Raw genomic sequence first — 126,336 nt, 5'->3', positions numbered from 1 at the left:
TGCTGTGTTAAATCCAGGCAGATTAGAGAAGGTAGTTCACATGTTAAGTGGCAGAGTTAGCTAATATGGTATTAAGCTAGAAAAGCAGGATGACAGAGTGAACTACTCTACAAGCAAGGATAATCTTGAACCAATTTCCAAAAAACACAGAGACTTTAGCTGAACTACTGCCATTAAAATGAACCAAAAAAACAATTGTTAATGGCATCCAAATGGCAGATGACGTTTAATGTGAGCAAGTGAAAAGTACATGATGCAAGGTTCCACATTAGGAGTCAACGACCAGGAAAAGGATCTAGGTGTCATCGTTGATACATTGAAACCCTCTGCTTGGTGTGTAGCAGTGGCTAAGAAAGCAAATAGAATGTTAGGAACTATTAGGAAAGGAATGGAAAACAAAAATGAGGATGTTATAATGCCTTTGTATTGCTTCATGGTATGACCACACCTCTGTACGCAATTCTGATCACTGTATCTCAATAGCAGAATTAGAAACGGTACAGAGAAAGGCACCAAAAATTATAAAGGGGATGGATTATTTCCCCATGAGGAAAGGCTAAAGCGGCTAGGGCTCATCAGCTTTGAGAAGGCTGAGGGGAGATATGACAGAGGTCTATTAAATACTGAGTGGAGCAGAAGACATAAATCACTTGTTTACGCTTCCAAAAATACAAGGATTAGGGGGCACGCAATGAAGCTACTAAGTAGTAAATTTAAAACAAGACAGAGAAAATATTTCTTCACTCAATGTGTAACTAAACTCTGGAATTCGTTTGCCAGACAATGTTGTAAAAGCAGTTAGCTTAGCAGTGTTTAAAAAATGTTTGGATACTTTCCTTTAACAGTCCAAAAGCCATTATTAGGATGGACTTGAAAAAAAAATCCATTGTTTATTTCTAGGATAAACAGCATTAAACCTGTTTTACTGTTCTGGGATCTTGCCAGGTACTGTGACCTGGATTGGACCCTGTGGGAGAACAGATACTAAGCTTGATGGACATATCAGTCTGCCCCAGTAGAGGTAATGCTTATGTTCTTATGAAAAAGATTTTTCAGCCATGTGCAAACCTGCTGGCCTAAAGCAAGGCAACGTGTAGGTGCCACAGATATATAGAGAAGATGGAAGAGGGTGAATCCTGAAACCTTGAGAAACACCAACACAGTGGCCAAGGTAGGCCTTTTAAAAAGCCCAGAGAAAATACTGTAAATGTGAACTTTTTTAATCAAGAGATTTATTCTTTTTTTTTGAAAGATCAAACCATGAGTCTTTTCTGGAAGTCCCTCAGACTTAGCCACTCTAACATACTGGGTGCTATGGAAAAAAGGGGAAAGGCGGCATTACACATATTCCTACATGCAAAGTCATTAATGACTTGTAAACCATGCTTCTGGCAGAAGATGATCTTGCTGTCAAACCTGTCTTTTGTAAAGAGGGATTAGGTTGAATGCGATAGTAAGTAATGAGTGTGTAAGCTGAACCGACTTTAAATGACAGTTCTGGTCACCGTTCTCCATAAACAATAACTAGCCTTCTGTTTGATAGTGAGTTTGGGGTTTGGTTTGTAGGTGGTTGGTTGCTTCGCTATGCAATTATAAACCTCCCGAGACTAGACTAAGATGGTGATAAGGGAGTTTTGGCGATTCGCTAATGTACTTTACAAAGGTCCGCTTGCTCACTCGTAAAGACCCCCATTTGCAAGAAGAGGTTTATTAAGGTTGCTCTAACAGTTTTTATATTAAAATAGCAAATGGGATGACCTGGATTTTTTAAAATTTATGATAGAGAATCATTGTTATTGCTAACCGTTCTGGGTCAGATGTTTTTAATGCAAATGGTGCACTTGGCTATGTGCAAAGGCTTCACTTGTGTTAAAAATATTAATGATGATATTTTTCTACTGATCAAATAATGCATATTCAGGGGTTGCCACAATGTACATAATTATCAAAACCATTCTCTAGATAAAGTGGCCTAGTGGAAAACCTGGCTACAATTACTTTTGTGCGAGCTTCCATAGTGGTTATGTATAACTGGATCAGACAGGTATTGCTGGAGGTGTGTTTAGGTCCAGGGAGGAAAACCACCTGTGTAGATGTGATTTCTAAAAATATGGATGCTGTTTTTCCACACTACCCTCTCACCACCAACACTCTGTCCTGCAACAGTGATGTCAAATCCTTTGCTAACCCCAAATCAGGCATTTGTCTCAGACCTGCTGGATTAGCACCTGTCCCAGATGTTGTGTAATCACAGCCCACCAATCTTCTTCCAGGTGTGCTTTGATATTAAGCATAGCGACTTGACTCTCCATCATTCATCAATAACTATTTTGCCCAAAACCTGAATGAGCCAATTCTGAAATACTCTGTTGCAAAGCACACCTAAAATTAAACCCTGCACATTTACAATTGATTTTCAGAGAGAAACCACTGAGGTCATTTCTCTGAAACTGTGCTACTATAAGGTCCCCACACTTTGTAAAAACAGAATTACAATAATTACCACTCTTCTTAAATACACACCCTATATAAAATGTCAGCAAAGCATGATTATGTAAAAATAAAGAGGCAAGAAAATAAAATGTATATCTCAGGAGCAGAGTCCTAATCTAATCTAATCATGAATTTGTAGACTGCACTAATCCTGAGAGGTTCAAGGCGGTTAACGAAAGAATAACTCAAACAATATGAGGAACTACAGCAAAGTAAATACAAATGGTATAAATTAGAAGTATTAAACAAAAAAGTCTTAAGTTTTTATGTAAATTAAATTAATTATCTCAGAATGAATTTGTAAGGGAAGTGTATTCCAAATAGAGCTTACACGATATGAAAACGATGCCTCGAACTGGCAAGACAAATTCCCTTGATTGATGGAAATTTCAGTAATTGTATTGCATAATCTTGAAGAAAAGTGCATATAGGAAATGTTTGAATGGAGTAAAATAGACGTATTACCATATAAACTTGACATCAAACTGATTTGAAAACAATGTGTGCCTGTACAGAAAGCCAATGGAGCTTTTCGTAGTAAGAGGAGATTCCGTCAAATTTTCTCAAACCGAAAGATCAAGCATAGTGCTGTATTTGAATCAGCTGCATTTGTATAGCAGCTTGGCATTCAGCCCAATGTATAAAGAATCAAAACAGCATTTTACATATTTGCCTTCCACAGACAGACCACACAGATGTAGTGCTACATATGTCAACTTCAAACAACAGCTGTTTCTTCACTTACCTGTTTCTGGCCTCAGCGCTCAAGGAAAAAAAAATGCAGATGGGAATGTAGAGAAAAACATATGACACTAATGTGTGACGGGTAAACAGGATTTACTTATACTGACACCTGTCATGAGAATGTAGACTAGACCAAGGGCTCTCAACCCAGTCCTGGGGGCACACCTAGCCAGTTATGAATATGCCTGACATAGATTTGCACAGAATGGATGTAGTGCATGCAAGTTTATCTCATGCATAGTCATTGTGGATATTACAGAAAAACCAGACTGGCCAGGGTGGTGGTGGTGGTGGGGGTATCCTCTGGACTAGACTGATGTACACACTGAGGTTGTCTGCCATCTAGTAACCATGGAATTTGGGGGGGGGGGAGGGGTTAGCACAAATTTTAAATAAGTTGTTTGTATTTCCCGCTCCCAAGAAGGCAGATGCCTACAAAAGAAAACAAGTTAGGTCCATCTCTATTGTTACAAACCCTGAAAATGCCTTTTGATTTTTTTTTTTTAATCAAAACTCAAGCAAAGCTTGCTTTTTTGGCATTAGCCTCCAATCTGTCATGCAATACTGATTAATAAAGGACTATATAACCCAGCTACAGCTGGCCACTAGTCAGACACAATAGCTGCTCCAAGTAACTTCTAAAATAAACAGTTTTTGTTTTGTTTAAAGAACAAAACAGCACTAGTATTTTGTTTTTTAGTAGTTTTTTTTCTATTTAATTTTACAACTACTCATATGCATTTGCCAGTAAACAGCAGAGAATCTTTGGAAAGGATGATTCCTTTTTTAAAAAGATCGATTCTACCAAAACTGCACCTCCTCCAACTCTGAACCATTCTACTCAAGGAAATGGTTTTGTTGGTGTCCATTCTTGCAGAAAGTAACTCATTTACAGAGAAATGAAAGCGCAACACTTTGCCAATATTTCACATACACGTGTGATTGAAGTCAGGCCAAAACATATTCAAAGGAGATGCAAAACTGTAAATAAGACCTCAGAAACATAAAGATGTGCATTTACTGTTTTTATGCATTTAAATTACCATTCCCACAGAAAACAATGATACACCTTGACCTATCAATGGTAGTATACATGAGGACAGTGCTATTCCTCTCTGATTTCACCAGTGATGAAGCAAAGAAAATTCCCTGAATTAAAAATCAAAGTGTTGCTGTAACTTTCCTCCTGGTTTTACTGTATGAACTGAATAGCAGAAATAGATTTTGAAAGAGTAATTTTATACCACCTCTAGGAGATGTGAGAGTTATTTCAGTGGAGTGCTCTCCAAACTACTAATAAATGCATCATTCATATACAGATAGCTGTATCCTGTAAGTACCGAAGACTGCTAAACACCACTTCATTATAAAACAAATATAGGACCCAACAAGTATAAGAAGTCTTGAGTGTGCAAAAGTCCCAGTGGATTTGGGTATCCTGTGCCCCATCGCTGTTTGTTTTCCCTCTATAAATTACTAGAATAGGAGATGTTTCTAAGAAATTGTGATTCAGATTTGTAACAGAACATCCAGCATGAATGATTACATACATGAATAAAAGATATGCAGACACATCCTAAAACTGTACACTTAAGAATACAAATTCTCTTCTAGCTGACATTTCCACACCTAAAGAGTGCTTGAGATTTGTCTTTAGTTATATAACTCAGGTTTTGTTTGACTAGGCAAAGGTTTTTGAATGCTCCTTTCAGTTCATTTTTACAGGTTCTGATGTGTGCCCATAAAATAGTGCCCCCCTTCTCAAACAGGCACTCGCACTGGATCTTCACTTCCGTGCACCACTAATGCTTCCCAGGGCTCCTGAAAACTTTGCAGAAACCTTCTCTTCTCAGAGCAATACAAGGGTCATGTCGCCGAAGATCCTCGGAAGTAAGCTTCAATTTCTTCTAGGGTTTTTCCTTGGTTTCAGGAACCACAAGGAGTGTAAATATAACATTAGGACACAGAAACCTGAAAAAAACCAAAACGTTCCCCAAGAAGTGAGGGCCCACCACAAGAGAGAGAAATGATGATTTAAAATAGACTGCAGCAAACTGGAAAACTGCTACAACTCTGAACATTAGGGGGGGTTTACTAATGAGTGTTAAGGGAATAAAATGTCTTAAATGACAAAATGTGCATTTTACTGGAACACATATTAATCTGGTGTGTGACCACAGGTTGCATAATAATGAGATGCAAAGCATCTTATTATTAGCAAATTGAAAACCACAACTTATGTTGGACACATTGCAAGCTATGTTATTGTGGAAAAAATGTCGTCAGCTCAAACTGGCATTATTTTCTCCTGCCCAGAGCATCAGGCCCAATGCTGTTAGGCGCATCTTAAGGGGCTGGAACTGAATAATAGCGCCATCTCCACCCCTGCAGGTGCCTTTCAAACCATAGGACCTCTCTTCTCCCCAGAAGGATGTCCCTCCAGAGTCCTCCTCCCTCCCCTCCAGGCTACCTGAAGCAATCCCTAACGGTCCAATGGAATGGCTTTAGGAGTGATCCCCTGTTACTCCTGACCCTTGCGGCCTGGAGTCAAGCTGTCATAAGGACACATAAGAAAAGCTGTCCAGGAACATCAGGCTAATCGTTAGCAACTCAATGCTTCCAGGAACAGGAGAACGTGGCTTGCGCGTTTGATTGCAAGATGTAATACTCATTGACGGCAGGAGTCACTGCCTATAGTATTGAGTTACTGCAGGTCAGTGATTGCTGCAGTAAAATGACATATTTTATCACAGCTTATAACCTCCTCTCCTCCCCCATACCCCCCCTTAAATGATGACCCTTTTGACAGTGACTATAATAGCACATCATAAATCCTCAGTCATATGGATATGGGGAAAGATGAGATTGTTGCATTTCTGATTGCAGGTGTGAACCCAAAGTCGTCTAAGCCAAGATGCATCCGTATTTTCCAAAAGAGGGAACCGTGACCATGATGCCACAGGCACTGCACACAATACAAGAACCAGAGACTAGTAATGTGAGGCCATTTTTCAGATTCTTGGCCTTCCATCAGGGGCTGGGCAACTACAGAGGAGCAGGGAAGCACTCTATAAAAACTCAAAAATTATGACCATTATGATAAAATCTGCACTTGATATGCAATGAATATTACTATCCACATTTTTGAAATACTGCACAGTACCAGTACACTTTTTTACTTTAGTTGCACCATTTCTGTTCAAGCTATAAATTAAGAAGTATGGTTTATCTAATTATTACTAAGGGCCCTATTTACAAAGGCACGCTACGGTTTTAGCGTGCACTAATAACTGTGTAGACCCCACAGGAATATTATGAGCATCTACACAGTTAGCGTGCACTAAAAATGCTAGCACACCTTTGTAAACGAGCCCTTACGGTATTTTCAACTCTGCTCTACATAACTTCCACCAGGTCTGGTTTTCAGCATTACCGTGATAAGTATGCATGATATATCTGCATACATTTTGGTTCTTTAACCAGAGTGGTTTATGTATTTAGTTACTCTGACAACCAACTCAGACTGGAGCTGAAAATCATTAATCATTAGGTTTAGAACCGTGCTTACCATAAGAGCATGGAACTGCTTGGTTACAAGGAAGCAAAGTCCATTTGTTACAACACAGCTGCCGCTGGCCCACCCCTGATCCGCAGCGGGAATATTTCTGACATCACCAGCCAGGGAATGGGCCCCCAGCCAAGAGCAAAACCTGAAAACAGACATCCAGAACACAGATGAATTATGGTTACAATTAAAGGTGCAGGCTGATGTCTCTGAAACCAAAATTAACATTATAGAGAAGAACATGTCCAGTTAAAGAGAAACACTGCACAAACAAAACATTTTTACTTCTAAATTAGTTTTTTTCTCAGTTTCCAAAGGAAATGCACGAGTATCTTGACATTTGATATCAATTAAATGAAACAGATGCTTCAAAAAGCATTTCTGAATCAAACTACCCTTCATTACCAGACTGGTACGCACAACTAAATGTCTCTGTTGACTCACCAGCGATAAAGAAGGCCATGCTTACAAGGGCCAGCCATGTCAGCTGATCTGGATTTTCTGAGGACAAGGAATTTGAAGGGGGAGATGGATGCGGGGAATTATTATGATCTGGTTCTGTTATTTTAAAGTACAACCCAAATGTTGCACAGCTGATGGCCATGACAACCCCTGCAAAATAAGAACAAAAAAAAACTGTCAAAAAGGGGGGGGGGGGGGGAATCAATGAACAGTTAATTCACTCATGCGTTAAATGTTTCAATTTATACTATTTCATCTTAATATCAATGAATGCTCAGCACCTCTTACATACAAGAACACTAAATCTGTCAGGACAGACAAGACTAAAGGAGATACATTAAAACAATATAATTAACGTTCTTATTTCATTAAAAGGAAGCAGAGAATGACTAGTGGATTTCACTCCTCTCCTCCTACGTTTTTTCAAGAAGTCTGTCATTAGTGACTATTTTCCTGTTCCTAAAGTGTCATAAACTGTATTTGGACATTGAGTTATTTTTTTCTGTAATAAAAACAAGAATGACCAACAAACATGTGGTATTATTAAACAGTACTAAAAGCTCAGCACCATAGGCTGGACAGCAACTTTAACAGATAGATAGGAATTCACCTCACCTCAAAAACAGTGACTTGTTCTACATTTTTGTAAGGTGCTTAAAAAAGAACCCTTTTTTACTAAAGTAGGCTACTCAGTTTTTTACTGCTTCAAGATTTGAACTTTACACATGAGGGGGTGGTAAGTGCAATATGTTTTGTTCCATGCTTTGGGCTACTTATTTTTGGTGGAGTGTGTCATCAAATATTGTAAAAGTTAACTAAATATTTTGTAAGCATTAGTGTACTATTGAGTGCTATGCTGTGTAATCAGACTGATGGTAAAGCATGGTCATTACAAACATACCTCAATAAATCAGTTAGGGGTCCATTTACTAAGCTGTGGCAAAATGTGGCCTTAGCACACCCTTACGCGGGTCTTTCCCTTACACTAAAGCCATTTTACCACAGCCGTAAAATAGCCAATTTTCTATTTTTTGTAATGGTGCCACTAGCACGTAGCCAATTTTTGTAAAACTACTGCATGAGGCACTTACCACCACACATTATATAGCCAGTAAGGGCTCCTGGGTTAGTTGTACGATAACCAGTTAGCATACAGTAATGTAGATGCGCTAACAGCGCAGGAACGCCCATTCTCCACCCATGACAAACCCCATCAAAAAAAAAAAAAAAAGTTTAGCATGCAGCTAGAACAGACACATTTCGAAGTTACTGCAAGACGCCAGAGTGCGTTCCTCAGTACTCCATTTTAGTTGTGTTGGGCACATATCAGCACCAAAGGCAGCTTAATAAAAGGACCCCTTAAGTCCAGTGAGTCCCAAATCTGGTCCTGGAGGCAACCAAGCCCGTTAGGTTTTCAGGATATTCATAATGAATATTCATGAGAGAGATTTGTATGCAATGCCTCCACTGCATGCAAATCTCTCTCATAAATATTCATTGTGGATATCTTGAAAATCTGATTGGTCGGAGTGCCTCCAGGACCAGGTTTGGGAACCACTGCCTTAATCTATAAGGTACCACCAGCCTCTGTGTCCTCCTTACAGGGATGGTTCATCATTATCCACACATAAACAATGATGTTCAATTTACAGAGATGCAAGTAATTCAACCCAAACTCAAATAATCTAAAATGATTTTTAAAAAAGTGAATTTTGCTAAGATTCTCCGCGAAAAGAAGCGGAGAATTCTCTTCTGCTGAACCAAGAGAAAAAAAAACTTAAACACGTATCTAGAGGTTAGTAAACCCCACGGTGCATTTGTTATGGAGGCAAGTTCGATTTATCTATGGATCCATAATGTAATTCACTTCATATATATACTAAGACAAGATAATAATAAAACCACATTAGCCCCATGGGGGGAGTGGGAGTCACAGCCAGGCTGAGAGTTGTCACAATTTATTGTATATCTGTGTAAATGTGTTTGAAATTGTCCTTCCCACAATATGCTACCTCTGAATCCTCAAAACATGTACAAGCTTCTTCCTTTGTCTTACCCGACAGCACAAGCAGTACTTTCCGACCCGCTCTATCCATAATAAGAGCTGCCACTGCTGTGAAGATCACCTGTATGGCACCTACTATGACTGAAGCCAAGCTGCTGTTCTAAAGACAAAATAAACAATGGAAATGTCAAGAGTTTGGGAATGAAATGAAATGTGACATAAGATTCAGTGCAGAAAGGCTCCAAGATTTTCAGGTTCATATCACAATAAGGGTAACTGATGACTTAGCAGGCAGCAGCTAGAGGAAAATCCTTTACCTCGATTTCCTACTCTACCCATTCCTCATTAATCTTCTTTTCATGATCGTAATATTAAAAAAACAAAAAAAGTTAGGAACACTGGGAACGATGGATTAATTCAGTCTGCTCCTGGTTCAAGTTGCCTTTACCTTGAACAGTTGAGAACAGTTCTCAACTAAATTGTGTTGTCCAAAACTGGAATATTTCGCTAACCTGCCCCCCTTAGCAAGGGTTAATGTTACACATGCTGGATCCCATGGTCAAAACTTGGAAAGGGGTCTTCAATCCCAAGTCCCCTTGTACTCATCCTGCCCTCCCCCTCTCTGACCCCGTTTCCTCCTCTCCCACTCCATAGCATGTTCTCCACCTAACACCTCAAGGTCCTTTCCCATTGTTGCCACCCCCCATCTTGTGTCCTTCTTGCTTATCCCAAGGCCCCTATCTGGCATTTTTCCCTCCTACCCCATTCTCCAACCTTTGACCCTTCCTATTTGCCCTCTTTCCCTCCCTTTCCCAGGTCCTCTCTCCTCCTCTTACATGCCACCTTGACTCCCTTGCTGGATTCTCTTCCTTTCTATGTGAATGTGGGGCCATTGCAGGGCCCACAAGTGTGCTCCCATTCATGGGTCACATGCTCACATTTGATCTGTCGTTGCCACAGTCTGGCCTGGCAGCCACTGAAAATGTGAAGGGAGGGCTGAGAGGACCCAAAAAAGGGAAAATGGGGGGGAGGGGAGAGAAGAGAGAGAGAGACCACACACACACACACACACACACACACACACACACACACACACACACACACAGGCCATGGGAGGTAGTGAGGAAGGAGGGCATTGAATTTTAAGTCTGAGCACAGGAATAGCAACTTCAATGCTAACAGGCTATATAGATGTGAAATTTCAGTTGCAGCCCAGCTGGTTAGATTTGCTTTGAGGGAATGTTCCTTTGAACACTGCCCCCTCCTTCTAAATGGGCCGAAACAGCATGCATACTTTTCCCTATTCAAATCCCAGCTGAAAGCCCATCTTTGAAGCTGCATTTACCACTCAGCCTCTTATTCAGCATCTATTAACCCATGTTAACTCTCTAACCCCTTATTTGTCCTGTTTGTCTGCCTTTAGTAGACTAAGCTCTATTGAGCAGAGACTGCCTCTTCTATGTATGGGTAAAGTGCTGCATATGTCTAACAGTGCTGTTAAAATGATTAATAGTAAATAGGCAGCACTGGGGACAGTTTAGAGTGAGCCCAAGTGAAGCACAAGCAGGATATCATTATGAAAGCATCCTGCGTTTCTTGATCTCATATACTTTGCATTTACAAAAGAGCCCTTATAGCCAGCCCCAGCTACATTTCCAGGGGTGGTTCCCTGTGAAACTCACCTGCAGAGCTGCAGGATTTGAACACTTAACCTCTACAGAACTACAAATTCAATATGTGCAAAAACTATTCTATCCTACAGACAGTACAGGCAATTGAGTGATTTGATGGTTTGTGGCTTTTCTCTTTTGATATATGGGTTTTATGATGGAACTAAAGTGTTACCTGATGGAAATTTACAGATTATCTTTACACCAAAAATAGCCATAAAATAGCCATAAATTGGTCTACTTTCAGGTCAGATATTCAGGGAAAGATTTTCAAAGAGATCTCATCATCTTAGGAGGCAGCAAGTACCCTGGGTTTGTTTGTAAAGCAAGTGAAAGCATATTTGTTCTAGCAGGCATTTGCAGTGATATTATGATAAAGTCACATGTGTTTTTAGCAGATAGTTTACTGATATGTTGTTTTATTTTGTTGGTTAATGACAAGTTTTTCATAGTTGGTGCAATTTCTTCTGTATGGTTTTTTTTTGTAACAGACTGAGGTTGAAGTTTGGGGGTCAGAGAAATATCAACTTTTTAAATAAATAAAAAGAAAGAAACTGCACATAACAAAATAGTAACAGTTAAAAATATGTATAAAAACAGGTAGTACTGCATCTTTACCTTGAAGTTAGCCTCTTCAAAGATAGATCCTGCATAAAACATGATGGCATTGATGCCTGTAAGCTGCTGGAAAAACATCAGCAGCATTCCAATGAGAAAGGGCTTGTAAACAGCTGGATTCTTCAGCTCTACGATACTGAAGCCACCTCCCTACACACAGGAAAAGCAGCATCCAAGGACAAGAACCAGACAGCAACAGGAATCCAAATAAAGGAGGTGGTCAGAGAAACGTGGAGCTCATTAAACATTTTTACTTCTTTTCAATTTTTAAACTTCAACTTACTTCTTTTACAATTCTTGAATGTGGTATGTGGTAGCTATGTGGTAGCCGTGTTAGCCCACTTTTAAAGGTAATCAATAGAAATAAAAGAAAATATGATACCTTTTTTATTGGACTAACAATTCATTTTTTGATTGGCTTTCGAAAGTAACCCTTCATCATCAGATCGGAAATAAGCAAATGTTGATAAATAACAGTATATATAAGTGAAACATCAAAGCATTCCAGTGACAGTCTCACAGGATGAGGGTGGGTTAGGTGAGAGACAGGGAAAGCTGGGTGGATGAGGGACAGGGAGAAATGTATGGTGATAAGAGGGTGACAAATGTAAACTTCTGTTTATGATACTTCTTAGCCATTCTTTCCTTCACTTTGGGGTCCTTTTACTAAGCTGTGGCAAAAAGTGGCCTTAGTGTGCCCTTGCATGGGTTTTCCTGCACATTAAAGCCATTTTTACTGCAGCCATAAAATGGGCGATTTTCTACTTTTTGCATTAATAGCCCATTTGTAGGCAGTAAAGGTTTGTGTGGCAATCCTGCATTAACCAGTTAGTAAGCTAATGCAAATAGACACCCACTCTCCACCCCGACATGCCCCTCCAAAAAAACAAAAAATTCACCCAGATTAGTGAGCGCTAATTTGGCAGTTACCTCAGGACACCTGAGCACGTCCCATGGTACACAGCTTAGTAAAAGGGCCTTAATTTGCTTTCCTTCTTAAATTTTCCCTTAATTGTTTAATGAGATAGTTTATTGCCACTTTATTCTTCATCAGCTTAGAAATTCCATGACTGAAGATCTCCTGCACCTAAAGTAGATCACAGAATGACGGAGCTGGAAGAAATTTCAAGGGCTCATCACTTATTCCACCTTCCAAGCAGAATCCCCTCTACTTAGATACATGCAGGCAAATGTTTGTCTAACCTGCTCTTAAAAACTTACAGTGGACAGAAATTCTACCTTCCCTCTGGCTCCCAAAGGAATCTGTACTAGTGCTTCACTGCGCTCGATTAGAAATTTCCTTTTAATGTCTAACCTAAATTTCTTCTGCTGTAATTCAAGACTGAGACTTCTTGTCCTTATGCTGAGTATCATCACCTGCTCCTCAGCGTGTGCTTCGATCTGCTGGCACTCCCACTCGTGATCCACCTCAGGCCCCCGCAGAAATTCCAGGGCATTCAATGCTTCTGTGCGCTTGCTCCGACTCAGTAAGAACCGTGGGCTCTCGGGCATAAAGCCCATCATTATCAGCATCACAAAAGGGGGCACTGAGCAGAACAATGCCAACCAACGCCAATGAAGTACCATTCCTAAACCGTGCAGAAAGGAAAAGGCATGGTGAGATTATTCACTCCACATTCTATCCACTCGAGACAAACAAGGACTTTAATTTTTGCTGCAGTCACACTGAATATTGGTAGCACATTTCATCAGCTACTGGTTACTTCCAAAACAAAATAATCAGCAAGTACAAACTGCCTCTGCCACTTGGTAAAGGGGCCACAAGTCAGAACTGAGACTCTTCTGATCAGTCAGCTGCTATTTTCGTATTTCCAGTGTTCAGTTTTTTGCAGGACCCTTAAAAGGTGATAAAGCTCTTTATTACAGCACAGTAATAATCTTATGCTACTTTCTTTAACAGTAACTAGATTAAATGGATATAACTTGAGCTTAAAAGAAAATATAACTAATTCCCAGTTATGCTGCAAACTGAAGTTCAGTACCTAAATATGCTGGAATTTGTGGGGAATGACAAAAATGATCAAGAAGGGGCAGAAAGGCAAATAAAAAAACCCACCCACAATCCTGGTGTTCATTTACGGACTGAGCTGATTAGACCAAATTTAGGCATCAGAGAGTTAAAACTGCTCCCCTGCCCCTAATCTGATCAAAGGATTCTATTTAATCCCCAGTTCTTGAACTCTAACTGTTTCAATAGATGATGATACCCAAAATTCCCCTCCTGGGGATGAACGCTAAGATTAAGGGTGAGGTTTTTTAGCCCAATTTCTAAATTCTATTAGGCACTGATTGCTGATATTCTGATGTACTCCCCACCTCCCCAAGTACTGTAAGATGTGCAGTAAGGTTCTGTAGACTCCAAGCAGAAGATGCATGACAAAAACATTTTGCAGCTTGGCTTGCCCTTTTTTAGGAGGATATAAAAACAAACACTTCTTGGGCAGAGACACGAGTTCAGTTTAATGCCTTTTCAGACCTTTTAGGTGTCTCCGGTGTTCTATATTAACACTTCTATATTGGCTCAATTAAACACATAGGGCCAGATTCAGAAAACAACGTTTAAAGTTAGCGTGGATCTTAATGGCACATAAGCCCCTCCGAGGAACACCACCTTGCAGTGGTGGAGGGGCTTCTGTGTTTCAGTGACTCAGAGGGCTATGCTGAAGGGTTACCCATATCAGACAGGCCTCTGAGGAGAAACCAGACAAAGAGTGTCCCAAATTAGGGAGAGTGGAAAGATGGCAACCTGAAGCTCGTACGCTCAACGGCCCAGCTGTCCTCTGAAGTTTCGTCTTTGTTTACTTGAAACTTCCTCTCTGCAATTGCAGTTACCTTAACTGAGAGGAAGGGGACAATCGGGGGTCAGCTGCCGATGGCCAGCATTTTGTCCCCTGTGCAGCAAGTGTGGGACCGCTGCAAGACGAGCTGCCCACAGATGACTGGGTTGGTGAGTCCTTTGATTAGCACACGCGAAGGAGCGTTGATGCTCTTGGACCTGGAAACAACCTTCATCGCTCTCAAATCATTTAACCATCATGGCCAAAGGAGTGGAGGAGTGAGTTAGGAGTCCATGCTGAAACGGAAGTTGTTTACAGCTGAACCCGAGTCAGCGGTGCCACTCCTAAACTCGTAAGAGCTATCAGCTTGGAGTTTTTGGCTCCCATGGAGGTTATATTGAATATCATCTGGAAGGCGCTCCAGGACCTAACGGTGGGGTAGTAAATAACTTTGCTTCAGATATAATCTTAATGGTGAGCTACATGGATAACCTAATCGAACCCTTTGAGAAAGAAAAATTGATACAGCAAATGAAGTTCTACCGGAGTAGGAAACGGCTATGATTATGAAAATGATAATACACCAGAAATTTGAACAAAATGAATATTATTACAGATGATTAATATTGAGAATGTTGTTTTCCCAGAGTTCCAGGTATGACGCCTAAAGATTTCATCAGAAATATTTCCTGAAACTTTTGTTATTTTCCTTTGTAATGATTTCTTTTAGTAATATAAATTATTACTTAGTAATATTAATTCCAAAGGAGTGAAGCCTGTGAAACTGGGATTAACTTAATCAGTGGGAATTGGATTAGAAACTCAAGTGTTCGCATTGTTAAATAATTTCTGGTTTTAAAAGAGAAAAAAATGAAATTAGGTGTATTATTTCTACTAATATTGGACAATAAGTATGTTTCCAATGAAATAAATTGAATATACACTGTCTTAGGTTTGAAGAAGCCAACCAGACAATCAATGTGGAATAATGATTCAGATAAATAACTGGGGATAATCAGGTTAATACCATGTTTTTTCTGTTTACTGTTGTTTAATTGATCTCCTTGTCTTGTTTCACTCTCCCTATTTTGTGGTCTAAGGAAGAGTATAGAATTACCTGATTGAAATAATTCTTGTGTATTACTTTCTCTGTATTTCTGGCAAGTTATTTTATTGCTTTAAATTTAAATTCTTATAAATAATTTAAAAAAGGGTCAAATGGCACCTAAGGTCGCTTAGCATTAGGCAACCTTTATAGAATAGCGCTTAGTGTGGATTCTCGCACCCAACTTTGGCCATGCGGACTTAAGCCTGATGGTAGTTGGGCACGTAAATCCAAGTATTCTACATTGTGCCTAAATTCTGGGAACGCCCGTCTCGCCCATGCCCTCCCATGGCCACATTCCCTTTTGAGTTGCATGCTATGAAATGTAGGTGCCCATGTTATAGAATAGGGCAGATGCCAACTCCTAATTAATGCCAATTAAGTGCCAATCAACTCCAATAACATTTGCCTAATTGACTAATTAGTTTACATGTGCATCTGGGATCAGTGCCCAACTTTGGAAGCCCTATACAGAATCCGGGGGATAATTACTTGTTACCATCTTATAAAGAAGGAGGATAAGGGAGATTATGGATATTACTGATGTTGTTAAAAACAGAAGTTTTAACACTGGACAATATGAGGTTGAAATTGAGTTGAAACTGTATACGGTTGCAAGTAAGAGATGCATTCATACTAGACCAAATAAAAACTATCAATAAATAAATAACCTAATTTAGCCCTCTGAACCCTAGCGACCATGTATTGCATCTGATCGATCCTTCCGCAAATGACAAACAAGGGCGGAGGCATTTTCAGACCTTTTTAGAGTTGGAAAAACATGACCTCTTTGATAGTCCTCTCTTTTAAAATACCTGCTGCGTAGGCTCCTACAATGCCAGTTACCACCATCAGCTGGACACAGGATCCCAGAGTCCCTCGAACTCTCGGGTGAGCAGTTTCAGAAATGTACAACTACAATCAAAAGGAGGGGGAAATGGTTAAAAGTGAGGGTGTATCAATAAGAAAAGCAGGTGCTGATCTTAAAAAGGGCAAAACGTTCTGAAAAGGAGCATCACGATTCAGTTTATTTGCCATTTTATGGGCAATACAATGGTTTAGTATCTATACAGCCAGACAGAGAAACCCAATATCTGTATCAGATTAATCAAAGCTGGGGTGCAGGTGATTTCTCACATATCCAGATGCAAATTAAGCTCACCCCCCTCCCTTTTACAAAGCCACACTAGCGCTGACACAGCCTATTCAAAGTGAATGGGCTGTGTCAGCATTACTGTGCAGGAGCAGTTAGCATGGCTTTGTAAAAAAAGGGGAGGGGGAGAATTACTATTGTATAGAGAAAACAGAAAGAATGTGTTCACCGGGCATGAGAAAAAAAAAGGTAAGTAAGTATTTGCCTACTCAAAATAGACTCCACATCTTTTGTGATAAGGATCTGATGTCTTTTCCTTCATGAGAAAAAGCAAAGATACTTACATGTAGCAGGTATTCTCCAAGGACAGCAGGCTGATTATTCTCACACGTGGGTCGACATCCACATCTCCGATTCCCGGGCCGACACAGACGTCGACACATCTGTGAGAATAATTTAGCCTGCTTGTCCTCGGAGAAAGCGAAGATACTTACCTGTAGCAGGTATTCTCCGAGGACAGTAGGCTGATTATTCTCACCCATGGGTCGACGTTCATGTCGGTCCGGGAATCGGAGACGCGGACGTCGACCCATGTGTGAGAATAATTCAGCCTGCTTGTCCTCAGAGAATGATTCTTTACTACCACAAGATGCCGTCTTAGATCTCGTTCAATTCTGTGAGTTTGCTTTAGAATGAGAGGATGGAATCAGATTAAGTGTTTTATCCCTTTCAGTTCCCCATTCCCTGGAAAGCTGACTTCATATGACTTTGGTTCTATCTTTGACCAAGGACCGGCACAGAAGTGTCTTGTAAAACTGAACCCCTTGGTGTTGCTCTTTTGCCAGTGGGGGGTGCTTCTATAGTGGCAGCTATCTTTTTTACCCCACCTAGAACTTTGTGTTGCATCTGTAAAGTGCCTGATCTTCATCGAACAGTACATGCAAACAATTCTTCTACACCATTAACACTATGCCCATGTCAGGTCCTCCCTGTCCCCCTCCCCAATAAATCCTACACCATATTTTTCACATTAGATGTATGTTGCACTAACCAGATTTTGCTTCTAATGCAACATCATTTACGTTTATGTTTACTAAGGTGCACTATAGGCGCGTTAGCATTGTTAATGCGTGTGAATGGTTAATGCGCGTTAAATGCTAATGCGCCCATAGAAATGTATAAGCGCGTTAGCATTTAATGCGCCTTAACTTTAAAGGTGCATTAAAAATGCTATCGCACCTTAGTAAACATACCCCTTAGTGTTGCTCTTTTTTAGGAGGAATTTTAAAAAAGCTCCTCCCACCCTCAGCACATTTTGTCACACAGAATGACAAATATCCATTGAAGCTGCTAACTCCAAAGAATGGGTTCTATTTGTTGTTTCTTTACCATTGCCCATTTTCCTTCGACTCCATAAAAATAAATTAAATTAAACAATTAAAAAGTCTCTTGCACTTTGCAAACAAAAAAACGTAAATCAAATTTTTTTTAACTTACAGGAACCACAAGTGAAGTTACTCCACTAGCCAGACCTGTCAGTATTCGTCCAGTGTAAAGCAGGGAGATGTTTTCAGCACAAATGATCAATGTGAATCCAAAGACAAATGGTATAGAACACAGCATCAAGGTTAGCTTTCTGCCCAGCCGGTCCACAACCCAGCCTCCTAACAGTCCACCGACTGCTGCTCCTATTGTCACAACAGACTAAACAAACAAAAATATTCAAAGCTTGACACATATTCTTCATATGATCTCTCATGTGAGACTATCAGTCTGGTTTAGGTGCTAAAGGGCTTTAATTTTTTTTCCTTTAAGTAGCAATTTTAACATTTTCCTAAAACTAAATTTAAAACATTTGAAACATGTCACAATTATCACCCCTCAGATGCACAGCTAAACTCAGAATAAAGAGCAGCCAGCTCTGGTTTGGAGGCCCTGCCAGCAAAACTGCTGGCACCGCATCACTGCATTCAGATTTTCTTCATCAAAATCAAGTGCACAAATTAAGGGGCATAATGAGAAATGGAGCAGTACTGAAATCTTGAGTATTTAAAACCTCGGGCTGAGGAACCAAGTTAAGGTAACATATGAGGAGATGCAAGATGGGAAGGAGATGCAGGAAAAGTCTGGAAGTTCTCTGTTTTGAAAATATTTTAGGCTGTATTTATCAGTCACTTTATACCTTTATATATTTTATTGCATCTTACCCCAAACCAGGATGCTTCATTTTTGTCTAGCCTCAGAAGAGGGTCACTTGTTTTGCTCAGATCCGAGATGGCTGGAGAACTGTACCCCAGGACAAAGCCAAAGCTGAGAGGTCCAAGTACAGCAGCAAATGTTGCCAGGTACAGATTCTTGTTCTGGACTTTGCTGTAGTAGAGTGAAAAGGGAACAAAGTGTACATGTAAAACCTTCATGGGCTGGCTGAGGACCCTGTGGAGGTGGCATTCACAGAATTTAGATGAAGGGCAGGGAATTGGACTCATCATTCAAGGACCACAACCAGATTTTAGGGCGAAGCATTGTCTGGTACTGGTGCATGGCCTCAGGCAGAGAACATCAATGCAAGGATCAAACTGTAGGACTGTGGGGGGGGGGGGGGGGGGGGGGGGGGGGGGGGGGGGGGGGGGGGGGAGAGGGAGAAGGCAAGTACTATAAAACACAGAGGGAAAACCATAGGTAGTTGCAAACAAAGGCTCAGAAAGCTAAGTTGAAGACCCAAAAGAGCACAAGGAAAATGGTTCCAAAAACAACAAAAAGCCTTGACAAACTACTGCTGCGTACTCTTCATCTGGTTTTAAAATTTCCAAACGTTATAAATGTTGTAATTAGATGACCCATTTATACAATTTTAAAGTTTTTCAATACTTCTGCTGTACTTACTCCATAGTTTGCTCCACAGCAGGAAAGCAAAAATAGTACTCTTAAGGATCCTCCTTCATATTTTTGCATGAACAACTTACCAAAATTCAGATTGCAGCTACAGACTTTTTCTATAATGAGCATCGAGAGGAAAACACCTTCAGCACTGTCAAACTGAAATACTCCAGACTTAATTTATACTCTAATACAGGTACAGAGATCTGACTTGCAAAAGAACTGACACTGTTGGAAGCAACCTGTACTCTATCCAACGAGAACTTACAATGAAACAAAATGAGTTATTGTTCTGTTGTAAAGAGGATCCCATATTAGTTGCACTGGTAAATAATGAATACTAAAAGCATGTCAATGCCTATTAGTAAATCTAAACATTAACGCAAAATTGAAGAAATGTAAGATAAAAGCGTTTACCCAACATCAAGGGCCAGTGGGAATAGCGGGATTTGAATCACTGGTGTAGTTTCCCTCGTTTAGGGAATGGGGAAAAGGTGCAGCTAGCTCACATTGGTGGTGTCGAAAGGAGTCAGTTCAACGCCGGGGACGCTCCCCAAATTGTACCTAGATCCTCAGCCCCCAGCTCATTACGCTAAGCCAGTCATAAACATTAAAGCCCATACTTACTTCAGATAGCGGTCTTCCAGCGTCTCAACATGCAGCAGTAAAGGCTTGTTTTCCTGAGAAGCCATACTGCCCTGCAGCACGGATTAGTCAGCAGATCGTCTGTAGCTATTATAAAGCCAGGATGCTCTGATGAATGGTTACTAAAAAAGAATTTGCTGTTCTCTTGTGTTTGCTTGCTCGTTTGTTTTTAAGGTATGTATCAGCTGATCGGTGAGCGCGTGTTTCTTTCAGCCTCTGCCCGATTGCTGTATGGCAGTGTCATGCCAGGGAGGGGGGCTTCACCAGGGTCTGCGGCGATTCAGGAGTGCTCCCAGGAACGTAGTTAGCATTAAAAGTCACCTTCAGTCTTCAGAGTCGACACCGGCGTACTTGTGAGAGCGGGTGAGGAAAGACATAAGAGCGGCCGCAACGCAGATTAAAAGTAGCCGAGACCAATTAGCTTACAATGCCTCATAGGGAGGAGTTGCTAAGCAACCGCATTGGCCATTGTAAGCGTTTCAGGGTCCCACTGAAACCAGTGGCCTTTAAAATGTATATTTTGCCCCTGGCATTATCGCACACACTCAATAAGAGTTCAGACTTGTATGGAGAATGTGGCTTTTTTTTCCCTGGTCTTACAAAGGAACCGTGCTGCTTAAATCTATAAGAGAAATGGGTGAAATTGAGGGACAAAAACATACACCACCCATTACTCGAACGCCAACAGTTGACAGATCAGCTGACCCGCCCCTATCATATGACCCACGACTTCAAGATTTAGGCCGGCCCGCCCGCCACCTGATCTACCCCTATCACGTGGCGCACCACCCCGTTGCGTCCATGATGCCTCACGTGATGCTTTGGGAGGGGTGGGACTGACTGAGTTGCGAGCAGCATGTTCTGTCACATGACATCTCCCCTTCCCATGATTGTGTATCTATATCTACCGCAGCTCTAAAATAGATGGTATTAGAACCAGCTGAGCTCATCATGGTCAGAATCTCCTCTCGGCTAGAATTTCTCTAAGCTGTCCTTTGAGACAGCTTAAACGTCATCATTGTGTGCCTTATGACACACGTACCGACTTTTAAGTTCTCGATGCTAACGTAAACAACTTAAAAATATTATTGTTTGGACATAGTTAGAAAAGCAGTAGGCCGAGATCATGGGAGCCAAGGCTTACGCCCCACTCACTGATGCACGTGCCAGGCATATTTTCAAAGCACTTAGCCTTCCAAAGTTCCATAGGTTTCTATGGAACTTTGGAAGGCTAAGTGCTTTGAAAATACGCCTTGTCGACTTGTGATCTTTGGCAAGTCACTCAATTATCTCAAGTTTTCTTGGGCAGAGAAATAACTACAGTAGCTAAATTGTAAGTGTCTGAGCTCAAATTTGGTGAAAAGAACCCCCCCCCCCCCCAAAAAAAAAAAAAAACATCTCAGCAATTAGTTTAGCCACTAGGGTCTCTGGTTACTAGGGTGCACTAGCGTTTTTAGCAAGTGCACAAAATTAGCATGCACTGTGTAGGCGCCCATAGGAATATTATGGTCACCTACACAGCTGTGTGCTAATGGTTAGAGCGCGCTAAAAGCACTAACACACCTCAGTAAACAGGGCCCTAGGTGTTGAAGAATGGCTGACACAAGGAGGTTGAAGAAAATAGTAGACGGGGTGTTCCTATCTAGTCCATTATAAGGGCTGAAGCCAGTAGTTCACCCAAAACAATAGCAAACGCTATTGAAAACAATAGCAAAAGATTATTAGAAATAATGGATTGCTTATGCGTGGTCAATCTGTAAAATGTCTAAACCTGATCCAGTTGGATTGGCAGTGCCTTAAAAGGTGGAGGACAAAGGATTTTTCTTTCTTTTTTTTTTACTTGACAGCTTTTTAATTTAGTTGAAAGCTTCCCATAAATATCATGAAATAAAAATTGAATATCACTAAAACAGCTTTAAAAATGATTGTAGCTGGTAGAAACAACAGTTATAAACTGTATTTTCAGCTCATTTTTCTACAGTGTTCAATACAAATACAGAAGGCCAAATTTCAGTGAAGATATCCTACCTGCATTTGTTGCAGGAATTGATGCATGAATTACCCCTATTGTTAGCAGAATCTGTGGTACTTCAGGAGTCAAACAGCACACACCAGAGTGAGGGAGAAATCTTCTTTATTTGCCAGCAAACAAAGTAGGACATCAGTTCTAGCTCTCTTCTCTTTCTCAGCTCTCTGGATGTTATGGCTTCTGTCTCAGCTTCTTCTCTTCTTCTGCTATCTCTCCCTCTTCTGTCTGTTCCTTCAGCTCTCTTCTCTTTTGTCTGTTCCTTCTGACGTAAGCTGCTTCTGCTCCCTCTTATATACAGTTCTAACCTCTAGCCCCCCTTACTTTCCAGATGGTAAAGAATAGATTGGTTACCTTGCCTCAGCCAATCATTACTTTAAAAATATCAGTTACATAGGTTTGATATTTCTCAAACTGACCTATGACCTGGGGCCTCTCATGCTAGACAATTTGGCACCAGTCTCTTACATTTTATTATGATTAACTTAGGTTCATTGAGGGGCGAAGGGGCCAATCTGACATTTATTATTCTCATATTCCAAGTCTGGTTCATACTAACTGTTAACTAAACTCTGGCATTCATTAAGGGGTCAAGGGCCAGTCTTACTTAATGGCATACAGCTATAGTTTGTTATTACTTTCAGGACCATTCCTACATTTACCTATAATTAATCAAGACTTTCCCTGACCTTTTTCACCCACCAGCTCCATACATTAAACCAGCCAGGACTGCAGAAAATTCAAACCATATGCTGATCTTTTCACTGCAGCCCTACTCAGAACGTAAGGCAAAGAGTTGAACAAACATTAGATTAAAAAAGGTATTCTACATATTAACTACACAGACTAAACATATTCTAAATAAGCATCCTTATAAGACATATTCTAAAATACACAGAATCAGTATTCAAGAATATCTAGAATCTACATATCAAGAACTTCTAAAATTATTTAACCAGCTTTAAACTACTTTTAAACTACAGCATGTCTGGCTCATACTTTGTTCATTCATAATAGTATACAGATGTGCCAGCATTAGCAATCCATCAATCACAAGGGACAGAGTCTCATTTCTCACTGACCTTTCCTAACCTCTTAGTCCGGCAAACGTTAAACATTTGAGAATCTAAACCAGATGACATTCCTTCACCACTTGCAGGACTTAAAAGTTGAAATAGAATTTAAACACCAAGTTTTTAATATCATTTCTTTTGTCCACTGCCTCACATTGAGAAGCCTTGTGTTATAAAGATGGAATAGACTGCAATTAAATTCAAGTAAAATTAAACGCTCCTTTCATTGGGGCACATTGAATCACATCTTCACCTCATCTGTTATGTAGGAGTTTACATTATTCTGTTTATAGACATGCTTCAGACCTAGATAAGGGCGATCTAAGATGGCAGCGATACAGGAAGGCTGATGAGAACGCTCTTCCACTAAAAGCTTGAAAACTTTCATTTTCCTCGCAACGAGCATGCCGAAGAGGAAGGGCAAGCCTAAGGGACCTCCTCTCCCGAAGCTAGAAGCCTCCTCATCGTGTCAAGCTTCTATCTCAGCCTATTTGGTGTCAACCCCGCATTTGGGCGCTTCAGTTACTGGGGGCGAGGAAGAGCCCCAGTCAGGAGGGTGAACTTTCGCTCAGCCCAGTAGGCCCAGCTACTCCTCCACTCCCATGACCGGACGGGTCAACAGTACCGAGAGTACAGATTAATGGAGACTCAAAGGGGAGGAGAACCTCGTCTCAGGAAGCGGTTGATGGAAATACTGCCAAGGTTATTCCTCGGCTTTCAGTGGAGGGGATCCAGCAATTTCCGACTATGGCGTCGGGAGAGGCAACGGTAGAGGTTGCTGGTACTGGCTATTCTCAGGAGGAAATTTCCTTGTGTGACTCGGCGATTCAGCCACTGAAAAGACCACAGAAAATATCGCTGGAATCCATTTGGACTGCTCTTGAAACCCTGCACAAGGTTTGTTCTTCTTTTGTATCTGTGTCTCTAAATAATTCTGTGCAAGTAAGAGAAGTCAAGAAAACTATGGTAAAAGCTGAAGAGAATCAAGCTCAGTTCGCAGGAGATAGATTACTTCATCATAAAATTGAAATATTTAGAGAACATAACAAGGAACTTAAATTTACAAATACTCAATTTTCCATACTCAAAGTCTTTTGCTACAAGGGAAATGTTTCATAAATTTCTAAGAGAGAATTTTAAATACCCAGATCAATTTTTTCCACCAGTTCAGAAGTTATATTACTTAAATACAAAATGTAAACAGCGGGATACTCGAGAGCAACAGGTAGATCAAGAACAACAGGAAACATCTGTGGATATATTAGATATTTCTATGTTTCTGGAACAATCTAAAGAGGAAATTAAAACCAGAGCTACACTTTTAGTAAATAGGGCCCCTTGCTTTCATTGTGCCATCACCATCCAGCTGGATAGGCAGTGTCTTAAAAGGTGGAGGATAAAGGATATTTTTTTTAACATTTTGTCTCACATTGTTCCAAGCAAACTCTGTTTCAATGTGGCTTACATTTGAAAATACAGTGAGACAGAATTATAGAATTCATTTATATCATGGGAGCAAGTACATGGTTATATCTGAAACATTTATCAAAAATGAGATTACCATATATACCCAATTGGGCATTTAAAAGTCTGTCCTTTTTTTAACCATTTATTTTATTATTTTCAAATATAAACATGACAGTGTGTGAAACATTTCTAATACAACCAAAATGCTAACCAATGATTTCCATATCAGTATCACATTGCTAGGTTTTATCTTCCACTTCAAACCCCATCCTCCCTCCCCCTCCCAACTTTCAATCAGCTCTATCTTTCTCAGTGTTGCCTTATACATTACTGTCTAGGAGTATGCTGTGAGGCTAGCCATTGTCCATAAGACTTCCAAATTTTCTGATGTTGCACTAGGCGGCCGGTCCATAGTGCTGTAAGTTTTGACATTTGGCAGATATAATCCAATTTCTGCAGGACTCTAGGCCAGGTAGCGTTGGGTGCTTAAAAGTCTATCCTTTTGATATAGGCACAGGAAAAAAAGATGTTAAATGTTCCCAGTTTCAATCTAATTAGTTTTTTTAATTGAACTTAAAAATAGTAAGCCTGATAGTAAAGTACCTGATTCTCATAACATGATGTCTGCTTTGGTGGCCTTATACTAGGTGAAAACATATGTGCACGAATACAGGGAGTGCCTACACAGACCGTAGGGCCGGCTTTTCACAGTACTGCAAAACGCACCTAAGCAAGTTATCAAGTGATGAAAATAGAGTCTGAAAAATAAAATACATGTACAATCTACAGATCCACACAAGCAAGGACACATTTCTTATTCGATTGTAACATGAACAACCAGTTTATTTTCAAGCTACCTCCTTGCCTTGCGCGAGAACTTGCAATTCAGGCGTCATCATCATCAGCACGCCTCTCTGGCGTAAATGACGTTATGACGCGAGGTCAGCGGTTCGAACTCCGAGCCGTCGATTTTCTCCTCCGCGATCAATCGATCAGGTCCCGGTTTGCTCTCGGTCCTCCGTCTACGCCCGCCATTTTAGACCGAGAAGGGAGGAGGAGGAGGAGGAAGAAGAGTACAATATGGATAGCGCGAGGAGTGAGGGTCGTGCCAGAGAAAGGTACGAGTTGCCTTAAGAAAACAGCGATTACTTTAGTAACGGTAGTGAAGGCTTTGGTGTTGGACTGGGAAGCCCGGTTATGCTATAAGGAGTTGAGGGTGGCTCTGCGGCCTGTGGGCTATGGGCTGAAAACAAAGCGAAAGCTGCCACCGGGGCTGTTATAAACACAGGCGATAGCCTTAAAGGATATATTCTAATGTCTTCCCCCCACCCCCTTGTGGGTTACTCTTTCCATCGCACGGGCAACAGAGCACTTTTTTTTGGGGGGGGGGAGGGGTAAACAAACCAAACTACGGCCCCACTCCCAAGCTCTGAACCAGCTGATGTTATGTTGTGCAAAAAATATCGGTGGGACCCTGGGCTGCCTGGCCCATGTGACTCAAGGCTGTACCACCGACCATTGCGTTCTTGAGGTGCAGCTGTTTGGTTGACAGTGTTTTGGGGAGGGAGGTTAAGTGCTTTGCTGGTGGCTCGTTGTAGTGTGTTTTGGAGAGGTGCTGGAGCGGTGACCCAGCAACTTGTATGTGCGTTCGGTATTAGGAGAAATGGGCCCTCCCTGAAGCCTGACACTGAAGCTTTCAAACGTTTTGGTGAAGATGAAAACAGTAACGGAATTCAAACATGCGTGGGACAGGCATAAAGGAATCCTGTGCAGAAGGAATGGATCCACAGAAGCTTAGCTGAAATTGGGTGGGGGGGGGGGGGGGGGGGAAGAGGGGTTGGTGGTTGAGAGGCTAGGATGGGGGAAGGCAGACTTATACGGGGTCTGTGCCGGAGCCAGTGATGGGAGGCGGGACTGGTGGTTGGGAGGCGGGAAATACTGCTGGACAGACTTATACGGTCTGTGCCCTGAAAAAGACAGGTACAAATCAAGGTAAGGTATACACATATGAGTTTATCATGGGCAGACTAGATGGACCGTGCAGGTCTTTTTCTGCCGTCATCTACTATGTTACTATGTAAGTTACACACTTTTTAGGAATCTGATCCTTGGAGATCTCTCCCCACATTTGTGAAAGTGGGTTATAATTCATTGATTAGTAATACCTTTGTGTGCAGATTGAATTTTTTTCTTTGTTTCTTAAAATTATATAAAAGGACGGGTTGTTGTTTTTTTCCTTGTTGAAAAGAAGGAAGAAACTAGAGACCGACTAGAGTCTGTGATAATGTAATAGGAAGGGAATAGGGAAAATACGTGGATGAACTGGGCGTTCTCTTTTTCATTCTGTTTCACTCTTTAAACTATACAGTTTGTTGTATTGTGTATTAGAGAAAAACAGCAGCTTTGGAAGAATAGTGGTAGCTCCTGCTATTAACTTAAAGGCCTGACTTATGTGACAGTTTTGAGGCTGGACAGACTGGGGACACAGAAGTACATAACTTGGGGGGCGGGGCGGGCAGGTAACATAGTAAGTGACCGCAGATGAAGACCTGAATGGTCCAAGCAAGCTGCCCAACAGTCACATTTATTATTTATTCAAGATTAAAATAAGCAATGAATTTGAGATTGTATACTTGATCATGGTCTTTCTTTGGTGTTTCGGGACATAGACCATAGAAGTCCACCTGGCTCTGTCCTTATATTCCAACTACTGGAATTGCCGTCGAAGCTCACTCCAGCCTATCTGAATCTGTCATGTCATTTGTGGGACACAGACCATAAATGTCTGCCGGCACAAGGTAGTAGTAAAGACAAAAAGGCAAAGGAGAATGAGGAAGGAGAAGATACAACAACCAACACACACAAACGCAGTGTCAAATATCCTTTCCCCTCCTAAGAGCAACATATTCAAAAATAAAGTAAAGTATAATAGGTGTGATTTATTTCCTTATCATTAGTCCTAATATCACCCCATACTGCTTCTGGATATTTTAGCTAATACTTAAGCTTTCTAAACACATTCCCACCCCTGTTGATTGGTATAGAAGGTGGTGTTCCCATACCAGAATGCCAGTGGTAGATCATGAGAGAAACACTGCAATGGATAAGTATGATCTACAGTGAATGCAAGGATGGAGGATGGCATGAATTTGATGCTTAAACACTAGTAAAGGTAGAATATTTTGACACTTTAGTGAAAACTATAACAGGAATTAAACCAGATATTTAGTCACCTCCTCGGGGCATTCACATTTTTCCAAAATTATTGGTGCTCTAAGATGATTATACAGAAAACAAATCAGATATCATGGTACATGCTGGATTCAGAATGCCTGCTAGGTAACCTGAATATACATTTCCATTGGAGTTGTAGGTAATTTAATTTACAGGTTAAAAACAGAAGAAAAAAAAGATTTCTAGTATGAATTGGTCTTCTATGATTTGCCTGATTTTGTTTAATATTCAGAGCAATTTTCAATGCGCATTAGTATAAAGTCTGCAGGGGTTTTTGTTGTTTTTTGGACTCGCCAGAGTTTCAAAGGGAAAAAATTCTCTTGAAATTTTCCTAAAAGTGTGTGTGTGTGTGTATTTGCACATGCTATTTATACAGGTACTTTTACACATAGGTGTATGCACACAGTTCAGAAAATGAAAACATATGTGATTTAACGGCAAACCTGTTCAAAACACTTGTTTATTGGAAGGCTTCTTTCTATTCATAAAATCCTGTGTACTTTGTAATTTTATGTGCAGAGAGGTTTGGACATTTTCAAAAAGCTCATCTGCACATGAATCCCTATTTTTTGCTTGTAAATACATTTGAAAATTGCCTCATATCAGTGTGTTTTTTTAGATCTGCTGTAACACATTTCCTCTGGAGCAGATCATTGCTATAGTATTTTTATTTTTTTATTTTTATTTGGATTTAGCTTATGCTTTCTCAAAATAAATTAAATTCAGGTACAATAGGTATTTCCATATCATCAAGCTGATCAATCCATAGACTGGTGGGTTGTGTCCATCTACCAGCAGGTGGAGATAGAGAGCAAACTTTTGCCTCCCTATATGTGGTCATGTGCTGCCGGAAACTCCTCAGTATGTTCTCTATCTCAGCAGGTGGTGGTCACACACAGCAGCAGCTCTGGCTAGGCCTCCAAGCCTAATTTTTAGGTTTTGTTGAGTGCCTGGGGTTGAGGGCTCTTTTGAGCAAGTGCAAACCTGGTGGTGCCAGGTCCCTCCTTTTCTCCCCCCTCCCGCTGGCTCCGTTAAAAAAAAAAAAAAAAAAAAAAGTTTTGAACGTCCTTAAAGGCGTTTATTTCGACGTTTATTTAAGCGTCTATTGCAGCTACTCACTGGGACACCAGGTCGTTACAACTCGGAGCGGACAGCAGGTAATTTTTACCTTTTTATAGTGGGCAGGGGGTTCCCCGATTCTTCTCCTCGTGGCATATGGCGTCGGAGGGCGAGGGCGCAAAGGGTCGCTCCCCGGGTCGCTTGAGCGCTTCTAGAGGGGATGCGGGGGTCTTAAAGCCTGATTCGCCCTTGTTGGGTGACAGTTTCGTGACCGATGAATGTCCCGGTCCTTCCTCCGGCGTGGCGGTTTTTCCCGCCATAAACGCCCATCCCCCGCTCCTCGCCTCCGCCATCTTGGCCGGCCACGCGGCTCGGACGGCTTCTTCTTGGGCCGCCCTTGAGGTTGGAGACATTAATGCCATGAACGCCCTTAATTTGGGCGACGGCACAGAAGCGGCTAAAGTTAAGAGCCGTTCTTCCCGCGCGGCTCCTTCGCGGAGTTTTGCGCCGGACGCCATTTTGGATGCACAGCATGTCTCTCCCCCGCTATTGCGAGCGCCGGTTGAGGGTGCGTCTAGGGCTGTTGCCCAGGCTGTGGAAGTGCACAGTCTGGGGGGTTTCTCCCCCGAGTTTGTTTTGCTGCTGCATCAGGCCTTCCTCATGCACAACGCTGCCCCTGCTCCCTCGTCTGGTAAAGAGGTTGAGGTTCCCAGAGGTAAACGCCCTCGGGTTGATTCCCAGGCCTTGGAGGAATTTGTCTCCTCCGATGTAGATGAGGGCAGCGTGTCTGAGGTCTCCCAACGGTCCTTTGCGGATTCCTTGGAGGAGACAGATCCCCGCTCGGATGGAGCGGATGACCCCTCTGCAGCGCGGCTTTTTAGCCCAGAGGATTTGCCCAACCTGTTGTTACAGGCCATGGACACTTTGAAGATTTCCTCTCCGGAGGACGTCTCTCCCTCAGCCCCTGTTGGCTCTGCCATTATGCTGGGGATGAAGCGCCCGCCTAGAACCTTCCACGTGCATGATGCCATGCACACCTTAATTTCGGCTCAATGGGATGTCCCAGAAGCGAGCCTTAAAGTGGCTAGGGCTATGTCCCGCCTCTATCCTTTGGCTGTGAGTGAACGTGAGGCCTATCTGTGGCCTACCGTGGATTCTTTAATCACTGCGGTGACTAAGAAAACGGCGTTGCCGGTGGAAGGTGGCACGGCCCTAAAGGACGCCCAAGACAGAAGATTGGAGGCGGCCTTAAGGTCGTCCTTTGAGGCGGCTGCTTTAAGTTTGCAGGCCTCAGTTTGCGGCTCCTATGTGGCCAGGGCGTGCCTGACTATGGTGCAGCGGGCTTCCCCCTCGGATCATTCCTTGAGGGCTGATTGGCCGGCCCTGGAATCGGGCTTAGCCTATTTGGCAGTCTTGCTGTATGATGTCTTGAGGGCCTCAGCGAAAGGCATGGCTCAGACAATCTCTGCGCGGCGGTGGCTTTGGCTGAAACATTGGTCTGCTGACCACGCCTCTAAATCCCGCCTGGCTAGGTTGCCTTTTAAAGGCAAGCTGCTCTTTGGGGTCGAGCTGGACAAAATCGTGACCGATCTCGGCACGTCTAAGGGCAAGAAATTACCAGAGGTCAGGGCTCGGGCTAGTACTCGTCCCGGTACCTCCAGAGGACGGTTGCAGGAAGCCCGTCGGTACCGCCCGGGCAAGTCGGGTTCCTCTGCCCCCTCTTCCTTCAAGAGGAATTTCTCCCCCAAGCAGCATTCCTTTCGCAGAGACCGCCGTCCCGGAGGTGCTCCCTCCGGTCCTCCCCCAGGGTCTCGTACCCAATGACGGGGTCTTGGTCCACGCCCCAGTGCAGATTGGAGGACGGCTGTCCTCGTTTCTGGGCGAGTGGACCACAATAACTTCAGACGCGTGGGTGCTGGAAGTCATCAGAGACGGCTACAAACTAGAGTTCTGCCGACCCTTAAAAGTCGGGTTTGTACTCTCTCCCTGCAAGTCTCCGGTCAAAGCTGTGGCAGTGCAGCAGACTTTGGACAATCTGATCCGCCTGGGCGCGGTCGTTCCGGTGCCAGAAAGTCAGCTTGGCAAGGGACGTTACTCCATTTACTTTGTGGTACCAAAGAAAGGAGGTTCTGTCCGGCCTATCCTCGACCTCAAAGGGGTCAATCGGGCCTTGAAAGTGCGGCACTTTCGCATGGAGACTCTCCGCTCTGTTATAGCGGCAGTGAAGGCAGGAGAGTTCCTGGCATCCTTGGAAATCAAGGAAGCGTACCTGCATATTCCCATCTGGCCTCCTCATCAACGCTTTCTGCGTTTTGCAGTCCTGGGACGACACTTCCAGTTCAGAGCCCTCCCTTTCGGGTTGGCTACTGCTCCGCGGACCTTTTCCAAAGTAATGGTGGTCATCGCGGCCTTCCAACGAAAGGAAGGGGTACAAGTCCATCCTTATCTGGACGACTGGTTGATCCGAGCCCCCTCTTATGCAGAGTGCGGCAAAGCTGTGGACCGGGTAGTTGCTCTTTTGAGCTCCCTGGGATGGATCATCAACTGGGAGAAGAGCCAGCTGCGCCCGACTCAGTCCCTGGAGTACCTGGGAGTTCGATTCGACACCCAAGTGGGCAGAGTGTTCCTGCCAGACAATCGGATTGTCAAACTTCAGGCTCAGGTGGACCAGTTCCTAGTAGCCTCTCCCCTTCGGGCTTGGGACTATGTGCAGCTGTTGGGCTCTATGACGGCCACGATGGAAGTTGTGCCCTGGGCCAGGGCTCATATGAGACCACTTCAACACTCTTTGCTGCAGCGCTGGACTCCGATGTCGGAGGATTATGCTGTGCGCCTTCCCTTGGACCCAGCAGTGCGCAAGGCACTGAGCTGGTGGATGCAGACAGACAAGTTGTCTGCGGGAATGCCTCTGGTGACCCCAGAGTGGATTGTCGTCACGACGGACGCCTCGTTGTCGGGCTGGGGAGCCCACTGCTTGGGAAGGACAGCGCAGGGGCTCTGGTCTCCTGCAGAGGCAAAGTGGTCTATCAACCTCCTGGAACTCAGAGCCATTCGGTTGGCGCTTTTGAAGTTCATCCCGGTACTGGTGTTGAAGCCTGTACGGGTCCTGTCGGACAATGCCACGGCTGTGGCCTATGTCAACCGCCAGGGAGGTACCAAGAGCGCCCCTCTAGCCAAGGAGGCTATGAATCTTTGCCAGTGGGCGGAAGCGAACCTGGAGCAGCTTTCAGCGGCCCACATTGCCGGAGTCATAAATGTCAAGGCGGACTTTCTCAGTCGCCATACCTTGGAGCCCGGAGAGTGGCAGCTATCTGCTCAGGCGTTCTTGGACATCACGAAGCGCTGGGGCCAGCCGAGCCTAGATCTGATGGCGTCATCGGCCAATTGCCAAGTGCCGCGCTTTTTCAGCAGAGGACGGGACCCTCGATCCCTGGGAGTAGATGCTCTTCTCCAACAGTGGCCGACACAAGAGCTTCTCTATGTGTTCCCGCCCTGGCCCATGTTGGGCAGGGTGCTAGACCGGGTGGCAAAGCATCCCGGCAGGGTAATCCTGGTGGGTCCGGATTGGCCCAGGCGTCCCTGGTATGCGGACTTGATCAGGCTCTCAGTCGACGATCCTCTGCGGCTGCCAGTGGAGCAGGGCCTGTTACATCAGGGTCCCGTGGTGATGGAGGATCCCTCCCCCTTTGGTCTTACGGCCTGGCTATTGAGCGGCAGCGTCTGAGGAAGAAGGGCTTCTCAGACAAGGTCATCGCCACTATGCTGAGAGCGAGGAAGCGCTCTACTTCTACTGCTTACGCCAGGGTTTGGCGTATCTTTGCAGCGTGGTGTGAAGCAGGCTCACTTTCTCCCTTCACTGCTCCAATTTCTTCAGTGTTGGCGTTCCTGCAAGAAGGTCTGGAGAAAGGCCTGTCGCTCAGTTCCCTTAAAGTCCAGGTAGCGGCTCTGGCTTGCTTCAGGGGCCGCCTGAAGGGTGCTTCCCTGGCTTCGCAGCCAGATGTGGTGCGCTTTCTCAAGGGAGTTAATCACCTGCGCCCTCCTCTGCACTCAGTGGTGCCTGCGTGGAATCTCAACCTGGTACTAAGAGCATTGCAGAAGCCGCCTTTTGAACCCTTGTCGAGGGTATCTCTGAAAGACCTGACGTTGAAAGCAGTGTTTTTGGTGGCTATCACTTCAGCCAGAAGAGTTTCCGAGCTCCAGGCGCTCTCATGTCGAGAGCCTTTTCTGCAGTTCACTGAGGCAGGAGTGACTATTCGCACAGTGCCTTCCTTCCTGCCCAAGATTGTTTCTCGCTTCCATGTGAATCAGCAGCTCTGTCTCCCTTCCTTTCGTAGGGAGGACTACCCAGAGGAGTACTCTGCTCTTAAATATCTGGATGTGAGACGAGTCATCATCAGATACTTGGAAGTGACCAATGATTTCCGGAATCGGATCATCTGTTTGTCCTGTTTGCAGGTCCTCGTAAGGGTCTGCAGGCTGCTAAGCCTACAGTGGCAAGATGGGTCAAGGAAGCCATTGCAGCGGCTTATGTGGCCGCGGGGAAGGTGCCGCCTATCCAGCTGAAGGCTCACTCCACGAGAGCTCAGGCGGCCTCGATGGCAGAGGCCGGATCCGTCTCCTTGGAAGAGATATGCAAGGCGGCAACTTGGGCTTCGGCTCATACATTCTCCAAGCATTACCGTTTGACTGTGGCTGCACGGGCGGAGGCCCGGTTTGGAGCTTCAGTGTTGAGGTCAGGGATTTCAATGTCCCGCCCTGGGTGAGTACTGCTTCGGTACATCCCACCAGTCTATGGATTGATCAGCTTGATGATATGGAAGGTAAAATTATGTATAATCATACCTGATAATTTTCTTTCCATTAATCATAGCTGATCAATCCATAGCCCCTCCCAGATATCTGTACTGTTTTTATTCTGGTTGCATTTCAGGTTCAAGTTTAGTCTTCAGTTACTTCAGAAAGACTTCGTGTTCAAGTTTTTTTTTTCACTTGGATTCTTCAAGAGTTAAGACGAGTTTGTGTTAAAGTGAGCTGCTGCATTCCTCTCCCCTCCGTTTTACGGGGCTGGATTGAGACTTAAAATTCTGCCGGCACTCCCTCCCGCTTCGTGCGGCTGTAGGGCAGCTTTGTACCCCTCCCGCTTCGGCGGTGTTAGGGTCAGTCAGCTCCTCCCGCGGTTGCGGTTGCAGGATAAGCCAGATCCCCCCCGCATCGGCGGGTGTGGTGTCCCTCCCCCGCTCCGCGGGGATGAGCTGGACGAATTCCCCTCCCCCACTTGTGTGGGGATGAGCTGGGTTATTTCCCCTCCCCCGTTTCGGCAGTGGTGAGCTGGGCAGAGTGTCCCTTCGTGGGTGTAATTCTCTAAGTGCTGAGTCCTGCGGATGGAGCTTTGATATCGACATACTGAGGAGTTTCCGGCAGCACATGACCACATATAGGGAGGCAAAAGTTTGCTCTCTATCTCCACCTGCTGGTAGATGGACACAACCCACCAGTCTATGGATTGATCAGCTATGATTAATGGAAAGAAAATTATCAGGTATGATTATACATAATTTTACCTTACCTGTCCTAGAGAATGACACAGGGACAAAGTTTGTTCCCATCCCCGCCCCGTCCCCACAGGTTCTGTCTCCGTCCCTGCCCCATCCCCATGGGCTCTGTCCTTATCTGCAGAAGTCTCAAACAATTATGATTTTATATTTAAATCTTCTTATTAAAGTATAAAAAAAGAACAATATGCTGTGCAACTATTGTGTATAAATTATAAATAGAAAACAATAATAATAGCGAGCAGCTATAACAACCCTCCTTACCACCACCCTCTACCCTTCCAACAATAGCTGATTTCTACTACCCCAAGGAATCCTAATCCACCCTGTTAAAATGTCTAGGGGTACAAAATACAACCTGTTCTCTGTGCCCTAGAGGGGAGAAATATGCTTATCAAGCACTGTTATGATTTTTATAAATCTGTGATTGTCATCAACAGTCTCAGGATTCAGTCTAGCTCTCCTGTCTTCTACAGTCCTTCCGGCAGTAGAAGATGTCTTCTTAGAAGATGTGCTGGTAGTAGGATGTACAAGATCTCCCATGCAAATTTTGCTAGTTGTGGCCTGCATGTTTGTTTGTTTTTCCAAAAAATCAAAATATCGTTGGTCTGCATCACTAAACCATAAATAACAGTCCAGTTCATTAACAGACTTCAAAGTAGAAAATGACATGAGGACGTAGTTTGTCCCCATCCCCATGAGCTCTATCCCCATCCCTGCCCCGTGGGATCTGGCCCCATCCCCACAAGCTCTGCCCCATCCCTGCGTTTACTGCGGATCCCTTTCCCTGTGTCATTCTCTAACCTGTCCTCAGAGTTCTTACAATCTGTTGTCCCTGTTTGCTAAGATGCGCTAGCGTTTTTAGTGCATGCTAATGCTAGAGATGCCTATATATTCCTATGGGTGTCTCCAGACGAATGGTCCATCTAGTCTAGTATCCTGTTTTCCAAACAGTGGCCAAGCCAGGTAACAAGTACCTGGCAGAAACCAAATCATGGCAACATTCTATACTACAAATCCCAGGGCAAACAGTTGCTTCCCATGTCTGTCTCAATAGCAGACTATGGACTTTTCCTCCAGGAATTTGTCGTAACCTTTTTTTTAAACCCAGATAACACTAACCACTGTTACCACATCCTCCGGCAAAGAGTTCCAGGGCTTACCTATTCGTTGAGTGAAAAAATATTTCCTCCTGTTTGTTTTAAAACTATTTCCATGTATCGAGTTACCCCTAGTCTTTGTACTTTTAGTTGTTCTACACCACTCAGGATTTTGTAGACCTCAATCATATCTTTTCCAAACTGAAGAGCCCTAACCTCTTTAGCCTTTCCTCATATGAGAGGATTTCCATCCCCTTTATCATTTTGGTTGCTCTTCTTTGAACCTGTTCTAATTCTGCTATATCTTTTTTTAGATATGACGACCAGAACTGAATGCAATACTCAAGTTGTGGATGCACCATGGAGCGATACAAAGGCATTGTAGTATTTTCTGTCTTATTCACCATCCCTTTCCTAATAATCCCTAGCATCCTGTTTGCTTTTTTGGCCGCCGCCACACACTAAGCAGAAGATTTCAGCGTATTATCTACAGCGACACCTAGATCTTTTTCTTGAGTGCTGACCCCCAAGGTGGACCCTAGCATCGGATAACTATGATTCAGATTCCTTCCAATTTGCATCACCTTGCAATTGTCCACATTAAATTTCATCTGCCATTTGGGTGCCCAGTCTTCCAATTTCCTAAGGTCTTATTGCAATATTTCACTGTCCATATGTGTTTTAACAACCTTGAATAGTTTTGTATCATCTGCAAATTTAATCACCTCACTCATTGTTCTGATTTCCATATCACTTATAGATATGGTCCCAGTTGAGATCCCTGCGGCACTCCACTGTTCACCTGCCTTCATTGACAGAAATAACCATTTAACCCTACCCTCTCTTTTCTGTCCAATAACCAATTCCTAATCCACACCAGAATCTTGCCTCCTATCCCATGACTCTCTTTAATTTTCTCAGGAGTCTCTCATGAGGAACTTTATCAAAAGTTTTCTGAAAATCTAGATACGCTACATCAACCGGCTCACCTTTATCCACATGTTTATTCATGCCTTCAATGAAATGAAGTAAATTGGTGAGGCAAGACTTTCCTTGACTGAAGCCATGCTGATTCTGTCCCATTAAACCATGTTTGTCTACATGTTCTGTAATTTTATTCTTTATAATAGTTTCCACTGTTTTGCCTGGCACTGACATCAGGCTTACCGATCTATAATTTCCTGGATCTCCCCTAGACCCCTTTTAAAAAATCGGCATCACATTGGCCACAAGCCAATCTTCAGGTACTATGAACAATTTTAATGACAGGTTACATATTACTAACAGCAGATCAGCAATTTCATGCTTGACTTCTTTGAGTACCCTTGGATGTATGCCATCTGGTCCAGGTGATTCACTACTCTTTAATTTGTCAGTTTGGCTCAGTACATCTTCCAAGTTCACCTAGATTTCCTTTAGTTCCTCCGCATCATCACCCTCGAAAACCATTTCCGGTACAGGCAGATCTCTTACATCTTCTTCCGTAAAGACAGAAGCAAATAATTCATTCAGTTTCTCCAATATGGCCTTGTCCTCCCCGTTTACTCCTTTGTGATCTAATGGTCCCACAGATTCCCTCACAGGCTTTCTTCTGAGCTACCTGAAAAAGTTGTTACTGTGAGTTTTAGCCTCTGCAGCAAGTTTCTTTTCATATTGTCTTTTAGCCTTCTTTATTAATGCTTTGCATATGATTACTTGGATGTTAGTATTATATGTAAACAGAATACAGATTGGAAAATTTACCAATTCATTGTTTGACTTTTTTTTTCTTAACAGTAGATTTTGTACACCTGGCTTCCTTCAGGTATTAGCTCTGTTGAAATCCTGCTTCAATAACACTGCTGATACTATCAGCATGTGGCCTTCTGTGGATGGAATAACTTTCTTATCAATAAATATGATAAGCACACAGCAAGAACTTTGTTTCCTCCCCTATGACACTGTAATCCCCTGCTGGGCCAATACTTATTTTGCAACCCTTGGAGCCTGATGCACTAACTCCACAGACAGAACCATTCCCTTACAAATCCCTTAGCGAATCGGTAAAAAACGGGCATGCATGAAGGAAATCGCATGCAAATGAGCTGCTCGCTGTTAGCTCATTTGCACGCGATTTCCTTCCTAAGGAGGGGAAGCCAGTTGGCCAGCTGAGCATGCGCAGAGCAGCCAAGCGTTATGCTGGCTGCTCTGCGCATGCCAAAGACGGCTTCATACACGTCCTTCACTCAAAAAAAAAAAAGGACGTCCCTGACGAGCACTTGGACGTTTTTTTTCTTCAGATTTTGTGATAGGCGTCCTTCTCTTGGACATGTTTTTCTTACATGCCCAAAATGACCATGCTGGAGAGAATCGGAGATCGGGACGTGCGAGGACGTCCAAATCAAAACTATTTGGACGTCCCTTTCGATTATGCCCCTTCAGGTCTCTCTTAGCCAATCACAGCGCGTTTAGCTGTCACAGGTGGTCATCACAAAATCTGAAGGGAAAAATGTCCAAGGGCTCGTCAGGGATGTCCTGTTTTTTTTTTTTTTGTTTTTTGTTTTTTTGAGTGAAGGACGTCCAAGTGTTAGGCACTTGAAAGGACGTCCCTGATTAGCCTTTGGGCGTTTTTTTTTTTTTCTTCCAGTTTTTGCGATGGGCGTCCTACTCTGCATGGGTCCCACGCAGCCCCAACGAGAGGTGCAGACCTCTCGTTAGGTTTTCCAGGTGCATGGGGTCGGAAAACGGCTGTGCATCCGACTTGCATGCGCATTATAATACTAATTAGCTCATTATAATGACCTGCAATGCTATCTTAGGTTAATTTCAATAAATAGTTGCAGCAAATTTATATAATATACGCAACAACTGTTGCAATTATATTCATCTTTATTACATCTTTAAATATCATAAATCTAACAATTATTGTCTAAAATCCCAATATACCTATCATTCATTCATCCACTCCATCTTAAATCCCTAAAACCAGTACCAAAAATACATCATTGCAATGCCCAGAATAATTGTCACTCATAATTTCATCAAAAGATTTTTGTCATTAACAATATTGTTATGGAGCCTGTCAATTGCACAGTCAATCAAAGGCAACTTTTCTTCATTGAGATCTTCACTTAATCCACTCATACCCAGTCTTTAAGTTACTCTGTATATCAGAAGTTATTTTGCCTTTTAAAGATCAATCCATAACAGTTCACCACCATACCAGGCTCAAACCAGAGTCTTATTTTTCAGCGTAAACCACTGTTGATTCACTGTTCTCTATTGTAACAGGCTTACACACAGTTTCTCTCTCAGCGTGATTCCAATCTTCACGGAACTACTGTTGAATCTTTAATCAGTAATTCTTTCCTTCAACTTCATGCTGCTTCTCAGGAGCTATCATCTCATTTGCTCACTGAGGTAGTATTGTACAGACCCTACACGATCGTGTTTCGCAAAAATGCATCTTCAGGGGTCAGCAATCTAAATAAGCGACAATAATAACATCCACTTATTTTTCACAAACATTAACTCATCTGTTTAAAAACCAATACTATAAACTCTTACCGGCTCTACAGGTGGCCAAACACTCAACAGTCATCGATGTGCTGGTGGCAGCGTCTCAAAAGACGCCCACACATGCGCATACTAAGGCTTCAAAGAGACTGAGTTTAAATACCGTCTCACAAGTTTAACCACTCCACCTCCTTGTTTAACCCATTTCTTATCAACCCATAGAGGTTGCCATTCATTATGATTATTAAATGCTCTCTTAGCCGCTTTTCTCAAGATTTTATCAGGGTAACCTCTACATTGAAAACGTAAAATCATCTGAAAAGCTTGATGAGTATATTCATTGCGAGAACTATACAACCTTCGAAGCCCCACTTGTTTCACATTGGGTAGATGTTAAACATGAAGTTCAGGATCTTCGTTTTGTAGTTTTAAGTCAAATTAGTCCTGATAGGGGTGGGAACTTGCCTCGTATGCTATTGAGAAAAGAGCAAAGGTTAATTTACCTTTGGAATACTGTGAGCCCTAATGGGTTAAACAAGGAGGTGGAGTGGTTAAACTTGTGAGAGGGTATTTAAACTCAGTCTCTTTGAAGCCTTAGTATGCGCATGTGTGGGCGTCTTTTGAGACTCTGCCACCAGCACATCGATGACTGTTGAGTGTTTGGCCACCTGTAGAACCGGTAAGAGTTTATAGTATTGGTTTTTAAACAGATGGGTTAATGTTTGTGAAAAATAAGTGGATGTTATTATTGTCGCTTATTTAGATTGCTGACCCCTGAAGACGCATTTTTGCGAAACACGATCGTGTAGGGTCTGTACAATACTACCTCAGTGAGCAAATGAGATGATAGCTCCTGAGAAGCAGCATGAAGTTGAAGGAAAGAATTACTGATTAAAGATTCAACAGTAGTTCCGTGAAGATTGGAATCACGCTGAGAGAGAAACTGTGTGTAAGCCTGTTACAATAGAGAACTGTGAATCAACAGTGGTTTACGCTGAAAAATAAGACTCTGGTTTGAGCCTGGTATGGTGGTGAACTGTTATGGATTGATCTTTAAAAGGCAAAATAACTTCTGATATACAGAGTAACTTAAAGACTGGGTATGAGTGGATTAAGTGAAGATCTCAATGAAGAAAAGTTGCCTTTGATTGACTGTGCAATTGACAGGCTCCATAACAATATTGTTAATGACAAAAATCTTTTGATGAAATTATGAGTGACACAATTATTCTGGGCATTGCAATGATGTATTTTTGGTACTGGTTTTAGGGATTTAAGATGGAGTGGATGAATGAATGATAGGTATATTGGGATTTTAGACAATAATTGTTAGATTTATGATATTTAAAGATGTAATAAAGATGAATACAATTGCAACAGTTGTTGAGTATATTATATTATAATGACCTGTAGATCATTTGCATTCCGTTTTCGTTAGCTGCTACCGTGACAGGAAAATGGCTCTGAGAACCCTTTTGTGCATGTCTTGTTTTACTACTTGCTCGCTAGACTGGCTAGAACTGGTTTAAAAAACCACATTGCTGGCTCGTTAAGTTTAGTGCATCTGGCCGTCAGTTAAAGGGCAGCTGGAAATGTATTATCTTGAAAGAATTGCTTCAAATGCTTGAATAACATTTTTCTGTTTCTCTGTGAATAGTAAATCTACAATCTCTTTTTCAGTAGATCAAACGGCTAAGCAAAGTAGTTTATGCATTTCAAAGGAACAAATAGCTTTTCTACTGTTACTTGCTTTACAGTTTTCAGGACTCATTTGCTAGGCTTTTGCTTATTGTAAACGACAATTTTTAATGCTTGTCCTGAACAATGAGTACTTCATGAACTTAAAGCAAGCTCAGTTTCAACTGGACAGGAGGCTTTGTAGCTGATATCCCAGCTTACCTTACCAATTAATGTATTTATATGGGAAAAACTATGGGAGAGTTATTCCAACAGGCCTTCCTAAACCTGTGCCAGGTACCCATTGCTAATCCAGTTTTTAGCATATTCAAATTAGCCTCATATGTGTTCATTATGCTTATATTGAAGTCCCAGTGTTTGAAGCCCTGTTTTACTGAGTAATCCAATGTTGTAATATGACACACACACACACACACACACACACACACACACACAAAAAGACTCCTGCCACCAGTTCTCAAATGTAAATGTTAGAGTAACAAGTTATCTACATTGTTTCTGAGGTAGCATTAATCCTCCATTTGTGTTTTGATTTTGCTGTAGGTAAAGGCTTGCAAACCCTTATGGAGAAAAAGGACTTCGAACAATGGCTTGAGAACATTTCAGTCACCTTTCTTTCTCTAACTGACTCAGAAAAAAATGAAACTCTGGATCACCTGATTAGCCTGAGTGGAGCTGTTCAGCTCCGACACCTCTCTAACAACCTGGAAACTCTTCTTAAGCGAGACTTCCTTAAGCTTCTCCCTTTGGAACTCAGTTTTCATTTGCTAAAGTGGCTGGATCCTCAGACCTTACTCACATGTTGCCTTGTCTCCAAACAATGGAATAAGGTTATAAGTGCCTGTACGGAGGTATGGCAGGCTGCTTGTAGGAACTTGGGCTGGCAAATAGATGACTCTCTTCAGGATGCTTTGCACTGGAAGAAGGTTTACTTGAAAGCTATTTTGAGAATGAAACAGCTGAAGGACCATGAAGCTTTTGAGACTGCATCATTAATTGGGCATAGTGCCAGAGTGTATGCACTTTATTATAAAGATGGACTGCTTTGTACAGGTAGGAACTTAACACATACAGCTTAAGGATGTTTTTCATTTCCCCCACTAAGCCTAACCGGTAACCTGTGCTGCTGTAAAATCTTGCCTGTTGCTTCATCCACTGGTGGACTGTGTGGATTTATTACTTTATAGTTATGGCATCTATTCTGAGGTGTTAGTGGATTGTAAATTCAGGTGTTTATTTTCTAAGTAATTAAGTATTTTTGAGAGTGCAGAAAATTGGTTTATCTGTATCTTTGCAGTGCAGGTGCATTTCTGGTTACCTTTTCTGGTGGAATCAAATACACACATTTGTACGGGTGAGAGTCAGCAGAACAGAAAAGGCACACAAATGGAGTGTAGGATAGAGGTGTGCACAGGGACATAATCTGGTCCCCATCATATTGCTACCATCTCCTCATCTCTATTCAATTCTTTTCAATCCCCCGTACTATTCCCACAATTTTTCTTTCTCATCCCCATACCCAGCCCACATTTAAAGTTCTTATATATTCAAATAAAACATAAAATTTAACACAAAGCAATAGGCTTAACTTTGTTAAATATGCAAGAAAAAAATGTATTATTTATTAACATGGTCTGCGAGAAAACTATCATTTCAAACAATGTAAAAATAATAAGCCATCTAAAGAGCCCGAGCACAGTTCATTCAACTTTTTTTAGTTTGTCCTGCAACTGAAAATGTTATGATGATGTGCTGGTGGCAGGAGTTCCAAGCAGGGAACAGGCAACACGTCTGTTTCGGCCACACATGAGACCTCTGCTGCAAGTAGGTAGTAAGAGACTAGCAGAATTCCTTGTCTGAGTTTGATATGTATGTATGTATGTATGCATGCACTTCATTGATCATTGAAGCTGTTTCCTGGCTCTTGAAGATGTCTCAAAAAAAAAATTTTTTTTTTGCCTCTCATGCTCTCGTTTTGGATCTTTTGTTTGCTGTTGACAGTTGGCTGCACCTCGACTACCGCTCGATCTGCTGTCAGTGTTTGCATTCTTTGGCACTGATCTGCCCTTTAATTGCCATCAGATCTAAACAACCCTTCAATCTTGGATCCAGTAGCGTTTCTGCCAAGTGTGGGTTGTAACTGTAATATAGTGACCTAGGTGATCTACAAGGCATTCTTTAAGGATGCTATCACATGGCTGCCTGAGCTTGCAGTTGACAGATACTGTTTCAACTGATATTTTGTTGGGATCACCAGATGCAAAGTTGCCAGTTCCTTGGTAAATCTGCAGAATTTGGTGGTTTCCCACAACCCACTGCTGTTTTTTTAAAGTCACGGTTAATTGGGCAGTTTTTATCTCTGCGATCTTGGGTTGTGCAGCTTTCCTGTGGTCATTCTGAGAGGCGGGATCCAGCAATGTTTAAATGCTGCGACATGTGCTTTGCCTAGTCTTTGGTGGACTCTGAGTGACTGAGTAGTGAGTGACACATAGTTGCTTACAACTTAAGTCTGTGTTGCATCATTTTTCAATCAACCACTTCAAGTTCAAAATCATCTTTTATTCATCATCATCTTTCTGGAATCTGGAGACAGCAGCCGAGGAGACGAGCAACAGAGAGGAGGACGGTCTGGAGCCAGAGTTGCCGGACCAGAGACTCCCACTTCGAGACAGAGGGACGGACGCCGGAGCCAGGCAGTACAGCACCATGTCAAAAATGATGAAGTCACAGAGGGTGTCCAGTGGGGGAGGGGGGGACAAGACGGTGAGGTTAGGGGGCTGTGGACGGGCCCAGCTGGTCAGCCAGACTTTAAAAAAAAAAAAAAAAAAAAGCTTGTCGCCTTTCCTTTACTTTTGCCTGCTTGTTTGGTCATTGTGTTCTTTGTCTCTTGCTGTGGAGAGGGGAGGGTGGATGGACCAAGCAAGCAGCAGCAGGGGGGAGGGAGGAGGAGGACAGGGCTCGGCTGTTTAAAAAAAAAAAAAAAATGCGTCCCTTCTCCAGAGCAGCAAGACTCAGTCAAGGGTTGGATAAGGACAGAGACGTTGAAGACATCATGTTATGAGAATCAGGTGCTCAACATTCAGAGTTTCTAGCTATCTATTTACATATTTTTTGACATGCTGATTATGATTATGCTGATTGATTATGGATTATGCTTCTGATGCTGATTATGAATTATGATGATTACAAGGATTTCATATTGATCTTATTAATATTCATATTGGCCTTATTAATATTAATACAATTTGGCTACTTTTGGGCTGGAAAAAGTTTTGCCATCTGGCAACACTGATCATGGACTCCAGACATCAAAAACTGAAGTTGACCCAAATGACCTATCCAGTAAGGTAAGCAAGCTTATAATATTGTGCAAGGAGGTGGTTATACCCACTAAGTGAACAAAAGTCAACCGTTCACTGAAGAAAACGCTCAAGCAGTGTGGGTCAACTCAGTGGAACAGCATTCTACTGACACTGAAATTGGTGGCAGAGAATATGGAGGAGCTGCGGGCAACTGCCTATGAACCAGATGCATTTCCTGACCAAACTGTGCAGAATTGAAGACTCCTTGTTGGCAGAAGTTATTATGGTGTTGGAACCATTTGACAATGAAAAGATACTAAGCCTTCACTACATCTGGATTATGACCTGCACAACCTATCCAGACCTCGCCTCGAAGTGCTGCTTTCATATTAGCTGTGTTATCAGTCACATAGATGAGACTAGCTCAATGAAAATTACACCCTTTCAAAATGCTTGAAACAAATCGACAAATATTCCAATCAGTTTATCAGTGGTGTCCCTAATTTGCTAAAATTGCTGAACACGTGCATCAGTTTTCATCAAGATGGCTCCAATTTCAGGGTTTTGTTTAAGCTGAGGTGTTGGTGTCAAGCTTCTAAGTCGATGTGCACATTGACATTAATCTGGTCCCCGTCCCCTGCCGTCTCCATTCACTTTTGATCTGTGCCCCCCCCCCCCCCTCCATCTCTGCAGTAGTAATAATTTTTTTTTGTCTCCATCCCTGCGGATTCCCACAAAATTTCCCATTGCCTCCATCTCCGTACATGCTAGTGCAGGATCCAAAGCAGACAGAGGGAGGGGAGAAGAGCGTTATAGCAAGTTGGGGGGGGGAGGGGCTCCAAGTGTTCAGTAATCACCTTTTTTTGTATTGAGGAAGTTTGTGTTTATCAGTTGAAGCATAGAGGTGTGTGCATAAAATCAGGAGCTCTGTTTTATATAATAAATATGGATGTTAGCTTTGGATCTTTCTTAAGGTTATGATTACTAATTGGTGCATCTGTGGTTAAGGTCCTCAAGAAAAATAGTGTTGGAACATTTTAGATTTTAAGGCTAGTATGAATTTATCCGTTGTGATATGCAATGGTATAATTGTCTTGTTTAGTAGGAGGAATTGAACTAGTGTCTACATATATTCAAGGTGAATGAATATTTTTTCACTTTTAAAAATATTTGCTGATGAAAGGACTTTTTTACACATACTTAAGTGTTATAAGTCATAGGCTCTCTACTAATTGTTGAGTTTAGGGCAGGGGTTCTTAAGCCAGTCCTTGGGACGTACCTAGCCTGTCAAGTTTTCAGGGTAGTGAGAGAGATTTGCATGCACTACCTCCATTGTATGTGTATTCATTGTAGGTGTCCTGAAAACCTGACTGGGCTAGGTGTGTCCTTAGGATTGAATTGCATTGACATAATATGGCAGCGGATTATATTTTGGGGAGTTGATTTTAAAGCGAGCATCGGTGGGTGTTCAGCAGCTGTCCCTGAAACACCATGTCCTAATTCAAGATTTTGGAGTTAAGTATCCTGATTTTATAGATGGTCGGTGCTGATTTTAATAAATTTGCTATAATTCTATTGTTTTATGCTATAATGTATGTTGTAATGTATGGTTCTTTGGGGGAGGGGGGAGGAGATGATACAAAAATAGGAAATGTGTAATATAAATACTAGCTGTAAACTTTTATACGAATCCAGTAAATGCTGTTAATCTTTGGCATGTTTTGAACTTTACTGATAGCGGACAATATTACATAGAAAAACGAAGTTAGACAAAGACCATATGGCCTATCCAGTCTGCCCATCCATGTCATCTACTATCCCTTCCTTTTCCTTAGAGATCTTTGTACTTATCCCAAGCTTTCTTGAATTCAGATACAGTTTTCATCTGCACCACCTCCACCGGGAGGCAGTTCCACAAATTCACCACCCTTTCCAGGAAGAAGTATTTCCTCAGGTTACCTCTGAGTGTGTCCCCTTTCACCTTCATCCTATGCCCCTTTATTCCAAAGCATCCTTTCAATTAGGAGACTAGCCTCCTGTGCATTTATGCCACGTAGGTATTTATTTGTTTCAAAATCTTTTTATTATTAGAAAACACCAATATGGATCATTGTATACATATTCACAAAATGAAATAGTTTCCGTAAAGTAAACAGTATACATTGAGCACAAACAAGTCTTTTTATTATTAACAATAAAGCACTAAATTCTAATATCTAAATCCATGCCTACCAGTCCCATGAGGATAATATAAATCTTCCAGAGCAAAGAAAGCCTTTGTTCTTGTAGCTTTCTCTGAAGTGAATCAAGTAATCTATCCCCCCCACCCATCCCATGAAAGCCACATAAGTATTTAAATGTCTCTTATCTTATCTCCGCTCTCTTCACCTGTCTTCCAAAGTATACATATTGAGATCTTGAAGTCTGTTCCCATACATTTTATGATGAAGACATTCCTTTCTTTGTGCACCCAGGTATCCGTCTAGCTTTCATTGTCAACTTTTCTACCTATTTGGCCACCTTAAGATCATCACATAAGATCACACCCAATCCTCCCTCATTCATGTTCAAAACTTCTTCACCCCTGAACTGTATGTGTACATAAGTACATAAGTAATGCCATACTGGGAAAAGACCAAGGGTCCATCGAGCCCAGCATCCTGTCCACGACAGCAGCCAATCCAGGCCAAGGGCACCTGGCAAGCTCCCCAAATGTACAAACATTCTATACATGTTATTCCTGGAATTTTTGAGTTTTCCAAGTCCGTTTAGTAGCGGTTTATGGACTTGTCCTTTAAGAAACCGTCCAACCCCTTTTTAAACTCTGCTAAGCTAACCGCCTTCACCACTTTCTCCGGCAACGAATTCCAGAGTTTAATTACACGTTGGGTGAAGAAAAATTTTCTCCGATTTGTTTTAAATTTACTACACTGTAGTTTCATCGCATGCCCCCTAGTCCTAGTATTTTTGGAAAGCGTGAACAGACGCTTTACATCCACCTGTTCCACTCCACTCATTATTTTATATACCTCTATCATGTCTCCCCTCAGCCGTCTCTTCTCCAAGCTGTATAGCCCTAGCCTCCTTAGTCTTTCTTCATAGGGAAGTCGTCCCATCCCCGCTATCATTTTAGTCGCCCTTCGCTGCACCTTTTCCAATTCTACTATATCTTTCTTGAGATGCGGCGACCAGAATTGAACACAATACTCAAGGTGCGGTCGCACCATGGAGCGATACAACAGCATTATAACATCCTCACACCTGTTTTCCATACCTTTCCTGATAATACCCAACATTCTATTCGCTTTCTTAGCCGCAGCAGCACACTGAGCAGAAGGTTTCAGTGTGTTATCGACGACGACACCCAGATCCCTTTCTTGGTCCGTAACTCCTAACGTGGAACCTTGCATGACGTAGCTATAATTCGGGTTCTTTTTTCCCACATGCATCACCTTGCACTTGCTCACAATAAACATCATCTGCCATTTAGCCGCCCAGTCTCCCAGTCTCGTAAGGTCCTCTTGTAATTTTTCACAATCCTGTCGCGATTTAACGACTTTGAATAACTTTGTGTCATCAGCAAATGTAATTACCTCGCTAGTTACTCCCATCTCTAAATCATTTATAAATATATTAAAAAGCAGCGGTCCTAGCACGGACCCCTGAGGAACCCCACTAACTACCCTTCTCCATTGTGAATACTGCCCATTTAACCCCACTCTCTGTTTCCTATCCTTCAACCAGTTTTTAATCCACAATAGGACATTTCCTCCTATCCCATGACCCTCCAATTTCCTCTGTAGCCTTTCATGAGGTACCTTGTCAAACGCCTTTTGAAAATCCAGATACACAATATCAACCGACTCCCTTTTGTCCACATGTTTGTTCACTCCTTCAAAGAATTGAAGTAAATTGGTCAGGCAAGATTTCCCCACACAAAAGCCATGCTGACTTGGTCTCAGTAATCCATGTCCTCGGATGTGCTCTGTAATTTTGTTTTTGATAATAGCCTCTACCATTTTCCCCGGCACCGACGTCAGACTCACCGGTCTATAATTTCCTGGATCTCCCCTGGAGCCTTTTTTAAAAATGGGCGTTACATTGGCCACCCTCCAATCTTCCGGTACCACGCTCGATTTTAAGGATAAGTTGCATATCACTAGCAGTAGCTCCGCAAGCTCGTTTTTCAGTTCTATCAGTACTCTAGGATGAATACCATCCGGTCCAGGAGATTTGCTACTCTTCAGTTTGCCGAACTGCCCCATTATGTCCTCCAGGTTTACCGTGAAGTCAGTAAGTTTCTCCGACTCGTCCGCTTGAAATACCATTTCCGACACCGGTATCCCACCCAAATCTTCCTCGGTGAAGACCGAAGCAAAGAATTCATTCAGTCTCTCCGCTACGTCTTTGTCTTCCTTGATCGCCCCTTTTACCCCTCGGTCAAGCAGTGGCCCAACCGATTCTTTTGCCGGCTTCCTGCTTTTAATATACCGAAAAAAAATTTTTACTATGTTTTTTTTTGCCTCTAATGCTATCTTTTTTTCATACTCCCTCTTGGCCTTCTTAATCTGCGCCTTGCATTTGCTTTGACACTCCTTATGCTGTTTCTTGTTATTTTCAGACGGTTCCTTCTTCCATTTTCTGAAGGCGTTTCTTTTAGCCCTAATAGCTTCCTTCACCTCACTTTTCAACCAGGCCAGGTGTCTTTTGGACTTCCGTCTTTCTTTTCTAATTCGCGGAATATGTATGGCCTGGGCCTCCAGGATGGTATTTTTGAACAGCGTCCACGCCTGTTGTACAGTTTTTACTCTCTCAGTTGCCCCCCTAAGTTTTTTTTTTTTTTTTTTTACCGTTCTTCTCATTTTATCATAGTCTCCTTTTTTAAAGTTAAACGCTAACGTATTTGACTTTCTGTGTACAGTTACTTCAAGGTTGATGTCAAAACTGATCATATTATGGTCACTGTTATCAAGCGGCCCCAGTACCATAACATCCCTCACCAGATCATGCGCTCCACTAAGGACCAAGTCTAGAATTTTTCCTTCTCTCGTCGGCTCCTGCACCAGTTGCTCCATAAAGCTGTCCTTGATTTCATCAAGGAATTGTATCTCTGTAGCGTGTCCCGATGTTACATTTACCCAGTCTATATTTGGATAATTGAAGTCACCCATTATTATCACATTGCCCATTTTGTTCGCGCCTCTGATTTCTTTTATCATTTCTGTGTCTACCTGCTCATCCTGGCGAGGTGGACGGTAGTACACTCCTATCACCATTTTTTTCCCTTTTATACATGGAATTTCAACCCACAGTGATTCAAAGGTGTGATTTGTGTCCTGCTGAATTTGTAATCTATCTGAGTCAAGGCTCTCTTTAATATACAATGCAACCCCTCCACCAGTCCGGTCTACCCTATCATTACGATATACTTTGTACCCCGGTATGACAGTGTCCCACTGGTTATCCTCCTTCCACCAGGTCTCAGTAATGCCTATTATATCCAATTTTTCATTTAGTGCAATATATTCCAACTCTCCCATCTTATTTCTTAGACTCCTAGCATTTGCATATAGACATTTCAGAGTATGTTTGTTGTTCTTATTTGCATGATGCTTAGTACCTGACACTATTGATTTGACATCTTTTGTCTGATCTTTAGTTGTATTTAAGGGCACCTGGCCTACCACGGTCTGTTGTGCAACCTCACTATCCAGAAACCCTATCTTCCCTGTTTGTGAGGTATCTTTGCAAGATACCTTTTCCCGAACCATGCGCTTTTGAGCGACTGTCGGCCTTCCCCCCATTTCTAGTTTAAAAGCTGCTCTATCTCCTTTTTAAATGCTGACGCCAGCAGCCTGGTCCCACCCTGGTTAAGGTGGAGCCCATCCTTTCGGAATAGGCTCCCCCTTCCCCAGAATGTTGCCCAGTTCCTAACAAATCTAAAACCCTCCTCCCTGCACCATCGTCTCATCCACGCATTGAGACTCTGGAGCTCTGCCTGTCTCTTGGGCCTGCACGTGGAACAGGTAGCATTTCAGAAAATGCTACCCTAGAGGATCTGGATTTGAGCTTTCTACCTAAGAGCCTAAATTTGGCTTCCAGAACCTCTCTCCCACATTTTCCTATGTCATTGGTACCCACATGTACCAAGACAGCGGACTCCTCCCCAGCACTATCTAAATCCTATCTAGGTGACGCGTGAGGTCCGCCACCTTCGCACCAGGCAGGCAAGTCACCAGGCGATCCTCACGTTCACCAGCCACCCAGCTATCTATATGCCTAATGATCGAATCACCAACTACAACAGCTGTCCTAACCTTTCCCTCCCGGGCAGCACTTGGAGATATATCCTCAGTGCTGCATACATCTAGTAGCACTATAAAAATGATGATTAGTAGTGGTAGTACTGTTCCCTCCAGGTTTTTGCAGCCCAAATGCATAACCCTACATGTTTCTAAAAGCTCTGCTAGTCTTAAAACCAGTTCAAACTGGCAAAGTTACTTGCTGTTCCTGTCGATTAGTAATACAAGATTAACATAAAACCAACTGAAATCTCAAGAGAAGGCTTCCCCCCCCCCCCCCCCCCCCCCCCCCCGAAAAAAAAAAAAAAACTTTTGTTTTTGGAATGCAGTCCTTACCCAAAAAATATGAGTGTTGTACAGAAAAAAAAATCCTCTATACAAAGGGCTTAATTTACTACAGGTTATTTGCATGAAAGCTTGCAGTAATTATTAGTAAATGACTCACAAAGTGTATTTTCAAATATCTGATGATTACTCTGATTATGGAATTAGAACAAAAGGGAAGATGGGGTGATGTGGAACAAGAAAATGTGTAGATCAAACCATGTAGTCTGATCTGAACACAACTTTCAGCCATAAATAGAGCAGAGACTGACCATCCTGCTTTCCTTAGAGAACTGCAGTGCAATACAGTTAATATGTTTGAGCATACATGCGATAACTTCAATCAGTTGCTACCTCTAGTCACTTTCTCAAAATGATTCCTATAGCTTTTCATTTCTATATCTTAAATATTTATCTTCTGTGCAGAGAAACCAGTTCTAATTTTTGAAACATGAAAGAGCTGTTCTGAGAGATACTAAGCTCATTTATATTTTATAAAACATTGTGATGCTGTTCTTAGTATATCTTTTCAGATATGTTGAAAAATTGTTTGCCAGTTTTAAAAAAATGCATTATTTTTACACAAATTTTTGCTAGAATAGAATATGCTGTTATGTAGAAAGCAAAATCAAGTTTGTTCGAAGTTCGAGTTCTCTTTGGTAGTTTAATAGTTAGTGAGAAGGGGGAGTCTGCCCAGCTGGATGATCACTGTGCAGAGAAATGGAGGTCAGTTTGCTCCTCAGTTGGTCTTCATTTTGTTAGTAAATGCTGTTGAAAACAGCCTGTCTGTGGCTTTGTTTTGAAGGTTCAGATGATTTATCTGCAAAACTGTGGGATGTTAGCACTGGTCAATGCATATATGGCATCCAGACACACACTTGTGCTGCTGTGAAATTTGACGAACTCAAGCTTGTAACAGGATCTTTTGACAACACAGTAGCTTGTTGGGATTGGATTTCAGGGGCCAAAACTCAGCACTTCCGAGGACACACTGGTGCAGGTATGTTCAGGTGATGGCCAAGAAAGCTAACCTTTTTAATATGAAAAGGGAATGGCTCATTATTCAGTGACAATTTAAGAAACGAGATTGAATATTTGCCCTTGTTCATGTTACTTTTATTCCATGATCTCACTGTTGCCAATTAAATATGCAATTTCATTCATAGATTAATTTGTAGTATTCACTTAGGCTTTGGGGTAAACAAAGCAAACGTTTAACCTAAGGTTACAGGGGTAAGTATGCAGACTAAAATCTTGTGTGTGCTGTTCCATTGCTCATCTTATATATTCATTTAGGGGTCCTTTTACCAAGCTATGCTAAAACGTGTCCAGCGCTGATGTCAGCACATGGGTTTTCCACATGCTGTGTCCACTTTTAGTGTGGCGGTAAAATGGCTGCCTCACCATACTTCTTTGTAATGGCCATGTGCTAATTTCCCCATTAGTGTGTGACCGTTTCTTTAGGTGGTGGTAAGGGCTCCCGTGCTAATTGGGTAGTGAGTGGTAATGTGCCTGCGCTACCTGATTAGCGCAGGAACACCTACTTTCTGCCCATAGGCACCCCTGTGTTGGAAAATACAAAATATTTTTCAGTGTGGGATTAGCATGCACTGAATAAGAAGCTACCGTGGGATGCTTCACGCATCCTGTGGTAGTGTCCTTGTAATGCGCAGTAGGCTTAAGCACTGTGTCTTAGTAAACGGACCCCTTAATTAGTTTGTGCAAGCTACAAATTTAAAAACAATCTACAATTCTTGGTGGGGAACACATAACTATATATGTTTTTAAGGACTGTTTAGTATAGAAAATGATAGAAGCATTAGCTTATCAAACATTAAAAAAAATATTCTTGATTTGGAAGTTTGAGATATTTCAGAAGCTTGGAAAGAAGCGTTTGAATTTTAGCTTTAATCTACACACGGTTTCCTAAATCTCTCCTGTGATGTACAGCCAGTTGATTTTTTTTTTAAGATACTCACCATGAATATACATAAGATAAATTTGCATATGTTGGAGGCTCAGGCATATTTTGAAGCCCTGATTTTATAGGTATTTGCAAAAAAAAAAAAAACCCCTTTGTTTTAACAGTTATAACAAGAAAAGTATTAGGCCTGCTCAAATTCTTCAGGTGTAAAATTGGGTATGATATAGCTTTTAAAAAGATCTCCATTACATAAAAGATATATAGTATAGCCTTTTATGATGCAGATATGGAAATGAATACCCATGCTTTGCTATCAGATTTAAACAATATCATTGACATGGGTGCTGTGTAAGTGTATATGCTATAAAGACAACATAAAATTGGAAAGACATAATGGGGCTCATTTTCAAAACACCTAGCCTTACAAAGTTCCATAGTAACCTATGGAACTTTGTAAGGCTAAGTGCTTTGAAAATACGCCTCAATGTGAACAAAGGTTTTTTTTTTCCTTTGAACAAGTTTTGTATAACAGCAAAGTTTATTGTCCCAGTGAACTGGATTACTAGTGTCAACGATGAGTGTGTTTGATTTTATTAAATCTATTTTCTTAGTTTTTAGTGTGGATTACAGTGATGAACTTGATATATTAGTCAGTGGTTCTGCAGACAACACTGTGAAATTATGGGCATTATCAACAGGAATGTGTTTGAATACGCTTACTGGACACACAGAATGGGTCACTAAGGTAGGATAGTAGACTGAATCTTTTATGCTTACAATTAGTTCTATATAGGGATATATCTTGATGCTAATTATAATATACCATTTCTAGTGCTTTACCCTTTAAACTTTGGTATTGTGTAACCATTGGTGAGGGGAAGTATGTAATTTGCTAACAGTGTCTAAAAGAATTATTTGTTTTCTAAAGGCAGCATAGATGCCTATGTGCCTTTTGTAAAATAGGCTGCTACATTGATCCCCAGTACTGAATAAATTGTTATACAAATTTTATACCTTCTCTGAAAAATATGCTTATACGTGCATATTTAAAAAAAAAAAAAAGTATGTGCATTGTAGCTTTGCCCAATGGAATGCCTAAGCAATTTTTAATAGCTATTTGTTTTTTTGCCTGTAAAGCATACCGGGAGTGGGGGTAAATTTTTTTTTATAAAACATATATCTATTTGGATTTAGCTTATGCCTTTTGGTGATTGCTTAAGGCAGGTTATATTTATGTATAGTGGGTATGTCTCTCTCCCAGAAGACTTAAATCTGTATTTATATCTGAGGCCCAAGGTCTTGAAGAACATTGGTGGGAATATAGCCCTGGCTTCCCTAGTTCTATGGCTACCCCACTCCAAAGCACTACACATATCTGTATGGAAGAGTATCTTATTTAAGAGATGGTTATTCTGGAATTGTGGGAGTGATACAGGTCAGGTCTATAGCATTCTACCAAAGAATGTTGTAATACAGTGCATTATTTTCCTGTATTATTTCTTCTTCTAGCCTAGTGGCTTTCAACGCAGTCCTCGGGCCAGTTGGGTTTTCAGGATATCCACAATGGATATGCATGAGAGATTTGCATACCAAGAAGACAGTGCATGCACTCTCTCTTGCATTTTCATTGTGGATATCCTGAAAACCCGACTGGCCAGGTGGTTCCTAATGACTGGGTTGAAAACCACTGCTGTAACCAGTTTGATCAGTCTTTTCCTTTCAAATGAACTAAATTCACCTCACAAATGAAATGGCTGCATTTAGTATAATCTTGGGTGCCATTTTTAAATTTATAATACAAAAAATATTTTCAACTTGAAAACTTGACTCAAGGACTTTTACACATTTCAGATCTGTTAACAGCTGTTTTTCTTAGCTCCCTTGCTGATGGTCTGTTGTATAATTTTTCTGAATGTGTTGAAAATTTGATCTATGTATAATGACAAACTGTACAGAGGGTTATATTTTAGTTCAAGAGCAAGTTCTATTTGTGGGCAGTTCTAGTACACATGTGCTTTCTGGTTGCCCCATCATTAAAAAAAAAAAAAAGCTGTAATAGGAACCTGAAAAAAAAATTCAGAGAAGGGCAACAATGGAAAAGGGGATGGAACAGCTCCTTTAGGAAGAAAGATTGAACAGATTAGGATTTTCTGCTTGGGAAAGGGGATATGTTATTTGTTCCATCCTTCTCATGATTTTGATAATTGATCCCTACTTAGATGTTATGTTTTCAAACTGCTCTAGGCACTCAATAAAATAAAAGGTAAATTTAAAACATCGGGGAAAAAGCGTGCATTCGTTCACTTAATGAGCAATGGAGCTGTGGAATTCATTGCCAGATGATATGATGGAAGCATCTATCATAGGGTTTGAAAGGAATTAGGAGTATAAACAATTATTAGCTAGGTAAACCTCAAAATGCTAGTCTTTTTTTTTTTTTTTTTTTTGGTTCTGCCAGAATGCATCGCCTTAAATAGTTGGGAGGCATTGAATTCTCAATGGTAGGGCTAAAACCTTACAGTGGTTTCCATGCAATTCAACTGAATTAAAGAAAAAGCGAATCTAAATTGCTAGCAAAGTTACAAGGATTCTATATCATTATTTGGTTAGAAACAAGGTATACCTTCAGGGATGCTTAACAGATGATTATATCCATATGATAATTTAGTTCTTAGACACACATTTCTTTTGCCCAGTACTGTAACAAACACTTCCACTGCAGCTCTCAAATGCCTCTCATTTTTGACATACACTAATTTTTGCTATAGCAATCTTCATTGAATAAGCCCAGTACTCTGCAATCTGTGCTCAATTTCTGATTGCTACCATTACAGTTTGTTCTGTACAATCTATCTAGCGTGGCTGAAAGACTTCAGGCCTTGGCATTGATATCATTTGTACTAACAAATGAAGAAGGGACCTGTGTGATCTCAGAAGCTCACGTACAACGACATCTTTTTACTGGTTCTTCTATCACAACTTGATAAGACTAGAGCAGAGATTTTCAACCTTTTTCATCTCACGGCACATTAACACGGCTGTAAAATTGTCAAGGCACACCCTCGCACATGGTCCAGCATTTTTCCTTCTTTCCTTCCCACCTCCACACATGGTCCAGCATTTGACCTTTCCCCCCACCTTACAAATAGTACAACATTTTAACTTCTTTTCCTCCCACCCTCACAAATAGTCCAGCATTTACCTTCTCTTCCTCCCACCCTCACAAATAGTCCAGCATTTACCTTCTCTTCCCCCCACCCTCACAAATAGTCCAGCATTTAGCTTCTCATCCTCCCACAACCACAAAAATAGTCCAGTATCTCTCCCTCCTGATACCTTTCCTACCGGTGACCAGGCATCTCCCATTGTCTCTCTTGATTTTCCTCACCACCTCCTTACCTTTTAAAAGTTTTCTTGTCTGTAGCAATTGACAGCAGCAAGCAGCGATTTCATACAGCCTGCTCATATCAACCCCAGAGCCTTCTCTCTGATGCTTCCCACCTTTGTGGAAACAGGAAGTTCCTTGTCATCAAACAGATGAAGCCATTACGTATGGGTTATGTCCATCAACCAGCAGGGGAGATAGAGAGCACTCAAACTTTCACAGTGCCCTCTTGGCCAGCCAGCTCCACTGCCTCTTCAGTATTCTCTATCTCCCTTAGCAGGGTGGCTGCAGCTTGTTCGAGCTCCAGAAAAATCTGCCGGGAGGTGGTTCCTGGCTTGCCAGTTGTTAACCGGGGTGTTGGAGGCTATAGCAGCTTCACTTTAAAGGCACATAGGTTAGCCCTTTCCCTGCCTTACCCATACCTCTGTGGATGTGGACATATTGCCTTGCTTTCCCTGTCCTTACCCACCAACAGTGGATGCAGGCATATAGGTTCGCCCTTTCCCTGCCTTTCCCACTCATCTGAGCCTCCGGAGTCTTCAATACCTCTGCTTTCCTCACAGCTTAAAAAAAAAAAAAAAAAGTTGCGTCGCGTTTTTAAACGCAGAGACGCTGGAACAGAGGTTTTTGACCTGATTTTCAGCAGGATCGTAGTTGTACACTAGATCCTTTGAGGTAAGAGTGTTTTCCAACTCCTCCGGGGTGGTCCCGCGATCGGGGCGATTTTGGCGCGAAACCGCCATTTTGGATTTTACCGCCGTTTTTCGGCAATGGCTGCGGACAATGTAAAGCGCTGTTCCACTTGTGGCAAGCGCAAATAAGCAGCAGGGCTCTGTAAATCGTGCTGTATTGGCGTAGGAGCCGGCCCGAGCATGGCGAGCGATGTTTCTTTCCGCTCTGAGCTGGCAGCGGGCGCCATTTTTCTTACACCGCATGGCGCGGCCTCCGTGGACACGGAGAGACCTGAGCCGGGTGGGGCACCTCGAGATGAGGTTATTTCAGGAGTGGCTAGCACCGGACAGGATTTGGGTGCCCAGGGTGAGATTTTCTCCCCGGATTTTATGCTTTTGCTGCATAAAGCATACATGATGAAAAGAGCCCTTCCTCAAGGGTCACCTGAGGCTCCTCTGATTGCCCCCCGATGGATTCTGGCCTGGGACTGCCCAGTGAGGCTTTTTTTCCCGGATGCTTGGCCTAAAGATAAGCGCAGAAGGGTTAATTCCCCTTCAGATTGTGGTGGAGGAGACTTTACAAGGTCTGATTCAGTTAGGGGCAGTGACCCCGGTGCCTCCCGCTGAGCAAGGCTGCGGCCGATACTCCATCTACTTTGTGGTGCCGCGAAAAGGTGGGTCCTTTTGCCCTATTCTGGACTTAAAAGAAGTGAACAAGTCCCTGAGAGTGCGGCATTTCCACATGGAATCCCTGCGCTCCGTCATTTCGGCGGTTCAGCCAGGAGAGTTTCTCACGTCTCTAGACCTGAAAGAAGCTTACTTGCACATACCGATTTGGCCCCCGCACCAGACGTTTCTGAGGTTTGCGGTGTTGGGAAAACATTTCCAGTTCAGGGCCTTGCCTTTCTATATCATCATGCTGATCAATCCATAGACTGGTGGGTTGTGTCCATCTACCAGCAGGTGGAGATAGAGAGCAATCCTTTTGCCTCCCTATATGTGGTCATGTGCTGCCGGAAACTCCCCAGTATGTTCTCTATCTCAGCAGGTGGTGGTCACACACAGCAGCAGCTCTGGCTAGGTCTCCAAGCCTAATTTTTAGGTTTTGTTGAGTACCTGGGGTTGAGGGCTCTTCTTGAGCAAGTGCAAACCTGGTGGCGCCAGGTCCCTCCTTTTCTCCCCCCTCCCGCTGGCTCCGTTTAAAAAAAAAAAAAAAAATTTTGGACGTCCTTAAAGGCGTTTATTTCGACGTTTATTTAAACGTAAATTTCAGCTACTCACTGGGACACCAGGTCGTTACAGCTCGGAGCGAGAAGCAGGTAATCTTTACCTTTTTATAGCGGGCAGGGGGTTCCCCGATCGATCTCCACGTGGCCTATGGCGTCGGAGGCCGAGGGCGCGAAGAATTGCTCCCCGGACCGCGTGTGCGCTTCTAGCGGGGATGCGGGGGTCTTAAAGTCTGATTCGCCCTTGTTGGGTGTCAGTTCGGAGGCCGGTCAGTGTCCCGGGTCTTCCTCCGGTGCGGCGGTTTTCCCCGCCATAAACGCCCATCCCCCGCTACTCGCCTCCGCCATCTTGGCTGGCCACTCTGCTCGGACGGCTTCTTGGGCCGCCCTTGAGCTGGGAGACGTTAATGCCATGGCTGCCCTTGATTTGGGCGACGGCAAAAAAGCGGCTAAAGTTAAGCGCCGTTCTTCCCGCGCGGCTCCTTCGCGGAGTGTCGCGCCGGACGCCATCTTGGATGCGCAGCATGGTTCTCCCCCGCTCTTGCGAGCGCCGGTTGAGGGTGCGTCTAGGGCTGTGGCCCAGGCTGCTGAATTGCACAGTCTGGGGGGTTTCTCCCCCGAGTTTATTTTGCTGCTGCATCAGGCCTTCCTTATGCAAAACGCTGCCCCTTCTCCCTTGTCCGATAAAGGGGTTGAGGCCCCTGGAAGTAAACACCCTCGGGTGGATTCCCAGGCCTTAGAGGACGCTGTTTCCTCTGATGTAGATGAGGGCAGCGTATCTGAGTTCTCCCAACGGTCCTTTGGGGATTCCTTGGAGGAGACGGATTCCCACTCGGATGGAGCGGATGACCCCTCTGCAGCGCGGATCTTTCGCTCAGAGGATTTGCCCAACCTGTTAGTGCAGGCCATGAGCATTTTGAAGATTTCCTCTCCAGAGGACGTCTCTCCCTCAGCCCCTGTTGGCTCCGCCATTATGCTGGAGACGAAGCGCCCGCCTAGAACCTTCCACGTGCATGATGCCATGTACACCTTAATTTCGGCTCAATGGGATGTCCCGGAAGCGAGCCTCAAAGTGGCTAGGGCTATGTCCCGCCTCTATCCTTTGCCTGAAAGTGAACGTGAGGCCTTTCTTTGGCCTACCGTGGATTCTTTAATCACTGCGGTGACTAAGAAAACGGCGTTGCTGGTGGAAGGTGGCACGGCCCTAAAGGACGCCGAAGACAGAAGATTGGAGGCGGCCTTAAGGTCGACCTTCGAGGCGGCTGCCTTAAGTTTGCAGGCCTCAGTTTGCGGCTCCTATGTGGCCAGGGCGTGCCTGACGATTGTGCAGCGGGCTTCCCCCTCGGATCCTTCCTTGAGGGCTGATTGGCCGGCCCTGGAATCGGGCTTGGCTTATTTGGCAGACTTACTGTATGATGTCTTGAGAGCCTCGGCTAAAGGTATGGCTCAGACAGTCTCTGCGCGGCGGTGGCTTTGGCTGAAACGTTTGGTCTGCTGACCACGCCTCTAAGTCCCGCCTGGCTAAGTTGCCTTTTAAAGGCAAGCTGCTCTATGGGGTCGAGCTGGACAAAATCGTGACCGATCTCGGCACGTCTAAGGGCAAGAGGTTACCAGAGGTCAGGGCTCGGGCCAGTGCTCGCCCCGGTATCTCCAGAGGACGGTTTCAGGAAGCCCGTCGGTACCGCCCGGGCAAGTCGGGCTCCTCTGCCCCCTCTTCCTTCAAGAGGAACTTCTCCCCCAAGCAGCATTCCTTTCGCAGAGACCGCCGTCCCGGAGGTGCGCCCTCCGGTCCTCCCCCAGGGTCTCGTACCCAATGACGGGGTCCTGGTCCATGGCCCAGTGCAGATTGGAGGACGCCTGTCCTCGTTTCTGGGCGAGTGGACCAGAGTAACTTCAGACGCTTGGGTGCTGGAAGTCATCAGAGACGGCTACAAGCTAGAGTTCTGCCGACCCTTAAGAGACGGGTTTGTACTCTCTCCCTGCAAGTCTCCGGTCAAAGCTGTGGCAGTGCAGCACACCTTGGACAATCTGATCCGCCTGGGTGCGGTCATTCCGGAGCCAGAAAATCAGCTTGGCAAGGGACGTTACTCCATTTACTTTGTGGTACCAAAGAAAGGAGGTTCTGTCCGGCCTATCCTCGACCTCAAAGGGGTCAATCGGGCCTTGAAAGTTCAGCACTTTCGCATGGAGACTCTCCGCTCTGTTATAGCGGCAGTGAAGGCAGGGGAGTTCCTGGCATCCTTGGACATCAAGGAAGCATACTTGCATATTCCCATCTGGCCTCCTCATCAACGCTTTCTGCGTTTTGCAGTCCTGGGCCGACACTTCCAGTTCAGAGCCCTCCCTTTCGGGTTGGCCACTGCTCCGCGGACCTTCTCCAAAGTAATGGTGGTCATCACGGCCTTCCTGCGAAAGGAAGGAGTACAAGTCCATCCTTATCTGGACGACTGGTTGATCCGAGCCCCCTCTTATGCAGAGTGCGGCAAAGCTGTGGACCGGGTGATTGCTCTTTTGAGCTCCCTGGGGTGGATCATCAACTGGGAGAAAAGCCAGCTGCGCCCGACTCAGTCCCTGGAGTATCTGGGAGTTCGATTCGACACCCAAGTGGGCAGAGTGTTCCTGCCGGACAATCGGATTGTCAAACTTCAGGCTCAGGTGGACCAGTTCCTAGTAGCCTCTCCGCTTCGGGCTTGGGACTATGTGCAGCTGTTGGGCTCTATGACGGCCACGATGGAAGTAGTGCCCTGGGCCAGGGCTCATATGAGACCACTACAACACTCTCTGCTGCAGCGCTATCCTCCGGTGTCGGAGGATTATGCTGTGCGCCTTCCCTTGGACCCAGCAGTGTGCAAGGCACTGAGCTGGTGGCTGAAGACAGACAAGTTGTCTGCAGGGATGCCTCTTGTGACCCCGGAGTGGATTGTCGTCACGACGGACGCCTCTTTGACGGGCTGGGGAGCCCACTGCTTGGGAAGGACAGCGCAGGGGCTCTGGTCTCCTGCAGAGGCAAAGTGGTCTATCAACCTCCTGGAACTCAGAGCCATTCGGTTGGCGCTTTTGGAGTTCCTCCCGGTACTGGCGTTGAAGCCAGTACGGGTCCTGTCGGACAATGCCACGGCTGTGGCCTATGTCAACCGCCAGGGAGGTACCAAGAGCGCCCCATCTAGCCAAGGAAGCCATGAATCTATGCCAGTGGGCGGAAGCGAATCTTGGAACAGCTGTCAGCTGCCCACATTGCCGGAGTCATGAATGTCAAGGTGGACTTTCTCATTTGCCATACCTTGGATCCCGGAGAGTGGCAGTTATCGGCTCAGGCGTTCTTGGACATGACGAAGCGCTGGGGCCAGCCGAGCCTAGATCTGATGGCGTCATCGGCCAATTGCCAAGTGCCGCGCTTTTTCAGCAGAGGACGGGACCCTCGATCTCTGGGAGTAGATGCTCTTCTCCAACAGTGGCCGACACAAGAGCTTCTCTATGTGTTCCCGCCCTGGCCCATGTTGGGCAGGGTACTAGACCAGGTGGCAAAGCATCCGGGCCGGATAATCCTGGTGGGTCCGGACTGGCCCAGACGTCCCTGGTATGCGGATTTGATCAGGCTCTCAGTGGACGACCCTCTGCGGCTGCCAGTGGAGCAGGGCCTGTTGCATCAGGGTCCCGTGGTGATGGAGGATCCCTCCCCCTTTGGTCTTACGGCCTGGCTATTGAGCGGCAGCGTCTGAGGAAGAAGGGCTTCTCAGACAAGGTCATCGCCACTATGCTGAGAGCGAGGAAGCGCTCTACTTCTACTGCTTACGCCAGGGTTTGGCGTACCTTTGCAGCGTGGTGTGAAGCAGGCTCACTTTCTCCCTTCACTGCTTCAATTTCTTCAGTGCTGGCGTTCCTGCAAGAAGGTCTGGAGAAAGGCCTGTCGCTCAGTTCCCTTAAAGTCCAGGTAGCGGCTCTGGCTTGCTTCAGGGGCCGCCTGAAGGGTGCTTCCCTGGCTTCGCAGCCAGATGTGGTGCGCTTTCTCAAGGGAGTTAATCACCTGCGCCCTCCTCTGCACTCTGGTGCCTGCGTGGAATCTCAACCTGGTGCTAAGAGCCTTGCAGAAGCCGCCTTTTGAACCCTTGTCGAGGGCATCTCTGAAAGACCTGACGTTGAAAGCAGTCTTTTTGGTGGCTATCACTTCAGCCAGAAGAGTTTCCGAGCTCCAGGCGCTCTCATGTCGAGAGCCTTTTCTGCAGTTCACTGAGGCAGGAGTGACTATGCACAGTGCCTTCCTTCCTGCCCAAGATTGTTTCTCGCTTCCATGTGAATCAGCAGCTCTGTCTCCCTTCCTTTCGTAGGGAGGACTACCCAGAGGAATACTCTGCTCTCAAATATCTGGATGTGAGACGAGTCATCATCAGATACTTGGAAGTGACCAATGATTTCCGGAAATCGGATCATCTGTTTGTCCTGTTTGCAGGTCCTCGTAAGGGTCTGCAGGCTGCTAAGCCTACAGTGGCAAGATGGGTCAAGGAAGCCATTGCAGCGGCTTATGTGGCCGCGGGGAAGGTGCCGCCTATTCAGCTGAAGGCTCACTCCACTAGAGCTCAGGCGGCCTCGATGGCAGAGGCCGGGTCCGTCTCCTTGGCAGAGATATGCAAGGCGGCAACTTGGGCATCGGCCCATACCTTCTCCAGGCATTACCGCTTGACTGTGGCTGCTCGGGCGGAGGCCCGGTTTGGAGCTTCAGTGTTGCGGTCAGGGATTTCAATGTCCCGCCCTGGGTGAGTACTGCTTCGGTACATCCCACCAGTCTATGGATTGATCAGCATGATGATATGGAAGGTAAAATTATGTATCATACCTGATAATTTTCTTTCCATTAATCATAGCTGATCAATCCATAGCCCCTCCCAGATATCTGTACTGTTTCTATTCTGGTTGCATTTCAGATTCAAGTTTAGTCTTCAGTTCCTGTTCAGGAGGACTTCGTGTTCAAGTTTTTTCAATTGGATTCTTCAAGAGTTGAGACGAGTTTGTGTTACAGTGAGCTGCTGCATTCCTCTCCCCTCCGTTTTACGGGGCTGGATTGAGACATAAATTCTGCCGGCGCTCCCTCCCGCTTCGTGCGGCTGTAGGGCAGCTTTGTACCCCTCCCGCTTCGGCGGTGTTAGGGTCAGTCAGCTCCTCCCGTGGTTGCGGTTGCAGGATAAGCCAGATCCCCCCGCATCGGCGGGGTGGTGTCCCTCCCCCGCTCCGCGGGGATGAGCTGGACGGATTCCCCTCCTCCAGGATGAGCTGGGTTAATTCCCCTCCCCCGTTTCAGCGGTGGTGAGCTGGGCAGAGTGTCCCTTTGTGGGTGTAATTCTCTAAGTGCTGAGTCCTGCGGATGGAGCTTGGATATCGACATACTGAGGAGTTTCCGGCAGCACATGACCACATATAGGGAGGCAAAAGGATTGCTCTCTATCTCCACCTGCTGGTAGATGGACACAACCCACCAGTCTATGGATTGATCAGCTATGATTAATGGAAAGAAAATTATCAGGTATGATACATAATTTTACCTTTGGCCTCGCCACAGCTCCCCGAACCTTTTCGAAGGTAATGGTGGTAGTAGCTGCTTTTCTCAGGCGAGAAGGTATCAGGGTTCACCCGTACCTAGACGACTGGCTCATCAGAGCAGACTCTGCAACAGAGAGCTTACAAGCTACAGTCAGAGTGGTCTCAGTACTGCAATCTCTAGGCTGGGTCGTCAATATGGCCAAAAGTCACCTGTCCCCTTCGCAATATCTAGGGTTTTTGGGGGCCAGGTTCGACACAGTCTTGGGCTATGTGTTCCTACCCAAGCTAAGGCGGTGCAAGCTTCAGAATCAGGTCCGTCTGCTCCTGAGGATGCCCCGCCCGCGAGCTTGGGATATTGTCCAGCTGCTGGGATCGATGACAGCCACGATGGAAGTGGTACCCTGGGCGAGAGCGCACCTGAGACCTCTACAGTATTCCCTACTCCGGAGATGGTCTCCTATTTCTCAGGATTACCAATGCAGACTTACTTGGCTCCCTGCGGCCCGTCTCAGCATGGAGTGGTGGCTCTCGGACAGCATGCTGCGGCGAGGAATGCCGCTGACGCTCCCCGTTTGGTGCCTAGTGGTAACAGATGCCAGCCTGAAGGGCTGGGGCGCACACTGCAAGGGGAAGCATGCCCAGGGTCTATGGACACCCGAGGAGTCGGAGTGGTCCATCAACCGCCTAGAGTTGAAAGCGGTGTTTCAGGCGCTTCTGGCCTTTCAAGTGACCCTGGAAGGATTGGCTGTCAGAGTGATGTCGGACAACACGACAACGGTGGCCTATATAAATCGACAAGGCGGAACAAGGTGCAGAGCACTAGCCGCGCAGGCCGAACTGATTTGCCACTGGGCCGAGCTGCATCTTCAGTGTCTGTCGGCAGCTCATATTGCAGGTCAGAGCAATGTGCAGGCCGGTTATCTGAGCAGGCATCAGATCGATCCAGCAGAATGGAATCTGGCAGACGAAGTATTCCTGCAGATCTGTGCCAAATGGGGCAAGCCCGTGATGGATCTAATGGCGACAAGTGCCAATACCAAAATCCCGTGTTTCTTCAGCAGACGGAGAGATCCTCGCTCGGCGGGGTTAGATGCCTTGGCTCAACCCTGGCCTCCGGGTCTACTTTATGTGTTTCCCTCATGGCCCTTGATAGGGCGCCTGCTCTTGCGGATTCGGCTGCACCCAGGAGAAGTGGTCCTCATCGCCCCGGATTGGCCAAGGAGACCTTGGTATGCAGACCTCCGACAGATGCTCCTGGAGGCTCCTCTGCCGTTACCTCTGGTACCGAACCTGTTGAGTCATGGACCGGTAGCCATGGAGGACGCCGGCCGCTTTGGTCTTATGGCATGGCTATTGAGAGGGCGCAATTGAGGGATAAAGGTTATTCCAATAAAGTTATTTCCACTCTCCTGCAAGCCCGCAAGCGGTCCACTTCCGTGGCTTATGCCAGGATTTGGTGCCTGTTTGAGTCTTGGTGTGCTTCCAGAGCCATTGTTCCAGTGCGGGCTCCTGTCTCGTCGATTCTGGACTTTTTGCAGGAAGGTGTACAAAAAGGCTTGGCCTATAATTCCCTGTGGGTGCAGGTGGCAGCGTTGGCCTCCCTTCGTGGTTAGGTGGAAGGCGTGTCTTTGGCTGCTCACCCAGATGTGGCACGGTTTCTTAGAGGGGTGCTTCTGCTCCGACCTCCAGTGCGAGCACCCTGTCCAGCTTGGAACCTGGGGCTACTTTTGAAAACCCTGCAGGCATCTCCTTTTGAGCCGCTTCGGCGAGCATCGGAGAAAGACTTGACACTGAAGGCCGTTTTTCTGGTGGCCATTACCTCGGCGAGACGGGTGTCAGAGCTCCAGGCGCTGTCCTGTAGAGACCCATTTCTGCAATTTTCAGAGTCCAGAGTCACGGTTCGGACCGTGCCTTCCTTTATGCCTAAGGTGGTTTCAGCCTTTCACTTAAACCAGCCTATTTTCTTGCCCTCTTTTTCAGAGGAAGAGTTTCCAGAATCTTTTGTTTAGCTGCACCTTTTGGATGTGCGCAGGACTCTGCTGCAGTATCTGCGAGTTACTAACTCTTTCAGGACTTCTGATCATCTGTTTGTTTTGCTATCCGGTTCTCGCAGAGGGTCTCCAGCGTCTAAAGCCACTATTGCCCGCTGGCTCAAAGAAACTATCTTTTCAGCTTATCTGCTGGCCGGCAGGGTTCCGCCTGTAGCCTTTAAGGCACATTCTACTAGAGCGATTTCTTCCTCTTGGGCTGAAACTGGAGCACTCTCTCTTCAAGAGATATGCAGTGCAGCAACATGGGCTTCTAAGCTCTCCTTTGCCCGACATTACAGGCTGGATGTGGCTGCCAGGAGGGATGCGCGTTTTGGTGCACAAGTGCTAGCGCGTGGTGTGGCTTGTTCCCACCCTATCTAGGGATTGCTTTGTTACATCCCATACGTAATGGCTTCATCTGCTTGATGACAAGGAAGGGAAAATTAGGTTCTTACCTTGGTAATTTTCTTTCCTTTAGTCATAGCAGATGAAGCCATGAGCCCTCCCTGTATGATTGTCTGTATGCTGTGAATCTGTTTTTCAGGTTCTGTTCTAATTTCCTGAAGTTCCTTCCTTGGGAGAAAGTTGGAAAACAATCTTCAGGATTCATGTTCAGTTTAAATTTAGGAGGATGTGTTCATTCCCTCCAGCATGTTTTTTTTGGAGGATGTGTTGATTCTCTCCAGGAGGCGCGTGTGTTCCCCTCCAGTTCTATAAATAGGAGGATGAGTTCATTCCCTCCAGTGTGTTGGGAGGATGTGTGATTCCCTCCAGGAGGCGCGTGTGTTCCCCTCCACTTATACAATAAGGAGGATGAGTTTATTCCCTCCAGGAGGATGTGCATTCCCTCCTTTATGAGTTCATGCCCTTGTGATGGGCCATCGTTCGCTGTGAGGAAAGCTCTTGTGATTCCCATTGCGGTTTGCCATACTGCTTTGGAAGCTTCAAATACTGAAGAGGCAGTGGAGCTAGCTGGCCAAGAGGGCACTGTGAAAGTTTGAGTGCTCTCTATCTCCCCTGCTGGTTGATGGACATAACCCATACGTAATGGCTTCATCTGCTATGACTAAAGGAAAGAAAATTACCAAGGTAAGAACCTAATTTTCCCTTACTTCAGAGAGAAGGCTCCGGGGTTGATGCAAGCAGGCAGTATAAAATCGCTGCTCCCTGCCAACTGCTAGTGAGAAGAAAAACAACTTATTCCATTCTGGCACAAATAAGCTGGCCCAACTCATGCGGTACACCTGGGGAGCAGCCGCAACACACCAGTGTGCCACTGGTTGATAAATACTGGACTAGAGAGACAAAGGCAAAAACTTTGAGATTTATTGTCAATATAGATAGAGATATAGATCAGAATAAATCCAGCGGTAGCATCTGTTAATTAGAATCTCAGATGTTTACAAGAATCCAGGACATGGAGGTTTATTGTAGGGTCGCTAATTGCTAAATTTAAAACTATTTGGATTTAGCGTGCATCTTTTTCAGCATGACTAAAAGGAGACACTTTGTAGAAAATATTCCTTTGCTTTTTGTATAGAGTGAGAATTGTTAGGTGTCAGTCTGATATAGGACATTGCAAAGCAAACATTTGGCCCATATGAGTAAAATCTTTGAAATATAATTCTGTATTGATAGAGCACATATAACCATTTTCCTTCATTCTTTCCAGCATAGTTTGCAGCCTTTTGAACATGAGCACATGTTAGTGCAGTACCTTAAAGCTATCGACTATAAAAGCACCATCTGGTGAAATTTTTGTGTAAGAATAAGAGACGGTTAAGCAATGTAAAGAACTGAATAAAGCAGCATACACAGCAGGCTGATCTTGGATACACTTCAGTACTCTGTTTTATCACAAGAAGATAGGATTCAATTAAATACAGTTCTAACTCAGCAGGAGATGCAAGAAGCCATTTCTGTTCTAACTGTGGGTAAGAAAACCAGACCCAATGAGTAGGTTTTTTTTCCCTCCCTGTGAAATTTTCTAAACTCTCGCAACTTTTGGTGCCAAAGTGCCAGAAAATTATTATAAGTCTGTTGCAAAGAGTAGTATTGAGGAATTCTTCACTGGAGCATGGGCTTCAGTGCTGGAAAAACCCAGAGATCCACTTGTTCCATAAAATCATAACCCAATCCACAGCTGAAGTAGAAAAGTTATGCCTATGCCCCCCACTTGACTGAAAACGGATCCCTGTAGGCCATTCTCCCCCCTCCCCCCGAGCATCAGTAGGCCCTCCCTAGGAAAGAACGCCACATTTTTCCTGCTCACTGCTCTGCCCATTGTTACTGCTCCTGCCATTTTAAAATGGCTGCAGAGACTTCCCGCTGCAGCCTGTGAGACTGCTGCAGGAGATTCCGGCAGCTATATTGAGATTGGCACTAGCATAAGCAAGAATAATCTCAATATGGCTGCTAGGACATGTAGCAGTCACGGTGGCGGCAACAGGCAGAGCGGCGGGCAGGAGAGAGTGGAGTACTTTCCTGCCTCTGAAGAGGCCACTAGACCATCAGGGTTTGTTAAGGTAGACCTGGGGAAAGCCTACTGATGCTTGGGGGGGGGGGGGGGGGGTGTTGTGGAGAGTTTTGGTGCCAAAACCAAAATTCGGTCATCCTCTACCAGTTACCATAATAAACTTTTATTTAGGGTTTTCTAAAACACAGAGGCTAAAATTATAGTTTTGCAAACCCAATCACAGAAGCTAAGACTATAATTTTGCAAATCCAAATTTGATAAGGTGATTCCGTTGTTAAGATCTTTGGATTGGCTACCTAAATTACATTTTCACGCTTATAATGCATACATTATACGTGCTTTTATAATCTGCATACACCCTGTGCATGGGCACACTATGCCAGTGTATTTTTACTAAGACCTGTCCATTACAAAATTAGCACATTTTGTTTTTATGGCTTTTTCTTAGGTTTTTACAGATTTTATGTAGGTAATGCCTGCAAGAACCTAAAAAGAAAAGTCCTTAACAAATGTGTGTGTTTTGGCAATTAGCATATCTTAGAAAAATAAACTGGTGTAGTGCATGTTATATTTACACCAGTTTAGTTTTACATAGATTCATAGTTTGTGTGTCATATATACGTGTGGGCACGTTATCCCCCGGATTCTATATAGCACGACTTTGAGCATGCATATCCTGTTGTATTCTGGATTTGCGTGAACAACATAGTTAACAATCCAGTCAGCACCTATAATTGCCACTTAAGCTATTATTGACACTAATTGGCATTAATTAGAATTCGCACAACTGTCTAAGCGTGTTCTATAATGTTATGTGCGCATAATCTAAGTCACATAGTTGATAAAGGGACATGACCATGGATGTGGAATGGGCCACTTATGGGTGTGTCTAAAATCTATGCGTATCAAACATAAACGGCGAGTGACCGACTCACTCGCAAATGCGCAGTAGAGGCTTCCCTCTCTGTCCCGCCCCCGCGTCAATACGTGATGACGGGGGGGGGGGCGGGACAGAGAGGGAAGCTGCGCCGCCGAGGTTGCTACCGCTCCCTGCCCCCCCCACTCGGAGTCGCCGCCGCCACCCCTCCACCCGGCCCGGGCCCTCTCTTCCCTTCTGAACTTACACATCCATTCATCGAACGCAGCAACGCACATCAGCTGAGCTACCCCTTCCTTCTCTGCCTGTGTCCCGCCCTCGCTGACGTTACGTCACAGGAGGGCGGGGCCACAGGCAGAGAAGGAAGGGCCCACGGCAGCTCAGTTGATGTGCGTTGCTGCGTTCAGCAAATGGATGTTTAAGTTCAGAAGCGAAGAGAGGGCCAGGTGGAGGGGTGGCGGAGGCGACTCTGGGGGGGGGGGGGGGAGGAAAACCCCAATACCAGCCCGTTTTTACGGGCTCAACGGCTAGTTGTTATAGAATACATGTGGTCTGCACCTAATTTATGTGTCTGCATTTGCACCAAGTTTTAGTTGGCATAACTGTCTGCAACTAAAAGTCTCATGAGTGTGCTCTTGCCGTATTCTGTAAACCGTGTGGAAATTTAGATGTATTCTATAAATAAATTTAGGTATACTTTTATAGGCCTAGGTGTATTTCGTTTCAGCGCCAGTTTTTTTAGGCATGATGTATAGATTCTAGTCCTCTATGCATAAAAATATGGTACTTTGTTTTTCTTAAATTGTTATATGGTGAGGTTCCTGAATATATGATTTCTCAACATAAAATCATCTCAGTTTCTTGTTCTAATTGATCTATTCAGACCAATAAACTTGAGCTATCATCATCTTCTGCAATATGGTAACTGGAGGAGTAGCCTAGTGGTTAGTGCAGTGGACTTTGATCCTGAGGAACTGGGTTCAATCCCACCACAGCTCTCTGTGACTCTGTGCAAGTCACTTAACCCTCCATTGCCCCAGGTGCAAATAAGTACCTCTATATACTATGCAAACCGCTTTGAATGTAGTTGCAAAAAACACAGAAAAGCTGTATATCAAGTCCCTTTTCCTTTCTTGAAAGAAATTGTTTAACTCGGGGGCTCCTGCTCTGTGGAATTCACTACCTTTAGAAAGCAAAATTTAGTAAATTTCTAATTCAGTTGAAAACTTGGCTGTTTAACAGATATCTTGATAATAGTTGTGTTTAAGGATAAGAATGTTTGCTTATATATTGGTTTTTGTAATAGGCCAGCTCTTTTTGGTCTTAATATTCTGTGAATTGTCTTGAGCTATTGGTAATAATTATAAAAATCTTATTTATGTGCAACTGAATTATTATAACAATCTTCTCTGTAGTGCAAGAAGCAAATAATTAAATAATCACTTTTCTGCTTATATTTAGAGGCAATTATCACTTTGGCCTCAGGCATGCTTCACCAAGATGCTAAAAAGTTCATGTTCCCTGTTTATATTCCCAGTCTCCTATCTGTAAAAGCTAAATAAGATGTTAAGCTTCTTGTGGAACACTAAAAGGCCACAAATTACTTTCACTGGTCACTACAAACCAAGAATAAGAGGGGTGAAGGTCTTAAATGTTGCTGAGAATTTGTGCCAAGTCAGTGGTATTCAAATGGGGGAGAGCAGACCAAACTATGGGTGTCTTACTAAGGTGCGCTGGCATTTTTATCTAGCACTAAAGACAGAGACACCCATAGGAATATAATAGGCGTCTCGGCGTTTAGCGCCAGCTGATTTTTAGTACTAGCTAAAAACGCTAGCACACCTTAGTAAGAGACCCCCTATGTTGTTTACAGCTAACGAGATTGCTTTCACCAGTTCCTATATCCATATTATCTGGTATGTCACTAATCACAAAATTTACAACTATATTTGGATTTAACTTGCTCCTTTTTCAGTGGTAGCTCAAGGGGAGTAGGTCTCTCCCTGTCCCCAGAGGGCTTATAGTCTTAAGTTTGTACCTGAAGCAATGGAGGATTAAGTGACTTGTCCAATATCACAAGAAACAGCAGTGGGATTTGAACTGGGCTTTCCTGGTTGTTAGCCTGGTGCTCTAAATGCCAACTGGATTAGACTTCTCATCAACTATTCCACTATTTTAGTACACTTGTAAGCACACCTGGCAACAGTTGATAGAAATACCTCTATGGTGCAACTCTAGATTTATAATAATGAACAAGATGATTCACAAATGAGAAAAATGTTGGTCCCTTAAACACTTAGGGATCCTTTTACTAAGGTGTGCTAAATGCCATTCATATGCAGCCCATATGAATAAAATGGGCTGCCCAGCATTTAGCATGTGCTAAATCTGTTAGTGTCCCTTAGTGAAAAGGACCCTTTAATTAAGGGTCTTTTGGGGGTTGAACATATATACAGTTTTTTGAAAATTGGGTTTAATTTATTGGCCAGTTAGTTCCAAGTGTGAGAGAGAATATAGGTATCTCTGCAAATGGTCTCCAGTTTTAAAGTAGTTCTATAACAATCCACAGGGACAGAAAAAGTGTAGGAAAATAACTTAGGAACTACTTCAAGAAGGATTGCTCATTCATTAGAAGGATGGCAATAAGATTCATGTCAGCTTTTATAACGGTGTTCTTCATAGCAGATAGGGTTATATTGGACTCCCTCCAAGCTGAAAATAATAGGCCTGGTCCTATAAATTGGAGGAGGTGATGGTGTTTCATATACATTTTTTTCCCTGTCCTTTGAGCTAAATTATCGCTCTCTTGAATCTTCAGCAGGGCTTGGAACATAAACCTGGAAGTCCCTAGATATTCAGAATTTTTAAGTTCTGTAAAATATATGTTCACATCCAAAACTTAAACTCATGGTGGAATGTATTATGCTTTTATGTCCCCGTAAAAAGCAGTTGCTGCTAGGAAACATAATGCACTTTGGTCTCCTTATTTTTAAAAACATATCAGTTGGTATTTACCTAGCCACAGGGCAGAGGAAAGTTGTTTCAAGACCCCCTCAAATAGCATGTATTAACAGTGTTTGTATGCTATTAGTAAATGACACTGTAAAAATAGCTCACTTAATAGCAAATTCCGTAACTTAGTTCGCAGCCAAAAAAAAAATGCCCTTTCAAAGAAACATAGAAAGTGGTGGCAGATAAGACCATATGACGTATTCATACCAACTACCAATCTCTACAAGCCCTTCCTTTCACTCACTTAACGATCATCTATGCTTATCCCACGCTTTCCTGAATTCAGATACAGTTCTCACTTCTACCACCTCCACTACCCTTCATTCTGAAAAATCTTAAACATTTATCTGAATGATTGGCTTCTCCTTTCTGTGATTCTGATGTGATAAACATATTTGCATGTGGCACTGGCATTCCTTTTTCTAAGAAGCTGCCAGTAGCTAAGATTTTCTATTCCTAAGCTTTCCATAGTTGTTTTTTTTTTTTTTTTTTTTTTTAATTTGGTAGCCACCTTGGCCTCTCTAACTGAATTTTAATCTTCTCTGACCACTACTTCTTAGGTGAATGATGGTAACTAAAGTTTTTTTTAATTTTTTTACTGCAGACCTCTTATGATCATTTTTTTTTGGGGGGTGGGGGTGGAGGAGATGATAGACCTTTATGCTTGGAGGGGAATAAGATCATAGACTACCTTTCTGTCCTCTTTGACTTTTGCTCCTAAGCAATTAGAATTTTTTTAACTATTTGCCAAAGTACAGAAGATAGAGAAATCCCGGAAATGTTGCTGTAATGTTTTTGTTTTGTTTTTATGTTTCTTTATTTTTATTTTGTTGAACCTCCAGTTTTCTTTTTCAGGTGGTTTTGCAAAAATGTGAAGTCAAATCTCTTATGCATAGTCCTGGTGATAATATTCTTCTAAGTGCTGATAAGTATGAAATTAAGGTATGCCATATGAAAATGTTGGTAGCCCTTAGATTAAATTCTTTAGTGCTGAAATTAGATTAGAATACATCAAATATCACACTCTCAAGGGTGCAAAACATGTCATTAAAACACAACCTTTGTTTCTGTCCCCTCCCACTTTATTCATCAGCAATGACTAACCAAAAAAGTAGAGGTGAGCAGACTGTTTTGAGAGCTATATTGGGGAGGGTCCTAAAGGGAAGGAGGGTGACCCTTCTCCCACCAGCCCCCACCCTCCTTCCAGTTACCTGAAGAATAAGAGAATATGATATCTGGTGGAGGGTTCCCCCTGGAGATCCAGAAAGTAGGATACATGGGTGGCAGTTATTTCCTCACCCCCCCCCCCCCCCCCCCCCCAAACTCTTTTTTTTTTTTTTTTTTTTAATTGGCCACTCTATCTTGGCTAGACTCACTATCATGGGCTGAATGTGGCCTCTTCCATGATAAAGTTCCTTATCCAGTCTCCAGAAATGCTGCAGCACCCCTCAGTGGTGGGCTATTTAGGGTTCTGTAGCTGACTAGCAGAGATCCTCATGGACATTTGTACATAATTTCTTTCCTCGCATTCCTCTTCTAAGCATTATCTAAAATGTTTATGCATTGTTTTAAAGAAGGTATTGTCTTTACCAATTATTTTTCAGATCTTTATATAAAATAAATAATAAGGTGTAAGGAAGTGATGTTCCAAGTGTAGTACATAGGCCTAGGTGTACTTAACTTTTTTCTATAAACACAAAATAGGAAAAATTGTTAACTCATTAAACCTATTTTACAATATGACAGTTTCATTCTATATACTAATGATGAGTGATGTATTATAAACTGTGGTAACACATAGTACTTGCCTGCTGAACTTAGGAACCTTTTGAGAAGGTGTTTTATTTTTTTCCCCTCCTACAAATCTGGTATTTTGGTAAGCATTTTGTAACAGGTTAATATAAATATTAAATAACTTCATATGGAATAATTGTTTTTTGCTTTGAAAGAATAGTAGTCAACTGTATTTTGAATTTCACATTGTCCTCAACTAAAAGTTAGGTTGAACAAACATTTTTCACTTTTCTAAGCTATTTTTCCCCTTAAGGAACTATTTAAAACATAAGGTCCAGTGCGCTGAATATATTTTCCTATTTTGGTTCTAGGGGAAAAATAGACTACGTCTGGTGTTAGCAACCATAAGTTTAATATCTTTTAATTTTATCCAGCATTGATAAAATATCCATATATTGCATGCTTTGTATACTTCATGGTGGTTGTTTTGTTTTGTTTTTTTAATATTTGTTTTTCCCCTATAGATCTGGCCAATTGGAAGAGAAATAAACTGCAAAAGTTTAAAAACCTTGTATGTATCTGAAGATCGCAGCATCTGTTTGCAGCCAAGGCTGCATTTTGATGGAAAATACGTTGTGTGCAGCTCAGCTTTAGGATTATACCAATGGGACTTTGCAAGTTATGATATTATTAGGTAACCTTTGTTCCTTTTTATTTTTTTCTTTCATCTGTTTTCAAAACAGCATCCAGAATTGTTCTTGGGGTAGTCCTGTTGTGCTTTCATAACAATCTAGGTAGCAATGTGTTTATAATTGCAGATGCTGTGGTATTTTTCTTTAAAATCAATGCATATTTTTTCGTGAAAATTGATTCAACACCTAGCCTTCTAATTATGTTTTAGAATCATTGTTTCCAAAGCCTGTTTTCCACATTAAGAGCTGCATAATCTAAAGAACGATGGTTTATGAAAACTAGTACAGAAAACTTAGGCCAGTAACTATGCAAGAGTGCATTTGTTCTGCTTTTGTATGTGATTGTCTCACAGCAGCTGGATTACCTTCTTACCTTAAATAAACCATGATTATATAGCCCCAGAGCTCTATGTAATGAAACATAATGGTCTAAATATATGTATACTAGAAGTGTGAGAGGGAGATATGTTACAAACATTTCAAATGCCTGAAATATATAAATAATGCAAAAGAAGCCAACACTTTGAGTGGAAAGGAAACTTAGAACAAGTGGTTTGTGCCCTGAGGCTCCAAGGGGGCAGACTCAGGAGTGAGCAAACATTTCTCACAGACAAAGTGGTGGATGCATGGAAAGACTACCCACTAATAGCTGTTGGAGGCAAAAACAGAAACTCCCAAGTAAACAATTAATGCAAAAAGGACAGTATGAAGGTATAAGGTATGTGAAGAGGGAAACTGATAACCATTTAGGGCCCTGTTTACTATGCCACGCTATAAGCGCGCTAATGTTTTTAAGGCGTGCTAATGTTAGAGACACCCATTTATTCCTATGAGTGTGTCTAGCGTTAGGAATCAAAGTGTGTAATCCCCAAATTTGCTGGATTAGTGACCACTAAGAGGTGAAAGTAGTGGTGGTTGGTGATTTCTCTGAGGGGTAGAGAAGCATCCATCTGCAGGCCAGACATGATGTCCCAGGAAGTGTGCTGCCTGCCAGGTGCCAAAATTCAAAATGTTAAGGAGCTTTCCGAGACTCATCAAGCCTAATGACTATTATCCAGTGCTGCTCATCCATGCTGGCACAAATGGTGCTGTGAGGTGCTCCTCCGAACGTATCAAAAGTGGTTTTATGGGTAGGAGAGAGGGTGAAGCAGACAGGTGAACAGGTGGTGTTCTTGTTGATCCTCCCTGTTGAGGGTAAAGGCCTAGGTAAAGAAGGTCACATCCTGGAAATAAACGTGTGGCTGTGCAGATGGTATCATCAAGAGCATTTTGGCTTCCTGGACCATGGGATGCATTTCCAAGGGCTGCTAAGCAGAGATGGTGTCCAGCCTTCAACGAAGGGTGGAATTGTCTTCAGCAGCAGACTGGCTAACCTACTGAAGAGGGCTTTAAACTAGAATCATTGGGGCAGGGTGAACAAAGTCCTCTGGTAAGTGAAGCAGTAAATATCTCTACACAAATGGGAAAAGGGGCAACATCTGGAAAGTAGTATATACCAATGCACAAAGTATGGGAAATTAAGGTTTTTAGATCTTGAGACTGGGATGGAAGAGGCTGATTTGGATTTAGTGGCGATCACAGAGACATGGTTCATAGAAAACACTGACTGGGATATAATTATACCAGACTATAATCTGTTCAACAAAGACAGGGTAGGAAGAAAAGGAGAGGGAGTGGCATTAAATCCACACAATTGCAGAACCTACGGGGTAAGGAAGAGGCATTGTGGGTCAGTCTGGAAAGAAGGCATGGCAGATGTATTTACATTGGTGTGATATACAGGCCTCCTTCACAGACAGAAGAAATGGACAGAGATTTAATTGAAAACATTCAAAATACAGCTGCGAAATTGGAAGTATAACTAATAAGTTACTTTAATATGCCATATTTTGATTAGTGTATCTTTATTGTGGGATCTTTTAGAAGCAGGGAGATCTAGATTCTCTACAGGGGGAACTATTCCAGCAGTTGGTAATGGAGCCCATGCAGTATGGGCCCATTTAGTGCTTACTAAAGGGGAGAGTGTTTCTTGTAGGTGATCATCTGGTTTAACATTAGGATAGGTGGTGGAGAGTGTTCATTCAAAAGTGAAGGTTCTAGACTTCAAAAAAACTAACTTTGTTCAGATGGAAGATTACCTACTGTAATTGTTATCTGGATGGAAACATCTGGAAGAAGTTGGAAAGCAGTGGGCAAAACTGAAAGGAGCTATTGTAAGGAAAACAAACCTTTTTGTAAGGAAAGTAAATAAAAGGAAAAGGAGGCTGCTTTTGTTCTCAAAAGTAGTAGCTGAAAATCTGAGGAACTATAAGAGATCGCACAAAGAGGAAGACAGGTGACAATATCTGGGAAAGCTAAGAGAAGCTGGTAGAGTAGTTAGGAAAGCAAAGATGTAATTGGAATTTTAAACAATAGCCAATGCGGTAAAATGAAGGGGGAGGGGTGATTTTTTTTTTTTTTAGTATATTGGTGATAGGAGGAATTGCATAAGTGGCATTGTGAGACTCAAAGATGGAGGGTAAGAATATGTGGAAACTGATAAAATGGAAGATTTGCTTAACAAATATTTCTGTTCTGTGTTCACAGCTGAAGGGCTAGGAGCAGGACTGCAGAAGTCAAACACAACTAGGAATTGGAGGTGTGGTAGTCCCTGAACAATTTTCAGAGGACTGTTTGTGAAGAGATGGCTAAACTAAAGGTAGAACCAAAGCAGGCGGATCTTTTCAGTGCTTCTCTAGAGTTGGGAGTGGTCCTGGAGGACTGGAGAAGAGCAGATGTGGTCCCTCTCCATGAAAGCAGAAGTAAGGAAAAAGTTGGGAACTCTAGGCCATTTAATTCTGACTTCTGTGGTAAGTAAATTAATGGAAATGCTTTTAAATCAGAATAGTAAAGTTTTGAAATCCAATGTGGCAACATGGTTTCACTAGAGGCGGGTCTTGTCAGACAAATCTGAATATTTTCTTTGACAGGGTGACCAGACAGTTGAATTGAGGGATAGTGCTATATGTGGTGTATTTTAGATTTTAGCAAAACCTTTGACACTGTTCTGATAACTGAGTGCCCTCAGTATGGATTCTAAAATGACTAACTGGGTTAGGAACTGGTTGAGTGGAAGGCAATAGAGGATAGTGTTAAGAGGTGTTCATTCTGAGGAAAAGGATGGTACCAGTGGTGTACTTGCAAGGTTTGGTACTTGGGCCAGTTTTTAACATTTTTGTAATCAATTTTGCTGAAGGACTGTCTGGTAAGGTTTGCCTCTTTGTAGGATAATACCAAAATCTGCAATAATAGGGTAAACACTTGTGATTGTGTGGATAACATAAGGAAGGACTTGGCGAAGCTAGAAGAATGGTTGGAATTTGGCTTCCAAAAAATGCAGTCTCGTAATTTTTCTGCAAAAATCCAAGGGAATGGTATAGTTTAGGGGGTGAAGAACTTTTGTGCATAAAAGAGGAGCGGGACTTGAGTGTAATTGTATGTGATGATCTTAAGGTGGCTAAATAGATAGAAAAGGCAAAAGCTAGAAGGATGCTTGGGTGCACAGGGAGAGGAATGGTCAGTAGGAAAAAGGAGATGATGATGCCCCTGTATAAGAGACACTGGTGAGACCTCATTTAGTATATTGTGTACAATTCTGGAGGCCGCACCTTCAAAAAGATATAAACAGGATGGAGTCTGTCCGGAGGGCAGCTATAAAAATGGTTAGTGGTCTTCATCATAAAGCATATGGGGACAGACTTAAAGATCTCAATACCTATTCTTTTGGAAGAAAGGCAGGAGAGGGGAGATATGATGGAGACATTTAAATACCTACATGGCATAAATGCACAGGAGGCAGGTCTCAATTGAAAGGATACTCTGGAGCAAATTAATCAGATATGTCTGACAAGACCTGCCTCAAGTGAAACCATGTTGCCTCGGGTCCTGTAATTCATTGGGTTCCCAATATTTTACCATTCTCCATTTTAAGTGTTTCCATTAATTTACTTGAAATAGTCACAGGAGAGGAAGAAACTAAAGCATCAAGATGCTACTGTCTTGTAAAATACGTTGTTTTTATTGTATATTCAGCATGCACAAGTCCCAGCTAGGTGAACTTGACGCAGGCTGTGTTTCGGCTAAACAGCCTTTATCAGGAGTCAACTGCTGAGTCTTCTCTGAATATAAAACTTCAGGGTAAGTGTTGTGCAACAAATTGAGCCTTATGTTCAGTATCCAGTGAGCAGTTGTGAAACAATTCAATGAACCTGCTATATAAAAATCGCCAGCATTCCTGCCAACATTAATTTACTTACCACAGAAGTTGGGCGTACCGGTCTGTAGTTTCCAGCCTTTTTCTTACTTCTGCTTTTGTGGAGAGAGACTATATCTGCCCTTCTGCAGTCCTCTGGGTCCACTCCTGACTTTAGAGAAGCATTGAAAATGTCAGCCAGCGGAGCATCAGATCTTCCCTAAGTTCCTTCAGTGCCCTCTGATGTATGCCATGCAGCCCCATCACTTTGTCTATCTTTAATTTAGCCAGCTCCTCTTGAACACAGGCCTGTTAAAAATCTTTCAAGGACTACCACACCTCCATTCCTATTTGTGCTTGTCATCCGAGCCCCACACAGGCAGTTCCCTGTGCTTTTGAGTCCTGGGGCAGCATTTTCATTTCCGGGCCATGCCTTTGTCTTGCAGTTGCCCCTCGAAACTTTCCAAAGGTCATGGTGATGGTGGCCTTCAGTAAGCAGGACATTCAAATGTCTCCCTATCTAGATGATTGGCTCGTTTAGGTGGACTCTGTGCCCAGCTCAAATGAGTCGCAAGCCTGGTGATAACTCATCTACAGCAGCTAGTCTGGGTAGTGAACTTTGCCAAGAATTAGCTAGTCCCATCGCAGATTTTGAATGCCTGAGAGCACGGTTCAGCACCAAACAAGGCACGGTGTTCTTCCCAAAAGAGAGTATGCTCAAACTCCAGGTGCAAAAGAGGGCTCGCTGTGCCCTGGAGATACTGAGGGCCTGGGACTGTTTTTCAGGTGTTGGGCTCTAAGGAAGTTGCCGTGGAGGAGATCCTATGAGCCAGGGTCCATATACAGCCTCTCCAGGGCATCCTGCTATCCCAGTGGTCTCTGTGTTCCTAGGGCTTCAAGGCTCATCTGCTGGTTTTGTTCTTGAGGGCTCACTTTTCTTGGGCAAGCCATAGAACCTCCTTGATTGGAGGTGTTTTCTAAGACCCCCACCCCCAAGATTGTGTGGTGGTCAGCATGGATACCAGTCTGATGGGTTGCGGGACCCTTTGTAATGGCCACCCAGCACAGGACTGCTGGTCCCAGCAAAAAGCTTCCTGGTCCATCAGCTGGAAGCCAGGGCCATCTGGTGCTTGAGCAATTCGTCTGTTAATCATAGGGAAAGTAATCCAAGTGATGTCTGACAAATGGCCACAGTGGTGGCCTACATCAACAAGCAAGGGGAGACCGGGGTGCAATAATTTTCTTGGCAGCAAGCTATGCAGCTGCATGGATGACACCTAGTGGTCATCTCAATGGTGCACACGTTCTCCACTCTAGCAGTATGCAAGTGGATTTCCTCAGTTGCCTAAACTAGACCTGAGGGAGTGGAAGTTGAGCTTGGAAACATACCAGCTCCTACTGTACTGCCTGGCCTTGCAGTTTGATGGCCTCGAGTTGGAACATGAGTGCTCCATCTCCTTCAGCTGCAGGGTTTGGAGAGGGGAGTCTGGGTCTGCAGGAAACACCTGAGTTAAAACATGGCCCCAAGAAAAGCCATTCTACGTGTTTCATCGTTGATTCTGTTCAATATATTTGTGAGTGACCTTGCCGAAGGGTTAGAAGGTAAAGTTTGCCTATTTGCGGATGATACTAACATCTGTAACAGAGTGGACACCCCGGAGGGAGTGGAAAACATGAAAAAGGATCTGAAGAAGCTAGAAGAATGGTCTAAGGTTTGGCAATTAAAATTCAATGCAAAGTGATGCACTTAGGGAATAGAAATCCACGGGAGACGTATGTGTTAGGCGGCGAGAGTCTGATAGGTATGGGCGGGGAGAGAGATCTTGGGGTGATAGTATCTGAGGATTTGAAGGCGACGAAACAGTGTGACAAGGCGGTGGCTGTATGTAGAAGGTTGTTGGGCTGAATAGAGAGATGTGTGACCAGCAAAAGAAAGGGAGTGTTGATGCCCCTGTATAAGTCATTGGTGAGGCCCCATCTGGAGTATTGTGTTCAGTTTTGGAGGCCGTATCTTGCTAAGGATGTAAAAAGAATCGAAGCGGTGCAAAGAAAAGCTACGAGAATGGTATGGGATTTGCGTTACAAGACGTACGAGGAGAGACTTGCTGACCTGAACGTGTATACCCTGGAGGAAAGGAGAAACAGAGGTGATATGATACAGACGTTCAAATATTTGAAAGGTATTAATCCGCAAACGAACCTTTTCCGGAGATACGAAGGCGGTAGAACGCGAGGACATGAAATGAGATTGAAGGGGGGCAGACTCAAGAAAAATGTCAGGAAGTATTTTTTCACGGAGAGAGTGGTGGATGCTTGGAATACCCTCCCGCGGGAGGTGGTGGAGATGAAAACGGTAACGAAATTCAAACATGCGTGGGATAAACATAAAGGAATCCTGTTCAGAAGAAATGGATCCTCAGGAGCTTAGACGAGATTGGATAACAGAGCCAGTAGTGGGAGGCGGGGCTGGTGGTTGGGAGGTGGGGATAGTGCTGGGCAGACTTGTACGGTCTGTGCCCTGAAAAAGACGGGTACAAATCAAGGTAAGGTATACACAAAAAAGTGGCACATTTCTTGGGCAGACTGGATGGACCGTGCAGGTCTTTTTCTGCCGTCATCTACTATGTTACTATGACTTCTAATTGGCAGAGTGCTGTTCAGGGCAACCTGCTAACTGTTCCTTCTGATAAATGGTGGCACCATACTGGCTCCTTTGTTTGTGGTATGTAGATCCTTTCCTGCTGGTTCACCAACACTAGAGAATGACACGGGGACAAAGTTTGACCCCGTCCCCGCAGGTTCTGTCCTCATCTGCAGAAGCCTTGAACACTTATGATGTTATATTTAAATCTTAATATTAAAATATGAAAAGGAACATGTGCAACTGTTGTGTATAAATTACAAATAGAGAACAATAACAATGAGCAGCTATAATAACCCTCCTTCCCACCACCACCTTCTACCCTTCCAACACCAACAATAGGTGATTTCTACTACACCAAGGAATCCTAATTCCCACTGTTAAAATGTCCAGGGGTATAAAATACAACCCGTTCTATATGCCCTAGAGGGGAAAAATATGCCCTATAAAGCACTGTTATGTTTTTTTAAGCTGTGAATAAATAAGAAATCATCAATAATCTCAGGATTCAGTCTAGCTCTCCTGTCTTCCACAGTCCTTCCTGGAATAGAAGTTGTCTTCTTAGAAGATGTGCTGGTAGCAGGATGTACAGGATCTCCCGTGCAAATTTTGCTAGTTGTGGCCAGTATGTTTGCTTGTTTTTCCAAAAAATCAAAATATCTTTGTAGGCATCACTTAAACTTAACAGTCCAGTTCATTAACAGGCTTCAAAGTAGAAAATGACACTGGGACAAAGTTTGTCCGTGTCCCCGCAAGCTCTGTCCCCATCCCCGCGGTTACTGCGGTTCCCCGTCCCCGTGTCATTCTTTAACCACCACCACTTCCCCTTCCCAGGGGCAAGGAAGCCCTGGTGCAGGGACCAGTGGTAATGGAAGAGCTGGATGTCTTACGGCCTAGCTTTGATTCAGTGCCTGCTGAACAGTGTGCTTGGTGGCGGTTATTTCATCCCTTCTGAAAGCACAGAGACACTCCATTTCTCTGGCTTATGTTGGGGTCTAAAGGACTTTGTTGTTGTGGTGTGAAGAGCAACAAATGTTCCCAGGCAAGGCTTAATTGTTGGCAATCTTGATCTTCTTGACAAAGGGGTCTAGATCGGGGCCAGCCCTGAATCCTCTAAAGAGGCAGGTTGCATCCTGTTTCTGGTGGAAAGTTCAGGATGTCTCCATGCAACCCAAATGGATGTGATGAGGTTTTTGCAGGGAGTTAAACACATTCGTCCTCTGAGCACTATATTGATTTCCCACTGGGGGAGTACATTTTGGAGCAGTATCTTCAGAGGGGTTGTCTTTTGAGCCCTTGAAGAGGGTCTCCATCAAGGACCTTATCTGAAGCCCATGTTCTTGGTGGCAATTAGTCACCACATGATCCGTAAAAAGAAAAGTATAGATCCTTACTGGAAACTCATTGTGCTGAGCAATCTGGATGGTTCTCTCCTTCTTCTTGTTTCATCTTAATCACATGGTTTCTTTTCTGATGCTCTCAGAGGAGCAAGGGACTTCTTCCAGAAGGATCCACATTGGATGTCTTTAGGGTACTGTTGCGGTATCTGGAAGTTGCTATTTCTTCCCCCCACCCCCAAGAGATCTGATGGACTGTTCATTCTTTTCATGGTCTTAGGAAGGGGCAGACAGCTTCAAGGTCATCCATTGCACAGTGGATCAGAGCAGTAATTAAGACAGTATTGTGAAGATTCAAACAGTTTAAATGGACTCTTTGTTCACTCTACTCAAGCCCAGGCTAAGTCCTGGATGGAGGCTTGAACAGTAACTCCAGTGGATATTGTAGGGCAGTGGTGATGTTTAGTGCATGCCTTTGCAAAGTGATAGGGAGAGTAGATAGCATGGATGGACAGACTGGATAGACCATATGGTCTTTATCTGCCTACATTTTTCTATGTTTCTATATTACAAAATTGATTTCTTTGCAAGAGGTTGTGATGCCTTTTGCAGAGCAGTGATTCAGGGGACCTTGTCTTCCCTGCTCAGCAGGGTGCTGCACTTTTGTATATCCAGTGTGTCTGAACTGGTGTGTTGGGATAATAAAAAAAAGATACATTTTTTTTTCATACCCATACTTTCCTGCAAAACCAGTCCATGGCCCACCCTGGAAGACTGTAGCTGTCGGATCCCCAAGATTGTCTCCTGACTACCCTCCAATGAGGATTACATGCTAGTGCAAAGAGTTCATTAGTTAATAGGGTAATTCTGCAATGGTTGCCACTGGACAGAGGTCAGTTCCAGTTCTGTTTGGGCAATACCATACTGAAGTTCAATATTCTACAACAGCCCTTATACTTGGTGATGACTATAGTTTGATTCAGCTCTCTTCCTTCATCTTCTGGTCAGGAAGGGACACAATCAGTATGTCTAGACTGGTGTGGGAAGATTTAAGGAAAGAAAATCAACAGGTATGAGTAAATTTCTCCTTTATCTAAAATAGCTTTCTATATGCATTAATTTGTTTATCATGCTTAGCTCAGTCTGCTCTCCAGACAGAGTTTGTACTACACCAAGGAATTCTAATTCACACTGTTAAAATGTCCAGGGGTATAATAGTTTGTACAATATAAATCACCATCTCGACTATCCACTCCTCTTTCTGTCTTTATTCCTCCTTCATGCACAATAGAAAATGGGACACTTTTTTGGTCAATGATTAATGTCTTATTGCAGTGGAATGGGATGTTTATATTAATACTGAGAAAATTGGAATATGTGGAATATAAATCACATCAAATTCAAAATTGCTACAATTACAAAAGTGTTGAAAGGTGAAAATGGACTCACACATGAAAAATCGTGGAGAAAAAAGACCTCAGTATGACCGGCAACACCTCCTTTCAAAGGACGTCCTCTCTTATTATAAGGTGTGTCCTTTGAAAGGAGGTGTTGCCGGTCATACTGAGGTCTTTTTTTCTCCATGATTTTTCATGTGCGAGAGTCCATTTTCACCTTTCAGCACTTTTGTAGTTGTAGAAATTTTGAATTTGATGTTATATTAATAACCATGTGTGATCATATGGGGGGGGGGGGAGGGGAAGAGAAATGAGGAATTCATGGTGGGTTATTAGGAACCTTTGGTACTTTAATATTGAGTCATGTTTCTGGTATTTTAAGCAAATACAGTGATGTGAAAAAGATTTTACTCCCTTCTGATTTCCCCTAGTATTGCATATGTCAAGCTGAATGGTTTCTGATCTCTAAATAGTAATCAATAGAAATCAAACAAAATTAAAACATGGAAAAGAAAATTTAAGATGATACCTTTTTTATTGGACATAACTTAATACATTTCTTGATTAGCTTTCGAAGATCTCTAAATAAAATGTGATATTTGATTAAAGGAATCTGAGTAAACACATGACCATGTTTAAATTATTATTTACTTTATTTAAGAAACAAAAGGCATGTTTTATCAGACCATGCTAACGGTCCCTGCTTCGGCAATGCCGACAAAGCCCATTTACTTTTGAATAGGCTTCGTCGGCATTGCTGTGAGGGAACAGCTAGTGCGGCTTGATAAGAGGATCAAATTTATCCAACACCTATATTGCCTTTGTGTCAAAGTAATTACCCCCTTAGTTACTCATTAACCAATTGACCTAATTTAATTGACTTGTGAATCTTAACCTTGCTGAATATTGAATCTTGCCATGAGTGTGAAGTAGTCACCAAAGCATTTCTACAAGAAAGCTATGTCATGGGCAAAGGAAATTCTAGATGAGAAAAAAAGTTGTTGAAATATAGCAGCTTTGAAAGGGATTAAAAGCCATTTCCATATCATCATGCTGATCAATCCATAGACTGGTGGGTTGTGTCCATCTACCAGCAGGTGGAGATAGAGAGCAAACTTTTGCCTCCCTATATGTGGTCATGTGCTGCCGGAAACTCCTCAGTATGTTCTCTATCTCAGCAGGTGGTGGTCACACACAGCAGCAGCTCTGGCTAGGCCTCCAAGCCTAATTTTTAGGTTTTGTTGAGTGCCTGGGGTTGAGGGCTCTTTTGAGCAAGTGCAAACCTGGTGGTGCCAGGTCCCTCCTTTTCTCCCCCCTCCCGCTGGCTCCGTTAAAAAAAAAAAAAAAGTTTTGAACGTCCTTAAAGGCGTTTATTTCGACGTTTATTTAAGCGTCTATTGCAGCTACTCACTGGGACACCAGGTCGTTACAACTCGGAGCGGACAGCAGGTAATTTTTACCTTTTTATAGCGGGCAGGGGGTTCCCCGATTCTTCTCCTCGTGGCATATGGCGTTGGAGGGCGAGGGCGCGAAGAATCGCTCCCCGGACCGCGTGTGTGCTTCTAGCGGGGATGCGGGGGTTTTAAAGTCTGATTCGCCCTTGTTGGGTGTCAGTTTGGAGGCCGGTCAGTGTCCCGGGTCTTCCTCCGGCGCGGCGGTTTTTCCCGCCATAAATGCCCATCCCCCGCTGCTCGCCTCCGCCATATTGGCCAGCCACTCTGCTCGGACGGCTTCTTCTTGGGCCGCCCTTGAGCTGGGAGACGTTCATGCCATGGCCGCCCTTGATTTGGGCGACGGCAAAAAAGCGGCTAAAGTTAAGCGCCGTTCTTCCTGCGCGGCTCCTTCGCGGAGTGTCGCGCCGGACGCCATCTTTGATGCGCAGCATGGTTCTCTCCCGCTCTTGCGAGCGCCGGTTGAGGGTGCGTCTAGGGCTGTGGCCCAGGCTGCTGAATTGCACAGTTTGGGGGGTTTCTCCCCCGAGTTGATTTTGCTGCTGCATCAGGCCTTCCTTATGCAGAACGCTGCCCCTTCTCCCTTGTCCGATAAAGGGGTTGAGGCCCCCGGAAGTAAACGCCCTCGGGTGGATGCCCAGGCCTTAGAGGACGCTGTTTCCTCTGATGTAGATGAGGGCAGCGTATCTGAGTTCTCCCAACGGTCCTTTAGGGATTCCTTGGAGGAGACGGATTCCCGCTCGGATGGAGCGGATGACCCCTCTGCAGCACGGATCTTTCGCTCAGAGGATTTGCCCAACCTGTTAATGCAGGCCATGAGCATTTTGAAGATTTCCTCTCCGGAGGACGTCTCTCCCTCAGCCCCTGTTGGCTCCGCCATTATGCTGGGGACGAAGCGCCCGCCTAGAACCTTCCACGTGCATGATGCCATGCACACCTTAATTTCGGCTCAATGGGATGTCCTGGAAGCGAGCCTCAAAGTGGCTAGGGCTATGTCCCGCCTCTATCCTTTGCCTGAAAGGGAACGTGAGGCCTTTCTTTGGCCTACCGTGGATTCTTTAATCACTGCGGTGACTAAGAAAACGGCGTTTCCGGTGGAAGGTGGCACGGCACTATAGGACGCCCAAGACAGAAGATTGGAAGCGGCTTTAAGGTCGTCCTTCGAGGCGGCTGCCTTAAGTTTGCAGGCCTCAGTTTGCGGCTCCTATGTGGCCAGGGCGTGCCTGACGATGGTGCAGCAGGCTTCCCCCTCGGATCCTTCCTTGAGGGCTGACTGGCCGGCCCTGGAATCGGGCTTGGCTTATTTGGCAGACTTACTGTATGATGTCTTGAGAGCCTCGGCTAAAGGCATGGCTCAGACAGTCTCTGCGCGGCGCTGGCTTTGGCTGAAACATTGGTCTGCGGACCACGCCTCTAAGTCCCGCCTGGCTAAGTTGCCTTTTAAAGGCAAGCTGCTCTTTGGGGTCGAGCTGGACAAAATCGTGACCGATCTCGGCACGTCTAAGGGCAAGAGGTTACCAGAGGTCAGGGCTCGGGCCAGTGCTCGCCCCGGTATCTCCAGAGGACGGTTTCAGGAAGCCCGTCGGTACCGCCCGGGCAAGTCGGGCTCCTCTGCCCCCTCTTCCTTCAAAAGGAACTTCTCCCCCAAGCAGCATTCCTTTCGCAGAGACCGCCGTCCCGGAGGTACGCCCTCCGGTCCTCCCCCAGGGTCTCGTACCCAATGACGGGGTCCTGGTCCATGGCCCAGTGCAGATTGGAGGACGCCTGTCCTCGTTTCTGGGCGAGTGGACCAGAGTAACTTCAGACGCTTGGGTGCTGGAAGTCATCAGAGACGGCTACAAGCTAGAGTTCTGCCGACCCTTAAGAGACGGGTTTGTACTCTCTCCCTGCAAGTCTCCGGTCAAAGCTGTGGCAGTGCAGCACACCTTGGACAACCTGATACGCCTGGGTGCGTTCGTTCCGGTGCCAGAAAATCAGATTGGCAAGGGACGTTACTCCATTTACTTTGTGGTACCAAAGAAAGGAGGTTCTGTCCGGCCTATCCTTGACCTCAAAGGGGTCAATCGGGCCTTGAAAGTGCGGCACTTTCGCATGGAGACTCTCCGCTCTGTTATAGCGGCAGTGAAGGCAGGAGAGTTCTTGGCTTCCTTGGACATCAAGGAAGCGTATCTGCATATTCCCATCTGGCCTCCTCATCAACGCTTTCTGCGTTTTGCAGTCCTGGGCCGACACTTCCAGTTCAGAGCCCTCCCTTTCGGGTTGGCTACTGCTCCGCGGACCTTCTCCAAAATAATGGTGGTCATCGCGGCCTTCCTGCAAAAGGAAGGAGTACAAGTCCATCCTTATCTGGACGACTGGTTGATCCGAGCCCCCTCTTATGCAGAGTGTGGCAAAGCTGTGGACCGGGTGGTTGCTCTTTTGAGCTCCCTGGGGTGGATCATCAACTGGGAGAAGAGCCAGCTGCGCCCGACTCAGTCCCTGGAGTATCTGGGAGTTCGATTCGACACCCAAGTGGGCAGAGTGTTCCTGCCAGACAATCGGATTGTCAAACTTCAGGCTCAGGTGGACCAGTTCCTAGTAGCCTCTCCTCTTCGGGCTTGGGACTATGTGCAGCTGTTGGGCTCTATGACGGCCACGATGGAAGTAGTGCCCTGGGCCAGGGCTCATATGAGACCACTACAACTCTATCTGCTGCAGCGCTGGACTCCGATGTCGGAGGATTATGCTGTGCGCCTTCCCTTGGACCCAGCAGTGCGCAAGGCGCTGAGCTGGTGGATGCAGACAGACAAGTCTGCAGGAATGCCTCTGGTGACCCTGGAGTGGATTGTCGTCACGACGGACGCCTCTTTGTCGGGCTGGGGAGCCCACTGCTTGGGAAGGACAGCGCAGGGGCTCTGGTCTCCTGCAGAGGCAAAGTGGTCTATCAACCTCCTGGAACTCAGAGCCATTCGGTTGGCGCTTTTGGAGTTCATCCCGGTACTGGCGTTGAAGCCAGTACGGGTCCTGTCGGACAATGCCACGGCTGTGGCCTATGTCAACCGCCAGGGAGGTACCAAGAGCGCCCCTCTAGCCAAGGAGGCCATGAATCTATGCCAGTGGGCGGAAGCGAACCTGGAACAGCTGTCAGCGGCCCACATTGCCGGAGTCATGAATGTCAAGGCGGACTTTCTCAGTCGCCATACCTTGGAGCCCGGAGAGTGGCAGCTATCTGCTCAGGCGTTCTTGGACATCACGAAGCGCTGGGGCCAGCCGAGCCTAGATCTGATGGCGTCATCGGCCAATTGCCAAGTGCCGCGCTTTTTCAGCAGAGGACGGGACCCTCGATCCCTGGGAGTAGATGCTCTTCTCCAACAGTGGCCGACACAGGAGCTTCTCTATGTGTTCCCGCCCTGGCCCATGTTGGGCAGGGTGCTAGACCGGGTGGCAAAGCATCCGGGCCAGATAATCCTGGTGGGTCTGGACTGGCCCAGACGTCCCTGGTATGCGGACTTGATCAGGCTCTCAGTCGACGATCCTCTGCGGCTGCCAGTGGAGCAGGGCCTGTTACATCAGGGTCCCGTGGTGATGGAGGATCCGTCCCCCTTTGGTCTTACGGCCTGGCTATTGAGCGGCAGCGTCTGAGAAAGAAGGGCTTCTCAGACAAGGTCATCGCCACTATGCTGAGAGCGAGGAAGCGTACCTTTGCAGCGTGGTGTGAAGCAGGCTCACTTTCTCCCTTCACTGCTCCAATTTCTTCAGTGTTGGCGTTCCTGCAAGAAGGTCTGGAGAAAGGCCTGTCGCTCAGTTCCCTTAAAGTCCAGGTAGCGGCTCTGGCTTGCTTCAGGGGCCGCCTGAAGGGTGCTTCCCTGGCTTCGCAGCCAGATGTGGTGCGCTTTCTCAAGGGAGTTAATCTCCTGTGCCCTCCTCTGCACTCAGTGGTGCCTGCGTGGAATCTTAACCTGGTGCTAAGAGCCTTGCAGAAGCCGCCTTTTGAACCCTTGTCTAGGGCATCTCTGAAAGACCTGACGTTGAAAGCAGTCTTTTTGGTGGCTATCACTTCAGCCAGAAGAGTTTCCGAGCTCCAGGCACTCTCATGTCGAGAGCCTTTTCTGCAGTTCACTGGGGCAGGAGTGACTATTCGCACAGTGCCTTCCTTCCTGCCCAAGATTGTTTCTCGCTTCCATGTGAATCAGCAGCTCTGTCTCCCTTCCTTTCGTAGGGAGGACTACCCAGAGGAATACTCTGCTCTCAAATATCTGGATGTGAGACGAGTTATCATCAGATACTTGGAAGTGACCAATGATTTCCGGAAATCGGATCATCTGTTTGTCCTGTTTGCAGGTCCTCGTAAGGGTCTGCAGGCTTCTAAGCCTACAGTGGCAAGATGGGTCAAGGAAGCCATTGCAGCGGCTTATGTGGCCGCGGGGAAGGTGCCGCCTATCCAGCTGAAGGCTCACTCCACTAGAGCTCAGGCGGCCTCGATGGCAGAGGCCGGGTCCATCTCCTTGGAAGAGATTTGCAAGGCGGCAACTTGGGCATCGGCCCATACCTTCTCCAGGCATTACCGCTTGACTGTGGCTGTTCGGGCGGAGGCCCGGTTTGGAGCTTCAGTGTTGCGGTCAGGGATTTCTATGTCCCGCCCTGGGTGAGTACTGCTTCGGTACATCCCACCAGTCTATGGATTGATCAGCTATGATTAATGGAAAGAAAATTATCAGGTATGATACATAATTTTATCTTCTAAAGCCCTGGGACTCCACTTGTAAAGGTAATACCAGTAATCACCACTAGATGTCTGTGGTAGAACAGACATGTAAATAATGATTTTAGAACTCTGGAAACAAGCCCATCTTAGCTGGCCTAAAGTTAAAAATTCTTCTTACTTTCTGATAAGCCACAAGGTCTACTTGTAACTAATAAAACAATATATATATACTAGTAAATAAGGCCCGTTTCTTACACAAATGAAACGAGAGCTAGCAAGGTTTTCCTCGGAGTGTGTATGTTTGAGAGAGTGTGTGTGAGTGACTGTGTGTGAGAGAGAGAGAGTGAATGTGTGTGTGTGTGAGAGAGAGAGTGAGTCTGGATGCGAGTGTGTCTGTGAGAGAGAGAGTGTGTGTCTGTGAGAGAGAGTGAGTCTGGGTGCGAGTGTGTCTGTGAGAGAGAGTGTGTTTCACACAGATACACTGTGTGTGAGAGAGAGAGAGAGTGTGTTTCACACAGATACACTGTGTGTGAGAGAGTATGTGTGAGACCGAGGGTGACTGTGTGACACATAGAGAGTGAATGTGATACAGTGTGAGAGACTGAGTGAGAGAGAGAGAGACACTGACTGTGAGAGTGTGTGTGTGTGACAGAGATACCTCCCCCCTCCCTCTGTGGTCTCAGGACCCCCTGCCTCTCCCCCCCTCTACGTGGTTGGCAGCACCGTACGAGTGTGTGTGTGTGTGACAGAGAGTGAGACTGGGTGCGAGTGTGCCTGTGAGAGAGAGTATGTGTGATTGTCCTCTCTCACCTGCCCCCCTCCAGCCACCCAGCAATTCTCCTCTCTCCCCTGGCTCCCACTCCAGCCACCCAGCTATTCTCCTGTCTCCCCTTCCTCCCCCTCCATCTACCCAGCGATTCTCCTCTATCCCCTGCCCCCCCTCGAGCCATCCAGTGATTCTCCTCTCTCCCCCTCCAGCCACCCAGCGATTATGCTCTCTCCCCTGATTAGCTCCTTCGAAGCAGCGGCGTTATTGAAAGCCCTGACCGTCTCTAGCCTGCTCGTCTCCAGCCTTCGAGTTCGTTCCCTCAGTCCTGCCTTCTGATTATTCGCCCTTGACGTCATCACGTTTTGACGCGAGGGCGGGACAGAGAGAGATGTGACACACTTACGAACCTTAAGAAACCTTCACTGAAGCCACGGAGTCGGCTTCAGAATGTTGGAGGTGCTTTTTATTATAGTAGATATATATATACAGAGAAACGGTTGTTCATGTTATATTGGGGATGAACCATACAAACGTTTGTGAACGAAGGTACATAGCTTGAATGATATTCTCTCTTTTATTGGTAGCCAGTGCAAATCGTACAGAAGGGGGTTGCTTTGGTGAAGCATGATAGTTTGAATATGAGACGCTCATATCACATTCATTGTTGATTTAATCATGAATTGATAATGTGTGTGACTTGGGCAGACTGGATGAACCATTCAGGTCTTTATCTGTCGTCATTTACTATATATATATATATATATATATATATATATATATATATATATATATATATATATATATATAATATTACTGTTTTATTCTAAAAGCCTGCAAACACTTTGGGGTTTAAGATAATCGACTTTTATAGCAGGGAACAGCTGTATTACTAAATGTTTATATATATATATATATATATTTCTCCGAGGACAAGGAGGCTGCTTGTTCTCACGACTGGGTTGACGTCCACGGCAGCCCCCACCAACTGGAACAAAACTCTGCGGGCGGTCCCGCACGCAGGGCACGCCCATCGCGCATGCGCGGCCGTCTTCCCGTCCGTGCGCGACCGTTCCCGCTCAGTTTTTCCTTTTCCGCGCTGGAGAGAGCCGCGTTCGTCTCTCTCTCTGTCAGCCCCGGAAACGCGAACTTTGGTTTTTCCCTCGTCTCTTAGCGGGGGTGTCGCCTTGTGGCCGAGCGGTCGATTTATTTTCGAGGTGTGATTTTTACCACCACCATCGACGACTTTGACTTCGCCGACGCGATTTTTCCGTCGATGTCCTCGAAGGTCCCGAGTGGATTTAACAAGTGTGGTCAGTGCGGCCGGCATATCTCGCAGACTGACATTCACGCTTGGTGCCTCCAGTGCCTCGGGCCGGAGCACGATACCAAGACGTGTACTTTGTGTCTTGGTCTCCGGAAACGGACACAGGTAGCGAGGCAAGTTCTTCGGGACCGTCTTTTTGGAACTTCGCCGGCCCATCGACGCCGACTTCGACGGCATCGGTATCGATGGCCGGTTCTTCGGTACCGGTATCGATGTCCACGAAATCGGCACCGATGGCATTGACCCCAGGAGCACAGGGCCCGCCGGTCCCCCAGTGAAGGCAAGGGTGAGAGGCCACGTGGGCAATCGGCCCCGGTCACTCCCTCTACCCAGGGCCCTCGGGACTGAACCCTGTCGGACCCGATCCCTCGAGGCCGAGGGGGATCGACCTCCTCCTCGTCAGTTCCACCGAGCGCCGATGACGGGCACCGGAAAAAGGCGAAGAAGCACCGTCATCGGTCGCCCACGACGCATCCGGCTCCCGGCGCCAGAGATGAGTCGACGCCGAGGAAGCGGCAGCGTCGAGAGGAGAGGTCTCCCTCTGTAGTAGAGGTACCGCCACGTCAGGGTGCCAGCACTTCGGTGCAGTCTCCTGGACCCAACCAGCTTCCGGCACCGACGCCTCTACCGGCCCCCCTCGCCTTTCCCGACAGCGGGCCTGGACGAGTGCCTCCGAGCCATCCTTCCGGGGATTCTGGAAGGGCTGATGCGCCAGACTGTGCTGGCGCCGGGGGTGCTTGCGCCCTCGGTGCCGTTGACTGCGGCGCTGGCGTGCTCTAGCCCGGTGCCGAGGCCTTCGATGCCGACGCCGCTTGCGGCGCCGGTCTCGACCGCCACGCAGGTGGAGTCCCCATCGACGTCGATGGAGGGAGCTTCATCCCCGCCGGCGCGGGAGTCCACCGCTCGACGACGCCACCGAGGCCTCGGTGCCTCGACGTCAAGCCGGGCCCGGTTGAGGACTGAGCTGCACGAGCTCATGTCCGACACCGAGGAAGAGGCCTCGTGGGGGGAGGAGGAGGACCCCAGATATTTCTCCTCAGAGGAGTCTGTGGGCCTTCCCTCCGACCCCACTCCTTCACCAAAGAGAAAGCTCTCGCCACCTGAGAGCCTCTCCTTTGCCTCCTTCGTCATGGATATGTCTATTTGCATTCCCTTTCCTGTGGTCTCTGTGGATGAGCCGAGGGCTGAGATGCTCGAGGTCCTCAACTATCCATCACCACCTAGAGAGTCCTCCACGGTGCCGTTGCACAATGTCCTCAAAGAGACGCTGCTTCGGAACTGGTTGAGACCGTTATCTAATCCCACCATCCCCAAGAAAGCAGAGTTCCAATACAGAATCCACTCAGACCCAGAGTTAATGCGGCCCCAATTGCCTCATGACTCAACGGTCGTGGACTCTGCTCTCAAGAGGGCACGGAGTTCGAGGGATACCGCCTCGGCGCCCCCGGGGCGGGAGTCTCGCACTCTGGACTCGTTTGGGAGGAAGGCCTACCAATCTTCCATGCTCGTGACCCGCATCCAGTCTTACCAGCTCTACACGAGCATCCACATGCGGAATAATGTGAAGCAACTGGCGGACCTGGTCGACAAGCTCCCTCCAGAGCAGTCCAGGCCTTTTCAGGAGGTGGTCAGGCAGCTGAAGGCGTGCAGAAAGTTCCTGTCCAGGGGTATATATGACACCTGTGACGTGGCATCTCGTGCTGCGGCCCAAGGGATAGTGATGCGCAGGCTCTCATGGCTGCGTGCCTCTGACCTGGACAACTGCACCCAGCAGAGACTGGCCGACGTCCCTTGCCGGGGGGATAATATTTTTGGCGAGAAGGTCGAGCAGCTGGTGGACCAACTGCATCAGCGGGAAACCGCCCTCGACAAGCTCTCCCACCTTCAGCATCCACCTCAGCAGGTAGACGTTTTTCCCGGGCCCGGCAGGCTGCGCCCTATGCCTATAATAAGCGTAGGTACACCCAGCCGGCCCGAAGGCCTCGTCAGGCACAGGGACAGTCCCAGCGCGCTCGTACCCGTCAACAGCGTGCGCCTAAGCAGCCCCCTGCGCCTCCACAGCAAAAACCGGGGACGGGTTTTTGACTGGATCCATGGGAACATAGCCGCCCTCAAAGTGTCCGTACCGGACAATCTGCCGGTCGGAGGGAGGTTAAAATTTTTTCACCAAAGGTGGCCTCTCATAACCTCCGACCAGTGGGTTCTCCAAATAGTGCGGTGCGGATACGCCCTGAATTTGGCCTCCCTTCCTCCAAATTGTCCTCCGGGAGCTCAGTCCTTCAGCTCCCATCACAAGCAGGTACTTGCAGAGGAACTCTCCGCCCTTCTCAGCGCCAATGCGGTCGAGCCCGTACCACCCGGGCAGGAAGGGCAGGGATTCTATTCCAGGTACTTCCTTGTGGAAAAGAAAACAGGAGGGATGCGTCCCATCCTAGACCTGAGAGGCCTGAACAAATTCCTGGTCAAAGAAAAGTTCAGGATGCTTTCCTTGGACACCCTTCTGCCAATGATTCAGAAAAACGATTGGCTATGTTCCCTGGATTTAAAGGACGCATACACTCACATCCCGATACTGCCAGCTCACAGACAGTATCTCAGATTCCGCCTGGGCACACGGCACTTTCAGTATTGTGTGCTGCCCTTTGGGCTCACCTCTGCCCCACGGGTGTTTACGAAGTGCCTCGTGGTGGTAGCGGCGTATCTACGCAAGCTGGGAGTGCACGTGTTCCCATATCTCGACGATTGGCTGGTCAAGAACACCTCCGAGGCGGGAGCTCTCCGGTCCATGCAGTGCACTATTCGCCTCCTGGAGCTGCTGGGGTTTGTGATAAATTACCCAAAGTCCCATCTCCAGCCTGCCCGATCTCTGGAATTCATAGGAGCTCTGCTGAATACTCAGACGGCTCAGGCCTTCCTTCCAGAAGCGAGGGCCAACAACCTCCTGTCCCTGGCTTCTCAGACCAGAGCGTCTCAGCAGATCACAGCTCGGCAGATGTTGAGACTTCTGGGTCATATGGCCTCTACAGTTCATGTGACTCCCATGGCTCATCTTCACATGAGATCTGCTCAATGGACCCTAGCTTCCCAGTGGTATCAAGCCACCGGGAATCTAGAAGATGTCATCCGCCTCTCCACCAGCTGCCGCAATTCACTGCACTGGTGTACCATTCGGACCAATTTGACCTTGGGACGCCCATTCCAAATTCCACAGCCCACGAAAGTGCTAACGACGGATACGTCTCTCCTGGACTGGGGGGCTCATGTCGATGGGCTTCACACCCAAGGACTGTGGTCCCTCCAGGAAAAGGATCTTCAGATCAACCTCCTGGAGCTCCGAGCGGTCTGGAACGCACTGAAGGCTTTCAGAGATCGGCTGTCCTGTCAAATTATCCAAATTCGGACAGACAATCAGGTTGCAATGTATTACATCAACAAGCAGGGGGGCACCGGATCTCGCCCCCTGTGTCAGGAAGCCGTCCGGATGTGGCGTTGGGCCTGCCAGTTCGGCATGCTCCTCCAAGCCACATACCTGGCAGGCGTAAACAACAGTCTGGCCGACAGACTGAGCAGAGTCATGCAACCGCACGAGTGGTCGCTCCATTCCAGAGTGGTACGCAAGATCTTCCGAGAGTGGGGCACCCCCTCGGTGGACCTTTTCGCCTCTCAGACCCAACCACAAGCTGCCTCTGTTCTGTTCCAGACTACAGGCACACGGCAGACTAGCGTCGGATGCCTTTCTCTTCCATTGGGGGACCGGCCTCCGGTATGCTTATCCTCCCATACCTTTGGTGAGGAAGACCTTACTGAAGCTCAAGCAAGACCACGGCACCATGATTCTGATAGCGCCTTTTTGGCCCCGTCAGATCTGGTTCCCTCTTCTTCTGGAGTTGTCCTCCGAAGAACCGTGGAGATTGGAGTGTTTTCCGACTCTCATTTCGCAGAACGACGGAGCGTTGCTGCACCCCAACCTTCAGTCTCTAGCTCTCACGGCCTGGATGTTGAGGGCATAGACGTCGCTTCGTTGGGTCTGTCTGAGGGAGTCTCCCGTGTCTTGCTTGCCTCTAGGAAGGATTCCACTAAAAAGAGTTACTTTTTTAAGTGGAGGAGGTTTGTCGTTTGGTGTGAGAGCAAGGCCCTAGAACCTCGTTCGTGTCCTGCACAGAACCTGCTTGAATACCTTCTGCACTTATCAGAGTCTGGCCTTAAGACCAACTCAGTAAGGAATCACCTTAGTGCGATTAGTTCTTACCATTATCGTGTGGAAGGTAAAGCCATCTCTGGAGAGCCTTTAGTCGTTCGATTCATGAGAGGCTTGCTTTTGTCAAAGCCCCCTGTCAAGCCTCCTGCAGTGTCATGGGATCTCAACGTCATCCTCACCCAGCTGATGAAACCTCCTTTTGAGCCACTGAATACCTGCCATCTGAAGTACTTGACCTGGAAGGTCATTTTCTTGGTGGCAGTTACTTCAGCTCGTAGGGTCAGCGAGCTTCAAGCCCTGGTACCTCATGCTCCGTATACTAAATTTCATCATAACAGAGTAGTGCTCCGCACTCACCCTAAGTTCCTGCCGAAGGTGGTGTCTAAGTTCCTGCCGAAGGTGGTGTCTGAGTTCCATCTTAACCAGTCAATTGTCTTGCCAACATTTTTTCCCAGACCGCATACCCGCCCTGCTGAACGTCAGTTGCACACATTGGACTGCAAGAGAGCATTGGCCTTCTATTTGGAGCGGACACAGCCCCACAGACAGTCCGCCCAATTGTTTGTTTCTTTCGACCCCAATAGGAAAGGGGTCGCTGTCGGGAAACGCACCATCTCCAATTGGCTAGCAGATTGCATTTCCTTCACTTACACCCAGGCAGGGCTGACTCTTGAGGGTCATGTCACGGCTCATAGCGTCAGAGCCATGGCAGCGTCGGTGGCTTACTTGAAGTCAGCCACTATTGAAGAGATTTGCAAGGCTGCGACGTGGTCATCTGTCCACACATTCACATCACATTACTGCCTCCAGCAGGATACCCGACGCGACAGTCGGTTCGGGCAGTCGGTGCTGCAGAATCTGTTTGGTGTTTAAGTCCAACTCCACCCTCCAGGACCCGAATTTATTCTGGTCAGGCTGCACTCTCAGTTAGTTGTTCTTTGTAGGTCAATTTCTGTTATGCCCTCGCCGTTGCGAGGTTCAATTGACCTGGGTTCTTGTTTTGAGTGAGCCTGAGAGCTAGGGATACCCCAGTCGTGAGAACAAGCAGCCTGCTTGTCCTCGGAGAAAGCGAATGATACATACCTGTAGCAGGTGTTCTCCGAGGACAGCAGGCTGATTGTTCTCACCTACCCTCCCTCCTCCCCTTTGGAGTTGCGTTTCATAATTTTTGCTTGTCATTCAACTGAGCGGGGAACGGTCGCGCTCGGGCGGGAAGACGGCCGCGCATGCGCGGTGGGCGTGCCCTGCGTGCGGGACCGCCCGCAGAGTTTTGTTCCGGTTGGTGGGGGCTGCCGTGGACGTCAACCCAGTCGTGAGAACAATCAGCTTGCTGTCCTCGGAGAACACCTGCTACAGGTATGTATCATTCGCTATATATATATATATAAACATTTAGTAATACAGCCGTTCCCTGCTATAAAAGTCGATTATCTTAAACCCCAAAGTGTTTGCAGGCTTTTAGAATAAAACAGTAGCATACAAACTTGATAAGATCAAGTTGTCTCTCCATGCAGGCAGCTGGCTCATAGCGGTGGACTCGGTGAGATCTGAAAACAGGATATCAGTGCTGAGTGTGTCTCTGGCTGGTGTATTTTTATACACTTTATCAGAAGTGTCCTTCAAATCATGATAGCATCTTGAAATGTGATTGGTCCAAGCCTGATTGCTAGAGATATAACCACCACAGGAATGTCTTTGACATCACTTGGATATTTCCTAAGGCTCCAGGCAGACTGTTTCAGAATCAGTGAATGACATATCTCTAAATTGGCCCAGCTTCCTCTCTGATTTCACAGTGTCTGATCAGTGCCACCAGTTATTCTTAGATGCAAGACAGGCTCGTCTAGGCACATCTCTGAGCTCAGTGCAAGTATGGCATCAGATCCACCCTTGTAGATGTATAAGTTAAGTCTTTAAAGCACTGAACATATATTATGATGAGGGAGAGGGGGTCGTCTTTCCACACACAACCACAGTGAGAGCCATTATCTCCAAAACAGTGGTGAATCTTCCCAGGGTGATCAGCCTGTCAAAATTACTCCCAAGGGTGCAATGATTATTTATCCAGGAGGCTCCAAAACATCACAAAAGAACATCTAGTATCACCTAAGGTCAGAGTTCATGACTGCACAATAAAGAACAGACTGGGCAAAACTGGGATTCATGAGAGAGTAGCAAGACAGAAATTAGTTCTATACAAAAGTAACATCAGTACTTGTCTCACATTTGCAAACACAGGCCTAGATGATTCCTTGCCCTTTGGGATAATGTTCTGCGAAAGATGAGTTAAGTGGACCTCTTTGGACAAGTCAGGTCCCATTAAGTCTGGTGTAAAACAAATACAGCTCTTGGTGTCCTGGCTTTACTATTCTGTACTATGGGGGGGTTATCCCTGCTTACTAGCAGATGGAGATAGAGAACCAACTTTTCCAGTGTTACCACTATATAAGGAGGGTTGGTGCCTGGTGGAAAAGTTTTATTTTCTACTTCCAGAAGGTGGTTGGTTGCTCAGGCTGGGTCTTGGTTGAGCCTTACAGCCAGCTTCCTGATTTCCTATGCACACATTGGTCCTGGTTAAGCTTGGAGTATAACCCCACAGCATTTCCCTGGTTGCCTGGCTTAGCTTTATTCCCTCTGTGAGAGAGGAAAAAAATATAAGCCTGCTGATAGTTTCTTTTTTTTTTTACCCTGCTTAAAGTTCCCACACCCAGAGGAGCTGAACGGGAGGGAGGCAGAATCGCCAGAGTCTCAGGCCGCGGTCGGCTCAGCAGTACAGCAGGCCTCCACACACTGGCCTAGGCAGTGTCCAAGGCCTCCAATATATGTTTGATCAAGGAATCCTACATTTTCAGAGGCAAGAGAGTAGTTTTTGAGTTGAGGGTACATTTCAATTGGGCACAGGAAACCACCTGGGTGGAGGCCCAAACGGTTGTCTCAGAGGGTATCTGCCAAGTAGTGACTTGGTTGTCGCTTTATTCTTTTGCAAAACATTTTAGAATGGATGTGCTGGCCATAGTCCATTCGGGCTTTGGCAGAACCATTATTCAAGGGACCTTGTCTTCCCCTGCCCAGTGAGTTCTACTTGGGTACATCCCAGTAGTTCAGAATGGTACAGCCAAGATACTATGGAAGGTCAAATTTAGTAATACCTGTTAACTTCCTTTCCTTTTAGTCCAGCTATCTCATTCCCCTAGGAATATTTTGGTTGACTAGACTATTGGGGATCTCTTTCTTTTTGTACCTCTATCTGTTGATAGTCAGGGATAGTTCAGAATGATATAGCCAGACTAAAGGAAAGGAAATTAACAGGTATGACTAAATTTCACCGTTCCATAATATGAACATCATACCACTAGTCAAACATGGTGGTGGTAGTATGATCCGATAAGGATACTTTGTTGCTTCAGGACCTGGAAAGCTTATCATTTTTCAAAGAACCGTGAATTCTTCACTGTACCAGAAAATTCTTAGGGAGAATGTCCGGTTGTCTGTCTGTGAGCTGAATTAGGTTATGTAGCAATACAGTAATCTAAAAACGCAAAAGTCAGTTTCCGTATGAATGACTGAGGAGAAACAAAAGTTTTGGATTGGCCTGGTTTAAATGTGGTACAAAAAAAACCCATGAATGTCATCTGAATTAAAGCAGTTCTGCAAAGAAGAATGGGCTAAGTTTCCTCGAGAGTGATATGAATGATTGATATCAAATTATAGGATGTGTTTAGTTGCAGTTATGCTGCTGCAGGTGTGCAACTATTTATTAAGTTTAGGAGCAGTTACTTTTTCACATGGGTGTTGGATAACTTTGTTCCTTAAATGAAGTAATTTAAAAACTTTGTTGTGTTCATTCAGGTTCTATTTGTGGTTTAAAGATCAGAAATCATTAAGTGTGATATATGCAATAATAAGGAAAATCAGGAGTGGAGGAAAATCTTTTTCACGTCACTGTGTAATATCTTTATTTCTATGTTTTAAGTTCACATTGTCACCTGTCCACATTTTTTTGGGAATAGTAGCAATTGCATGCAGAATTCTTCACATGAAGACTTAGTAATTGAGTCTTCCCATGAAGACTTAGTAATTGAATTATATTGATTTAATTTCAAAGCATTTTCTCTTAAGCTTTGTGAATACAGCACAGTATAATTTTAAAGCCCTAGTAAATTAAGCTGATTCAGGTGGAGAAGGTCAAGTTTGTATATTGTGAACATTAAATATATACTTCTTTTTTTTTTTTTTAAGACCATACCATCACTATATATTTCTAATTTTTTAAAATGTATATATTTTTGTAATTCCAGTTATTTAAGTACATTTCCTTAGCGTCCCTCCAGACCAGCCCAGAGAAGACTGATGGGTTATTCTCTCCTGCCAGCAGGTGGAGACTGAGAATACTGATTCTTGAGAGAGTCTATAACTGTGGTTTTTATTTATTTTATTTATTTATTGCATTTGTATCCCACATTTTCCCACCTATTTGCGGGCTCAGTGTGGCTTACAATACATTGTGAATGATGGAAATACAATTTGTTACAGTACGATTATGGGTTACATTGTGAAAAGTTATGGGAAGACAAAATCAAAGTCAAAATATCATATGGGAATAGAACAAAGGAAAGTAGCAATGGGGAATTGATAGGGCCATAAAACAATGGCAAAAGAGTGTTAGGGTGTAACAGTATTATCTGTGGATAGAGTTTTAAGTGTGGTGAAAATACGGGGGAGGAGAATTCAGAAGAGAGTGTATTGATGCGTTTTTATTAGTGTGTCTGGACATCATGTGTTTTGATCCTTGCAGTAGATTTTCTCAAAGAGATGTGTCTTTAGTAGTTTGCGGAAGTCGGTTAGTTCGTAGATCGTTTTCAGGTTGCGTGGTAGTATATTCCAGAATTGCGTGCTCATGTATGAGAAGGTTGATGCGTGCAGTACTTTGTATTTTATGCCTTTGCACTTAGGGAAGTGGAGGTTGAGGAAAGTTCGGGATGATCTTTTAGCGTTTCTGGGTGGCAGGTCTATTAGATCAGACATGTAAGCAGGGGCTTCACCGTGAATGATTTTGTGGACTAAGGTGCATACTTTGAAAGTGATACGTTCCTTGAGTGGGAGCCAGTGTAGTTTCTCACGTAAGGGTTTTGCACTTTCGTATTTCGGTTTTCCGAAGATGAGTCTGGCTGCTGTGTTCTGGGCTGTTTGAAGTTTCCTCAGTAGCTTTACTATGCTCACAGCTCACAGTCGTAGCTGTGGGTTTTACAGGAGAAAGATGCTCAGAGGGTGTTCTTGGGGATTTATAGCTGCTCTGCTTTGGGACCTTCCATACTGGCTGTCTTAGGGGTGGCCCACTGTAGTTATAAGCTCTCTCAAGAATCAGTATTTTCAGTCTCCACTTCTGGTAGGAGTGCATAACCAATCTGTCTTCTCTGGGCCTGTCTGGAGGGGCTAGTGGAAAAACAATTAGTAGGTAAAGGTCTAATTTTGTATTTCTTCCTTTTTTGCAGAGTTATCAAGATTCCTGATTCTGCAAACCTATCTTTACTGGGTTTTGGGGATGTATTTGCTCTCTTATTTGATAACCATAACCTTTATATAATGGACTTGAGGACAGAACAGCTGATCAGCCGCTGGCCGCTGCCTGAGTACAGGAAGTCAAAGAGAGGCTCAAGTTTTTTGGCTGGTGAAATATCTTGGCTAAATGGGCTGGATGGTAAAAATGACATGGGTCTGGTTTTTGCTACAAGTATGCCAGACCACAGTATACACTTGGTGTTGTGGAAAGAGCATGGCTGAGAGCAGATTGCTAGCGCTAAATAATTATGTTTCACAGAACATTGGGGGCTGCTTGTTTAAGTAGCATCCTAGAGAGCAGACTTGCATGAACCAAAGTTGCACACTTAATGGTATCGTCATGCAATGCACAATCATTTACTCTTGGTGGGTTGGGGGGGGGGGGGGGGTTGGTATATTTTATTGACATAATGAAAGTCAGCATGCAAACAGTTTCTCGCAGCTGAATCACATCTGTATTCAATAATGTTTGCCATTTACCTAGAACCCAGTTCTGAATTTTCCTTTCTGAACTAGAGTATTGTTTTAAAATAAAATGTAAATAAAAATGTAGTAATCAAGTATAAAACAAACCTGTATTTCATTCACTGTTAGAATTCAACCTATAGATTCAGTATAAACTGAGGCTAGGGCTTTGTTGCAGAAACGAAGTCACACACTTAGCAGAGCATTTTGTAGGTATACTGACTGGTTTCATCACAGATACAACAACTTGATAAGCAGCTGTCAGATTTTTTTTCTTTTGACCTGCAGCCAAAAAAGTGTTGCCGCCCTTTTATTTATTTATTTATTTATTACTATCTTAGAATAGATTTCATTGACACATGCATCCAGCGATTTAAGATTTAGTCTTGGAGCCATTTTCATATTAATCTGGGAAATAGTGACACCAGAATGACTTTGTAGAAGATGAAGTGAGAGAAAATGAAGGAAATGAAGAAATATTTTCTATGTATAAGAGAGCTGTTTGGGAAGACTAGGGAATGGTAAAGAAAAAATCTCACAATATTTTACATATTTAACCTTTGGAAAGTAAAGCTCGGAAGCAGAACTTTTTTCTGTTTCTAGAAAGAAAAGCCCGTACAAATGCAATAAAATAAAAACATTTCCTGCTTAACAATAATACTTAGTGTAAAATTTTTATGTATCTTTGGCATCATGTTTTCACATTTTTTTTCTCAGAACAAAATGAAATAGCAGTTTTCCTGTTAAAAAACAATCTCTCCCCCCCCCCCCCCCCCCCCCCATGTTTGCCAAAAGAAATGTTTTCATCTAAACTGAGCATCTCTTTGTGATATGTATAATGCTGCCATGAAACACTATACAGCTTTAAATATATTAAAACCAACATGGATGTAAACAGTTGTAGACTGCGGTTTGTTTCCTTATGTGCTTCCTTTGCTTTCTCTTTGCAAGCAGGGACTAGCTACAGGTGAGAAAATGTACCTATGCTATATTGAATAAAAATATGCCTTAAATGTTTACCTTTTATTTGTAGTGCAAAATAGAATTGTGCCGTGCACATATTTCGCTATTGGGATTTATTTTTTTTAACCTAGGTCAAAACCTTGTTGTTTACCTTTCTTTTCTACTTGTTCTAATCAGCTGACACATTTTATGGTGCTATAATTTATTTTGTTGCTCTGCAAGTTTTCACCTTTCATTTTTTTATTATAGTTTTAAAATGTGGCATAATTGGAATGTATACATGATGTATAAGTATACTTTTCACCAGTAATGTAATATAGTTCTGTGTAATTTCAAGTGCCTGCCTCTCAAATGGTATACCCTGTACTTATGCTTTTGTTTGAGGCTTTACACCCTTCTGCTTTCTGGAAGCTGCATAAATAGGCAACTGAATTGTACAGGTGTTAAGCTGATTTGGTTTATATTTGGCTGTGCTAACAAGCAATACCATGCACACACCAGTCTGGAGCATCATTCCATTTGTTCCACTTTTCAATATATCTACGTCCTGAGAAAGATGAGTTTTTCAGGACATTTCTCACTGTATGCCAGGAGTGCCTAAATTTTTTACTTGGGAGCCACATAGGTTATTTCAGATAGCTGGACATGGTTCCCCTCAGAAGAGTGTGCTGAATAGAGAATAAGAACAACCATATGAAGCCCTTCTATTATTTCAAATGCTGGGGTAAGGAGAGGTGTGGAAGATAAACTTACCCCCGGGGCAGTTGGAGAGGGGTGTACTATCTTCCACTCATACCCTTCGATACATTCTTCTCCCCCTCTTTCCCCTTTACTTAATTTGTCTTATACTCTCTCTATCCACTTTATCATTCCAGTTTCACACCCTTCTTTTACACCCCTCTCTCGCCCTCCTTCCAGTCCTATAATCCTAGAGTAGAGGGCATCCATGATTCTTACTCCTGGAGTCAGGGAGAGACATATGCATCCCTAACTCTACTTCCCTAAGAGCAAGAATTGCTTCTGGTTGTAGTGGTACCCAGCCGATGCCAGGCATGAGCTAGGGATGAGCAATACTCATGGGGATCAGAGGCAGGTGGGTTTAGTGATCTTGTTCAGTCTGGAGGAACTTGCCTCAAAAACTGAGGCTGCTGCCTGACATTCCAGAGCTGCAGCAGAGAGGGAGGGACCAAGATAGGCAGAATGGAGTGCATGGGTGAATAAAAAGGGGGGGGGGGAGGGAACCCTTTGTCAACTAGATTTGATGTGTAAAACATTGAGAGCCGGAAGTATTTGCTTCAAGGGCCACATCTGCTCTGTGGGCCATAATTTGGGGACCTTTTGTTTACAATTCTGAATATTGTAGGCAGATGTAAAAAAAACTTTTGATATGTTTCATTTCCTGCCTTGCCTATTGTATTAGAAAGAACTGGCATTGACACTATTTTATTTTTTTGTTGTATGTAGATATGTTGCATAGACTGCTGGTCCTCATGCAGCTTGAAAAATTAGTTACTGAAATACAAATTGACTTTAAATGTGGTACAGATCTTTGTCAAGTTCTTTGCCTTTGTTTGTAGAAGAGCCGGGACATGATGAGCAAGAAAAGGGTCATTGTCTGAGGAGATGGTTGCCTTTGTATGCTTGCTGGAAAACATCCAGCAGGGCAAGTACACAAGTGAAAGAGAAAAATAAACACAAAAGTGCAAACGCCGAAAAAAAAAAATCAAACCTTAGCTTGTATTTAAAACTGAGAAGTACTCTGAAGTGAGCCTCTACAACTCAGTGTTACTTCTCATCAGTATTGTGGCTACGTTGGTGGTCCTGGTTCTATCCTAAAGCAGTGGTTCCAAACCTGTCCTGGGGGGGGGGGGGGGGGGGGGGGGGGGGGAGAGAGACTCAGGATATCTGCAATGAATATGATAATGGATGTATACACTACCTCCATTGCATGCAAATCCATCTCCTTGAAAGCCTGACTGATTTGGCAGCTCAATCTGAACAGGTTTGGGAACAACTGACTACACAGTAAGATGTATGCTTGATAGCTGTAGAAAGTTTGAATACAATTTGCCTTTTGCAAATGCTAGCAGTTGTAGCATCCTACCTCATTGCATGCTTCCATTCACTAATGATCATTCCTAATGGAGGTGCATAGGATGATGCTCTCAAAATAATATATAAATAGAGGTATAGGTTTATTAATAACCTTTTGGAATAACAGTACATTTTTTGAGAACTTTTATGAACTAAAACACCCTTGATGATATAAGTAAAAGATGGCAATACTAGAATATGTAAGTGAATCATATGATAGTCAAAAGGGGAAAAGCTGGGGGGAAAGGGGATATGGCTGGGCAATCTGAAGGCTACAAGTTGTAGCATTTTATGGTTTATAAGGATTCCTTTCTTGTTAATTTCAAATTACATGATCATCTTAGTGTGAAAAGGTTTATTCTTCCTGGATTCCTTTAAAGTTTGTTTCCAGTGTCCTGATCATAATGTCATTGATGCTCTGATCCTGAGAAGTGTGTCCCCAGAGCAGTATTGCTTTAGGTCCTGACCTGAAGAAGGAGTTTTAGTTTCTGAAAGCTTGTCAAAAAATGTATTTAAAGTAGCTATTACATCAGAATTTTGCTTTTATTAATCTTAATTTCTTTCATTCACGTGAACTAACAGAGGGGAATCACATTGCCAATTCCTAATAAACCTAGCAGCAATGTCACTATGAGGAACTATAAGTTGGTTTATGCTCCATTTCTACAGTCAGTGCAATGTTACTGGGTGTTGATCCTCTTGAGAAAAAAAAAATTAAAAAGAAAAGAAGAGCTGATGTGGAAATGTGTGAGTCAAGTTTTCCAGAACTTCAGTTTCTCAGATATTCTGCCAATAATAGCACAGACTGAGTGTTAAGATTCCCTTCAGGGCAGGGCATGACACTATTGAAAATGTCTGAGATGCCTTAGTCACCAGCTGCTTTGCTCAATTTCTGATTCCATCTCTTATAGGGAAGGAGGTTTTCTTCCATTCCCTCCCACCACCCACCTTCCAAATCTGAACTTGGTTGATTTGATGGGTTTCTTCAAGGTTTTTAAAGATGTGGCTGTTTAACTCTGATTAGATTTAGGGGCCCTTTTACTAAACCACGTAAGTGTCTACGCGCACCCAACCTGCGCCAAAATGGAGTTACTGCCCGGCTACCTCGTGGCTCTTGCAGTAATTTCATTTTTGGTGTGGGTTCATTCATCTGAAAAATAATTTTTATTTTCAGACGTGTGTAGGTCATTACCGCATGAGACTACTGCTAGGTCAATGGCTGGTGGTAAGGTCTCAGACCCAAAATGGACACGTGGCAATTTTCATTTTGCCGCACATCCATTTTTGGCAAAAACATTTTTTAATGGCATTTCTTTACAGGTGTGTACAGTTTTAATACGAACTTGTCCAGTACAGATTTTCCAATTCTGCCTGCAGGCTTTCCTGTTCCCCACTTGCAGTTCCACCCCCCCCCCCCCCCCCCCTTCGGTCTCTCCCTCTGAATCCTTTTTGCAAAGGGCATACCTTCTCTTTCAGGTTCAAACCCCCCCCCCCCCCTCCAAATTTTCAGCTTAGTGCCTGAAGATATGTTAAAGTTCCAATGCATGTTAGATTTTTATTAAAATGTGGGTGAAACTAATAACTTTTCTGTATACATTCCTATCAGCTAGGGTTAACTGTTTAAAGGCTGCTAACCTGTAGCTAGCCCCAAATGTTCTTGCTATTAATTTGAAGAACAAGGCCTTATGAATTTGTTCCTTTTGAAAACTGAGTGGCATGAATTGTGAAAGAGGCTTCTTTCCAGATAACAAGATTGCTTGTTTGCTAGCTAATTAATTAAAATTTTAATAGGATTTGTTGGACCACTTGAAAACATTATTAGCTTGTGATGCCCTTCAGCAAGTTTTTCAGACCTTGCTTGTGTTAAGTCTGGATAGGTCTTGCTGGCCTTCCAACCTCTTGGGGTGCTGCAGCTTGCTCAAAACTTATTTATTAGGATTTAAAGGTTGTGGCATGTGGTCTGTGCCGCGGTATAAGAAGCAAAATTATTATTTCCCTAGTTTGCAAATAATTAGTTACCAGTTGCTTTTTATCTTGAATGCAAGTGGTTTTTTCTGGTGCTTTGTATTACTCAGCCTTTACATTCTCTCATTGCAAACCACTTTTGAGATGCTCTCTGTAAGGGCAGTTGAGAGGGCCACTGATACATTCTTGTGTTTTGGAATGCTTTGCCTGTTTCTCAATTGTTAAGGATTTGGTTTTTTTACACCTGCATGTAATACATTAGTTTAAGAACTTTATGGTGTATGCTGAAGTATAGTGGCTTTAGTAGATCATGGTAGTCTATTTTATAACTCAAAATTTTTGATTGCTTATCTGCATGCAAATATAACAGAAAACAATCATGAAACAGAAGCTCCAACCATGATGTGCATACTGCTTGCACAGGAACAAAACAGATAAGCCATGGTGTATAACTGGCCAGCTACAAGTGAAAGTGTTGAAGGAAGCCCACAGTTGAAGACACTTGAAGAAACTATTCTCAACTACCACTGCCACCCACTTACAGTGGCACATAACGCTCTTGATCCCACCACATGTTTATATTTAATTCAGTTATCTTTCCAATTATTTACTAATTTGGCTTGGTTTGTAACTTCTAATTGTTCAGAAATTGCAGAGTAATTGGTGTAGGATTGTATTTGATAGGGAGGCTATAAATGTTTAAAATGGGTGGATATAAATTAAATGAATGGATAAAGTTATGAATGTGTGAATAATGGGCTGCAGCACTGCATGAATCTCCCAAGTCACAGCCACTAATGTTTGGATTCATGATAATATTTACTTAACCAAGCTCTCCTCTTCAGCTGAACAAACTTAAGTGTCAGAGTTAGTTTGGGTACAGAGGTGAGTTTTCTTAAGTAAAGGAGATGCCTGAGGGCGAAACATGAGTCATGTTGGAACTGGTCCCTGACTGGCTTATATACTTACTAGTAAAAAAAGCCCCGTTTCTGATGCAAATGAAACGGGGGCTAGCAAGGTTTTCTTCTGTGTGCATGTGGGAGTGTGTGTGTCCCTGCCCTCTGGCCTCTCTCCCCTCCCCCCTCTGAGTCCTTCACTGTTACAGAGCCAGCGATTTGATTTCGTGCTCTGCTGTTTTCCTTCACTGACTGTTTGTGTTACAGAGAGGGCGGGGCAGACACTCATGGGGAAACCGGATATCTCTCCCCCTTCACACTTCCAGCTGGAGGCTTCATAGAATGTTGGTGTTGCCTTTTATATAGAGAGATCTGAAAGTTATTTTTATTTATCATACAAAAGAGTTCTGTGTAATTTAAAGTTTTTGATATGTCAGTATTTTCTAAAAAAAAAAAAAAAAAAAAACATATGGAAGTTTATTGGGCTGATGCTGAAGTGCTTGTGTAAATGTTGAAGGTATGAAAATTACACCTTGTGTCACTGCTGTGGTCCAGTCAAATCTGAGAATATAAAGTACTTGGGCATTTCTGTATACTTTTATAATGTTTGATGATATCCAGTGTAAAGAGCCATAAACCTAGACTTGCTGATTGAGTCCAGGGTGATTGGAGGAAAACTGCCTAGGATGGGGGACTCCTGCAAACAAGTTTGGTTTTCTGATAACCCCCATGAATATCTATTGCGAGCTATTTGTATACATTGGAGATGATTAATTTCTCATGCATATGCATTGGGGATATCCTGAAAACAACCAGTTTGCAACACTTGCGAAAGAGTTGCCCCACTGTTCTTCTGTAACTACTGGGTGCATATTCCAGGGTTGTCGTATCTAGTACTGGTTATGTTCAGGATTGCTATAGGGCCCATGCTGTGATACTTGCACATGTAATAGATTTTCAATGTGTATAAATGAATTTTTATTATGGATTGTATCCACCTAAACTATATCTGACTATATAGATATTTTAATGTATATTTCACTAGTTATTAATAATGCCTAATATCCTAAGATGCACAAACATTGACCACTTTCTGATGCTGTTATGGACATTGGCTCCTAGTTAGAAAAAAAGGAAGGCAACTACGGAAATGTGATGGAGACTGGAAAGCTTTAGTTTCCTCCACAATATTTTTCCAACAGCTGTGTAAACTTTCTTCACACAGCTTCTCAGGAAAGGAAGCAATGAATTTGTAGCCACAAGTATGATGAGTACCTCCACACCCTCTCAACACAAGACTGAAGAGCCAGATTATACTTGTAACAGCAGTAGTGTTGACAATATTAAATAAATGTTGGAAATAAAGAAAACCATGCCTTATTTAGGAAGACATGATATAAGAGAGGTTCTTTTTCACTTTGTTGACATTTGCCTCCAAACTGCACATGCTGTAGGAAGCACTTTCTTGTGTATTGAAAATTGTAATTTTGTGATTATTGAATTTTATATAGGAAGCATTGCCCTATGCTTTCTAATTGTGACCCCTAATACAGGCATTTGCTGAAACACAGGCTGGGTTGAGTTCCTTAATCAGATTGGTGAATGGAAGTATGGCAGGCTGTGAGAGCTAGCACACTGCACGCTAGCTGTCACAACTTCCATATACCGTGTTTCCCCGAAAATAAGACAGTGTCTTATATTAATTTTTGCTCCCAAAGATGTGCTAGGTCTTATTTTCAGGGGATATCTTATTTTTTTCATGAAGAAGAATTCTTACCGTGGGTGCACGAGTAGTCTCTTGTAGCTCAGAGGATACCTTAGTACTCTGTAGTAGCGGGGCAGGGCTCGGGAGTGGTAGGGGGACTATGGCGGTCGGGAACAGTATTGAAGTGGGGGGGCGGTATCCTGCAGGAGTAGGGCCGTGGCTCGCCTATCTGCCCACAGTGACCACAGGACTCGAGCGGAGCAGAGCCGCCCTGGCTGGGCTGGGAATGGAGGAGGGGCATGCACTAGGGAAGGTAATGGAATGTGGGGCCGGGCTGCTCTGGCTGGAGGTCTCGGGAGGTTGTGAGAGGGCTTAGGGCGCAGGATCATCCCTACCGTATTACAAACGTTAAAAAAAAATTCTACGGTAGCTCCGTTCCCCGTTGGTGGCGCTTTATGCGCTCCTGTACATTCGCAACATTTTCCATCCTTCTAGTCTGACTTAACCCTTGGGCGATGGAGCAGCGCCGAAAGGGCTCGGTTACTCATTTTCTTTTCTTTTATTATTTCTGCAAGGGGAATGTTTCTTTTCTTTCCGAGCTCACTTACTGGTAGTTGATCTTCTGAAAAGCGTGATGGAGGATGGTAGGAGTCCGCTGTATGATAGATTTTCCACCTCAGTCTTGTTTCTTGCATTTCTTTAATGTTATTTTGTCTTTGGGTTGCAGCGAAAAAAATTAAGGTTTCTGTGTCCATGTCCCATCGGGGCCAAACAAAAACTTTGCTAGGTTTTACTTTCGGGGGAGGCCTTATATTTAGCAATTCAGCAAAACCTGTACTAGGTCTTATTTTCAGGGGATGTCTTATTTTCGGGGAAACAGGGTAGCATAGCTGGACTTACCAATACCAATAGAGGCAGTAAATGCAACTATGCTGCCTACTGTTACTGGTCATGTGCTGGTGATATCCTGAACCCACTCGCTCAGAATTTATACCCTCCTTGATCTATTGCACAGTTCTGACTCCTCTGTGCAGAAGCCCTCCTCCCCCCCCCCCCCCCCCCCAACAGTACTGTTGCAATGCCATGAGACACCCTTTTGGAGTTGTTGATGCCATTTTGTATGACTGACAAAACAGTGATGGATCACTGCCCACCAGAACCGCTGTCCCACTGATGCTGACCCCTGGGTAAATAGGGGGGGGGGGGGGAGGGTTGAGGCTGGAGCTGGGAGGAGTTGCCATTATGTGATTGGAGAACAGATATTGTTGCCATGGGTAGTTGTCATGCTGTGTGTTCACACAAAGGCAGCTGTAAAATACGGTTGCCTTGCTAAAATTTAGCGAATCGCTAACAGCCAGCGATGCACAAAGGGGATCCCATGCAAATGAGCTGCACGGATCCCACTTTATGCATCCTCGCTGTTTGTGAGTTTGAGTTGTCAAATGGATTTGACATCTGATGCACTGGACCGCCACCTCCCCCAATCTTTTTTTTAAACATTCCCTGGTGGTCCAGTGGACCACGACTGTCCCCCTTTAGCCCGGAACCTTTTTTAAAAAAATTTCCCGGTGGACCAAACCCCTTCCCTTTCGCAGCCACATCCCCACCCCTCCCTGTACCTTTACAACGGTAAAGGTACAGGGAGGGGTATGTGCCTGTGCAGGAGAAAGGGTTTGATCCACTGGACCACCAGGGAAAGTTCCAGGGTCATGGAGGGGGGGGGGGGGGTCAGGGTCACCTGGACAACCAGGGAAATAAGATGTGGGGGGGGAGTGTTGTGGTCTATTGGACCACTGGGGAAATTTTTTTAAAAAATTCAAAGGGTGGGGGGCACTGGCAGGTTAGAGGTAGGAAGCACAAGCAGGCAGCCTTTATAGCTTCTCTCCTCTCTGACAGCTCCAGATCAGCTGTAAAATTTCCTCATTAAATTAGGGCTGTTCTGGAGCTGTGCATCCTGTGGAATACACATTAGATTACTAATGATCTCACTATAATACATTTGCATGGGGTTCTCGGTGGCTGCTAACTGCACACATTAGAGCCACAGAAACCCCTTTGTGCATTCCTAGCTACCTAAACATTTGCTTTGGACTGGCTAGAACCAGTCTAAAGCAAGTGTTAATAGGAAGGTAAGCTTTGTGCTTCTGGTCCCATAGGGCCAGATTCACAAAGGTCCCGTTAAGAATCCATCTGCATTTCCAAATTGGTAAAAATTTACCGATTTTAGAAACAGGGATTCACAAAGAGAATTGCATGCAAATGAGCTGCTCATTGATTTTGTGACCTAGCTCATTTGCATTTGACATGGGAGAAGCCAGTCAGTGAGCTGAGCGTGCGCAGAACAGTCAATCGCTATGCGTGGTTGCCCTGTGCATGCTACAGACAGCTGTCATACACACGGACAAGCTGCGTGTATGAAAGCAGTAGATGTAACCCTTTTTTTTTTTGGCAAGCTCACTGCCTTCCCGCTACTGGGAAAAAGTGGGAAAAGCCTAGAATATGCTGGCTGCTGCTGCTCTGGCTGTGGGCACTGAGGAATCAGCAATAACATCAGGGCTTGGTTCCACCCACCCCTAGCTGTTCCTGCTGCTTCCTTCTATTGGCCGGCTGACATCCTGGAATGCCCATCTACCTGAAGATGGACTCTCATTGGCTGGCTGTTATCCCAACTCCTCCATCCCTGCATGGCTTCCCTGATGACATCACTCTAGAGCTGTGAGCAGATTGGATCTGAACTTCCTGGTGTCCCCCTCCAGTAGTGAGTAGGCAGGACATCCCAGGCTGACACTGTCCAATTGGTTTAGCCCCTCTCTGTTGTGCTTCTAGCATGGGGGTAGTATTGCCAGGGCTGCGGGTTTCTCGCCCAATTGGGCTCCTTTCCGCGAGCTGCTGTGGCTTTTTCACGTGGGATTTTGGGCACCTTTTTAAGCCCCGCTGGCATTTTTTTCACCCACCGCGGTTTTTTCCCCCCACAGCCGCTGGCTGCAGGTTGGCTGGTTTTCCCACGGCTGCGGCCAGTAGAAGCCCCACGGAGGTGGGCTTAATGATGTCATTTGTATGCAAATGGCCTCAATATTTGTTAATGATGTCATTCACATGCAAATTGACTTTGTGTAGTTTTGGGCTGGATTTGGGCGTGACAAATTTTTTCCATCTAGCAACACTGCATGGGGGATGCTGTTTTCCAGCAGAGGTGACCCTTGTCTTCCTTGCATTTTTGGTAAGTCACCATTACTTTTATGCTTTACATTTACTGCCCCCCCCCCCCCCCCCCCCATTTCTTGCCAGTAAAATGTAATTTGAGAAAAGAATCATGGCACGGCTTTTATACACGCAAATATGCTGCAGGTAAGTCGGTGTACTTTTTTTTTTTGTGTGTGTGCTCCATCTTCCCTGCCTTCTTTCTCCCCTTCTACTTGCGATAATGAAGAACTGGCAGGTCCAGACCTCCCGTTAAAATTTCCACAGTAAAGGTAGGGGGCTGCTTTTGTGCATGGGGTTGGAAACGGCTGTGCATCATCGCCTTGTGTGCACATTATAATAGTAATCAGCTCATTATAATAGCTTTGCATTCCGTTTTCGTTAGCTGCTACCATGACAGCAAAATGGCTCACAGAACTCTTTTGTGCATGTCCTGGTTTTACTACTTGTGTGCTAAACCGGCTAGAACTAGTTTAAAATCCACCTTTCTGGCTTGTTAGGTTTCGTGCATCTGGGTCACCACATTACAAGCCTGAGCAAGTAACCATGGTACATTAACTGTGCGCTAAATGCAGGGCATGCCTTCTGCATTTACTGCACTGGATATGCACTTAGCACACGTTAACTTTTGCATTAAAGGTGAGGTAAATGCAAAAATTACCACACTTTAGTAAAAAGCCCCCTAAATGCCTTTTCTTCTTAGATCAAATCATGATAATGGATTACATGGACAAAGTTCTCATTATTGCATGATTCACAATCAGGATTTCACCCTTCCTACAGCACAGAAACTGTACTAGTCACTCTACTGGCCAAATTCAAGCACGAAATCGCCACAGGTAAAAGCATACTCCTCCAATTCAACATGTCGAGCGCATTCAACATGGTAAACCACAACATACTTCTACGCCTCCTAGACCATTTCGGGATTGCAGGAAACACACTTAACTGGATCAAGGTCTTCCTAAGCACCAGAACATACCAAGTTAAATAAGAAACAAACATATCACCACCATGGAAAGCAGACTGCAGAGTACCTCAAGGATCTCCACTCTCACCAATACTATTCAACATAATGATGACCCCTCTGGCCAAATCCCTAGCCAACCAAAGCCTTCATCCGTTCATATACGCAGCTGATGTCACAATCTATATCCCTTTCAAACACGACCTAACAGAAATCACCAATGAAATCAAATGTGGTTTGGACTCATGGGCAAATTCATTCCTACTGAACGTAAACACTGAAAAAACACACAGCCTCATCCTCTCATCCCTACATAACAAATATAAACCCACAACATTAAACACACCAGATCACACCCTCCCTATCTCAGACAGCCTCAAAATACTAGGCGTTACAATTGACCACAATCTCACACTTGAGAGCCAAGTAAACTCAACTATAAAGACAATGTTTCACTCAATGTGGAAGCTTAAACGTATAAAACCTTACTTCCCGAGAGTTTTCCCATAACCTAATACAACCAATGGTAATGAGCCACGCAGATTATTGCAATGGAATATATGCGGGATGCAAAGAACAACTCATAAACAAACTCCAGACAGCCCAAAACACGGCAGCCAGGTTGATATTCGGTAAATCATGTTTCGAATCTGCCAAACCCCTCTGAGAAAAACTACATTGGCTCCATATCAAAGAACGTATCACCTTCAAAATCTGCACCTTGGTCCACAAGATTATCTACGGTGAAGCCCCAGGATACATGGTCGACCTGATTGACATTCCGGACAGAAACAGAACTAGAGCATCACGCATCTACCTAAATCTTCATTACCCGAGCTGCAAAGGTCTCAGATACAAATTATCCTACGCATCAAATTTCTACATAAGCACACAACTATGGAATATACTCCCAAGGACTGTGAAATCAATTTACAACCATCTAGACTTCAGGAGATCATTAAAGACCTAACTATTCAGAAAAGCATTCCCCACAAATCAAACCTAGATGCCTCCAATCTGCAACACAGCAAACCTCAAGCTGTACTGGACAATACATATTACTTCCTATCCTTTATCCCTAGGCACCTGAATATACTAGTTTTACCTGACCCTAACATCAAATTGTATTTATTTCCACACCGGTTTAGGCGATCGCCTTGACTGGTAAGATGTAAGCCACATTGAGCCTGCAAATAGGTGGGAAAATGTGGGATACAAATGCAACAAATGCATAAATAAAATAAATAAATAATGGCAGAAGAGGAGCAGTCAATGCTCTGTTCTGCCTACATGTTGTGCTGTCTTAAGTCTTACATCATGGACTCTGCTTATCCCATGAAAGCTTCATTCTGGCCCTGTTTTGGCTCATATATATATGCGGGATGCAAAGAACAACTCATACTATAGGGGGTAGTTTGACTGTTTCATTTTAGAGGGCGGTAGGATTGGGTACTCAGATTAGAGTATTGCTGTTTTGCACTGCCAGATTGACCTAATCCTAATGTCAGGGAGTCGGTAGGATGCTGCCACTTCCCCCTTAACGATATGCTCTCGCAGTGTCACCTTTATTTATTTATTAGGATTTATTTACCACCTTTTTGAAGGAATTCACTCAAGGCGGTGTACAACAGTTTTAATCAGTACATTTCTTGAAGCACTGATAGCTAAGTGCTGCTTTCAGCCGTATGGAAACCTTATCCTTGGATCTGTGAAGAGGATCTCCGATACACATGCAAAATCTGCCTGCACAGAAATACAAGCACATCTATTGGATACATAAGAATGAATCAGCACAAGTTTGAAACACATGAGCAATACTGCCAATCATCTAGGCTTAAATCATTTTGTTTCATCAAAACACAGGCATCAGTAAATATGCAGCAGCGATTTACAAGGCCAGGGCTGTATCTTATTGAAATAACTCAATAAAACATACCAACATATTAATTGCCAATTTTGTGTGAATGTTACAGTCATATATATCTTTCCTATTCCCCATCCCCACCTCCTCTATCCCCCGTATCCCAGTCCAATTAATACAACTATTTTGGCAGTTGTCAAGTCAAAAGTCCAAAAAACAAGTATAAGATGCAAAAAACCCCTCCCCATCCAACTCAACAGAAATGCAGGACATCAGGAACAGAGAAAGACCAAATGGAATCTGGGTTTATAGGCTGTTAAGAATCAATCCTTGACCCTGTAGGTTAAGGGTTTGCAAGTAAGGCTCCCAAACCAGCAAAAAATTGTTTTTTACGGTTGGGTGACCTTTTCGCATCTCTAACCTTCTATGTTACCAACAGATGTAAACTGATTTCTCCAGTGCCAGTAATTTGGAGGTTCTGGTGATACCCAGTATTGGAGAATGAATTTACTCACCACTTGGACATTTTATAGCAATAATGGAACAAAATGAAAATGTTTAAGGCTTTAAACAATGTTTTGATCTAGACCTGTTTTTAGAATAAATAAGGCATACAAAGGTGCCCTAAATGACCAGGTGACCACTTGAGGGCATCAGGGATGACCCCCCCCCCCCTTACTTCCCCAGTGGTCACTGACCCCCTCCCACCCCCTAAAGCTGTGAATAAAACTAGTACTTACCAGCTTCTATGACAGCTTCAGAAGTTATAACCGGTTCAATTAACGTAGCAAGCAGGTTCCTGGAGTAGAGTAGTGGTTAGTACAGTGCACTGTAGAGAAGGGGACCCAGGCCCATATCTCACTTTACCTGTCACACTTTTGGTGGAAAGTGTGAGCCCTCCAAAACTGACCAAAAACCTACTGTGCACACATACAGGTGAACCATTCACCCATAAAGGCTATTGTAGTGGTGTACAATTGGGAACAATGAGTTTTAGGGGGCTCAGCAGACAAGAGAAGGGAGTAATGTTGAGATGTGTACCTGGGAGCTTTTATATGAAGTTCACAGCAGTGCTCCCTAGGTGTCCAATTGCTCTCCTGGGATGTCTGTGTGGCTAGTCTACTAAGCTTGATGGCTCCTCCTATATCCCAATGGTTTGATTTTCTGAGTTTTGCACTTGGACCTTTTTTTTTTAATGGACCAAAAAGATAAACACACAGAGCTCAAAACCAGCTTGTGGCCAGTTTTGAAAAAAAAAAAAAAAGACGTTTTGCTATTCGGATGTGGAACATTTAGCGCAAAATGTACAAAGTCCAACTTAGATGTCATATCGAAAATGCCCCTCCATGTTTCCTCATTGGATTTAGTGGCATTGCAAGCTAAACATAGTATTACATTTAAAGAATTTAGGGCAAGTGCTAAAGGGGTTTTTCTATCCATATGGGAAGCCTATTTACAGACCTTATCACCCAGAGCCCAAAGCAGGGTTCTTAATTATTTTGAGGAGCCTTGATTTTGTATGTGTTTGTGGGGTTTTTTCTTCTCTCCTTTCTGGTTCTTATTGTGGTACTTTTCAGAGGTTCATAAGAGCCAAGGCCTTCTGATACAGTGGATGATATCTTTAATTTTCTTGGGGTTTGGAGCAGAACTGCTTACGGTTGGTTTGATAGGTATATGGGGTTGAATTAGGGAGTTAAAAGATATAACATAAAATGGGGATGACTGTTAACTGTTCTGAAACTCAAGGACCTATCACAATAAATCCCCAAGGTTCTAATTTAATCTAATAAAAGCAAAACAATTCCTTGTATTTTAGGCATAACCTGCAACAATTTATTCTGGTGTGATAACCACGTTGCAAAAGATTTCTTCACATTTAACACCAAATCATGGGCACAAGCCACGCGTACAAATTCTCCAATTTCTCATTAAAATCCTTTACCATATCCTCTTGATTTTTTTTAAATCAACTGAATATTGTTAGCAAACAGATGAAACTCCAAGTTCCAACCCTCAAGAATTGTAGCCAAGGGTACCAGATATAAATTAAATAATAAGGGCGATAACGATGACCATTGGGGAACTCCTCTAATCAACTTTTTTTCCACAGCCATATTCTCCTCCCATTTAATAGACTGATAGAGATAATTTAAATACGAATTAAGCCAAGTTAGAACTGTAGACCCCAACCCCACTTCCTTAAAAAAAACAAGCAACTTTCTATGCGATACTGTGTCAAAGTCTGCAGTCAGATCCAACTGAACCCATAATGTATCAACCCCTTGATCAGCCTTTACTAAAATGCTGTCAATGATATCCACTAATACAGATTCTGTACTGTGATGCTGTCTATATCCTGGCTGTTAACTATGCAACAACTGGTTCCTATTCACAAAATCTGATAATTGCTCCAGTACAAAAGACATATAAATAATTCCTGCTGACTCCCCTGTTTTTAATATATCACTGAACACTCACTGAGAGGCAATAAATTGTCTTCAGTCCAGCAGCATTCAACTGAAAATCTGTCTGCTCCAGTTCTCTTCCCTAATGCCATTATTTACTGCCTGATACATCTCTCCTGCATTAATTATCTTGGTCACTTTACCATGCTTTTCTCTAGTTAATGTTGGTTATTTCAGATCCTTTGAAAATTGAACCATTTGACAACTGGTTGAGCTCCCTCTGCCTCCACCATCCTCCAATTTAAAATTCACTGCCCTAGAAAGCAAGGACTCACTGACTTATCTAGTAGCTTCTTCTGAATCAATTTCAACATGGTCATGACAAATCTCATCCCTTTAAAGCCTATAGTCCACCCAAGGGGGAAGTGACATGGTAGGGGTGGAACCCAGATGGCATGGACCAGGAAGTATAAAAGCCCAGGGCACATGTAGGTTAAGAAAGCCTAGAGGAGAGTAGTGATGCTTAATTGCATAGGCTACCATCCCCGATGTGTGACCTGTGCTACAGTCAGGTAAGCCAAGTTTAGCTTGATACCTTTCAACTTTGGATTTTTGACCCAAGTAACTGCTAGAGATTACATTGATAGCTCTGGGGAACCAGGCCAGAACCAAGTAAAGTGTATTAGTGTATTGCTGTACTGAGAGGCAGTAATGAAGTGATTTCCATCTTTTTTTCATTTTGTGGCATACTGATAAAGTGCAAAACTTGTCAAGGCACACCATCAGTTCTTTAAGGATATATATATATATATATATATATATATATATATATATATATATATATATAGTATTTAACAAATGAATATTAAGATACAAAATTCAATAATTACATTTTTAATCATGTTATCTTTATAGTTGAATATTTTTATTGAAAACACAAGATGGCAAAAGGGCAACAAACCACTTCAAAGATAATGAAATTAGCCACAAATAACATGTATTCAAAAACCTGGAAGGCACCATTCAAAAAATATTCTGATTCTCATGTCATCTGAGGCATAGCAAAGTAAAACTGTCCACTACTAAGCACATTGTGAGAAAATACAAAAGCTGAAAAAAATCCTAACATACATGTACAAATATGTCATACAACAGTAGCACTAATTCCTTTGATTCAAGTAGCAAGAACCCTACATATGAATAGGCAGCACTATAAATATTACATTGGGCCCAAAAACACCAATACGCCTCCTCCTAATGGGAAAACACAAGAAGTGGAACAGCTATAAATTTCTACACAGAAGCTACATGCCCACCAAATACCATACCTTAGTCACACAGACATGCCTTTACCAAATACAGAACAGAATTAGAAATTAGAAATAAGAGAGATAATGACAAAAATTGAACTGGGAATCCCAATAAGTCATACTAGGCATGCACTATAGCATGGGAGAAATAAAAATAGAAATGCATTTTGTGTTATACTGAACATAATCCAAAGACATCCATGGTGTACATTTCTTAAACAATGTAGTTAATAAACTCAAAACACTTTTTTTTCAACCTTTGTTGTCCGGACATTTTTCTCATAATGTTGTTCAAAATTTTTTTTTCTTTCCTGCCTGTCTTCTCTCTTTCCAGGGGCTGCTGTCCATTTTTAATTTCTCTCCTCTTCTTGTTCCATTCCCTTATTACATCTGTCTCTGACATATTGAACTTTCTCTTTTAGCTCTTTCCTCCCTTTTGTTTTCTGCCTGTTAACTGAGATTTTAATCACTTTCTCACCCTTCAGTCTTCCATCCACTTCTTTTTACTTGTCAGCTACCTATCAACTTCCCATCTCCTCCTCACACCCCCTGGTTCTTCCAGTTCCTGTCTTATTCCTTCCCTTGCCTCCTAATCCCTTCCATCTTTCTTCTACTCCTCATTACTGCATTTTGACCCTCAATACATATTATCCTGCTCTCACTCATCTCCTTGACAATGCCCCATGATCTCTACCTCATGGTTTCTCTCCTCCTTCCTCCCCCCATTTGTTGACCAGCATCCCTTCCTGTCTCCTCCCCATTAACTCTCCTCATGGTTTCTCCATTCCCAGTTTCTCTCCTCCCTCCACCCTCAATTTGTTGACCAGCATCCCTTCTTGTCTCCCCCCTCTTTCCTCCCTTGTAACCTGACATCTGCATGTTTCCTCCCTCCCTGCCTATCTGCCTGCACCTGTGGTCCAATACCTCTTTCTGTCTCTTCCCTTCCTTTCTCCCTCTGTGGCTCAGCATATTTTTCTCTCCTTTCCACCTTCAGGTCCATCATTTTTCTCTCTTCCCTCCTTCCCTTCAGGTGCATCATGTCTCCCCCCCCCCCCCCCCCCCCCCTCTGTCCCTCCAGTCCATCATGTTTCCCCTCTCCAGTCCATGGCTTTTCTTACTTTCTTCTCTAACTCCACAGGTCCAGTAATTCATAGCCACTGCCTCCAGTCCCCCTTCTGATGCAACTTCCTGTTTACACAGGGGTGGACCAGGGCAGAAGAAGCAGGCTGCAAGTAGTGGCTGTGAATTAATACCACTGCCAGGGAACCTGCTTCAAGATGTGGTTGAAAGGTAGATGGGAGATGGAGGGGAGGGGATGGGAGAGAAGAAAGATAAACGTTGAAGTAGTAAGTAATCAATCAGATCGAAGGCAGCTGAGAGATCCAAAGATACTAGTGCAATTCTACTCTTCTCAACAATAATGTTCACTTAGAAGTGAAGTAAGAATAGTTTTGGTACTGTAACATGACCTAAAGCCTGATTGGTGGGGATGTAAATCATTTATTGACTCAATGTGAGATTGGAGTTGGTGAAAAATCACAGTTTCAAATATCTTTGTAGATTTCTTCAAAATAGGTTTGATAAGTGCATGTTTAAGCGATGAAGGAACTAATCCCTGAAGTCAAACTATGAGATATCAAAGAATTAAGAAATGGACGTGCAGCAAAATCAAAATTGCTGCGCATCCATTTTGGGTCTCAGACCTTACTGCCAGCCATAGACCTAACAGTAAAGAATTTGGGCGGTAATGACCAATGCGTGTCAGATGCCACTTGGCGCGTGTCCGCTACGCACATCAGAAAATAAAAAATATCTTTTAGACACGCATAGCGCACACACACCAAAATTGAAACCACATGGTAACCGGGCGGTAACTTCAATTTGGCATGCATTGGGTTAGAGGTGCCACTTGATTAAAGACTGACTGCAATGATGAATTCCTGGTAGAAACCTGCTCATCGATTTGACATTCAAAGAAATCTTCCAAAAAAGAATCTTGAAGTGAAGGAAGAGAAAGAGGGTCAATACAACTTAGACATCTTCACCAGAATCCTGTAGAAGATGAAGGTGACAGAAGAGGGGCTAGAGAAACCTAAAACAAAACACAAAAATAATCAGACCGAGAAACAGGAAGCGTCCTTAATGAAGAGATCTGGACTGAGGAATTCAGATCAATCAGTGGTATAGTTCAAACCTTTATTGTAAAATAATCACCCGTTGATTAACGTTATCATATGATGTTCCTCCTTTGAGTGCATTCATAGACCGTGTATTGGAGGAAGTTAACTGGATGTTTTTTTACCCTGCTATTTTTTATCTTGCATCAATTGAAAGCCCCTGACGCAGCCCTTGTAGGCGAAACACAGTCTGTGTCGGGCGATTATTTTACAATAAAGGTTTGGACCATACCACTAATTGATCTGCTCTGTTTGTATCCACGTTGGATTTTGAGGATCGTCTGCCTTCTTGGTTTTTGAGGAATTCAGATCCATCATAACTAGATCAAATGTGTGACCGGCAGCACGTGTAGCGACTATGACATGCTGTGTGACTGGATAAATGTTACATCATGGGAGTTCTAGGGAGGTAAAATTCTTATATGTAATAAATGACTTCTTCTTGGAGCAACTGGTCCAAGAACTGACAAAAGGGGGAGCTATTTTAGTTCTAGTCCTTAGTGGAATGCAGGGCATGGTATGAGAGATAATAGTGTTGGATGTACTGGGAAACAGTGATCATAACGATCAAATGTAAGCTGATATCTGGATTGAAGCCTGTTTATTTTCTCTCTCCCACCTGTGAATGGAACAGAACCCATTTCTGATACTTATAATAATAGTATTCTCCTTTTCTCTGCACCTGTTGTGTTCTAGTCCTACCCTCACTCACTTTACCACACATACACAGTACTGCAAGTATACCAGCCCTTTACAAGCCAATATGTCTCCTATTGGCAAACAGAGCTGGTTGCAACAGAACCTTTGGCAGAAAACTACATACTAGCAGAATACCTCACCTCATTCCACATGCAGAAAAGAAAGATCCTTACCGAATGCAGCAGAAATTAGAAGTGCACTGCATTTATTTATATATTTATTCATGACATTTATACCCCACATTTAAAGTCAGATTTCTCTGTAACTGAAATGCTGAGCAAAACGAAGAGATGCATATTCTCAAAGCTAACATAGTCCAATCAGTGAATTCAAAATAAAATGCTTTTTTTCCTATCTTTTTTTGTATTGTCTAGATGTCTTATTTTTCTAAAAGTGTTAATCCTAATCTCTCTTCCATTTTCCTCCTTTGTCCAGGGTTATCTTTTCATTTTCTGTTTCTTCTCTCCCTGCCTTCATTTCTTCTGCTACATCCTTCTCTGAGATGAATCTTTTACCTTCATCATTTTTTTATTGATTTTTTTTTACATTATGTGCTCAGAACTAGATTTCAACCACTTCTTCCTCTTAGATTTCTAGTCCTCAGTCTCCCTTTTTTCCATCTCCCTTCTCTAGTGCTCCTCCCATTTTCACCTTCTATACTCACCTCCTCTCCAGTCCTCAAATACCTAGCTCCTCTCTTGTTATTCATAAAATCCACTATCTCCAGATTTTTATTCTTATATTTTTGTCTTTTATACCCTATCTGTTTTCATAGTACCTCTGTCACTGACTCCCCAGCCCCATTATTTCACTCCCTGCAAAGATTCATCCATTTCCTCTCTTTCACCGCTCCATAGTGCCACCATCATTTTCTATTGCCTCTCACCCTTTTCCAGGTTATTTTCACCTCCACACCCTCTTTACCCTTTAGCTCCCTTCTCTGATCTCTCATCTCACATTGTCATTCATTCCTGCAATCCCACTCCTAGTCACTCAGTGATTAAGTTAACAATTTCACCCAGAATCCTCATCCCAATCACTCAATCTGAGTCCCCCTCTCCAAGTTCCTATTCTGCTCCCTCATTCTGGCTCTGAGTCTACAATCTATCCTCAGCCTCCAAGGTCCAGTTCTTTCTCTGCCCTCTGTCCTCCCATCCCAATATCCTCTTTACTTGGCTTTCTTCCTCAAATCAGGAGCCCAGGGCTGCTGAGAGGGGAGGCGGGGGGGGGGGGGGAGAGAAAATTTCCCCAGGCCTGGCATCCAAGGGGGGCCTAGTGCTGGTGCCTCTCTCTCTCTCCTGCTCCTGAAGAAAACTTCAGTGCTAGGCCCTCCCCCCCCCCCCCCCCCCCACTTGGAGGCTGGGGAGGAGCGGACATAGTAGGGCTTTGGGCTAGGGCTTCTGTTTGGCTGGTTTGGCAGAAGTCTTCCTCCAGCACTGCTCTTTACTTTGCCACATTGCCTGCCAAGCAGCTGCTGCTCAGTCTGCGCATGCTGAGTTTTGAAACCAAGCATGAGCAACATGAGAGAAAATGCAGGGCAGACAATTGTGGGGGAGTGAAGAGCAGGCTGGAGGAAGACTTCTTCTGCTGACAGGGCCTCAGGATCCCCAGCAGCCAAGGTATTTGTAGTTGTGGTAGCGGGGGGGGGGGGGGGGGGGGGGACGGCAGCGGCAGTGATCATGGGGTGGGGGCAGCAGCAGCAACGATCCTGGGGGGGGGCGGCCCTGCCCCAGGGCCGGCTCAGTCTCTCGGCAGTCCTGCAGGAGCCCCACTTTCCCCATCAGTCTCTGAGCCACCACAGCTCCCAAACCTCCAGTTTCAAAATATATTTTCTCTCTTCCTATCTTTTCTCCCTCCTGTGATCTTTAGAGATGTTTACTGTCCTGCTACTTCCCCCCTCCTCCTCTGCATCATGATCCTGGTCTCAATTGCTGATTCTCTCTCTTGCCCAGTGCTGGTGCTTTTAACTAAGTGAAAGCTTCTGCTTCTGACACCTCTCCTGTACCTCATGTGGCCCGAGCAGTTGAATATCAGCTGCTTTAACCAGTTGGATTCTTTGTTTATGGAATTCTGCATACTTCAACAAGCAGACATTTGAACTGCATGGACTACATTAAGAAAGGAAGAGGTGCCAGTTCTGTGGGTGCTCAGGCACCCCCAATACTCTATGCTATGCTTTATTAAATTTGGAAAATATAAGCTCCATGCTGTAGATCAGCAGGGGAAGGCAAGTAGAAGTGGTTCTGTATCCTAGCTATTGCTCTTACCTCCTGCTACAACCTACTGGCTGGCTGTGTCTGACCAATGGTCTATAGGAGAAGGAGGAAAATGAAAATGCTGCAGCATATTGTTTTGCTGTGTCTGATGGACTGGTGGTGGTGGTGGTGGTGCAAGAACTGCTGTAGTGTGGATAGAGGCACTTCCTGTCTACAGCAGCCAATGGCGAAGGGGAAGAGCAGCAAATAGATACAGAGAAAAGGAAAGAAAGAGAGACTGAGTCATACAACTTATATGTGCTGCCAAATTGTGCCAATAAAGTAAGTAACACAGACAGCAAAGGTGATCCAGGGAATAAAAGACAGATGAGAATGAACCCAACTTGCCCAAGTTTTGGTTTGCCTTCATCAAGGGTCTATAAACAAAACAATTAATGATCCAAAAAATAAAACTGTATAAACATAACACATTAGACACATTGAACATCAAAAATGAAAACCGCACATTACCACCGGATTCCTTCAAAACAAACGCTGAGAAATTCAGTAAAAACACATCTTTCTGTAAATGAATAGAATTAGGCAATGTGATCAAAAGAATGAATGTAAAAAATGTTTAAAATGTAAAATAACATACAATGCACACACACACACACACACACACACATACATATATATATACACACATAATTGCCTTCTAAAAACTTTAAACAATCCTGAATCATTCCAATAATAAAATAAAAACATTAAATCCACCTGATTTTAACAAGCAACAATCTAACAAATTGCAACATATACCTTGGCAGCTTATTATCACAATGTAAAAGCAGACATATTGAAATAGATACTTAAGGAAAAATTGTAAAATTACTTAACCCTATCAGAAACTAAAGGCAAACTCAGCAGGACAGTTGCACCTATACAAATCTAAACTCTAATCATGTCAAGGAAACTTACAGAAAAACGTATTCTGCTATAGATCGCTTAAAACATGCCCCCCCCCCCCAAAAGCCTACCACTCTTAACATGTCAAACACGCAATAACTAATCATTTACTATCATGGACCTTAGCGGTGACTCGTTTCACACAAGGCAAACATTCTTGTGACTTGCAGTCTTCGTTGGTCCAAACTTCTAAAACTTTTACACTTTTTAATTTTATCAAACCTCCATATGAAAACTGTATCAAAACTTATCATAATGATGTATGGAGCTTGATTGTGAAGGTGGAGATCGGCATGCCCTTCTTCTTAACTATAAAGAACAAAGATGGATATATTATTACGTACGATAGCTCCCAATGGACTTAATCTTGAAACTGATTGGGTGTCATTATTGCAATTCTCCCAGCTGATTGGTCAGTTTGGGACACGTGCAGAACTGGTTGGCATTCAGCGCCATGATTGAGTAATGAAGTATGTAGACAAGTTTCCTAGTATCTTTGAAAAGAGTAAACAAGCGATTCACCTCTACCCAATTCCACTCCACTTAGTATTTTATAGATCTCTTATCATATTTCCTCTCAGCCTTGTCATCTCCAAGCTGAAGAGTCCTA

General features: G+C 44.1%; 2 protein-coding genes across 5 annotated transcripts; one reads left to right on the top strand and one right to left on the bottom strand.

The window, feature by feature from the left end:
• Positions 1-4,242: 4,242 nt before the first annotated feature.
• On the bottom strand, positions 4,243-20,838 carry SLC2A8 (solute carrier family 2 member 8). The gene is given in 13 exon segments (XM_030207541.1): positions 4,243-5,159; positions 5,162-5,197; positions 5,200-5,246; positions 6,804-6,876; positions 6,879-6,947; positions 7,247-7,414; positions 9,321-9,429; positions 11,558-11,707; positions 12,935-13,146; positions 16,276-16,375; positions 18,051-18,257; positions 18,761-18,923; positions 20,058-20,838. Coding segments are annotated over 13 exon segments (1,455 nt in total). The 5' UTR covers positions 20,123-20,838; the 3' UTR covers positions 4,243-5,103.
• Positions 20,839-25,502: 4,664 nt separating this feature from the next.
• FBXW2 (F-box and WD repeat domain containing 2) lies at positions 25,503-103,219 on the top strand. Of its 4 annotated transcripts, none has more exons than XM_030207536.1 (7): positions 25,503-25,759; positions 41,323-41,832; positions 51,513-51,707; positions 53,243-53,376; positions 72,696-72,782; positions 74,099-74,268; positions 101,791-103,219. In XM_030207536.1, exons 1-7 carry the CDS (start codon positions 25,573-25,575, stop codon positions 102,077-102,079), a joined length of 1,572 nt encoding a protein of 523 aa, XP_030063396.1. In that variant the 5' UTR covers positions 25,503-25,572; the 3' UTR covers positions 102,080-103,219. The 4 variants fall into 4 exon arrangements, with proteins under 4 accessions (XP_030063396.1, XP_030063400.1, XP_030063397.1 ...); XM_030207540.1 differs by lacking the exon at positions 101,791-103,219 and adding an exon at positions 76,853-76,971; XM_030207538.1 differs by lacking the exon at positions 25,503-25,759 and adding an exon at positions 27,439-27,573.
• The last annotated feature ends 23,117 nt before the right edge of the window (positions 103,220-126,336 follow it).

This window comes from Microcaecilia unicolor, chromosome 6, assembly GCF_901765095.1.
Source record: "Microcaecilia unicolor chromosome 6, aMicUni1.1, whole genome shotgun sequence".
NCBI lineage: Eukaryota > Metazoa > Chordata > Amphibia > Gymnophiona > Siphonopidae > Microcaecilia > Microcaecilia unicolor.
This window is presented reverse-complemented; position numbering and strand designations above follow the sequence as displayed.

Excerpts from the sequence above, each read along its gene's own strand:
- FBXW2 (XM_030207536.1), top strand. The coding sequence starts at position 25,573 with ATGACGCGAGGTCAGCGGTTCGAACTCCGAGCCGTCGATTTTCTCCTC. Across the intron at positions 25,760-41,322 it reads GAGGGTCGTGCCAGAGAAAG|GTAAAGGCTTGCAAACCCTT; the intron begins GTACGAGTTGCC and ends ATTTTGCTGTAG. Across the intron at positions 53,377-72,695 it reads ACACAGAATGGGTCACTAAG|GTGGTTTTGCAAAAATGTGA; the intron begins GTAGGATAGTAG and ends TTTCTTTTTCAG.